At 48.6% G+C, this 125,328-nt stretch overlaps 4 protein-coding genes across 10 annotated transcripts; all 4 read right to left on the bottom strand.

The window, feature by feature from the left end:
* Positions 1-5,962: 5,962 nt before the first annotated feature.
* On the bottom strand, positions 5,963-24,919 carry OAS2 (2'-5'-oligoadenylate synthetase 2). Its single transcript, XM_069496974.1, has 10 exons — positions 24,700-24,919; positions 20,792-21,056; positions 17,578-17,756; positions 16,455-16,690; positions 15,498-15,642; positions 13,120-13,290; positions 10,758-11,040; positions 9,371-9,558; positions 8,090-8,328; positions 5,963-7,243 (listed from the first exon to the last, which is right to left on the bottom strand). The coding sequence occupies exons 1-10, from the start codon at positions 24,874-24,876 to the stop codon at positions 7,075-7,077; spliced, it is 2,052 nt and encodes a 683-aa protein (XP_069353075.1). The 5' UTR covers positions 24,877-24,919; the 3' UTR covers positions 5,963-7,074.
* A 3,087-nt stretch (positions 24,920-28,006) lies between these two features.
* On the bottom strand, positions 28,007-51,528 carry OAS3 (2'-5'-oligoadenylate synthetase 3). Its single transcript, XM_069497076.1, has 16 exons — positions 51,327-51,528; positions 48,217-48,499; positions 46,718-46,911; positions 44,935-45,155; positions 43,442-43,595; positions 42,654-42,998; positions 41,280-41,562; positions 37,849-38,024; positions 36,821-37,071; positions 36,291-36,435; positions 35,342-35,515; positions 33,723-34,008; positions 32,486-32,661; positions 31,903-32,141; positions 30,619-30,766; positions 28,007-30,417 (listed from the first exon to the last, which is right to left on the bottom strand). Exons 1-16 carry the CDS (start codon positions 51,501-51,503, stop codon positions 30,406-30,408), a joined length of 3,264 nt encoding a protein of 1,087 aa, XP_069353177.1. The 5' UTR covers positions 51,504-51,528; the 3' UTR covers positions 28,007-30,405.
* A 1,282-nt stretch (positions 51,529-52,810) lies between these two features.
* OAS1 (2'-5'-oligoadenylate synthetase 1) lies at positions 52,811-62,950 on the bottom strand. 5 transcript variants are annotated; one of them, XM_069496967.1, is made up of 6 exons: positions 62,712-62,950; positions 61,082-61,370; positions 58,842-59,026; positions 55,094-55,326; positions 54,118-54,271; positions 52,811-52,937 (listed from the first exon to the last, which is right to left on the bottom strand). In XM_069496967.1, the coding sequence occupies exons 1-6, from the start codon at positions 62,886-62,888 to the stop codon at positions 52,872-52,874; spliced, it is 1,104 nt and encodes a 367-aa protein (XP_069353068.1). In that variant the 5' UTR covers positions 62,889-62,950; the 3' UTR covers positions 52,811-52,871. The 5 variants fall into 5 exon arrangements, with proteins under 5 accessions (XP_069353068.1, XP_069353070.1, XP_069353072.1 ...); XM_069496969.1 differs by having other exon boundaries at positions 52,874-53,035; XM_069496970.1 differs by lacking the exon at positions 52,811-52,937 and adding an exon at positions 53,072-53,772 and having other exon boundaries at positions 55,094-55,317; positions 58,810-58,979.
* A 6,175-nt stretch (positions 62,951-69,125) lies between these two features.
* Positions 69,126-124,249, bottom strand: RPH3A (rabphilin 3A). 3 transcript variants are annotated; one of them, XM_069497248.1, is made up of 20 exons: positions 124,179-124,249; positions 118,680-118,691; positions 110,066-110,212; positions 94,831-94,960; positions 93,474-93,560; positions 91,799-91,964; positions 90,661-90,699; positions 90,409-90,561; positions 87,860-87,946; positions 87,278-87,340; positions 86,143-86,382; positions 84,224-84,303; positions 81,716-81,790; positions 80,746-80,855; positions 76,929-77,055; positions 76,131-76,187; positions 75,328-75,482; positions 72,084-72,165; positions 70,383-70,479; positions 69,126-69,256 (listed from the first exon to the last, which is right to left on the bottom strand). In XM_069497248.1, exons 1-20 carry the CDS (start codon positions 124,247-124,249, stop codon positions 69,126-69,128), a joined length of 2,109 nt encoding a protein of 702 aa, XP_069353349.1. The 3 variants fall into 3 exon arrangements, with proteins under 3 accessions (XP_069353349.1, XP_069353351.1, XP_069353350.1); XM_069497250.1 differs by lacking the exon at positions 110,066-110,212; XM_069497249.1 differs by lacking the exon at positions 118,680-118,691.
* Between the last annotated feature and the right edge of the window lie 1,079 nt (positions 124,250-125,328).

Below are 125,328 nucleotides of genomic sequence, written 5' to 3'. Positions count from 1 at the left end.
AATGGCTGGACCTATGTATGTTCTCACCACCCACATATGAGTGTTTGCTTTCGAGCAACCTTGCCAGCACTGAGTATTATTGTTCAATTTAATTTTTCCTATTCCAATGGGAGATAAATATTACTTCTACATGAATTTTTTTCATTAAGAAAAAACTAACATTATTGAGGTATAATTTATGTACAATAAGATACTCAAATCTTACAAGTATTTTGATGAGTTTAGATAAATGAACACGTCCATGCAACCAGCACCCCGGCCAAGATAAAGAGCATTCTAGTCACCCCAGAAAGTTCCCCTGTACCCTCTTCTAGTCGACCACTCCCCCACCACCCAGCAACCACTGTCCAGTCATCACTATCTGATTTCTAGCACCAGAAATTAGTTTTGCTTGTTCTTGAACTTCATGTAAATGGAATCCTGCCGTATGCACTCTTTTGTGTCTGTCTTCTTTCACTCAGTGTTGTACCTACAAAACTCATTCGTACTGTTGTATGTCATCAAAATTTGTCCCTCCTCTTTGGCCGAGTGGTGTTCCATTGCATGTATACACCACGATGTGTTTCTCTCTTCCACTGTCGTGGAAACATTTGGGTTGTTTCTAGTTTGGGGCCATTAGGAATAGAGTTTCTATGAATATGTGAGTGTAAGGGTTTTTTTGTGGGTATATATTTTGACTGGGTACACACCTTAGGAGTGGGTCCTTATAAGAGACAGGTGGGGGGCAAAGCCAGAGACACAGAGAGGAGGGGGTGGTGAGACGGTGGGAGCAGAGTCTGGAGCGATGCAGCCACGGCCCCAGGAACACAGGCGAGTCTAGAAGCTGGAAGCAGCAAGGAACGGATCCCCGCCTGCGGCCCCCAGAAGCAACCAGCTCTACTGACACCCTGGTGTAGCCCGGGGAGACCCATTTGGGACTTCTGGCCTCCAGAACTGCAATAGAACACACTGTTGTTGTTTGAAGCCACTAAGTTTGTGGTAATTTGTCACAGCAGCCACAGGAAACGAATCCAGTTCCAGCCGGGATCGGATTCCAGGCCCCCCGCCAGCCCGCAGCCTGGTTCAGCTCTGTGACGCCAGCTCCCTTTCCTCCTCTGCAAAAAGCCAGTCTACCAGGAGACTGTCAGGAGCATCAGATGTCAGTGTTTAGAAGCTGGCATTTAGTCAGGAGGTGTTGAATAATGTCGTTCTGACTCTTTTTTTCTGACACCAGTGTTGTGTTCCGTGGGGGAAGGTGGAGCAGAAGGAACAAGAATGGAAAGAATTTTTTCTTACTCATGTCCTGGAGGAATTTTGACAAAGCAGAGTTGAAGGGGAGTCCTCATTCCCAATTCACCTGGAAGCTGCGAGCCCAGCACCTGGGAGCGACTATTCCTGTTGGTGGCTGGGGGTGTGGGTGGCATCTGTGTCCCCAGAGCATCAGGTGTGCTGTGGCTCAGGCCTCAGGTTGTGGAATGGGCTGCCCTTTCCCCCGTCTCCAGGACACAGAGCCCACGTGGATGGGGCGGGGCAGAGAGGAGAGACAGGAGGGGTCTGGAGCTTGGAGGTCTTTGGAGAGATTGAGGAGGGGAGTTGGGCCCACTCTGTTCCCTGCTCACGTGGTTTAGACATCAACTGTCTGCAGACACCCACTGCGGTACGCTAACTACCCCCCACCCCCGAAGTCGCCACCTCCTAATCCCCACGACATGTGAACATGCTACCTTACCTGGCAAAAGAGACTTTGTAGATGTGAGTAATTAAGGATTTTATAATAAGATGGAGAGATGGATTATCCTGGTGGGTTCAATGTAATCCCAAGGGTCCTTACATGAGGGAGACAGATCAGTGTCACTAGTGGGAAATGTGACGATGGCATCAAGGGGTTGCAGTGATGCGAGGAAGCGGCCACAAGCCAAGGTATGTGGGCGGTTTCTCTGCCTCGAGTCCAACAATGTAGGTGACAGCTGGGCTGTGTTCCTCGCTGGGGGCTCTGGGGAGACTCTGCTTCGGGGTTCCTTGTTGCGGGCAGAACTCTGTTCCATGCGAGTGGAGGACTGAGGTCCCCGTCTCCTTGCTGGCTGTCGGGGGGTGTCGTCTTCAGCTCCTAGGGGGCCACATTCCCTGGCTCAGGTTCCTTTCATCTTCAAGCCAGCAGCAGCGGCTCAGGCCTCTCTCCTGCCTCTTCTCCAGGGACTCACGCTACCTTCGGCTGGAGAGGCTGTCTGGGTTTAAGGACTCACGTGATTAGACTGGGCCCACCTGGGAACCCAGGAGCTTCTCCCCCTCTCGGGATCCGTAACCTTAACCTGCAAGGCCCCCATTTGCCATGTAAGGTAACAAATCCACAGGCTCCAGGGAGAAGGAGACCGCGTCTCTGGGGGGCTATTATCCTGCTTGCCATACCCCTTCTTGCTTGTCCACACTTCCCATGAACTTAGTGGCATTTTCTCTCCCACTGTCACAAGGGACTGGGCCACGAGCTCATGGTGGTCACCTCCCGGCCGCCCTTTTCTCCCAGTTCTCTGGCCCATAATCCTGGCCAAACCCTTCAAAAGTCCTTTTTCTCCTGCTCTTTCAACTTTGGGACTTTCCACCTGCTGGCCAGGGCTCCTGGCATGTCCTGTAGAGGAACTCCCCTCTATCTTGACTTTGTGAGCCTTTTTCTCCTGGCCGAGCCTTGGCAACGCATCTTTTTTCCTAAATTCCCCACTAAAGAGCCTTTTCCCTTCTCCCGGTGGTAACTCCCTGCCCCGCCAGCCGGAGCCCCAGGTCCTCGCTCCCTCAAGAGCGTGAGAAGTTCCCTCTGCAGTTCCCAGCCTGGCCCAGGACCATGGCCCGTCCGAGGTGCACATGCCGCTTACCTTCGCTCAGGTGGAACCCCCTCGGTTGGGTCGAGTGGCTGGGACCCTCACACCCTGCTCTCCATGCCGAATTCTTCCCTCCAGGTCTACGCCCCACTCTGGTGGACCCAGCCCACCCCACGCGGGGCGGTGCCAGGAGAGAGAGCTTCCTTCTGCACCTGTCAGATGCTTAGCCCGAATACGGATGCCAGCAAATAGAACTGATGAGTGGTCACCTGTGCCCTGCTCACATCTGACCCAACTCAGCTGGAGAAGCCTCAACTCAGAGCAGCTGAAGCCTCCGGCACGCAGGCTCCAGATACTCCTTTCTTTCATCCACAAACTCTCCCCATCGGTGGCCTCTTTCGTGGTCTGTCCTCAAACTCTTCCCCAAGTCCCCCTGAGCCATCGGGCCCTCGCCATGGGTGGTCTTGCTTCTAATCACTGCTTCCTTCCTTTGATGTCAGTGGGGACCTGGTTGCTAGGTGACCAGGAGTGGACTAGAGGACCTGGATCTTGACCGTGACTCTACTTCACTGGATTCTTCCTATGTTCTTGGCCTCCTTCCTTTAGGTGGTTATGAGAAAACACACCTTTCCACAGTTCTGTCCCGCTTTTTCCATATTTTATTGTTCTCTTTCTTTGAACTCTGTCTGGTCTATACATTTTTTCCTGGAATTTGCTAACTCAATTCCTTTCGTTTCTCATAGCTGACATCGGTGCCAAATAATAAAAAAAAAAATTTAGTGCCAAGTCTGGCCGTGGCCATCTCCCTCCCACTGATGCCATGATTGACAGCCCCCCGCCCCGTGATACTGTCCCCATGGGCATGTCAGCTAATGGTTTCACCCAGCGATAATATCTGCCCCAACCATTTATTTCATCAGAGGTTTCAAAATGGTGATGTTTCTAATTTGTTGTCTTTTTGACATTTATGAAATAGAATTCTTCTGTCAAAAGAATAAATTTCGCTCTTCCATTGTGGCTGTTTGTTTATCCTGAAATGTATTTTGTGCAAGAAAGGCTGGTTTACGTGTCTCCTGTTCATTGTCATTCATTGCCTATCTTCCGAGACAGGGTTGGTTTCCTGATTATTTCTGGTGGTGACTCATGACTGTATGTTTCTTGATCACTGTGAACTCTTTCTTCTCTTTGCTTTTAATGGATCTAAATGTCTACTGAATGCTGAGAAGATATTGGCCAGAAAGACCAAAACGGTCCCTCCCTGCCTTTGTGTGGCTTTGAGTTACTCACTTTATTCTCACGGGTCTTGCCTGTCGAGTACGTATCACTAAGCACGTGGTTGCAAACCGCCCTTCATTTTTCTTAAGGGACTTAGGGTGATGTGTTTTAGTTCCTCCAGCTACATAGTAAGCCCCCATGAAGCTTATGGACAATCAGAGAGCAAGGTCCTCAACACATCCACCCTTATTCTGGACACCAGCCTCAAGTGGGGTTCCTGGGCTATTCCACACCTCTGTCCCACTTGGCTACAAATTCAGGGTTCCCATGACCCCCCTTTAGGTTCAACAGTTTGCAAGAATGACTCACAGAACTCAGGAAAGTGCTATACTTACAATCACCATTTTATTATAAAGGATAGAAATGTAGAGCCAGATGAAAAGATATACAGGGTGGCCCAGTCTGGAAGGGTCCGGAGCTCAGGAGCCTCTGAGCCTGTGGAATCGGAGGCTCCACCTTCCTGGTATGTTGAATGTTCACCAACCAGGAGGCGCCCAGGCCTCATTGTTCAGAGCTTTTATTGGGGCTCCACGACTTTGGCACGATTGATTAAATCATTGGCCGCGTGCTTGGACTCAATTGCTAGCATTCTCTCCTCCCTGGATGTTGGGGGTTGGGGATGAAATTCCCCAATCACATGCTTGGTCTTGGTGGCTTGGCCAGCGCCTTCCCCGAAACCATCTAAGGGCCCACCACAAGTCACCTTGTTAGCATAAACCCGGGGATGGTTGAAAGGAGCTTATTATGAATACAAAATACACCCCTATCGGGGTTTTTGAAAGTCTGTGCAAAGAACTGGGCACAATGGCCAGCTATAGTCTTCAGTGTATCATAGTCAGTGTCTACAGCAGTAATAAGACTTTAAGTGGGGGTTTATGAGGTTACAACACTTACGCCTTCAAGTATGATTGGAGCTAAAGCCCAAGGAAGAAGCCTTTTGATTTGACAAGAAGTTATACCTGGGTGGGGGGACAAAGGCGGGCTCCGAAGGAAAAGACAACAGGCACCAGTGAGACCGCAAGCCTTAGGGCCTTGCAAGGTCTAATGAAAGGCTTAGGAGACCCCTGGGCCAGCAGGGGCGGGAGAGGTTTTGTGCACGGAGGAAAGAGATGGGAGGTGGATGAGTTGGAAGATTCTGAGACCAAGGTCACGGAGTTACGGGAACCTCGGGACAAGTAAAGGGCTTCACTTTGGAGACACAGAGAGATTCCTTTGTAAGACATGAAGGGCAGGGGAGAAGCTAATTGGAAAAATACAGAAAAAAATACAGGTTGACAGAAATACGGTGCACAGAAAGCTGGATAAGAGCAACTATCTTTAAAGGCAGGTCCCTCACAGAGCCGGAGCTCAGCAAGGCAAGGCTTCGTGAAGGACACCGCCGTCTTGATTCCAAGAGGAGTCCAAGAAGCGAGGGGCGGGGGGAGATGGGAGAGAGCACCAAGGGGAGAATGATCCGGGTGACTCTTTCACACAGTGAACGGACTCTCTAAACACAATTGCCAGATGACCCCTAGAAGTTTCTGCCAGCATTATTGTTCCAGCATTCTAAGACTTGCGACTGAGCGCATCTCACTGACCACAACACGCACCCCAGCTCCACAACTGCCCGTGTCTGCGCTGTCCAGAAAGAAAGACACATCTGTGGGAGGACGATGTTTCCTAAGCAGGTACAAGCATTGGTTAAGGGTCAGGTAAAAAAAAAAAAAGAGGGAACCGTATCTCGGAAGGTAACTATTGCCAGAGACAAGATTTTGGCACTTACTGATGGTACAGAACTGAATAGCTAGAGCTGACCCTGGGGTTGGGGGGCGGGGGGTTTCTCTCCAGCGAGGGCTCTCAGCTGGCAAAGGTTTTACTGCCCAGAGAACATATGTTTCAACATTTTCTTCTTCTTCTTCTTCTTTTTTTTTTTTTAGAGATAGAGTCTCTCTCTATTGCCCAGGCTGGAGTGCTGTGGTGTCACCATAGCTCACTGTAACCTCAAACTCCTGGACTCAAGCGATCCTCCTGCCTCAGCCTCCCTAGTAGCTGGGACTACAGGCACTTGCCACCATGCCCAGCTAATTTTTAAAAATTTTTTTGGAGAGACTGGGTCTTGCTGCTCAGGCTGGTCTCTAACTTCTGACCTCAGGTGATCCTCCTGCCTCGGCCTCCCAAAGTGCTGAGAGTACAGGCACGAACCACTGCTCCCCAGCCTTGAGATATTTTTAATTGTCACAGCTGGGCAGCATCCAGTGGGTGGAAGCCAGGGATGCTGCTCAACATCCCGTGATGCACAGGACTCCCCCTAAACAAAGGATTATCTGGCCCAAAATGTCAATGGTGCCAAGGTTGAGGAATCCTGCTCTAAAGGAAGAAGTGGTGGGGAGAGCCAGGTGTAACTGGCAGGACGCACCAGGTATATCTTGGCAGGAGGGGACCCTGGAGAGGCATGGCAGACTCCTTTGGGTGACTGACTCCCTTGGGGTGTCTTTACCCCCCTTCTTGGTAGCCACCTTCGAGTGACAGGAAGCCACATGACAGTTCTGGGCAACGAAACGTAAGAGGATTTGCTGGATGAAGCTTCTAGTAACATCCCTGTGTTCTTGACCTTTGGGTACCTTTCCCCTTTCTGTGCTCCCTGCCTGGACGGCGAATCTGCCACCTGGAGGTTCACTGGCCGCTTTCGGGGCCATGAAGTGCTAAAAGCAGCAACTAAAGAGGGTGGAGCCAAAAGCCAAAGCCAGAAAGAGCTGTGACATTTGGCTGACATCTTTGGTCGTTACAGTGGTGGGGGGGAGGGGGGGCGGTGCTGACAAGCAGTGGGCGGAGCCCAGGGGTGCTGTTCAGCATCCTACAATGCAGAGTCCCGGGTGTCCTGACTCAGGGCTACTTGTAATTGGGGGTGGGGGAACCAATTATTTAAGCTCCTGTGAGCTGGATTTTCTATTGAATCAATTCCAGGTTGCTACAGCAGGAGAAGTTCTCCTATTCCAGCCGGTTTCAGGGCGATCTCCAGATGACACCTCCTTTAGATGATCTTTAGTGGCACCTTCCATGGCTGGACTGGGTTTCCCGTCCCATCCTTGAAGCAGAGAGAGGACGACCATTCCTTCGCTTCTTTTGCCAGAAGATGCCAACACCAACGGTCCCCTCCTCCCACGTCGCTGGTGGGGTCGGCTGGGTCCAAGATCACAGGCCTAAGTGAGGGGTTAGAGGGCAATAGAGGGTTCCAAAACCAGTGACTTCAGAATTTGGGGCCCATCCTACTTTCAGCAATAAAACAATGTGTTCTTACAGTTTCGATGATGGTAATTCAAATATACCAATACCATTCAATGTCTTTTCCTAGAATTAAATTATATGTGTCAAAAATGTTTCAAAAGCTGTTAATTACCATACACACGGAAGGCATAATGTAACTATCTCCTCAGTGCTAAGTCAACTGAAACATGATGTGTAATTTAATCAGATACAATGTTGCCAAGCAGGCCACAGCCCACCTTAGGCAACCCACGGTGTCTTGTTCTGTCTTCTCTATTCTTTCTCAGCGCTATTTTGTGTTCTCTCTTTCCTATCCCTGGCTTCCATTGCTTTTGTCCCCTGCTGGCGGCCCTGAGTGAGTGCACTGTGATTTTTTAGTATTCTTTACTATTCTTTACTATTCTTCAAGGTCTGAAAGGGTAGATAAACCCTAATCTAATACAATCCCTGCAGGACAAATGGGCCCGTGAATGACAGCACTAATTCTCACGGACAGGCTTCCAACGTGATCACCTCTCAGACCTGCTAACAAATTCACGTGTTTCTTTCCAACACAGAAAGAGGAAAGGCACCCCAGGACCCGGTGCCTCCCCGCCCTTCCTCCCCTGTTCCTTCTGGACAATATTTTCTCCTTCGTCCCTAGGATTTTATCTCTGGGGACCACACTCTCCCCGTTTCATGCGAGGAAACAAATCACCACCCCAGGGGAGGAGAACCCAGGGCACTGAAACGGTGATGACGGGAATTAGGTTAAGACGAGGACGGGGCTGGGGTTCGGGCACCTGGTTTTCTGGATCTGGGTCAGGAGGAACTTCCTCACTGTCTCATCTTCAAAGTTGTAATTGACGATCCAGAAGATGCAGAGCTGCTGATACTGTGTGACCAGCTCCAGGACTGTCCGGAAACCTTCTGCGGTGTCAAAGTCCAGCATCTTGCTCCCGCGCTCCCAGGCGTGCACGGCGAGCAGCTCCAGGGCGTACTTTGGGGGCAAAGTCCCCTTAGGCTTCAGTTTCCTTTCGCACTGGGGGAAGAGTGGGAACATGAGATGACACTAGGAAGGCAGAGGAATGCAAGGGGCTCGGTGAGAGTCGCTCGGGGGCCACAGCAGGACAACTGAGTCACCGTGCCATGCTGGCGGGCTGGCGCTCTGCAGGTCTAAACGGTGCAGGTTCACAGGAGCTCACCTGGCAGCCGGGGAGCAGCATGCACAGGTTGCTTTGTCGTGCCTTTGGCCATACATTCCATTCCGGGACGATACTACAGCTATGCTTTCCTAGAAACCCACTGCGGGACAACTACGGGTCTGAGCATTTCCCCTGCGTCCTTTCTAATCCTCCCAACAGCCCTGCCGAGCAGGCATCATGAGCTCCGCTTTAGACGAAGACATGAGGCTTGGGGACGTGAAGTGACTCGCTCAAGGTCACGCCATAGCCCTGAGCCCTCTGGGCAGACGCACCACACCAACTCCCTGATTTCCCAGATGAAAACCACGGAGCTCAGTCTCAGGCTCCAGGGAGCTGGACCGAGAAAGGGGATTCCTCAGGAAGAACTGACATTGTGTTTGATGTTGGCCACCAGGAAGATGATCAGAAACGATCATGTGCGAGGCAGTTGACCGCAATGCAGGGAGGCTCGCCAGTGAGGAACTGTGGCCGCAGTCCTGCTTGTAGCTTCAGCCTGGCTTCCGAGTGACAGCACAGGTTCCGAGCAGAAGCCAAACTGGCCACTTGTGGGCGTGTAAATCCCAACTTTCATCCACCCTCTGTAGGCGGGATAGCGTGGATGCCTGCAGGATTCTCTGGCCAGCATGAAGGCAAAATAAACCACGGGTAGCAGCTTTAATGGTAGGGGGTGCTCTACGCCTCACCCAAATTAGTGGGGTTAGTGATGGGAACCCCACAAAGGTATGTAGGGTTTAAGGAGTGGGCAGATTCCCTAATAGAGTGGCTCAGCCCTCAGCATGGGACAGTGTGGGCAACAGGACACTTGCTAAGGGCTGGCAAAATGGTCCCAGCTTACCGGTAAAAATAATAACCCGATGGTCAGAACGAGGGCTGCCGTACCTGTGTGTACCAGTGCTTCACCAGGCGAATTAAATTCTTCAGCTTGCTGGGCTGGGAGCCAATGAAGTTCTGCTGCAGCACCGTGAAACTGGTAGAAAACTCTCCCCCGGGGATGTCCGGGGATTTATACATATCAATGAGCTCAGCATAAACGTTGGGGCTGGGTGCGGAGCCGGAACTCGACTGACCTAGCATGGGCGAGATATTGACGTTACGACTTATCATGTATAGTAAGTAACAGATCTCAAAACACTTTTGACAAACATAATTTAATTCTGGGAAATTATTTTGAAAGGTATCAGTGTATTTACATCTCTGATGTCCAAGGTAGAGGGGGCATCTCCAGAGTAACGAGATTTTTAAAAAATTGTATGATCTCCATGAATACAGGGAGTGCTATTAAAGTATTATCTAGACCTGAACTGCCCAACATAGGAGGCACCAGCCAATGTGGCCATTTGCATTCAAATTAATTAAAAGGAAATAAAATAAAAATTTAGTTCCTCAGTTGCACTGGCGACATGGCAAGCTCTCGGTAGATATAGAACACAGAACACTTTCATTATCACGGAAAGACCTTGTGGAGAGCACTGCTCTGGAGTTTGCAAACTATGGCCCCTGGGCTGAATCTGGCCCATTGCTTGATTTTGTAAATAAAGTTTTATTGGAACACAGGCATGTCCATTTGTTAATATATCATGTATGGCTGCTTTCATGCAACCATGGCAGGGCTGAGTAGTTGCAACAGATACTGTATGGTCTTCAAAGGTGAAAATTTTTGCTATCTTTTCTTTCACCAAAAAAAAGTTTGCCCACCCCCCATTCTATACTGTTGTTCCATTTTTGAGAGACATTAAGTGCTATTCAGAAGGAAGGTATTAGAGTGTTCATGTGGCTTGGGAAATGCCTGAAATAGCCTTGATTTCTTTTAATATCCCATTATGTCACCCATGGACTGAATTTCTAAAGGAGATTTTTGCCTAAGATTGAAACCAAACACCCAGATTTCCTGTGTTTTTGCCTTAGAATTCCTCCCACATTTTGCTTTTTGATTTCCTTCACTGTATTTCAGGCATTTTATCTACAAATGTATCTGGAACTTCTGTGTACCCCATTATTTGACAGATATGTGGATGATGCCCCGGAGTATAAGATATGGTTCCTGGTAGTCCTCGGGATATGCAAAGGAGAAATAGGAATGAAATCACATACAGGTGTAAGGTCTTAGTGTCGTTATTAATGCCACCTACTGGGAGTCCTGGACCATGAGTGGCATATGTTTTCACACCCAGCTACTAAGTCACATGGCTTTCTCTCCACCCCACCCTCATCACTTCCAGATTCCAGAATCTTCCTCCTGTAGGGGCCAAGGGCTGGGGCGTCTTACCCAGTGCATTAAAGGCAGGAAGCACATCAAAGTTGATGCTTTCGTTGAGTACTGTGGAGTTTAGAGAGAAGCTCAGTGCCCTGGGAGCCTTCCATGCTGAAATCCTAAATGTGACTTCAAACTCCTTCTCCTGCTCACAGGCTTCCAGCTGTTTCTGAATTTCCTTGAGGATTCTGCTGCGTTTACATTTTTGGGAGGCATAACTTTTAATCGAGTCATGGAACACGACGAGTGTGGCGTCAGAGCCAGTCCTCAGAGCTGTGCCTTTGGCGGTTGATCCTCCCTAGGGAAGAAAGGAAGGTTGAGCTATAGCATTTCCCAGACCGAGAGGTCCTTGCGCCCACGGGCTGGCACCAGTTAAGCTAATCAATGAGGTCGCCAAGGCCAGGGTTAGGGTCCAGCGAGGGCTGAGTCTAAGGCAGAGTGCTTCATTTTACAAACTAATAGATACTATGGTTCCAAAGGCAACTATTCTCCTGCCCTTCACATATAAAAAACCGATGGGCTATAAGTTATAAGTTACCTGCTTCTCAGGTCAATTTCCTAAAGATTTTTCCTATAGAAATATTTAGTTTTATTTGGATTCCTGTGACCTGAAAGAAATCAAGCTGTATGCAATTATTATGGTGAAAGTTCTCGTCTGTTCCTTGACCGATCAGTGATCTACAGTCTGGGGACCACTGGATGAATATTCGTAAGTACAGCGGTTGGCAAACTTTCTGTAAAGGGCCAACAGTAACTATATTAAGCTTTGCAGCCTACTTATGTCTCTGCTATGTAGGCTTCTCCCCTTCCTCCCCGCTTTTCCTCTTCCTCCTCCTCCATTTAGTGTCTGTAGGGAAATGTTTATTTTATCCATGGTTAGTAAGTGCTTGGCACACGGGATTGGGAGGTGAGGAAGGGCTGTATTCTATTATTCCCTGTATGTAGATCCTCAAGTCACCCCTGTTGCAGCCCACTTCATTCACGTACCCTGTCTTTGAAAGCTGGGCTTCAATGTCCCCTCCCCGGCTGCGGCCCCTTCTCCACAATCCCTAGGTGGCACCTCCCTCTCCACCTTAGTGGAGAAACCTTTATCCAACTCCAGGAAGACAGAAAGCAATTTCTTATCTGCTGATGGCTCTCTTCCTGTTTTCTCCTTTGATGTGTCATATACCTTTTCTTCTTTATTAATTAATCTTACAGACAGGGTCTCGCTCTGTTGCCCAGGCATGATCCTAGCTCATTGCATCCTTGAACTCCTGGGCTCAAGTGATCCTCCTGCCTCAGCATCCCAAGCAGCTGGGACTACAGGCATGCACCATGACACCCAGCTAATTAAAAAAGTTTTTTTGTAGATGAGGGTCTTGCTGTGTTGCCCAGGCTGGTCTTGAACTCCTGGCCTTAAGTGATCCTCCTGCCTGGGCCTTGCAAGGTGCTGGGATTATAGGCGTGAGCCACCGCACCCGGCCCTTTTCTTCTTTATTAACTATCATGTTAATGGGGTCTCAGGAAGGAGAAGAGAAAAAGCATGCTTCAGTGGTTCTGACATTGATCGCAAACTCAGTCTTGTTTTCACGCCGATGAACCTCAGTGAGACAGTTCTCTCATCGCTCGGCGGGTATCGGTGTGGTTTCCCAGACACTCTCAGCGAGGCATGCACGCAGGTGTTTTTGCGTCACTGCAGATGTTTATGCACATATATTAACATTTTCCTCTCTCCCTTCTTGTGACCGTGGGCACACTTATCTGGTCATATGACCACCAGAGGGAAGTGTGTCAGCACATGGCCTTTGAGTCTGGGGCAGGAACAACGCAATGCTCTGAATCTCTAGCTCAGCTGATGAGGCAAATGGGTCCCCGGTCATCAACACAAGAAGCTCCCTCTCTGGTTTACTGCAGACCGAGCTTACCATACAGTGGGTTGAATGGTGCCCCCCCCCCCAGAAGGTATGTCCTCTGGGATCTTGTGGATGTGGCTTTATTTGCAAAAAGGGTCTTTGCAGATGTAAATAAGTTAAGGATCTGGAGATGAGATCATTCTGGAATAGGGGAGGCTCTGAATCCAAAGACAAGTGTCTTTAGGAGAGAAGAGAGGACACACAGAGGAGAAGGTGACGTGAAGACAGAGGCAGAGATCGGAGCGAGAGGTCGCCAAGCCCGAGAGCACGAAGGGTTGCCGGCAGCCCCCTAGGAAACAAACGCAGAACCAAAGTGTGTTGCTGACGGCACAGGCAGAGCCCCACTGAAAATCAGTGCCCCGGTGCCCTGACCTCCCCAGCTTCCCTTCCTGCAGTTTCTGAAGGTAGACGGGCCCTGGACAGCTACGATGCCCGCTTCACTCCCCTCCAGGTCTTCCCGGGAGAGAAGGGCCAGTGCTCACCTTGACGATCTGGATCTTGCCAGGTGACTGTCGAAAGCAACGTTCTGTAAGGAACGTGCAGATGATGTCAACGGCTTTCTCGATCTGATCGAGGAAACATTTGTCGGGCTGGAGAAAGTCCCTGATGAAGTTATCTAGGAGATGGCCCGGGATCGTGAAGAGCGGTGCTGGCTGGGGAAAGGCAGAAGACCCCAGGCGTGAGCGGCCCCTGCAAGCGGACCTTGAGGCTCTCTTTCCTGCCCGTTCTGGGCCCCCTGCCCAGCCCCTCCCTCCTGCTCTGCAATCTCCGGGCACCTTCCCCGTCTTTGCTCCTCGCACTGACAGATCCCAAGAACAAACCTGAGAGTCTAGGGTGGTGCCCAAGATCCCCCAGAAACAAAACTCTCCTGGTTGTCCCTCCTGCCTTCCTAGGGGAGATCTGGATCCTTCTGACAGGTCTGTTGTGTCCCGAACTCCAAGCTGCTCTCTGGTTTCCACTTCTAGCCGTGGCATCACCTACTAACGACCGACACCTTTTTGCTTTATTTTCCCCTTTCAGGAGGTAGGTTTCTGATGATCACATGCACTCAGTTTGTAAAGGTTGCATGAGCCTTTGTTAAACTCACCGCCCAGGTGTATTACTTTCCAAACGCTGCATGACAAGTTATCACACCTGCGGGGCTTAACGCACCAGAAATTGATCCTCTCACCGTTCTGGAGCCTAAAAGTTCAAAATCAAATAATACACAAATCTTCAATCTCCTGAATTTGACCACAGCATGGTGGTTGTTGAGGAGAATGTCCTTATTCTCAGAGATCCGTATGAAAGCATTTAGGGGGAAAGGGGTGTGTGGCGGCCTGCTCTCAAATGACAGTATAAACAGCAGCTACAGTGACAGCAATAATGATGACAGTAAACGTCACACACACACACACACACACACACACGGTGTGTAACACTCACTGCAAAGGTGGTAAAATGTTGCATATCTGTGCATCTGCCTGAAGGGCGCCTGGGAGTTTATTGAATCATTTTTGTAACTTTTTAAATATGTTTGAAAGCTTTTCAGAATAAAATGCGGGAAATAGTAATAATTTTTGGAAAAAAGCTGTCTGAGAAAGTCGGGAAAACCAGGGTGAGCGAGCAGGGGCAGGACTGTGATGAAAGTAGGGGTCGGGGGGCCGGGGGGTGGCTGCCCAGAGCATCACGATCCTTCTAGACCCAGTTAGGAAATTTCTCCGTTCACAGACTGCTTCACCTCCGGGGCCCCAAGACTTTGGTAAATTCATTTACACCCCAGATTTTTGCTGTTAGCGCTCAGATTTCTGTGCAAATGGCAAATGGAGATCCTGCCTCGCATAATTAAGATACAAACGAGTCCCCTGTCTGTGAAATGTGGAGGTTGGTTGGCCCAGCTGGCCTCAAATGACACAGCTGTGCCCACTGGGGTTCCCAGGAGAGCTGGCCGGGGGAGTTCTCGGGTCACCCTTCCGTAACGCCCTGAGTGTGCGGGAAACTCCGAGTTGGCAGGTTTACTTCCCCTTTTGGGGACAGGATGGGGAAATCCTGCACCCTGCACCCGTCTCACAGGTGGCCTTTTAATGGATCCTCCCGTTTCTGCCCCGCTCTCCTCCTGCCCCCTGCACCTGCCTGAACGGCCTCGGAGGCTGTGCCAGCGTCTCGGGTCTGGCTGCCGCCAGCCAGTGCCCTCGGGCTCCGCTCCATGGCATCTCTCACCACCTGCTCACCTGCTTCCTGTTCTGCAAAATTCACTGGAATCGCTCATCTGTGGGTCTCCTCTCTCTCTTTGTTCCCTTTTGCACTTCACAGTCATTGCCCCTAACGACGTGCTACGGGTTCAATTGTGTCCCCCATAAAAGATGTCTTCAGTACCTGTGAATGGGACCGTATTTGGAAATAGGGTCTTTACAGATACAATCAGGTTAAAATGAGGTCATTGGGGTGGGCCTTCATCTAACACGACTGTTGTTCCTATAAGGAGTGGAGGGAGACACTGAGTCACACACACACAGAGGGATGATGACATGCAGACACGCAGGGAGGAGGCCGTGTGACAAGGGAAGCAGAGATTGGAGTGACGCGGCCACAAGCCAAGGACTGCCGGCAGCCACAGAAGCTGGAAGAGGCATGGCAGGGTTCTTCCCTAGAGCCTTCAGAGAGAGAGACCACAGCCCGGACGACACCTTGATTTTGAACTTCTAACACCCAGAACGGCGAGAGAATAGATTTCTGCTGTTTAAAGCCACCCCGTCTGTGGTACCTAGTTGCAGCAGTCACGAGACACTAATACGTGGTGCTCTGGGACAAGACCCGGTCTGGGCGTCAGGAGGACCCTCCTTGCGGCGTGAGATGAGCCGTGGCTGGAAAACCCTCTCACCAGAACATCCCAGTCAGGGGCAGGCAGCTGGCTGTCCAGGCTGGGAGACGTGAGCCAGGTCTGAGCTTCTCGTTTCAGCACCTCCCAGCAGCTCTTCCCGTCACTCACGTTGTGAGTGGGGTCGGTTGGATCCACGATCACTGGCCTGTGTGTTCCATTAGATGAACAAAAAATCAGTTGAGCTGCTTGTAGGAGAAGAAGTCAGTTTTGGGGAAAAAGGGCTTGAGTGGGGAATCTGGTCACCTGAGTTCTGATTCCTGGGGTTCCTCCAAGGTGCAAGGGGGCTTTGTCTACGACATCTAGCCCTGTGGGCCCTGTGTTTTCTGCTTTACAGGTATTCCATTAATAAAATAATAAAGTGGTCTCCTCTTCTGACAACTCCCTTTTCTCTCTGAGCTCCTTCCTCCTAGAAGGGGAAGCACCCCTCCAGTGTTTGTTTTTGGGACAAAATGTGACCATGGTTTGAAATATACAAAGCACAGACCGGGACAGAATCCTCTGCCTGCCCACCCATGGCAGTGGCTGCCATTCTGTTTTTATTTTTATTTTTATTTTTTTTTAGAGACAAGGCCTCATTCTGTCACCCAGGTTGGAGTGTAGTGGCACCATCATAGCTCACTGCAGCCTCAAACACCTGAGCTCAGGTGACCTTCTCACCCCAGCCTTCCGAGTAGCTGGGACTACAGGTGCATGCCACTGTACCCAGCTAATTTTTGGATTTTTTTTTGTAGAGATGGGGTCTCACTATATTGCCCAGGCTAGTCTCAAACTCCTGGCCTCAAGTCATCCTCCTGCCTCGGACTCCCAAAGTGCTGGGATTATAAGTGTGAGACATCATGCCCGGCCAGTGGCTGCCATTCTTTTGGCACATCTCTGGCTGGGCAGGACAGGGCCGAGGCCTCGTTTTAAAGGGGTACAGTCCCACATGCAGACGCAGAGGTACAGGGAGCTGAGCACCTCTCTGATCGGAGCTGGTTCAGCAGGACGTTCCTGACGGTCTCGTCGTCAAAGTTGTAGTTGACCGTCCAATAGATGCACAGCTGCGCCTGGCACTTGATCAGCTTCAGAACAGTTCTGATGCCTTCAGCTATATCAAAATTTTCTTTTCCACAGCCGTGTTCCCAGGCATACACCGTAAGCAGCTCCAGGGCGTACGGACTCAGCACGGGTGAATGTTTCATTTTTTGCTGGCACTGTGGGGAAAGAAAGAGCAGCAGCTCACCTGGGGACGCAGTGCCTCCCATGCCAGGGCTCTGAAATCAAGAAACCAGAAATCTCTAAGAGGTCACTGTCCCCCATTTTAGACCCAGAAGGTCTAAAATTCAATGGAATGACAATACCAAGTGTTGGCTAGGATGTGGAGCAACTGGAACTCATACTTTGCTGATGGGAGTGTAATTTGGTGCAACCATTTTGGAAAACTATTTGGCAATATTTACTACAGTTAATCAAACAAATAAATGACCCACATATATAGTCTATATATTTACGCATACCTACACACATAACATTCATGTACATGTACTGTATAACTTAGCAATTCTATTACTGCATATTTACCTAAGAGAAATGAGTGCTTAAATTCACAAAAGGACATGTAGGAGAATATCCATAGTAACCTAATTCATAATAGCCCCAATGTGGAATTGACTCAAACATCCATCAGCTGCAGAATGGATAAACGTGTGGTGTATTAACACAATGCACTGCTACAAGACAATGAAAAGCTACTACATGCAACAGCATGAACGAATCTCTCAGACATGATGTTGAGCAAAAAAAAGGCAGACACAAAGTAGGGGCAGTATGGTTCCATTTACACCATTTAAAAACAAGCAAAACTAAGTTGTGGTGGCAGGTATTGGAATAGGGGTTTGTCTGGGGGTATTACTGGGGCACAGTGGGCTTGAGGCACACTCTGGGGTGCAGGAAATGGTCCCTATTTGACTTGGGTGTTGCTGAGAAGGATGTAAAAAACATGCATTGAGTGTATACTTAAGATTGCTGCGCTTTACTGATGTAAATTATCTCAATAAAAAGGAAGTGAATGATAACGATATATATACAGTTGGAAAATTACCTGTTGGTGCCAGTACTTTACCAAGAGGATCAAATTCTTCAGCTTTCTGGGACGGTTGTTAAAAAACTTCTCCTGGAGTTCTGTGAAGCAGACCGCGAACTCACCGGGACGGGCTTGTGACTTGTCCAAGGATCTTTTGAGATCTCGATAGATCCAGGGGTTGGGATCCTCCAGGAAGCCTGATGGGAGAGAAAAACAAGAATTTTGGTATTTGCATCACCTCATGTCCGAGTCAGGGCTGCTCAGCGATGAAGGACCTTTGTAATTTCATAGCACACGTCCGCTGCTTCATCCGTAAGCGGACTTGGTGTATTTACATGAAAGGTAGTGGGGAAGGGTGGCTCGGCCCACTGGAAAATCAAATGTAGCTGAAAATGACTATAATGAAAACCGTATGCGGTTGACCCAAGACAAGATCAGCAGAACCAAATAAAGGGATGAGAAACACAACTATAACCAAGAAAGGGGATATTCCAAATCGGTAGGGAAAGGCTGGGTTGTTTGAAACATTGTTGGTGTTCGCAAAATTGGCAAACATCTGGCAGATAAAAAAAAAACAACAACAAAGTTTATGTATCACATGCAATATATTCTGCTATTGAGTTTATCCAGTGAATATTCTACTTAGAGGGTGAGGGTACCCGGACTTTGAGGAGGCAGGCAGGGTGACAGCCAGGCCCCAGAGGCCTGGGGAGGGAGGCCAGTTTAATCAATGGGTCTCCATCCTTGCCAGCTGAACGCCACTGTTTATAAACGCATTGAAAAACAGCCAGGAGAAGGCGTCCAGCTTGTTCCGTACTGACTCCCTAGACCCGGTTCCGGCACTTGGCACGAGGGGAGGTAGAACATTCCATCCTCCTACCTATTGACATAATATGGCTAACGTTTGTTGAGTGCTTACTCTCAGTAAGCACTTGAATTAAGCCTTTTCTGTGCAGTGAAACATACAAGCCTCACAGAACTCTAATGTGGCGAGCGCAACGGCCACTTGTCATTTACAGCTGAGGAAACACCAGCAAGCGGAGTAAACAGGTACCTTCCTGCTTTGCGTCAAAGCAGGTGGCACACAGCAGTGGAAAGAGACGCAGGGTTGAAGGGAGCCTGCCTGGACCTGGTGTAAAAAATAGGCCAGATTAATTAGGCTAATGTTTATTTTTAAAAAAAGCAATTTGCAAATTGCCCTGTAGGTCACGCTTCTCAGAAAGCAACCCTTACCTTTCCTTGTAGAAAAGGGATCTCAGTGCGCAAGGTGCAGCTCTACCACCATCTAGTGGCGGCTTCTGGGTACCGCATGTGAGGAAGAGCTCAGGTCTCCTCCTCACGCCATCCTTGCATGCTGGGTGAACCCAGTAGAGGGCGCGCTGGCCTCCTTGAACAAGAGGCGAGTGCACGGGATTTCCTGTAAGAATTCTGAGCCACGCGTGTCTCCTTACCTTGACTACGATCGTTGTTTGAGGCCCAAACCTGAGCGTCCCAGTGGCCATGACAGCTGGCCGTTTCTAGTCTGACTGCACAGTTGGCAGGCACACGTGTGCAGTGGGACCTGGATGAGAACTCGGGGTTGTCAGCCTCCCACGCTGTTGCCTTTTCCTCCGAACCAGGACACCTTTCTGTGCAAGTGAGTCATCAGGAAGTGCATATGTCTCCACCTTATCAGATGATGGTCGTGCTCATTGCTCTTCAAGGGCCCTTGTAACCCAGACATTCCTTAAAACTCTATGGCGGAAGGCACCCTGGGCTGGGACTTAGAAGACTTGGGCTTTTGTTCTAGTTTTGAGAGCAATTGGCTGTGTCGCCCTGGGAACATCCTTTTCTTTCTGTTTCCCCACTCATTTAATGAGGGGTTGAATTTCGGCTCTGGAATTCTTTAAGCTTGTGATGATATGTGTACCTGTGCTTGAAACTATGCTGAGTCTTATCCATCCATCCATCCATCCATCCACCCAACCATCCAATGAGCCATCCATCTATTCCATCTATCCATTCATTGATCCACATCCATCCATCCACCCATCCATCCAATGAACCATCCATTTATCCATCCATTCATCCACATCCATCTGTCCATGCAATTTCCTTTCATCTGTTTTTCCATCATGATCATCCATCCATCCATCTATCCAACAACTATTATTGGTAGTGAATATTGTGCTAGAGACTGGAGAGGAACAAGACACTCATGGTACCTGTCTTCACAGAGCTTACAGTCTAGGAGAGAATAAAACTAAACAAATTTTCTCCATATAAGTAATAATTCTCATGAGCCAGAGAACACAAATTAGAGCATGTAGGAGAAACCTTAAGAGGGTCCAGTACAGAATGTGTGACACAATCACACTTGGAAAGAGCATCCAGATGCAGTTGGAGGGAGAGTGAAGGCAGGGAGAAAATTAGGAGGCCGTTGCCATATCTGGGCCAGCCCTGATGGTGGCCTTGGCGAGGGAAGCAGCAGTGCGGAAGGGAGAGAAAAGAAGCAGATTTAGGAGCAAATTGGGCAGAACTGGCAGGATTTAGTGATGGGCTGTGGGTGAGAAGATGGGGGAGGCAGAGATGGAATCCTGGCTTAGGGGACAGGCAAAGCTCTGCAGGAACATTTGCTGAGACAGGAGGTTCCTGGGCAGGTCTTGGGGAGATAACAGTGGGGTCTGATGCACCCCTGAAACTCTGGTAGATAGTTGTCCATGGAAGGTTGTTTCTTTGATGTTGAGCTGGCAGGAAGGCAGACTTCAAACACTCGCCCCAGCTGGTGTTTTCCTAGATGTTTGCCTCATCCTCTTTCTAGAAAGCAATACTGGCTCTAGTCTAAAGCCTCAAGTGTGGTCTGTGGACCGGCATCCTCATCGTGGAGCTGGTTAGAAAGTGGAATCCCAGGCCCCGACTCAGACCTCCTGATTCAGAACCTGCGTTTCAACAGGGTTTCGGGTGATTCATTCATTCAGTTTGAAAAGCTCTGTTTTAGATTCCCGAATCCAGAACATTTTCTCCAAAGTCAATTCGGAGGAGAGGGGAGAAGTTCCAGACAAGAGTATAAGCCCAGAGCAGGAGGGATTTTTCTCTTCGGAGGGTCTGTGGTCTCCCATTCAGAAAGCACCGGTGGCACCTGTACCACTCACAGCCTAGAAGACCTACATGGCTGTCTGGCACCTCCTTCTTTGGCTTTTCTTCCCCCAGGACGCCCCCTACCGCCACCCCACACGCACCCAGGAGCACTCACCCAGAGCGTTGAAGGCAGGCAGCACGTGAAAGGAGATTCTCTGGTTTGCTGTGGACACCTGGATTGTGACCCCGCCATGTTGGATCTCGACAGAGCCTTCCAGCCCTCTTTCGCGCACATGGTGCTCCAGTTGATCCCCGATTCTTTTGAGGATTTCTCGTTGGTTTTGCCTCTGGTCCTGGAATTGTTTGAAGTGACTGAGGAAGAGGACGAGGGTACCATCGGAGTTGCCTCTCAAGACTGTTTTCCGGCCGTAGGATCCACCCTGCCAACAAGAGAGAAGCAGATGTGAGGCTCTGGCCTCTCTGGGGTCACGGGGAACTCCAGCAGTCGTATTTTTCAACTCAAGGGAAAGCCAAAAATGTCACCCTGGTCTTAAAAAGTTGAGTGGCAGGCATGCATTTGTCCTCCCAAAGACCTCATTGGCATGTGCACAGCAGCACTTTTCGTACTGGCCCCACACTGAAGGCAACTCAAATGGCCATGGACAATAGAATGTGACAGACCCACCCCATCCTCTACCGCCGGTGCTGAGCACACCATCCTGGGGCCTGAGGATAGGACCACACCACCTGCCACTGCTGTTGGTGCCCTGTGCATGTCATCTGGGAGCCTGGGGAATGCCCTGCCCTGCCCGCTGCCCTGCCTGCCCCCACCTGCCCGCACCTGCCCCTACTATCAGGGGGCCTGAGGATGGGCTCACTCCACCTGCTGCCAGCACCCACGCACGTTGTCTGGGGCCTGGAGATGGATGCGCCCTGCCTGCCACCACCAGAGCATGCACGAGCCATCCAGGGGCCTCAGGACAGGTGTACCCCACCTGCCACTGGTGCCTGCACGTGCCTCTTGAGTATCTGGGGACCAGCCTGCCCAGCCTGTCACTGCTGATGCCCACTTGCACTCCTAGAGGGCTGAGTAGTTGGCCTGCTGATGCTACTGGCACCACTGACGCCATGCACACCACCTAGAGGCCCAAGGGCCTGCCTGCCCAGCCCTCTGCTGCCACTTCTGGCACCCAAGCACACCACCTTGAGGCCCTAGGCTTGGCCCATGTGGACCCAACACCACCAGTGCCCAAGTATGCCGCCTGGGGGCCTAAGGACTGGCATGCCTGGCTTACTGCTACCAACACTGGTGCCTGAGGACTGGCCCACTTCACGTTTGCATCCCCAGCAAAGCCTCATCACAACCTGCACTAACAATGGCAGCCTAAGCCACTGAGGAACGCAAGACACCGTGGAAGCTGATTACAGCTTGGGAAACCGTACAGACGTTACACTACTGTGTCCCCTCGGAATCAAAGCCAAAGCACCCCACTCAACCGATGCTACAGATACAGCTACAGGAAAACGTCTTCCCCTACAAAAGCCAATCCCTAAATTGGAAGAACTGACTGTTACACAACATGTGCAGACATCCATGTAAGGACACAAGAAACACGAGAAAGCAAGGAAACCTCCAAAAGAACATAGTGATTCTCCCGTAACAGATCTCCCCCAAAAAGAAAGCTATGAAATGCCTGAAAATTTCAAAATAAACTCAGTGGGATACAGGAGAACACAGATAAACAATACAAAGAAATCAGGAAAACAAGCCATGATGTGAATGAGAAATTCAACAGACATAGATACCAAAAGAAACAACCAAACAGAAATCCTGGAATGGAAGAATTCAATGAATAAAATAAAAAACACAACCAAGAGCTTCAATGATAGACTAGATCAAGCAGAAGAAAGAATTTCTGAACTTGAAGACAGATCTTTTGAAATAACCCAGTCAGACCCCCCCAAAAAAGAAAGAAAAAATCTATGTGACATTTGGGATGTCATAACACTACCAAATATTTGAACTTTGGGAGTTCCAGAAGGAGAAGAGATGGGCGAAGGTGTAGAAGCCTATTATTTCTTTCTGTTCCCTGATTGCTCTAGCTAGGACTTTGAGTACTATGTCAAGTAAGAGTGGTAAAAATCCTTGTCTTGTTTTGGTTCTTAGAGGCAAAGCTTTCAGCTTTTCCCCATTTGGTATGATGTTAGCTGTGCCCATCAACAGATGAATGGGTAAAGAGAGTGTGGTATATACACACGATGGAATATTATTCAGCTGTAAAATGAATGAAATCCTGTCCTTTGCAGCAACATAGAGAACTAGAGGTCATTATGTTAAGTGAAATTAGCCAGGCACAGGAAGACAAATATCTCATGTTCTCACTTATATGTGGGAACTAAAAAAGTTGATCTCATGGAGGTGGAGAGCAGAATGGTAGTTACCAGAGGCTGGGAAGGGTGGTGGGGGGGATGAAGGGAGGTTGGTTAATGGGTACACGCATAGAGTTAGACAGAAGGAGTAAGTTATAGTGTTTGATGGCACGAGAGGGTGACTATAGTTAATGATAATTTAGCGTATATTTCAAAATAGCTAGAAGAGAAGACCGGAAATGTTCCTACCACAAACAGACGATAAATGTTTGAGGCGATGGATATCCTAATTGCACTGATTTGATCATCACACTTTGTATCCATGTTTCAAAATATCACAGGTACCTCATAAATACCTACAATTATTGGGTATCAATAAAAAAACCAATGGAATGGACATATGTGGTATATTCACACAATGGAATACTACGCAACAATGAAAATGATAAACAACTGCATGTACAACATTCATTCCATAAACCTGATGGGTCAAAGAAAGCACACACGGAAGCACACGCAGCACATGACACCATTTACACAGGGCGACCGACACATCCTGCTTTGCGTCCCCGGTTTTAGCGCTGAGAGTCCCCCCTCCCAGGAAACACCTCAATCCTGGGCAAGCTGGGTTGACTGTTCACCCTACATTTACATAAAGTTAAACAACAAGCAAAACTAATCTATACGATCAGAAATCAGGGGAGTGGCTACCTGGGGTTGGGGACCTACCAGATAGGGGGCCTAGGGCTCTTGGGGGACTGGGAATGTTTTGTTTCTTTATCTGGGTATGGGTTACACAGGCAGCTCATCAAACTGTACACTTAGATGTGTGCACTTTTCTTTGTATATATTTTACTTCCATGAGGAAAAACTGTTAACAACATTTAGAAGCAGGATGGCTTAGCAGTGAAACCTGCATGCCTCAAGCGGGTTACCCAGGCTCAAATCCCAGCTCTGGCACCAGCTGTTAAATAACTGAACTTGCTTCAGTTTCCTCACCGGGGCCAGGGCAGGGGATGCCACGTGTCTAGACTTCTTGACTGCAGGGCTAGAGCGTGTGCTAAAGACAGAGGCCAGAAAGCCTTGCGACTGCAGAGAAGGGGATGTGGCCAGCGCTGGAGGGTACGCAGGTGGTGCTGGGACATCAGGACCCTTGCCCCCTGCCCCCCCATCCTAGGGTCCTGGCACATTCCTAGCTCCCCTTCCTCGCCAAACGTCCAGAATCTTCAACCTCAGTTCTGGGATTTGTGACCGTAAGCACCGAACATTTCTAACAGATGAGAGCCACCCCTCCTCGCTGCTGAGAAACCACAGAGCAATGCTGGATAGTTTGACCGAGGTCCTTCAGCCTCAGTTTACTCCTCTGTACCATGGGGAAGATAGAAATAGTAATGGCGATTAATAGCAGCTCATGCCTTGAGCACTGTGTGTCAGGCCCGGTGCTAAGAACATCTGATGCTGAAGCCTTTCGATTCTTTGAAGTGGGAACTCGGTCTCCCCAGATCCAGAGACGGAGGCACAGAGAGTTTAAGCAGCCTGCCCAGCGCCACACAGCCAGTCAGGGGCAGAGACTGCCCCGAAGCCTGTGCCCTGCCACATACCCCAGCCCAGGTGCGGGCCTCCCCAGCCCAGGTGCGGGCCTGGCGCATCCAAGGGGCTCAGCCCCGCGGCATGTCCTGGCTCTCAGAACCCTGAGCCCGGCCCCGGACTCACTTTGGCCACTCCCTGCACCATCGGGAAGTGCTCCGTGTTCTGCAGGCTGTCACAGATGAGGTCCACGATCCCGTCAATCCGTCTCTGACACTCTTCATCGGGCGTCACATGGTCCTGGATAAAATTACCCAGCTTCTGAGCAGGCACTGAAGATAGCTGGGACTCGCGGTTTCCCATGGCTGCCTCCCGGCTGCCGGGCCAACAGCGAATGGCAGGGCGGGCGACCGAAGGTCTCCCCCTGTCGCCCGAGCCCGGAAAGTGAAATTGAAATCGAGAGGCCTTCGCCCCGCCCCCGCAGCGCGGTTGCTGATTCCCGCACCCAGAGCCGGGAAACCAAAACTTAGGCCGGAAAGTCTCTGTCCTCGCCCCTCTAGGGGTGGTTGCCAAGTCCTGCTCCCAGAGCCGGGAAACCAAAACTCAGGGTCGGAAGCCTCCGCCCTGCCTGCCCCCGCGGCTGGGATCTCCAGCCTGTCAGCGGCTCCCGAGGACTGATCGGGGTTAAACGCGACATCTACAGCCCCACGGCGAGGGCTTCACCTATGCTGGACCTCTGTCCTTGATCACATCACCTGCCCTCTTTGTGCCTCAATTTCCCCATCTGTAGACTGGGGAAAAAATGGTACCTCTGTCATAGGGTTCACGTGAGGCTCCACTAATACCTGCAAAGTGCTTAGCACGGGGTGACAAACACAGGCAGAGGGGCAGGGGTCATCTTTTAAGGCCCTGTCTCTTTCTCCCTGTTCTCAGTGGCCAGGGAGCTCAGACTCAGGGACAGCAGCAGAGAGGAGAAAGAGACCCAGAGAAGGCATTGACTTGCCCACAGACACACAGCAAGGCAGGGACTGAGCTGGACTCAGGTTTCGGTTCTGCCTCTGGGTTAACACAGGCTCCCGGAGTGGTCAGTGGGCAGGAAGCTCTGTGTGGGGGGTTCCTCAGCACACACAGGGGGACAGCTGCAGGGCCCCATGAGAGTGCACAGGCCGGAAAAGGACCAGACATGCCACCCTTGGGCCCAGAGCTGCAAACGTGAGGCTCACAGAGGGCTCCCAGTCAGCTGCTGTGGCCCAGCAATAAAAGTCCCTAAGCCATGAGGGGGAATCGGGTCTTTCCCTGCCGGGATGGTTAATTTTAGGTGTCAACTTGGTTGAGCCAAGGTATTCAGATATTTGGTCAAACATTATTCTAGATCTTTTAGTGAAGGTATTTTTTTTTTTTTTTTAGAGATTAACATTTAAATCAGCAGACTTTGAGTAAAGCAAATTACCTTCTATAATGTGGGTGGGCCTCATCTAATCAGTTGAAGGTTTTGATAGGAAAAAGACTGACCTTCATCACAAAAGAGGGGATTCTGTCTGCAGACTGTCTCCAGCCTCAAGGTGTAGCGGTGCCTCTTCCCTGGGTCTCCACCCGGCAGATTTTGGACTTGCCAGATTCCACAATCACATAAGCCAATTCCCTTATGTCCCCACTCTATGTGTCAGGGTCCTATTCTCCCCTGGGGGGGCCCTGACCTCAGCCAGCAGACCTGATTATTCTGAAAGTCTGTCACTTTCTTTTATGCCCATTGGCATGGCTATGACCAAAAGGATGGACCATAACGCATGTCGGCAAGGATGTGGAGACACCGGCACCCTCGTTCATTGCTGTGTGTGTGTGTGTCTGTGTGTGTGAGGATGTTTCTGGAAGAGACTAGCATTGGAATCCAGAGACTGAGGGAAGAAGCTCCCCCTTGCTAAGTCCAATCCATTGAGGCTTGACTAGGACAAAAAGGCGGAGAAACAGCAAATTTCCTCTTTGCTTAAGCTGCGACATCCATCTTCTCCTGCCCTCCTGGTTCTTGGGCCTTCAGACTTGGACTGGGATGTACATCATCGATCTCTTTGTTCTTAGGCCTTGGAACTCAGACTGGGACTTACACCATTGGCACCCTGGTTCCCAGGCCTTCTGGCTTGGACAGAAACCACGTCACTGACACTCTGGGTCTCCAGCTCACAGATGGCAGATCATACTCACGTGAGCCAATCCCTCATAATCAATTTCTTTCTATAGGCCTCTATTTTTTTTTTAAGACAGGGTCTCACTCTGTCCCCTGGGCTAGAATGCACTAGTGTCATCATAGCTCACTGCAACCTCAAACTCCTGGGCTCAAGCAATCCTCCTGCCTCAGCCTCCCGAGTAGCTGGGACTACAGGTGCGCACCACCACGCTTGGCTAATTTTTCTATTTTTTGTGGAGACAGGGTCTCACTCTTGCTCAGGCTGGTCTCAAACGCCTGAGCTCAAGTGATCCTCTTGCCTTGGCCTCCCAGGGTGCAAGGATTATAGGTGTGAGCCACTGTGCCCAGCCTATATCTCTATTTTAATGGTTCTGTTTCCCTGAAGAACCCTGACCAATACAGCACATAGATGTTCCTTGACTTACGATGGGGCGATGTCCCAATAAACCCATTGTAACGTTAAAAAATCATAAATCGAATCATTATAAACCCAGATGCGCCTCGACTTATGATGGGGTAATGTCTGGATAAACCCATCATAAAGTTGAAAAATTTTAAGTCAAGCCATTGTAAGTTGGGGATTGTCTGGATATTCCTAAAATAAATGAAAATATGTGTCCACACAAAATCTCCTACAGGGATGCTCATAGCAGCAGTATTCATGATAGCCACAAAATGGAAACAAACCAAAAGCTCACCCCTGGATGGATAAACAGAATATGGTTCACCCATACCATGGCACATTATTTCATAATAAAAAGGAATGAAGGACCTATACAAGCTAGAACACGAATGAACCTTGAAAATGTGTTATGTAAATGAAGCCAGACATAAAAAGTTGCATATCGTACGATGCCATTTATTAATATATGAAATGTTTGCTATAGATGCTACACAAAGCAGATGAGTGGTACCCACAGACTAGGGAAACAATGGGTTGGAGCAATGGGGAGTGACTACTAATGGGTTTTGGATTAACTCTTGGGGTGATGAGAATGTTCTGGAATTAGGGTGATGAATGAATCACTCACCTTGTGAATGCACTGAATATAAGTCTTATGAATATTTCAAATACAAACCTCGTGAACATACTCTCACCACTGAATTGTACACTTTGAAAGGGTGAGATTGATGGTATGTGAATTATATAGCTCAATACAAAAATTTTTAAAATTAAAAATGAAATTAAAAATTAAAAAAAAACACCCAACACTTTCTTTGGAATCTTGCACTTCTTAAGTCCAATTCTGGACTTGGTCTTCAAGCCACAGAAGATGTGAGCCTCTTTACAGGCTAACGAGGCTCTCTGACTCTCCTGCTCAGCTTTCAACTGCTGATCGATCACATTTAGTTTTTTGTTATTTTTTTCCAGAGTCCTGGCAAGAGCCACCCAATTCCATCGGTCTGTTGCTGTTTCAGTACTGGGGGCTTCATAGTACACTTTGGTATCAGCTAGCGCTGGTTCTTCCTCAGAACTCTCCTTTTTTTCTATTTTCCCAGCTTTTCTTATGGGTGTATTTTTCCATAAGAACTTTACTATCAACTTGTCTGTTTCTACACCAAAAGTGCATGTGGGTGTTTTGAGGATGATCATTAAGTATACAAATCAACTTAGGGAGAACTGACTGGTATCTTTATGAGGTCAAGTCCTTCTGTCCAAGGGTGTGGCCATACTGGGAACTCCCCCAAAGTTACTGCGGGGTCAATATGCCAACGCCAAAGTGGCCATCGTCCAAGACGGAGGGACTAGAATGAAATACGCCCCCGCTGGGATCAGTGAGACCTCCTCTCTGCTCCGTCCCAATGACAACCTGGTTCCCACCATCTCACAATTACCCTAATTTTGGAACCATTTCAAAGGGGAGACCCGGAGTCTGTGCGGTGGGGATGGGAGGTGCTGAATTGGAACCCACCACCCGGTCCACCCAGGAGGAGCACGGATGGCTTGTGGTGCCCAGGCCAGGGCCGCCCTGCTGCTGAATGACTTGGCAGGGCAGGTCTCTGCCGCCCATAAGCGCTTGCCCTGAGCTCTTGGAAATGTGTGTGGCAGCAGCCAGGGCCAATTCAAGGGGTGAAATTTTGGGTCTTCAGAGTTCTAGACTCAGATTCCCAGCCAGTCCGCAAGGTGAGTCCAATTCCAAGAAGACTTTATTAACACCCTCAGTTTCCTCAACATTGGTTCAGCACCAAGAGCAGGGACAGGGATGGAGGCTGTCAAAATGGCACAGGTAGTAGGAAGTCTTGGCCTCTCATTCCTCACCCACTCTGTCTCTGTAGGCTGAACTGGAGAGGGCAGAGAACAGGCTCTAGGTGGAGCAGAGGAGCTGCTCTTCAGCTCTCTCCTCTCCAAGAGTGATGACAATGAGGGAAGGCTCACTGGCATCAGCTGACAAGCCCTGATAGATGTTTGTGGCTGCAGGAGTCCACGGCCCTGTTGGACCCCAGCTTTGTCCGTGTGAGGCAGTGACGGTGGTACCAGCAGCAGCAGCAGCAGCAACTCCATGACCTTGATGTGGCTACCGTGGTCTAATCTTGAAACCAGTAGTCCAGTGGTGGCCCCTGCCTTCTGTTTGTCCAGCCTGTCCAGTGATTTCGATGAGATCCCACTGTGCTTAAGATTTCTGGAGTGCGTCCTGTTTTCTGGGCTGAGCCTTGACTGGTGTGGACACTGTCATTGGACTTGAGGTCAAGAGTGCCTCCTGCATGGGCCTGGTGGATTTGCTCTGGGGGGCAGAGGGAAACGGGCTGAGCACTATTGTTGGACATTGGCTCAGCTTTAGGCTCCAGGAACATAGAATCCTACTGGTGGGATTCCAGCAGGTTTTGGAGAGGAAATAGGAACCAGTAAAAATTCAGGAAGGCAAATTGAGCCATGGCATTGAGATGTGTAAACGGGGACAAGTGCAGCAGGCAAGGCGAAGAAAAGGAGGTCTCTGATGCAAAGACAGCTAGTTAGGGGTACCCTGAGAGGGTCCCCATAGCATGCATTTTCCCCACCCCCTCTCTCTGTGTCTGTAGAAGACAAAACAAGCAGATATGGGCATGCTCTCCTGCTAGCAACTGAGCTCAGAGAGCTTCTCAATAGCCCAGACACACACTGTAGGCCTTGTGAGCACCTTCTCCTTTTGGCATCCAGGCCAGACATTGCTAATCAATTATGGCACCTGTACCACCATGTTCTTATACTGCCTCCATGGCAGACATCACTAATTGATTAGGCCACTCTTCTTAGCTAAGTGTCTATTCTTTAAAATTCTTCAGAACATAGGGCTCCAGGCAGCCAGCACCAAATGATTATGGCTGATAAATGAGATGGAAACTCCATGTCATCCCTGTAAAAATCGTTTGAGTTTGGGAAGAAGGTGAGGCCATTGGGAAGTAGGGATGGGTTGCAGCAGGAGGAAGAATGTGAGCTTGTTTGGATGGGCAGATGGAAGTCAGGGAGGAGGGGGGCTTTTTCAGCAGGGGTGGGATGCAGCCCTGGTGGGTATGAGGACAAAGTCATGGGGTGATGGAGAAGCTGCAAATGCAGGCTGGTCCCAAACCATGGAGTCTAACCCCTGTGCACAGGCCACAGGGGACAGCAGAGTGTGTGAGCAGGGAAAGTGGATTCACTGAGACACACACACACTCATCTGGCAGGGGACCCTGAGTCTCCTCATGCTGAGGGCTGGTGTCTATCTTCTGTCCATCCAGTGATTTCCTGGACTTCACACAGCAGCCTGGGGAGGGTATTACAGAAGACGTTGTTACCCCCATCCTTCCTGCAGAAGCTGACGTCACACAGCCAGATGGGAAATGCAGGCACAGGGGCACACCCGGGGCTATGACTTTAGGAGGAGCCATGCCACACACACCCCGCCCCCCACCGACCACACTACCCCCGGCAAAGGACGCTCCCTTCCGAGTCACAGATCTCTCACCTTCACTGGCCATGGCTGGATGGGGGTGCCATCCCTGCCTGTGCAGCACAGGGCAGATGTGCAGGCTGCAGCTTCCTTGGCCAGCAGGTCCCAGCGGGCATTGTGGCCCAGGTTGCCTGTCGGGTCAGCCGGATCCAGGATGATGGGCCTGCAATTCCCACCCAGGGTCAGTCTTATTCCTGGCAACATCTAGATGTCCACTTGTGGGCATTGGTTGGACTATTCTCTTCTGACACCTTACACTATACAAGGGCCAGAGACAAGGCTCAGAGACTCCTTAGAGCTCCAGAAACACACTCTAGGGCAGGGATAGAAAATAAGCTACACGTGGACCACTTCTCCATGATGCACCCAGGCAGACATTACCAATCCATCTCAGTGCTATTGCTCACCCCTTCTGCACATGAAGCAGGCATTGTTAATCAATCACAGCACTGGTTCCGCCACTCTCCCTGCATCCATGGTACAGGTCAAGTATCTTTTATTCAGAGTGCTTGGGACCAGAAGTGTTTCAGATTGCAGATTTTTTTTGGATTTTGGCATGTTTGTATTACTTACCAGTTGAGCATCCCTAATCCCAAAATCTGAAATCCGAAATGCTCCAGTGAGCATTTCCGTTAAGCATGACCTTTGAGCACCTTGTTGGCACTCAAGACGTTTTGGATTTTGGACTTTCGGATTAGGGACACCCAACCTGTACACACCACTAACTTCTCAGGCTACTCTCTTCAGCTGAGCCAAATCACAGCCTCAGAATCTTTTCAACACATCATTCTAAGTAGCCAGCACGCACTGACTGGAGACGCATCGTGAGTTTGCAAAAGCATCTCTGTCATCTTCTGTACCCATTTCAGAGGCAGGCAACATCCCAAAGAAGGAGACATGCTTATGTCACTTGATGGGTTCACAGGTAGGATTGCCAGATTCAACAAAGTCAAATACAGGATGCCCAGTTAAATTTGAGTTTCAGATACACAATGAATAACTTTTCAAGCATAATTATGCCCCAAATGTTGCATGAAGCATGCTTATACTAAAAAGTTGTTTACTGTTTATCTGCAACTCAAATTTAACTTGGAGTCTTGTATTTTTTTCTGACAACCCCTCTTTACAGGTGACCGGGAAACTGACTGCCTGTCCCTCGGATACGAAGAATATCACTTCTAGAAAGGGACTGAGTTCTAGAAAAAGGGTCTTCCTGTCTCTGCTCTGTGATCTAGGAGGAGGTGAGAGAGTGGGTGACCACAGATCTGAGACTCAGGGACATTACGGGTGGACCGGAACCTGGGTTTTTGAAGCTGCAGTTTCAGGAAATCTCCGACAATCTCATCCTGCGCCTTGTAGTTGATGCTCCAGTAGACACAGAGCTGGCGGTACTGGGTGATCAGCTCCAGGACTGTGCGGAAGCCCTCAGCCATGTTGAACTGGGAGTCCCGTCCACCCTGCTCCCAGGCGTACACCGTCAGGAGTTCCAGCCCGTGCTGGGGGGGCAGGGAGCCTCTCCCCTTGGGCATCTTGTTGCACTGCGGAACAAGGAGAAAGAAGATGTGTTGGTCCCTACTGGCCATGATGAGGTGCAGGAGAGACCCCTCTGGAGTTGGTCAACTGACCCCCAGGCTTCTATTGAGCACCTACATGTGCCAGATGCCTTGCCATGCGTGCATTTGTCCCATCAAATCCTGGGACATAGTTACATCACCCCCATTTTACAGACAAGAAAACTAAGGTCCCACAGCGAGGATATAACTCTCTTTCTGCTCCACCAACCCAGGGTCCTGGCCGGGGCTGGGCCCTGCCTCCTCCCAGGAAAGTGCTCCAGGGGCAGAGCCCACGGCTGCGGGGGCAGGTGGCCACGCCTGTGCCGAACCTGCCGGTACCAGAGCTTCACCAGCCGGATCAGACTCTTGAGCTTGGTGGGGCGAGAGACGATGAAGTCCCGCTGCAGCTCGGTGAAGCAGGTAGAGTACTCGCCCGTGTTGCTGTAGCTGCGGATGAGGTTGGCATAGACCTGGGGGCCGGGCTGAGAGCCGGAGACCAGCTGACCTGGAGCGGGCAGACGGTTACCGTCACTCCATCTCCATGTCCCACAGAGTCCTGGCGGGCCCACTCGGGAGGAACTTCTGAGATCACCTCCTTGCACATTTCCCTAAGGGTGGTCTGGGACCCACCTGGGAGGCCACAGGGTGTTTTTAGGTGGAACATAGTTGTGGCATGACCCCATGAAATCCCCAGTGAGAATCGTATTCCCTTTTCCGCTCCCTTTCAAGCTGCCACGCAGAAAGTCTCAGCTGGGAGCTAATGTGTCTTTAACACGGCTGTGCCACTTGCTCAGCTCTCTCCCCGTCAGAGACAGAGCAGGCCTCTGTCGTCAAGCCTCCTGCAGTAACAGAATCGTGCGTGGCAGGGAGTCGACGTCACCGTTCTGGTTTCATTCCTTAATATCCAAACGCCCGTTCCCCAAACTGAGGGACGATAGATTCAGAGAAATTCCCGCATGAACCCCTCCCTTGCCATTTGCCCTCCAAAACTCAGGAACCAAACACAACCAGACACGAGGAATTTTCTCACTCTGCGAACTCTCCTAGCCAATCTCAGAACTGAGGAAATAGGAAGAAAGTTTTGTCTGTTTTGTTCCGGGCTTCATCCTTAGTGCCTGGAGGAGCACTGGACACAGAGTCCACAGAGTGGACTCACTTACTGAATGGACTACATGAATGGATTTGCGGCAGGTGGAGGAGGTTGCACAAAGGCACCCAAAGCTGAGGAAGTGCCGAGCTACTTCAGTGTCCTCACTGTCAGATAAAGGCACTGGGGCTCAGGGTGGGGAAAACCTGTGCTCAAGGCCATCCAGCATGTTGGTGGCTTTACTGGGACTAGGATGCAGCTTGGAGTCACTGTTAGCCTATATAGCATCTTTGTGTGAATTAGAAAAAGGCACCATTTTCTCCAGGCACTTTGCAGAAAAGCTGTGATAAACATACACATCTGCAATGCCTGTGATATGCACAGATGTGGCCTGCTTGTGCACTGCACAACCTCTACAACTGTCCATGGCCACCCTGCTTCTGCTCTCCCCATTCTCAAGCCTATGCCTGGGCTCTTACCTAGGGCGTCAAAGGCTGGCAGCACGTCGAAGTCCACACTCTGGTCCAGCATCGTCTGGGATGTCAGTGAGAAGCTCAGCACTCGGGGATTCTCCCATTTGGAGACCTCGAACTTGACCTCGAACTGTTGCTCCCGCTGGCATGCCTCCAGCTGGGCTCGGATCTCTGAGATGATCTCAGCCCGCATGTTCCCCTGCTCGGTGAACTGGCTGAAGCAGCTGAGGAACACCACTAGGTCGGCGTCTGAGCGGCCTTGCAGAGCTGTGCCTTTGGCTAAAGAGCCACCCTGGGGAGGACATGGCAGGTGGCTTGACCTTTGAAGTGTGGCTTGGCATCTTCCTGCCTGTGGACTCTGGATTCTGAGTTAGGAAACATGCTGTGTGACCTTGGGCAAGTCACCTAACCTCTTTGTCTTACGTCTTCAATATGGCAGGGTTGTAAGAAAAAGAAATGTGCAAGAGGTAAATTTAAACCCTTCAACAAATGCAAAAGTTTTCATTCCGTCATGCTTTGGGGTGGGGGAGGGGTGTGTGGATTTGAGAGTTTTGTTTATTTGTTTTGTTTTGAGGCATGTGGCTCTCAAGCCTGTCTTCATTTGGAGAGCTTGTACAAATGACTGATGGCTGTCTCCTGTCCCCTGAGACTGTGATTTAATTTTGCTTAGGATGGGGCTTGGGCATCACTATATCTTTTAAAGACCTCTGTGATTCCAGGGGGAAGCCTGTGAAGGTAGGTTTGAGAACCAATGAGCCAAGTCACCCTCCACAAGTGTTATGGATGAGGAAGGCGAGGATCAGAGAGGGGAAAGTATTTCCCTGGGGTCACACAGCAATCAGCAGCCCTCAGCCTTTTCCCTGGCTGACTCCGTACTAACACTCTTTCTGGAGCTGACCTGGGTGTCACCTGTGTCTCTCCAGTTGTGGACTGAGGCTGTACCTAGTGCAGTGGATGATGTGACTTCTTGTATACCCCCGGCATCCTTTCCACCTGGGATCAGCATCCTGCTTTTCTTTGGAGGGACCACCCCTCCCCCATACTCCACCTGTGAAGTCTAGGTGGGGCTCACTTTGCCATATCGCCCTGGCTTGGCCACTCAGAACATGATGTCTCCCTAGCCCCAGTGACTGGTTTGCAGGGAGGTATGTTACCCAAGCCAGGCCAATGAGACTCGATTCTAAGACTTTTATTTGAATTTTGAGAAAAGAAAATTCCCCTTTCTGGAAGCTTAGCACTGCCAAGGACCACCTTATGGTAAGAGACTGTCCAAGACATAAAAAGCAGGACCAAGGAAAGGAAAGAAAAGTTGAGTCTTGATGTCACTGGCTCCTAGATCTGGCTATGCCTGAAAACAGATCTAATCCAGGGCTTCCCAGTTATATCAATATATTCCTTTGCTGCCTCTTTGGAGTTGAGTGTCACTAAAACCAAAATAGACTTGTTGGACATACCTGCACCCTCCCTCTGCCACCCACCCAGGACCACTTTCTGGCTTTTTCTCTATGCCTGGCTTTGTGCTGGTTGCTGCAAGGGCCACAAGGATTGGGTCAGGCCTGGCCCTGGCCTGGGAGAGATCACCAGCCTAAAGGACACTGCTTGCCTAAAGCTCTCCAGGGACTCACCTTGACCACCTTAATCACTTTGATGGGAGAATTCCGGAAGCAGTTTTCCCTCAGGAATGAGCAGATGGTCTCCACGGCCTTGTTCACCTGCGCCAGGAACTGGCGGTTGGGCTGGAGAAATTCACTGATGAACTTGTCAAGGTCCCCGGCTGGGGTTTGGTAAAGGAGTGCCGGCTGCAGAGAGAATCCAGGGTGGGGCCAGCTTGAGACAGGACTCCCAAGGAACACCCAAGCCCTGTCCCTCGAAATCTCTGAGGACAAGGCTCCCACTATCTCCCATGTTTCCTTTTCCTTCTCAGCTGGTTGGCAAGTCCTGAGGTAGCATCAGAAAGACCCGAGTTCAAGTTTTGGTTCCACCACCCCCGCATAGCCTCAGTTTCCCCATCTTTAAATAGGTGCAATCATGAGGCCCACATCTCACTGGACCGTCTTGAGTGTTAAGCACTGGTTATGAGACCCTGCTGCAAAATAGCAAACGTGATAAAATCATATCCCTTCGGGATCTGCAAGTGGCTTATGTCTTAGATCGGTTTCCCTAGAAGCAGAGCCTGTGGTGGGATTCTTGTGCACGTGATTACTCGGGGCACTCTCACAGGAGAAGAGGAACGAGGACAGCAGGAGACAGTGGGGCAGGAGCTCAGCAAGGCTGGGGGCTCAGCTGGAGGCAAGCCTTTGCCTGCTCCTACAGAAAGCCCTGATGCATGAGTTGCGTCACAGAGTTGGTCCTGCCTTGAGACAAGGTGGGCCTTTGGTATCCCTGTGTCACTCAGGCACTGGCTGGGATGGAGTAATCTGTGCCTCTCATGGAGGGCAGGTCGCCAGCGAAGGGGGCAGCTGTCGGCCGGCAGAGCCAAGGCTCCTGGCAGCCAGGGGTACATGCATCAGCAGGTTAGGGGGCCTACAAGGGGGGCACTGGTAGTGCCCACCACCCCAGGGCCCTGCCTCTTACCATCACATCCCAGGGTTGCACAGGTGTCCCATCTCTACTCGTACAGCAGGCCTGTGTCCTCAGCGCTGCTGCTTCCTGGGCCAGCAGCTCCCAGCTACCCTGGCCCACATTCCAGGTGGGGTCGGCAGGGTCCAGGATCAGGGGCCTGGAGGCAGAGCAGGTGGGCACGTAGGTGGGGAAGGTGGGGGTCAGTGAAGGAGCAGGTGGTGGGAGGGCTGGGGGAAGAGTGTCAGGACCTCAGGATTGACCCAGTCTTGCCCAAGTACAGAAAGGGTCCCAATTGGCTGCATCAGTCAGAAAGCTATTAGGTGGCTCTTACATTGAGAATTAGTATTTTATCATGCTAATAAAACTGGCCCTGGTTTCCTTTGGGGCTCCTTGTGTTCACACTTCCTCAACAAGGAGTCCAGGGGAAACAGAGTGAAGGGCAGGGTTGCCGACCCAAACCCCGCCTTGGACCCCTCCTGGGTGACTGACTCCAGGGTGAGGAGGTGGGTAACGAAGACAGGTGAGGGGAAGTAGGTCTGTACCTGGGTTTCCGAAGTTGGCCAAGAAGGTGCGTTCTCAGAGCTGGGTCCTCAATGCTATAGTTGACTGTCCAGTAGACACAGAGTTGCTGATACTGTTGGACAAGCCCGAGGACAGTCCGGAGGCCTTCGGCCATGTCGAAACGGTCCTTCCCACAGCCCTGCTCCCAGGCAAAGATGGTCAGGAGCTCCAGGGCATAGACTGGGGGCAGAGAAGCACGGGCTGGCCGTTTTCCTTTGTTCTGAGCCGCAACCTATGTCACCCAAGACCAACAAAAGATCAGGGGGTGTGAGCACCTGCTGTGCACGAGGCATGGCCCGGAGCACTTGGGGAAGGAGGGGACTACGTAAAACAGAAAGAACAGAAACTTAGAGACGGCCTAGCTCATGCTTCTTATTTTATACATAGGTGAGTAAACTGAGGTCTAGAGGAAGGCAGTGACTTGTTCAAGGTCATACAGGGAGACTGAGAGCTCAGACGTGGCCTTTGCCTGCTGTCTCCTCTCAAGGAGTGGATGTACAGGAAGGGGGCCGGAATGTATCCACCCTGGCATCCCAACACCCACCACGACAGTTAGCAACAGTGGGTGCTCAATAGATGTTTGCTGAATAAGTGAGTGCTTGGATGCAAGTTGGCATTCAGGGAAGTGCTTAGTAAGGGAGCTCCCAAGGACGCTTAGCACGACTTGCAAAGATGTGGTGGTGGGAACAGTATAAGCAAATGCTTGGAGGTGGAAAAAAATAGAGAACACAAGAGCCGTGTGGAAAGAGAGAAACAGGGGGGCTAGAGAGGGACAGTGAACTCCAGCCACAAGAAATGAGGACTTAGGACTTGGTGGAGAAGAGATTCTGTCTTCCATCGGCTTCCAGATCTGCGGACAGGAAATGGATTATGGAGGAGGGGGTACTTCCGCTTTGGATAGCCAATAAGAAGCAAGGGAGGGGAGATGTCGGTGTAGAGGAGAAGCTGATTGGCTGAGGCAGTTGCCATGGTAGTACCTGCTTCCCTGGAGGAGCCGCGGGGTACTTACCTGGTGGTACCAATGCTTCACGAGCAGAATCAGGTTCTTCAGCTTGACTGGGCGGGTGTTCACGAAGTTCCTCCGCAACTCCGCGAAGCAGGCCGCACACTCACCTTCCTGGCAGCCACTGTTGAGGAGTGTCGAGTAGACCTGGGGGTCAGGTTTGGCGCCAGAGCTGAGCTGCCCTGTGGAAGTTTGAAACAGTCTTGAGTGTGTGACTCTAGTTGAAGGCAGCATTTACCAACCCATCCATTCACCAGTCTTTTAACATGAATCACATTACGTTGCAATCAGTGATACACTATAACATTTAATAACAATCAGAACTATCATTTTTAAGCATTAATTATGTACTGTGTGCTTTTCAATCATTTTTGTTAATCCACCCAATAACTTTGCAAGGTAAATAATCTTGATCCCAGAAAAGCTAGGTAGCACAGTGGTTAAGAATGAGAATTGGGAGACAGAGAGAACTGGGTTCATAGCCAAGTAGTGTGATATTGCCTCTTGGGATCTAGTTTCTTCATCTGTAAAGAAGGGCATCATAAATAGCACCCACCCTGATAAGGCTATTGTAAGAATGAAATCTTACACGTAAAGTGCTTAGAACAGTGCTTATTCACATCACGTGAATACATCACGTGCTCAATAAGCATTAACTATTGCTATTATTAACGTTGTCATCTCACAGAAGAAAAAAACCAAGGCGTAGAGAGAATGCTGGAATTGAGTCCCACCCCCCACTTTCACAAGGCTGGCCTATGGAATAAATGCTTTCTCCTAGAAATGTGGCTAAAAAGGTCACCCACCGGCAGAGAGAGGCTTCAAGGAAGCTTGCCGCTAGAGGTATGGGTGGGGAGGAAAAGAATATCTCCCATGAGAAACTGAGACCCCAACCCTATGCTAGAAGTGAGTGTGAAGCTCAATCTTATAGCATCTGCATGGTGAAGAAATCCCAGGCTGTTAAATTAATGTATAAGCTGGCCTGGGAATTAGTGAAACTCCTGGAGCTCAGCTAGAAGCAAAATGAAAGCTTGGTCCCCTGAGGGAGATTTCTCCAACCCAGAGCACAAGGAACTTCTACAGGAAAAGGAAAGACAATAAAGCTCCACATACCCCAAAGATGAGCTCATGCTAAAAAAATTACAAACCACATGAGGAAATGATCCACCATGAGGGAGAGTCAGGTGACACAACAAATAGGAAAATTAACATTTCAAGAATTTGAGATTATAGGGCAATCTGAGAGATTAAAATAAGCATGTTTAAAATTAATAAAGACATAAAAGAAATGGAGACCACAAAGAATTGAAGCCAATAAGCAAATAACAGGTTGATTTGAGACAGAGCCAAATAGAACTTGTAGAAGCAAAAAATAAAGTCATCGAAAATAAAAAAAAATTAAACAGCAGATTAAACACATTTAAAGAGAGTAAACTGGAAGATAGATCTGAGCGACTGAGAAACAGGAAGCCCTGAGACATAAAGAGATGGGAAAAATGAAAGAGAGGAAAATATGGAGGATGGAGTGAGAAGCCATCTAACAGGAGTTCCAGAAATGGAGAACAAAGAAAATAGGGGAGAGGCAATATTCAAAAAGATATTGGAAGACATTTTCCCAAAACTAAAGGAAGAATTGAGTTCTCAGATTCAGGAAGCACAACACATTCCAAACAGGATAAAGAAAAAGAAATCCATACACAGATAATATGTCAAAGAGAAACTGAAGAATACTATGAGCCAAGAGGAAGTCTTAAGAGCTACCAAAAGGGAAATTAAAACAAATGAACATTCAAAAAAGCCACATACACAAACAAAAAAACAGATCATTTACAAAAAAAATAACAGAGAGCAGACTTCTCCTCAGCAACAACAGAGGCCAGAAGACAGAAGAGGGAAAACAAGTGTCGAACACTCATTCAAGCATGACAGTGAAACAGAAAGGACTTTAGACAAAGTCTGAGAAAATTTATCACTCATAAACCCTTTCTGAAAAAGTGCTAAAAGATATATTTCTGTAGGAAAGAAGATAAATCCAGAAGGAAAAATTGGAAATCAAGAAGTGCTGGTGAAAAACATTATAAATTATGGTCCTAATTTTAATTTGCATAGGCCAAAAAAAAAAAACCAAACCAAAAGAAATAATCTTCTCTATTATTAGTGTCTGGCATTTGGGGTCCAATACATTATTAAACTCTTGAAAATCGTTATATTGTTGTTTGTTTCCTTTTTGTCTTTTAGCTTTATGCTACTTATAAAATGTACGATTACATATAATAACCCTTCCTTGAAAATAAAGGATGGAAAAAGTATACCAGGAAAACACTAACAAAAGACTATTACAGCTTTATTAAATCAGACGAAGGACTACAAGACAAATAGAATTTTTTTTTAAAAATAATGAGCATTATTGCTTAATGATAAAAGGAACAATCCAATAAAATATAATAATTATGCACTTACATATTCCCAATAATATAGCCTTAAAATATTAACAGCAAAACTTTCCAGAATAACAAGGAGAAATGGAAAAATCTCCATTCATAGGAGATTTTAAGATATCCCATTCAGAAATTATTAGGCCAAATGAAAAATTAATAATTTAGATCTGAGCAAAAATCAGAAGCTAGATCTAAAGGAGCTATATAGAAGCCTGCATTCAACAATGGAAAGCATGTGTTCTTTTCAACCATGGGCAACCTAGGAAGTGCCAAAAAATTCCAAAGAATTCATATCACATAAAGTATATTTTCTGACAACAATAATAAAAAAAGTAAATGCTGAAAGCAAACAAGTGAACAAAACCTCAAAACATTCATTTGGAAACCCACTTCCAAATATTCATGGATAAAAGAACAAATTATAATGTCATAGTTAAAACTGTAAAATATGTAGACCTGAATGATAGTAAAAATTATACATAACTAAACATTTGCCACATATGATGTGGTAGTGCAAGGGAGATTTATAGTCTTAATTGCATTTACTAATTGGCAATTACTAAGCTAAGTATCACCTTCAAAAATTAAAAAATGAATCGCAAAGTAAACTCCTTAAAATAAGGAAGAAAATTATAACATGAAATTTCTAAAAAAAGAACAAAAACAACAAACCCCCAAACTAAGCAGATATGTTAAACTGTTAACATTTGTTAAATCTTAATTAGGGTACATGGGTGTGTAACATCTGTAGTTTTCTGTATGTTTGAAACATTTCATAATTAAAGTCTTTGTAAAGTTAAAAGTACTAAATAGTTATAGGATTTGATAGTGATGATTGCTTTAGATGTTTCAAAGTAGTTTTCAGTGCTTGGTCACATAGGGACTTAGGATCACAAAGAGGATGGCAGAGGATGGCAGGAGCCCTCCCACCCCTCTAGATGCTTCCTGGTCCCCTGGGGTCCTTATCACTCCCCAAGGAACAGGCCGGGCACCCCTTACCCACGGCATCAAAGGCGGGCAGCAAGCTAACTTCCATCTGGCTTTCCAGGGCCGTAGACACTAGCTGGAACCGCAAGGCCTCAGGTGCACTCTGCTCAGGAAATCTCAGGCTCAGGGCTGGGAGCTGGAGCCGGCAACAGGATTCCAGCTGTGCCCGAATCTCACCAAGGATCTCTGCACTGAGGGTCCCCTGGCCCTCGTAGTCGGTGAAGCAGGTGAGGAAGATGATGAGTTCGACATCACAGCTGCCCTTTAGGTCCGTGCCCCGGCCGAATGAGCCCCCCTGTGGAGGGAAGAGCAGCTCAGACAGTGACCCTGTAGGAGCCCAGGAGTCAGACTATGAGCCCATCGACAGCACCCCACCTGCAGCCTGGAAACTGCTCTCTCGCTGATTTCAGATCCAGGGCACCACGACAAAAGAGGCAGACTGCACGAGCCCTGTGACCTCTGAATCTCAGAAGCCTGGCAAGGGGTCAAGCCGTGTCCACCTGCACCTGCCTTCTGCCCCATGGAGCCTGAGCAAAGTCAGACCGATACGCAGCAACAGGTAAGCAGGGTCGGGCGGAGCAGGCGCAGTGACCAGACATTTTAGCCAAACATCTGCTGCACCGCCGGACTGCACATCTGGACCAGCGGCTGCAAATTGGGATCCCAGGTCCCAATGGGGCCTGCAGATGTGCTCTGTAGGCCTACTTCAATCAGTTCCTCCCCCCACTACCCCCTCCTTCCCTCCCTCCTTTCCTTCCTTCCTTCTTTCCTGCCTGCCTGCGACAAATATTTAGTGAGCACTTACATGTACTAGAATATGTGTGAGTGGAAAAAGGAATTCTGCTCCCCTGGAACTCACATTCTAGCTAGGGAGGGAGAGGGAGGGGGTTGGTAAACAATAGCGCCGGAGAAAGTGCTAAGTGCTGTGTGTAGGCAAACAGGGGGACTGGGAGTGTGAGATCACACATTTTTTAAATTGTGTGGTCAGGCTTCAGTGGAAGGGAACACTGGATTGAGGGCCCAAAAAGGGCAGAGAGAGAGCCGAGTGGATGGAGAAGAGCAGTCCAGGAAGAGCTGGTGAGCTCAGTGCAGCAGGAGGCCAGGGTGGCCGGATCCTACAGGCACTGAGGCCTCTGCACTCAGTGAAACCATGGAGGATTTTGAGCAGAGGAGGGAAGTGATCTGATTATTGTAATAGTGGTTTAAAAACCACATCATTAAAAAAATTTAATGGCACTTAAATATATTTTATTTAAGATGGTGAATCACCTTTCCATGGCTGTCCAGGTCCCCTGCCCAGATTCAGCTATGGTGCTGTGACTCCTTCCCCCTCCCCACTGTGGTCCCTTACAGGGTCCCATCCATGTCTCCACGGGCCCGACTCACCTTGCTGACTCTTGAGACCTTGCGGACACCGTTCTCATGGAGGCAGCGCAAGATGACATTGATGGCCCTTTTCACCTGCTCCTGGAACTGGGGGCTTGGCTTCAGGTGGTCCTGGATGAAGCGGTCCAGCTCTTTGGTGGGGATCTGAGACAGATCTGAGGTTGTCCCCAACATAGACGGGGTGACGCTGGCTCTCTGCGAGGGGCCAGGAGCTGGGCATGAGGGTGGTTTGCTCCCTTCCCTTAGGTGCATAGTATTGAGGCTCTTGCTGTCTTCAGGGGTCCCCTGGTTAGGGTCTCGCTGGATGGGGTGGCCCAAACCTGAGCACCCAGCACGTGGAAGGCCCTGGAAGGTCATTGAAGGAGCTGCATCACCTCAGTGCACAGGTTTCTACATCCTCCCAACTCCTTCTCTCCCCACCTCCCCCCGCCCTTTTGTACAAACAGGGCGACTGAGGCTCAGACAGGAGGATGGGAGGGCCGTGGCTAGCCCTCATGACATCTTTGTGCAGATTTGAAAAGGTGCCTTTCTGGGGGATAAACTGCAGAAAGGGGCCCCTTGCAGTGGGGGGAAACTTGGCAAGCAGGCTAGAGCTGCAGAAACACAAAGGTGCTCCTTCACCCAGGCAGTTGCAGCCTGGTCGTTAGACTGTTCTCCATGTTGGCTGTCCCCGCTTTTTCAACTCTGTTCCATACCGCATGGCCCTGGGCACATAGTAGATGCTCCGGAAACACTGAACACATAAATTAAGCACAAAACCCAGGGGTTCTGGGGAACCCCTCACTCACCGGCCCCTCCCAGGGCTGCACAGGGACCCCAGCTGCCTGCAGAAAGCACGGCTGGTCGTAGCAGGACCCTGCCTCCTGGGCTAGCCTATCCCAGTGCCAGGCTGCCCCATTCCCCACGTCCCATGTGGGGTCAGACGGGTCCAGGATCACAGGCCTGCAATTCCAGAGAGACAAGAAGCTTCTGGTTAGCAAGAAGGTCAAGATCAGGTGGTTTGGAGTCGAGCAGACCCGGCTCCAATCCCAACTCTGCTACTTTCCAGCTGTCTGGCCTGAGCAGATGCTCTACTTTCTCTGAGCCTCGGTTTCCTCATTTGCAAAACGAGGAAAACAGCAATGCCTGCTTTGATGGGCTGTTGCAGAGATTAACTTGGTGCAACGGTCCTCAACCCTGTCTGCACATTGTAATCACAAGACACCAGGATCCACCCCAGGGACTCTGAGCTATACCCTGCGACTTAGCAATTTCACTCCTAGGTATATACCCAACAGATATGCAAATGCACTGAAAAACATGTGCAAGACTGTTTATAACAGCCCGATTGGCAATAGCTCTAAACTGAAAATAACTCAAATGTCCATCATCAGTAGAATGGAAAACATACTGTGATAAATTTACACAATGGAATACTACACAGCAAAGAAACAGAATGAACCACAACTATATGGGTGGACTTCAAAGATTTAATGTTGAGAAGGAGACACCAGACACAAAAGTATATGCTGTTCAATTCCACTTAAATAAGATTTAAGAGCAGGAAAAACTGGATAAAAAGCAAACGTGGGGTTATTTTGGGGGTGTCACTGGGAAGGGCTCACTGGGTGCTGGAAATATTCTATCTTGATCTGGGTGGTGGTTTCACAGGTATGTGCCCTTTGTAGACAGTTATCAAAATATGCACTGTAGAAGTGCATGTTGTACGTCAGTAAAATGTTCATGCACAAAATATGTGGGGCCAAGCACCAGTATATTTTTTGGTTTTTGTTTTTGTGACATAGGGTCTCACTCTGTTGCCCCAGCTAGAGTGCAGTGGCATCATCATAGCTCACAGCAACCTCAAACTCCTGGGCTCAAGCGATCCTCCTGCTTCGGCCTCCAGAGTAGCTGGGATTATAGCACGTACCACCATGCCCAGCTAATTTTTCTATTTTTTTTTAATAGAGATGGGCGGGGTGGGGGGGGGGAGCATCTCTCTCTTGCTCAGGCTGGTCTCGAACTCCTTACCTCAAGTGATCCTCCCACCTTGGCCTCCCAGAATGCTGGGATTACAGGCGTGAGCCACCGTGCCCCATCTGGCACCAGTATGTGTTTAAAAACTCTCACAGGTGATTCTAATGTTTATCTGGGGCTGGAGCCACCGAATTGGAAAGCGCACTTGTGGCATTTTGCTTTGGTCCACACCCAAGCCCTGGGTAGATGTGACCTGTTTTATCACTGTTAATTATCTCCCCATGGCCTGGGGCAGGAGAGCCGGTAGTGGGGTGTTAGGAGGTACCTGGGTCTCTCAAGCTGCCGCCGCAAGAACCGCCCAACAGCAGGGTCCTCGAAGCCATAGTTGGTGGTCCAGAAGACACACAGGTGCTGGTACTGTTGGATCAGGCCCAGGACAGTCCGGAGGCCTTGGGCCAGGCTGAAGGCGTCCTTCCCGCAGCCCTGCTCCCAGGCGAAGATGGTCAGCAGCTCCAGGGCATAGGCCGGGGGCAGTGTCTCCTTCCTCTCTGCTGGGCACACCTGTGAGAGGGCGGGGCAGAGCGCTCAGGACAAAGGGGAGGGAGGAGCGCTAGCTCTCCGTGGAACCAGGCTGCGGACCCTGCGCGCTGAGCCTGGACAAGACGCTGGGTTCCAAGCCCATCTGCCCTCACTGCTAGTGACCTCAGCAAAGTGGCTGGCTCCTATGATGGCGGGAGGGAGAGGGAAGGGTTCCAAGTCCCCGGGAAGCAGGGGGCAGTCAGAGAGAAGCCAGCAGGTAGTCTCAAACTGCTACCTATCCCCTAGAAAAAGGCGGAGCAGATCAGGGGTCCCAGCTGGGTGGCTGACTGGAGAAGATGGGTAGCTTGGTACCCAAGGGGAAGGCACCAGGTCATCGTCCTGCCACCGCTGGAGTGGGGCGGGGCAGCAGATCAGGGCTTTGCCTGTCCCTCCTGTCTCCTGTCCCCCTATCCCCACACACGTGATTTCTGTCTCTGCACCATGTACCTGAGGTCTCCACACGCCAGGCAGGGATGACTCCACGTCATGGCAACAATCCCAGGCTCCTGGGCAACTCAGGAGGGGACATTTCAGGTTGCCAGAAGGTGACCCCCTGGCCAAAGGCACCCAGCAGCCCCACACTCCCTCTGAAACAAGCCTGGGTGCACATGTGCACCTCCCCACCCAGATCAAGATAGAATATTTCTAACACCCAGGCGGGCTGGCTCCAGAGTTTGCCCTTTTAATAAGTACCAGGCTATTAGTATTCTCTGCCCCTGGAGATCCTGTTTATTTGGGAAGAACCAGAGAAAGACTTACAGACTCATACCCCTTTATGTGCAAGTGGAGGAAACAAAGGCCCAGAGAAGGCTAGGAACTTGCCCAGAGTCACAGAGCAAGAAGGTGGCTGCACCAGAATTGGAATCCAGAACCTCCTCATACCCAGACCTGCTTATGGTGAGTGGTCCAATGGAAGGACCAAACCATGTGTCCCCAAATCTTGGGGAGGCCTGTTTTTTCATCTCTGGGCACAGGCTGGACACACCTCCCCCAGTATAGGAGCCTGTCAACAAGCATGAACAGTGCAGGGGGGCATTCCCGGGGCTGGGGCCGGAGGGATGCAAACTGCACATTACCTCCACCATATGTAAGATATTTCAGGTAGGTCAAAGCCCCAAATATGAAAGTCAATATGATGGAAAAAAATATGGGAGGATAATTTTAGAAAAATAGGGAAAGACTTCTTAAGACACACAAAGAACAAATCATCCAAAAAACGATTAAAGTCTGTAATTACATTAAAATTCAAATATTTTCAGGGGCAAATGACCTTTAAAGAAAGCAAAAGCACAAGCCACAGAGTGGAAGAATACATTTGCATTGTACTAACTAATTAAGAATTAGCATCCACAATATATAAAGAACGTCAACAACTCAACAAGAAGACAGCTAACCTCAAAGAAAATAATGGGCCAAGGATATGAACAAGTAATACCCAGAAAGAGAACATGCATGGCCACTAAACATAAGAAAATGCTTTCATTATTATTATGAAAATCACAAGTCAGTGTCTTGCCTGGAGTAAGGACCCTCCCAAGAGGCTTCACCTGGCGGTACCAGTGCTTCACGAGCAGGATCAGGTTCTTCAGCTTGGCTGGGCGGGTGTTCACGAAGTTCCTCCGCAGCTCCGCAAAGCAGGCCGCGTGCTCACCCGCCTGGCAGCCGCTGTTGAGGAGAGTAGAGTAGACCTGGGGCTTGGGTTTGACGCTGGAGGTGAGCTGCCCTGTTGGTGTGAAGAAATGTGAGTTAGGAAGGCTGCTGGGGACACAGGACGGAGGGCGGTGCTGGTGCTGAGCTTAGCTTGGGGCACTGGGAGAGGGTGGGAAGAATTTGGAGCAGGGGGGAACAACTGGCAACATGCGATTTGGGGGACTGGGACAATCCCTTCATTGTGTCCCCAAAAAACCCTGTAAGGCAAGTACAATTCTTCATCCCATTTTACAGCTGAGGAAGCTGAGGCACAGAGAAATTCCACGTTTTGCCCAAGGTTACAGAGCTGGCAAGTGAGGCAGCCAGGATTCGAACTCAGAGCCTGCTGACTTCACAGTGTGTGCCTTTTCCTCCACCACTCCGATGGGCGTGGCTTGGGAAAAACAAACACTCTCCATGATTCCGGAGGTTGTTGTCACCACTTACTTGCTGTGTGGCTTTGGGTGAGTTACTGTATGTCTCTGTGCCTCAGTTTCCTCATTGGTAAAACTAAACCAATTTTAAACTAAACAGTACAGACCTCATAGGTTTGTTATAAAGAACCAATGAGATAAAACATGTCAAGTTCTTGGAATATTTAAGCATTTAATAAGTAGTAACTATTATGATTAATAAATGTGTACCCAGTGAGTGAGTATACTAGGCATGGGGGAATGTGGCTCTTTGCCCAGAGGATAAAGTTATCCCCCAGAGTATCAAGGTAAACAATAATAATAGAAAAACAATAATAGAAATATTAATAGCAAACACTCATGCAACCCTTATCACATGCTAGGCATGCATTTAAGTTCATTACATGTTGCACATTTAATTCTTCCAACAATGCTATAAGATAGATTACTATCATCCCCAACACTATTATTATCGCCATTTTCTAGATGAAGACACAGAGGTGTATTTTTTATATTAAATCAAGCATAGGTCAATCAGGAAGGAAAATGCAAAAATCACATTAATGTTTTCAAAATAAAATACAAGATTTTGCAGCATTCTGGTCTGGTCCCCAGACCCCTGCTGCTGGCCTCATGTCCACTTGCTTTTGCCTTTGGGGTATTTGAGTAGGTACCACTCTAGGAGTGGCTGAAGGAAACCCCGAGATGCTTGGGTCAGGGCCAAGTACTTCGACACCAGGATCACAGATCCGGGAGGAACTAGGCCGTCTTGGTCTTTGGGCCAAGCCCAATGTTTAGCCAAGAAACTGAGGCCCAGAGAGGGACAGAAGTCACACAGCAAGTTGGTGGCAGCGCTAGAACTGGAAGCCCCATCTTGTTCCCAGTGACCCGGCCCACAACCCTGGAATGGGGTAGGACCCGCTCACCCAGGACGTCGAAAGCAGGCACCAGGCTAACATCCATCCGGTTTTCCAGGTCTGAAGATGTCAGTCGGAACCGCAGGGCCCCGGACACGCCCTGCTCAGGAAACTCAAGGCTCAGACCAGGGCCTGGGTCCCGCCACCAGGATTCTAGCAGCACCCGCATGTCCTTGAGGATCTCTGCACGGTGGGTCCCCAGGTCCTCATAGCTCTTGAAGCAGTCGAGGAAGATGACAAGTTCACAGTCACAGCCACCCCTGAGGGCTGTGCCCCGGCCAGAGGAGCCTCCCTACGAAGAAAAAAACAAAAAATCCCCCAAAAGCTCAGAATTCCATACTCTCCAATTCTAGTGCCCACAGGGGCTGGCAGGCAATCGAGTGAGGCAAGTGGGCTGGGGACAGACTGTGGCCACACAGCTCTAGGCACCGAAGCCAGGCAGGAATGTGGGCCCTGGGCAGCCACATCGGAGTTTTCAAGAGAAGCAATTTTAATATGTAAATCTATGATTTTTAAATGTTGGCAACTAACTTTAAAAAAAAAAAATCAAAACTGAAGGTAAAAACGAATCCTGGTTTGCAGAACGCACGTTTGCGATCTTTGCTCAGGATGAGCACAAAACTGGTAAGAGTCACAGAATTTCTGAGACCTTTCTCACCAGCGTTTCTTTTTGCAAAGCTTCCAGCCTGAGGATTTGGGAAGGAAACACCCAAACGTTGTTGGAGCTTCTGCTCTGTGCTTGGTATCTGTGATCTCACATCCAACACACAGCCACCCTGATGTGGTTACATATGGTGTAATTACAGATCTGGGGGAGTGAGGCTCAGAGCGGTGAAGTGAGTTACACAGCCTGGAAACCGCAAGAACCAGGATCGAGCCTTCCGGGAGCAAGTCTTGCCTGAAACTGGGACCCCTAATTATCGTAATGATTATGCCAGTCCCTGTACTTCCAGCCCCCGGCCGAGCAGGAACAGGCACGGAGGAACATGACAAACTAGGCCTCTCCTACATGTTTTGTGCACAATCATCTATCTCATTTAACCTTCCTAACACCCCGGAAGGAAGATAACTATTATTGCACTCGCTTTGCAGAGGAAACGAAAACGCAGGGAGCTTGTCACTCGCTCATGAGCCCCGCCCCCACCAGGCGAGGCTGGGCCATGACTTCAGCCCCGGGGTCAGGCTCCAAACACCCTTTTTTCCTCCCAACCACTCATTAATTTACTTAAAAATTATCTGTATGGGCCGGGCGCGGTGGCTCACGCCTGTAATCCTAGCACTCTGGGAGGCCGAGGTGGGTGGATCGTTTGAGCTCAGGAGTTCGAGACCAGCCTGAGCAAGAGCGAGACCCCATCTCTACTAAAAATAGAAAGAAATTATATGGACAGCTAAAAATATATATAGAAAAAATTAGCCGGGCATGGTGGCACATGCCTGTAGTCCCAGCTACTCGGGAGGCTGAGACAGGAGGATCGCTTGAGCTCAGGAGTTTGAGGTTGCTGTGAGCTAGGCTGACGCCACGGCATTCACTCTAGCCTGGGCAACAGAGAGAGACTCTGTCTCAAAAAAAAAATAATTATCTGTATGATAAAGGTTTTCAAACCTATGCAAAAGTGGAGAAGATTTTAAAGAAGGCTTTTGCCTCATTTGCCCATCTGTTCTACCTCCTTTTTCTTTTTTGTGTGATTTTAAAGGAAATCCCAGCCGATGTGTCATTTCACCCACATACACTTCCACGGGCACGTCTAAAATAGCGATTCTCAACTGTAGGCAACTGTGTCCCCATGGGACATTTGGCAATGTCTGGGGACATTTTTGGTGGTGATGACGGGGAAGGGGAGTCCTTATTGGCTCTGGCGGGGTTATTGTGACAGGTGCCAGAGGTTTGTGGCCCTATTCTTTGCTTTCTGGTTTGTCCCACCAGAAGGCCCAGGTTCATCTCGTTCATCCCACTGTAGCCCTGGAAGCTGCCATTCCTCCGAGGGGCCTGTTCAGTGGGCAATGGCTGCTCTAGACTGTAGTGTGGGCTCAGGAAATAAAGCCCACGGTTCTCCCCACTTGCCACTTTCTCTTTCAGCGTCTCAAGCAATCAGGAGGCCATAAGCCAAATCCAACCACGAGATGTGTTCCAGGTTTCCTAGGGGAGCTAAGGATGCCAGGGCTTTAGAGATCCTTAAACTCTTGCTCCGTAGAAATCCCTCCTGTCCATCTCAGAGGCAGAAACAGGATATCATATCTCCTAGGCTACAGGTCTCTCCTCCTCTTCCCCACCTCCCAGGGTAAGATTCAGCCCTAGGGCCACTAGAGGCCACTAGGTTCACTGAGGCCATCTCTCCCTCTGTGTCTTCACCCCTTCCAAATCTGCTCTATGGCACCCGGATTCTCTCGATGACCCTGGCACCCCTGAGTTTACCCTGAGGGCATGAGAGCTCCCGCCTGTCCCTCCCAGAGTCCGTGAGCATCCTGAGGTCACAGTGGCAGTGTGGCACAGTGCTTAGGTGTGCAGTGGCTTAACCATGCTGGCCTCAGTTTCCCCATCTATAAAACAGGGACAATAATCCCTACCTCACTGAGGATTAAATGAGCTCGTACTTATTTAATGAGCTCATGTTCACTGTTCCTTGGTAAATTCTCAGTAAATTGTGCTATTCTGGCTATCACAGAGCGGCATTATTTCTGTATCCGTAGGGTCTGGTGCACTGTGAGGCCCACGGCCCGTTTGAATGACTGCGTGAACGAATGAGGGAGTGAATGAATGAATGAGAAGCAGCTTTAAGAGCACAGACGCAGGAATCAGCCTACCTGGATTTGAATCCTGGCTGGGCCTCTTACAGGCTCGGACACTTACTTCTACTCCTCCGTGCCTCAGTTTCCCCATGTGTCAAGTGGGGGTTAGGAGCACCTACCTGGCAGGACTGCTGTGAGCAGCGTGTTTCCAGGGGGCTTAGCGCAGCGCTGGCACGTAGTGTTTGTTGAAGAAATGAATGAGCAGGACACAAGCTGATAAAGCCACCCTCATCGCCCGGCTCTGCGAGGCGCAAGCGCCCTGGGAGGATTGTCCCTCTTGACAGACGAAGACCCCGAGGTCCGCCCCATCCCGCCCTCCCCAGGGCCCTCACCTTGGCGGTTTTCAGCACCCGCGGCGGCGCGGCGCCCGGGCGGCCCCTGCGCTCCCTCAGGGCGGTGTCCAGGGCGCCCAGGGCGCGCCGCGCGGCCTCCGCGAAGTCCCCGGGCAGCTGCAGGCTGCGGGCCACCAGCCTGTCCAGCGCGGCGGCGGGGGTGCGGTACACGTCCATGCCTGTCCCGCGCGGGGCGACAGGAGGCCGGGCGCGCTCGGTCCGATGCGCGCCCGGGGTTTCGTTTTCCTGCGGGGCTGTCAGCGACACGCCCCGCTCGCTGGCCCCGGGGGCGAGGGGAGGGGACAGGCGCTGCTGACCCGGCCTCCCTTCCGCCACACCCCCCCTTCCCCGCTTTCGGTTTCATTTCTGTCCGGCAGCTCTGGGTGTTCGCACCCACTTTCTGGTCTCGGGTGGGCACTGGGTGCGGTCCTCCGAGCATTCCAGAAACGTGCAGGTTTTATGTGAAAAAGTGGTCAGAACTCGACGGAGTGGCCCGGAGGGAGCGTGTGCACCGCCGCAGACGTGAGGACGCTTCGCCGCGGCCCCTTCAGGGAAGGCCTTGCGGCCCAGCCGCTGGGGGACCGTGCGGAGCCTCCCGCTGGCAGCCCTTCAGGGACCAGCAGCGGCCCAGGGTGGCCCGCATCGGCCCAGGGTGGCCCGCGTCCAAAGACGGACCTGTTCATTTTGATTTAACTCCATATAGCAAAAAATTGTCATTTCCATACACAATTTAAAAAATCATCAGTTGTCAAGATTTTGACTTTTTTAATTTTTTTTTTTTTTTTTACTAAGTCTTTGAAACCCAGTATGTATTTTACACTCACAGAACATCTAGATTTGTACTAGGTGTTTCAAGCACTCAATAGCCACACGTGGCGAGTGGCTACTGTGTTAGACAGGAAAGTTGTAGAATTTTTTTAGAGATGTGGGTAAAAGATGAACCAAGGATGCTTATCGCAGGATTATTTGTAACAGGACAATTAGAAGGATCCCAAACCATCTAATATTAAAACGTTTTGCACAAATGTCAGTTCCATGAGGACAGGGATTTCTATCCGCTCTTGTCCACTGTGGTGTTCCAGTGCCCAGAACTATGCTTGGCACATAGTAGATGCTCAATAAATATTGCTAGTGGAATCAATGAACACACACACAAATACATACACTCATATACATATGCACCCATACTTCTTGGCTCTGTGCCTCGAAATTAACAAACACCCGATAAATGGCATTTGCTGTTATTTTTATTGTTATAGGTAACACATTGTACATAACCCTCTCACCAGATACATGGAAGAAAGTCAAGACTCCAATTCCACTCTAATGTCTACGTCTCTCAGGGACTATGCGGACAGAGGCGGGCTGTGGGGAAAGTGATCTGTGATGGGAGACGGCGTAGAAGGGTTCTGGTCCCAGATCATACACTGACTCACTGAGGACCTTGGGGCGGTCCCCTGCCTTCTCTGGATCAAGGGTCTCAACCGGAAATGAGGAGGTTTATCTGGATGACTCTGGAGCCCTTGCCCCTGAGATGTGCTGGGGTTAGAAGATGGTGCACGTCCAGTTCTCTTCCTCCTGTGGACTGGATTCTGGGTGTGTGGTGACGCTCTGCAAGAAAAGAGTGATGGTATGTCCTGATGTAAGCATGTTCTTGATAAGCATGTTCTTTGAGTACAGGTCTCAGAGTCCTCGTTGTCTTTTTAAACCTGAAAGAGTAAAACACATGATTGCATCAGGAAGCTGGTCTTCCTGCTGTGCAACTAGATCTCAGTGAGCACTTATGGTGGACACTGTGACATGCCACCTGGACTGCCCTTTGAGGAAGGACTTACACGGCCCAGCTGTGGGGATGGTGGTCAGTAGGCAGACATCAGCTGTCAGCCCATTTAGGGGTTGCCCCAGCTGCAGAGAGCCTTTTGCTCAAAACCACACCCCTTCCTAAGGTGCCTACCTTCAGTGACTGATCCACACGGGGGTTTAAAGGCTTGGCCACCTCTGTCTGCTGCTGCAGGACAGCTGTAAAGGCCATTCCAGCTCCAAAGCTGGCATTTGCTGCATTTCTTTCATTTCTCCCTACACCTTTTCCTGCTTCCCCCTCCCTTCCATGAGGGTTGGTGCCAATGGACTCCCCCAAAACATCCCGCACATTAAACTCCACCTCTGAGTCTGCTTCCTAGGGAGCCCGCCCACGACATCATCAGTGCCCTGGCATTAGAAAGACTCCTAGGCTGGGAGTGGAAAGGTCCAAGTGTGACAGCCCAAGTCACTCAGCTGCTCTGAGTCTCCCATCTGTCAGACGATAAGTGGGGATGACACAAGCCAGGCTGTTTAGCACAGTGACCTGAGCGCTAGCTTTGGAGTCCACTGAGTTTGGATCCCAGCTCCACCACTCCTTAGCTGAGTGTCCTTAAGTGAATGACTTCACCTCTCTCAGCCTCTTTTGCTCACCTGTAAGATGGGGATGAAAGAAGATGTATCTCATAGGGTTGTTGTGAGGATTTAATGAGATAATGTATATTAAAGGGCTTAGGACAGAACCTGAGCCCAAAGCAGATACTCAAGACATGGTGGTTGTTATTTATTATCAGTCTTAGTGAAATGAACTTTGGACAAGGGATGTGAAAATTCCGGGAACCTTCCAAATGGGGCCAAAATGACTGTAAAATACGGAGCACAGCCTGTAACTATAGGAATTTGAGTGACCTTTGGCAAGGGGTAAATCCTTTGGGAAGAATGGTCTCCAGGGGGTGGGGGCGGGGTGGGGGGAAGGCAGGGAGGAAGATCTCACCGGCACAATCCAGGAGCCCACGGAAGACCCATCCCAATTTTTAAAGCACGGAAAACTCAGCCAGGTTTCAGCCTCTCGTGCCAGCCGCCGCCAGCCCTCTGGGTCTCCGCCACCCACGTTTCCTGTAGGGTCAGCCGGGTCCAAAATCACAGGCCTGCAGACCAACATTTACAGAGGGAGCCATGAGGAGCTGAGGCTCTGTCCAGGGAGCCCAGACGGTCCTGGTAGAGCCAACGCCAGCCTGGGGCAGGCTGGGACTCAGGGCATGAGGAGTGGCCCAGCAGGGCACCGCTCCCTGGGGTGTGTCCTCAGTGACTGGCCCCCCAGGGGGCAGTGAACAGGAGGACAAGGAGTCCTGCACTTGGGCCTGACAGATACAAGTTCAAATCCCACCTCTGCCCTTTATTGGTGATATACCCTTGGGCAGATCACTTGACCTCTCTAAGCCTTAGTTTCTTCTTCTGTAAAAGGAGGAGAGATCAACATGCCTGTCTCAAAGGATGCGGTGTGTGGATAGAGAAAGCCTAGGCATGTGAAATGCTCAGCACAGTGACTAGAACATAATGAGGGGACAATACATGTCAGTTAACCCGACAATAATTTTTACTGTTATATTAGGATGGTAGTCTTACAGCAAGCTTTTAATGCCTGGGAGCAATGATTATTATTATTGCTGCTGCTGTTGTTATTTCAGTTCAAATTCCAGCTACTTCACTCATGTGCTGTTAAGGTTTGGACAAGCTCCTTACCTCTCAGAACCTCGGTGTATGCACCTGTAAAATGATTAGCATCGAGCCTGCCTCACAGGGTTGGAGGTTGTTGTTTAGGTCAGAGGTAAGGGGCCCTGCACAATGATAGGCGACAGGAGATTCTCACTAAATGGGGAGCCATCCCACCTCCTCCATTTCTGAGGCACCGCAGCTATATCCAGGGGTTCACTTATGTAGGGGAGCTAAGCCATATGGGGATAGAGTACCTGGGTTTCTTGAGCTGCCTTTTCAGATACTCTCCAATTTCGGGGGTTTTAGAGTCATAATATGATGTCCAGTAGATGCAAAGTTGCCGGTAGTTCATTACTAATTTCAAGACGGTCTGAAACCCCTGGGCTGTCATGAACCCTGGCTCCCTGCTCCCTTGCTCCCAAGCGTAGACTGTCAGGAGCTCCAGGGCGTACTTCTGCGGCAGGGGCTTCCCAAGCTTCTCCTTGCACTGCCAAGAGGGAAAACAATCAGAAGAATAGGGTTGTCCAGCTTTTGGGTAAAGTGCATGTCTCATGGGCCAAACCCAGCCTGCCATCTGCTTTTGTAAATAAAATTTTCTTGGAACAAAGCCAAAATGTATGTATCGGCTGCTTTCATGCTACAAGGGAAGAGTTGGAGTAGTCGTGATAGAGATTACGTGGCCCACGAAGTCTAAAATGTTTACTATCTCATCTTTTACAGAAAAAGTTTGCTGGTCCTTGGGTTAAGAGCTTCAACTCTGGATTCTTACTGATGTGGGTTTGAATACTGACTCCATCATTTTCTGATTCTGGGTAGATGACTTAGACTCTCGGAGCCTCATTTTTTTTTCATCTGCCCAGTGAGTGGTGATAATAGCACCTTCCTTCTAGGGATATTATGAAAGCTAAGTGAGAGGAAGGACTTGGAGTATTCCTAGGAGCCACACAGAAGCAAACAAAATTCCCACTGGAGGAACATACATAATCCAGAGCCTCAGGTTATTTCATGAATAATTTTCACATACAATGACCAGCACATAGATAACCAAGTACACAAGGAAATAAGACACCAAGAGTAATGACCAACAGAAAAAAGAGATGTAATAATAAATCCACAAAACTTTAAATATTGAAGGATTGAACACAGACTTTAAAATAACTAGGAATATTATGTTCAAAGAAATAAAATAAGAGCTTTTTAAATAGTTAGCAGGGGATTCGAAACCATAAAAAGTGACATGGCAGATATGAAAAAGAATGAAAGAGAAATCCTAGGTTAAAATGACAATAACTGTAATTAATAACTCAACAGCAAACTAGACATAGCTAAAGAGAAAATCAGTTAATTGGAAGGAAGATTAGAAGAAACTATTCAGAGTCAAATATGGAATGACAGACAAAGAGATGGAAAATACAGAAGACAGTGTAGAGATATGAGAGACAGAGTAAGAAGGCCTAACATACCCTTAATTGGAGTTCCAGGAGGTGTAGAGAGAAAGAGGGAGAGAAAACATTTTAGAAGAATGGCTGAGAAGTTCCAAAATTGATGAATGAGATCTATGCATAGATCAGGAACACCAAAGGAATCTCAAGCAGGACAAATAATAAGAAATTATCATTAAGACACTTCAGATCAAAGCTAAACAAATCAAAGAGAAAAATCTTAAATGCAGCCAGAGGAATAAGATGGGTTACTTATAAAGGAGGCATTGTGATACTGACAACTGACTTTTTAATAATGACACTGGATGATGGAATGATACATTCAATGTACTGAAGTGACCACTAACCCGGGAAAAGCACCCTTCAACAATAAAGGTAAAAAAAAGCAAGACATTCTCAGACAGACAAAAACTGAGAGAGTTGACTATCAACAGTCACCAAAAGAAATCCCAAAAGATGTACTTTAGAAAAATGACCCCAGATGGCAGGTCAGAGGTATAGGAAAGAATTAATAGTGAAGAAAGTGGTAAATATGTGGGTAGATTAAATAAACATTGGCTGTGTAAAACAAGAGGCACTTGAAAATAGAGAGAGACTTGAAATACACAGCAAAAATAGCATATTCGTGGGAGGTAGCTGTGACGGTGGTTGGTAGAGTATCGTAAGGGTCTTGTATTGCATCAAGAAAGAAAGAAAAAGACAATTCATGGCTATGCAGGACATCTTCGTCATTGTAAAACAACTAGTATACCTGCCTTCTTTTTGCCAAATATAAGTAGCACCCTTGTCCCCTCATCACCATGGTTACCCAAAAATGCCCTCAATAATTTTTTTTCACTATGTTCCTGGGGGCCATGCTGCTTTTGTCAATAACTACTTTTGTAAGTTCTGCAACGCTCAGGTTCCACGATGAAAATTCCTGGAACAGCAACCACTGAGAAGCCTAGCAACTAAATGATTGTCTTGTTTTTCCTAGAGGTGTCACTTTTAAATTAGGAAAGTTACCCCTAATTATTTTCATTTGTTCACTCATTCAAGAAATATACATTGGGCCGGGCGTGGTGGCTCACGCCTGTAATCCTAGCACTCTGGGAGGCCGAGGCGGGTGGATCGTTTGAGCTCAGGAGTTTGAGACCAGCCTGAGCAATGAGCGAGACCCCGTCTCTACTAAAAATAGAAAGAAATGATCTGGCCAACTAAAAATATATATAGAAGAAATTAGCTGGGCATGGTGGCGCATGCCTGTAGTCCCAGCTACTCGGGAGGCTGAAGCAGCAGGATTGCGTAAGCCCAGGAGTTTGAGGTTGCAGTGAGCTAGGCTGACGCCACGGCACTCACTCTAGCCTGGGCAACAGAGCAAGACTCTGTCTCAGAAAAAGAAAAAGAAATGTACATTGAATGCTCATTCTGATCAGGCAAACTCTTGAGTCAGTGGACCCAAAGTCAAATTTTAGTTCTGCTACTTATTAGCAGAATGAGCCATCTGACTCTTAGTTTCTCTTTCTGTAAAATGGGCTTAGTAATTAGACCTACCCTTATCTAGCTCACAGAGTTATTGTGAAGATTGAATAAGATACAGGGCATTTAAAAGTGAACAGAAAAGCGTATCACATCCACAAAAGATGGATTAGCTAAGCTAAGCTAAGCACAGCACACAATACATGTTAGCTTTTATTATGTGTTTTCTTATGGTGGCTAAAAGAAGCCATATTTATTAGGACCAACTATATGCCAGGTACCATGTTACTCTTGCTGTGGCATGTTACGCTTTGCAAACAAGAAAACAGAAAACACAGAGAGGTTAAGTTGCTTGCACAAGGTCAGCCGGCCAGGAAGTGGGAAGAGGGGTATCTGAATACATTTGCTTGAAGCCCTTGTTTTGCCCTGTCCAACTTCTGAAGAGTGTGGTTGACTCCATGTGTGTGTAGTTACAGCATTCATTCATTTATTTATTCAACCATTGTTTGTTGAGCACCTATTTATTATGTGCCGGGCACTATGCTAAGTTCTGGGGATACAGCAGTGAGCAAAACACAAAAGCCCCTTCCTTCACATACTTCCCTTTTCTCCTTTTTTTTGGCGGGGGGCGGGGGAGGGGCGCGGGGACAGGGACAGGGTCTCACTCTGTCACCCAGGATGCAGTGCAGTGGTATGATCGTAGCTCACTGCAGCCTTGAACTCCTGGGCTCCAGCAATCCTCCTGCCTCAGTCTCCTGAGTAGCTGGGACTCCAGGTGCACCACCATGCCTGGCTAATTTTTCTTTCTTTTTTTTTTTCCTTGCAGAGATGGGGTCTCACTATGTTGCCCAGGCTGGTCTTGATCTCCTGGCCTCAGGTGATCCTCCTGTCTTAGCCTCCCAAAGTGCTGGGATTACAGGTGTGAGCCAGCCTCTCTTCCCACTCTTTCCACCTCCCTACCCGCTCTCCACCTCTTCTTTCTCTCTCTCTCCTCTTCTACCCTCTCCTCCTCTTTCCCTCACTCCCTCCTCCCTCTGCTCCCCCCTCCTCCTCCTGCTCCCTGTCCAGACAGGGCCACACGGGCCTGGTGGGAGGGCAGTACCATTTGATACCAGTGCTTCACTAGGCGGATGAGGCTCTTCAGCTTGGCTGGACGGCGCCTCAGGAAGTCTCGCTGTAGCTCTGTGAAGCAGGTGGAGAACTCGCCGTCTCTCGGCGGGAAGGTGCACTCCTGGATGAGCTTGATGTAGATTTGGGGGTCAGGTCTAGAGCCTTCGGTCCACTGGCCTGTTGGGGCAAAATTGATACCGTTAAGGTCTCAGCTCTTCTCCGTGTTTCCTTTAGTCACTCCAGGGGACGAGGTCACTAGCGATGGGGTTCAGCGGACAGGACAGCAGACCCAGTGCCAGGAAGCCTGAGGTCCCTTCCCGCTGCTCCCTTCTTCCCTCCCCACGGCCGTCACCCCGCCCAGGCTGCCATCATCTCTCGCTTGGACTCTGGCAATCACCTCCTCACTGGTCCCCCCAAAGCCTGTTCTCAGCCCAGCACCTAGAGAGATCTTTAAACGTCTGCTCATGCCACTTCTTGCTTCCCACGACATCTGGAATAAAAAAAATCTAAAGTCCCCTTGGTGGCCAGTGAAGCCTGGTGTGATCTGGCCCTGCCACCCCTCTCACCTCACTGCCTGCCCGGCTTCCTTTGCCCACTTCCTCAAATGTGGCAGGCTCATGCCTGCCTCAGGGCCTTTGCACTTGCTGTTCCCTTTTTCCAGAACCCCCAGATCTTCCCAAAGCTGAATACTCCTTCTTATCACTCAGGCTTCACCTCAGCTCAGATGTCACCGCCTCAGGGGGCCCTCTGTCATCACCCTGCTGAACAAACCTCTCCAATCCCCATACGATCTATTGCATCACCCTGTTTAGTTTTTCAACACAGCAAGTTTCATTCCATATATCTTGTTTACAAGTTCATTGTCAGGCTCTAGGAGACTGCTTGTCTGGCTTAATCACAGCCATAGGACAGTGCCTGGCATACAGTCGGTGCTCAATGGATAATCTGTACTTACAGTCGTTTGGATGTCTCCTTCCTCCAGTCTTGCCTCTCTCCTGATCTACTTCCCACACGGCAGCCAATGCCTTCTTTCCAAAACACAAATCAGATCATGTCACTTCTCTGCTGGGAAACTTTCCTCCGCTGCCCGCTGTGCTTGGAAATTAATCACCAAGATTACAGGCTGCCCCAGGATCAGCCCTCGTGGCTGGCTCACTGCTGAGTTACCTCCTCCTGGCGCTCTCCGTTCCACACCCGCTGGGCTCTTGCAGTTTCCCCAGAACACCTGGCTCTTAGCCCCTGGGCCTGTGCGGTTCCATCTGCCTGGAGCGCGCTTCCTCCTCTTCCCTCTCTCCCTCTTATATTTTGTGACCATTGTCTCCCAGCCCCTAACACAGGACATGGCAAAAAAGGAGAGCACCCCAAACTTTCTCATATCCTGGTGTCTTCAGAGTGCCTGTGTTCTTTCCTGGCTTCCGTAGGCGCAAAGAAAACCCTGGCAGTTCCCTTAATTAAGTACTACTAATTACCAATAAATTACTAGTTACTGGTTACCAATTAAGTCCAAATAATAGTAGCCATTGGAGTGGTGCCTGACAGATGTCACTGTATTTCCCTCAAAAACTAAAAATCTAAAATATTCCGTGCCCTGCTGTGAGTTCGCCATGGTGTTCTGAGATGCCTTCGTGTACAGCTGAGAAATTCATATATTTGAACCCCTACCGGGTGACAGTTACAGCAGGTGATCATTTAATACTTAAACTAATGGCATGATATAGGTAGTGTGATTTCGACCAGTTCTCCCGATGTGGAAATTGAGTCTCCCAGAGGTTACACTTCCCGTCCAAATGTTCCTTCAGATGATACAAATCTATCCCCCAACCTGCATCTCCCAACCTGCAGCATGAGTTTGACGAGGTTGCCTTATGTGTTGGAACAAAGATGAAGTTACTATTAACGTTAAGCCAGATCTACGCAGCCCGACTTTAGAACTATAAAACCCACACACTTTGCCATCAACAGAACTAGTAAGTCTTGACAATGCTCTACAAGAAATGTCTTTGTCCCTAGATTGTGCCAATTTACTGTTTAATGTCCCACCTGTGACATATTATGACTGTATTCATTCTTGACCCAGGAAAGAGTCTACAATCTCCCCCAGCCCTGCTTTAGAAGGATGCCCTGTTGAGGAAAAACTCTCAGACTAGATTTCTGCTCAGAAATAAGAAAAGGGAGAAAAAGAAGCCGTGTTATAGGACAAAGGCTGAGACCTCGGTGGCTAAAAACGCTCACCCAGGGCGTCGAAGGCAGGCAGCACGTCAAACTCCACCCCCTCCTGGAGCTGGGGTGAATACAGCACGAAGCTGAGCACGCGGGGATTGCTCCATCTTGGATTCTGGACCTCAAACTTCACGTCAAACGTTGTCTCTCTTTGACAGGCTTCCAGCTGCTTCCTAATTTCCCTAATGAATTCTCCCCGGTTAGTCAACTGATCCTGAAAACTTCTAAGAGGACTGAGGAAGACAACCAGGTCAGCGTCAGATTGGCCTCTGAGAGCGGTGCCTTTGCCTGAGGAGCCACCCTAAAAAAGATGACAAGAATTATAACTGAGACTTAGTGAGATGAGCCTCCCTATATAAAATGATGAGAACAATCACTAACATTATTGAGTGCTAGCCACCGTCCCGAGGGCATTACATGTCTTAAACTCCTATAATGCTCACAATGACTCTATGATTTGGGTACTAGTATTACTAGTTCCTGTTAAGGGCCAAAAGCTTCAAGACCACTGACTGTTATAACTTCTGGCCATATAATGTTAAAGGCTGAGATTTTAACATTGTCAAAGCTATTTCTATAATGTCGCAGTGTGAGTTTCATGGCGGAAAAATCATTAACCTGCTATCTCGCTTCTGTAAAACTGTTTGCTAAAGACAGTGCCCCAGGTGTGGGAACGCAACACCCATGTTCTGCATAACCAAGCCCTAAACTGCCCAGATCCTGTTGCACCAGGGCATGAGAGTGATGTAATGCTACCTTTTGCCCCTGTAATCACGCTTGCTCTGCCCTTTTCCATCCATGATAAAAGCTTTCTGCTTCAAAGGCTCAGGGCTGCTCTGTGCCTGTACTCTCTGCAGCACAGGAGTAGTCGCTGGCCAGCTAATAAAGACTCCTAATTTGGCTCAATTCGGTCTTTAGGTGGTCATTTCTTGCGTCTCAGACCATAACAGTTCCCATTTTACAGATGGGAAAACAGATGCTCAGTGAGATTACGTGTCAGCGCAGTCACCCAGCTAGCAGGTGGCAGAGGTGCACCTTACTCCCGAGGTGCCTTATTCCAGGGTCTGTGTTTTTTTCCCCTTGTCCTCTACTATATTATTAGACACCCCAGACTGGCTTGTGCTGGGTAGTTTTCACACATTACTTTACTTAATCTGCACAACCCTATGAAGCGTCGGGAATTATGCATGAGGAAATTGGGACACAGAGAAGTTAAGTGACTTGCTCAAGGTCTCGCAGCCAGTAGGTGCCATGTGCTTTCAAAATATGTGCTCTTAACCAACTCATGAGACTGCAGAAATGGGAAGTCCACTAATAACCAACTCATTTACCAGAGGTGGGCCTCAGTTCCCCTATCTCTGAAATGGGTGTGGCCTAGGACAGTGGTTCACAAACTTTGTGGGGGCAGGGGTGGGGTGGGACGGGGGACTTGTAGGACCTCACCGCAGGATCTCAGAATCTATTTTAACAAGCTGTATGGTTAAATCAGATACACCAGCCTGGAAGATCTCAACCCCCAATCCCCAACTCATGTTTGCACCTTGAGTTCTGTGTTTTTGCACTTTCTCTTTCTCTCTTCCCCCCACCCCCAACTCTTGCCCATTCAGCCACCCCTCCCCCAGCCAAGCAGTCCTGAGCTCACCTTCACCACCTTTGACACCCGCACGGGGTGGCTGGCACCTCGGAAACACCTTTCCTTTAAGAAGCTGCAGATGATGTGGATGGCCCTTTTGACCTGCTCTCGGAAACTCGTGTCTGGCTGGAGATAGTCTTTGATGAACTTGTCCAGATCCTTGGCTGGGGTATTTCTGAGCTCCATCGTGATACTCGGGCAGGGACAGGAGAGCCAGTGGGGACAAAACTGCCTCCCTGGACCTGCTGACCGAGCCTGGGCTGTATTGGTTTCTGGTTTCAGTTTCGTTTATTTGGAAAGGGTGGAGCCAGCTTTGCAGTTTCCTTTATGAAATCAAACACTCCCCTGCTCCCAGTAGAGAACCGCGTCTGCCAGCCTTGCCTTTCTTTGGACTCCATCATGAAAATGTTGCTTTTTTTTAAAATTACAAAATATTACCAAATATTTTTTGCTTACATGGATCACTTTTATGATGCTTGAGGCACGGTTATAAGTGTGCCTGTCGCCCAGATCGTGTTCATTGTACCCATTAGGTAGGTTTTTGCCTATCTCCTCCTCCCCACTGCCGCCCACCGCTTGATTTCCTTAAGTTTGACTTCCCTCTATGCGCATGTGCGCTCATCAGTTAGTTCCAGTTTAACAGTGAGTACATGTGGTGTTTGTTTTTCCATTCTTCAGATACTTCACTTAGGATAATGGTCTCCAGTTGCTTTTTAGCAAACCCCCCCCTCCACCCTCAGCCAAGAGCAATCACAGTTAAAGACAGATTTGGGGATTTCTTCTTTGTCTTTTGTTGTTGTTGTTTTTGTTGTTGTTGACAATATTGTTTCGTAGTCTCCTACGATTTTTTTTCCCCCAGCAATACATGCATGTTGTAAAAAGAAAAAAAGAAAAATCAGGAAGTGTAAAAGATCATCCATATGCTAAAACTCAAAAACTATCACTGCAAACATTTCAGTATAGATCTTCTTGGATGTTTTTCTGTGTTCACACACACAGAAATACAGTTCTTTTTTCTTTTCTTTTTTAAACAATGACATTATACTATACTTTTTTCCTCTTTTAATTAATAGACTCATTTCTTACAGCAGTTTTAGGTCGGCTTACAGAAAAATTGTCAGAAAGCACAAAGAGTTCCCATAAGCTTTCTCCTTCCACCATAAGTTCCTCTATTATTTTTATTTATTTATTTATTTTTAGACAGAGTCTCACTCTGTCACTTTGGCTGGAGTGCCGTGGCGTCAGCCTAGCTCACAGCAACCTCAAACTCCTGGGCTCAAGCAATCCTCTTGCCTCAGCCTCCCAATTAGCTGGAACTACAGGCACGTGCCAGCATGCCCAGCTAAATTTTTCTGTTTTTAGTAGAGATGCGGTTTCACTCTCACTCAGGCTGGTCTCCAACTCCTGAGCTTGAAGGATCCACCCTCCTTGACCTCCCAGAGTGCTAGGATTGTAGGTGAGAGCCACCGCACTCTGCCTACAACCCCTTTTCTCAACCAAATTAATTAATTAATCAATCAACACCCCCCACTCCTGTTGTACAACTCGATGACTTATGCCTAAGGCAAAAGGTAACCACAAAGCGGGTGGGACTCTGCCTTTGCAATAATTATTTCATTCACCAGTTGAAGTGCATGTTTATTAAAGTTTCTGTTGGTTTCCGAATGTCTTCATGGCAATTGTAGTTGTTAAATACTTTGGACTAACTATATATAAGCAGATCCAACATGAGTGCAAAAAAAAAAAAGAGCTGTCCTTAGAAAACCCATATTGAATTCTTTGGAAAGTTGCAATAAAGTCAAATTGCATAAAATATCATATAGAATCAGCTAAGAGTGAGACAACTGTAAAAGAATGAGGAAGTAACTGGAAAAAAATCCACTTTTGCCTTTATGCCCTTGTAGGTGGCTTTAAATTATTGTCACCTTTAAAGAAACAGAAATAGGAAATTAAAGACTACTCATTTTTGTGCTTTTCGAGAAAAAAAAGATGATGCAGGACTCCAGTTGGGGGCCTCCCCCAAAGAGGACGGGAAGTGAAGGCACATTTGTGGGCTGTGACAATTAAGCTAGAGCATACCATGATATCTGATGTCCTACCCATGTAGTCAAAGAACCAAAAGCAGGAAGTGACACAAGGTCGCACAGCTATTAATAATTTGAACAAGAGCCAAGCAAAGCATACCTCCCATGTGCATACTTTTTTTCATGGCGCTCTTTTTTTAAAAATGTATTTTTAATTATTATGGATACATAATAGTTGCACCTATTCATGGGGTGCGTGTGATGTTTTGCTATAGGCATACAAGGTGCAATGGTAAAATCAGGGTAATTGGGGTGTCCGACCTCTCGTGGGTCACTTAACCTTATCAGGCCAACACCCCCGGCACATCTGATTGAGCTGAGGAGGGGGTGGGGCAGCCTGGCGGGTTTCAGGGCGCTGAACGTTTCAGTCACTTGGCCACATCCCCAGCTGAGGCTGGGACCGCACTGCTTTCGCCAGGGACCACCAGCCCCATGACCTACCCCTTGCGCTGGCCTCACCTTTGCCGGCCCTGGCGGGAGACCAGACCTCAGCAGCGTGGTCTTCCTCTGACTCCTACGCACAATAAACGTCGCTGGCTGCGGGTTGAACTCCTGAGCTCCCAGCTGTGCGGAGACCGTCAAGGTCTGTTTTCTGCCGCACCCGAGCCTCTCCCACTTTCAGCTCCAACACCCTGTGTTCAATCAGCGCCAGCTCAAGGGCATCTTCCCCAATGTGAGCCTGTGTGAGGGGCTGGAGGGTCGGGGCTGGCACGTTGAAATGGCATTTATCAAGTCCCTAGGATGTGCCAGTGGCTCTTCAGCGATTATCCCACTGGAGCCTCTCAGCAACTCTTTGAAGTATTTATTGACGTCTCCATTTTCCAGACGAGGAAACTGAGACTTAGAGAGGCTAAATGACTTGGCCAAAGCCCCACAGCTAGAAAGTGACAGGGTTTGAATGCTGGGCTGAGTTGATTAAAAGACTGGTGTGTTTTCAGGACAGGTGCTTTCCACCACACCATCTTGCCTTTTGCGAAGTATTTTATTTCAATGGGGGGAAAAAAGCATAATTAGCCAGGTCAAGCGTACCAATATTTTTGAAAACTTTTCCTCATGTATATTCATCTCAGCCTGTTTAGGCATGTCCCCATGCTGCGATGAAGATCAACAAGTTTAGGGACAGAAATTAGGTTTCTTTTCAACTGCCACCGGTGACTGACTGATGCTGGCTGCCTGACCACAGTGTTGAGAAGGGCTCGAACGCTGCTTGTAGGCTCTGTGGGGAAAATGCTGTATTGATTAGTGATGTCTGCTGTGAGTGCGGGGAGAGTGGCAATTGTCTCATGATCCTGTGAGTCTTGTATGGACCTAAGTGGCGCCTGTCTCCACCTGGTGGCAGCTGCCAAATTGCAGGAAAAACTGTTCAGCTTTTTGGGCAGTGATTTGCAAAGTCTTGATGAAGATGGGGATCACGAGACACCAACCAGGACATATTTTCAAACATACACCTTGTCGTCAGGGTTTAGCAGAATCTGTGGGGAGGTGGGTCGTTTGAAAATAAATCTCCCAAGTGATTCCAATATGCCAACTTCTGCCCCCAACATTGAGAATCACCCTTTGGAAGTGAGAAAAAGGAAATGGTCTCAAAGTTCACCTGGAAGAGAAGTTTCTGTGGGATAGAACTGACTTCGTCTGGAAGTAAGCAACATTCCCGATAAATTGCTTAAGCGCCTTTGGGGTAGATGATAGTGGAAGTAAGAATCCTTCTGGAAAGTTAGTTACCTACTCAGCTCACTTTCAGGACTATTGAGAATTTCACACGAGGCGCTCTCTCTGTAGGTTGGAAGGTGCTAGAATGCAAGGGAGGTGTTTGATGATCCATGTTATTATTAATCAGTGTATTAAGAACACTGGATTGGGAATCCAACCATCTAGCTCCTTTCCTGGCATTGCCTCTGTGAAACATGTCATTTCCTTCTCTGGGCTTTGGTTTCTTCATCTGTCTGATAAGTGAGTTGATTGAAGTAGGTCCTGACTCAAGTCTATGGTTCTCTTGGCCTTGGCAATATCTGATTCCACAACAGCTTGTACTTTCCCCAGTGCTTGGGGCAGGAGGAGGAAGATGCTGCCTTCCTCTTGGGTGGGCACCGGCAGAAAACATTCTTCTAAGGGGGTGTGTGGCCAGTCCAGTTACCTGGAGTCCACCAGTCCAAGATGAAATCCACCAGAAAGCAAACTCCACATGGGCAGAGACCACATCGGTCTTGTTCACCTGCTGTATCCCCAGCGCCTGGAACCTAGTAGATGCTCATTAAATACTGACTATCCCAATAGCATGTATCCTGGTGGGGAGGAGGACCTTCCAGAAAGCATAAAGAAAAAAATGCAGACCACCAATTTTCCTGGATATTCCTACTTTATTTTTGGCTACATCACCACAGAGAAAGATGGTGGGTGGTTGTGCATGCACTGGAGGGTGTGTGTGTGTTCTAGGCGGGGAGGCGGTTACATTTGTCGGGAAGAGCGTGCGCCCAGACTAACTAGGAGCACTGTGAGCTTGCTGCATGCTGATTCCAGCGCCAGCTTGGGCGACACAGCCAGCATGCTTTCTCCTAAGGGCAGACGGTGGGAGGGAGGTGGGCTAAGAGGAGGTGCCGCAGGGGACTAACGGGGAAAAGACGGTGGCCGGGAAGCTGTCGGCCGCCTTGGGGAGGGCACAGAGGTTGGTGTTTAGAAAATGGTTATTCAAGGCAAGAAATGAGCCCTCCAACGAATTGTGCAGGGAGCTGAGTGTGGAGGGCGTTGAAAGGCAAGGTGAAAAGATGTGATTTGGGGAAAGTGAGAGTTTTAGTATCCAACTGATGCTTCTATAGAGAACAACGGGGGCTTGGGATGATTTTCACGAGGAAGGACTTAATCGAAATTAGGAAAACCAAAATTTCTCACGGGGCACTGAAAATTGCCTGACCCCAACAGCAAATGTATCATATAGTGGTTGTCCACATTGCCTTTTCCTCCTTTTTTTTTTAATTGATTTTTTGGGAAGAAAGTGAATGATGGATGATGAACCAAAAGCCTTTAGCATTCGGTTCCGCCACTCTCTGTTTTAGATTCTCCCAGGAAACTTGGTAAAGAGAGTGCAGGAGACAGAGAGACAGACAATGAGGGAGACGACAGACAGGATGAGAGTCAACGAAACTGAGAGTCAAAGGGTGTCAGGGACGGGGGCAGCTCGTTCACCTAAGAGCAGAGAAAGGAGACAGGCTGGGGCCTTTGGATGGGGCCCCTCGGACCCACAGCCCTGGGTCTCCTAAATGCCTCCGGCGCCACCTGGGAAGGCTGGGGCTGCGAGCGCCCCCTAGGGGCAGCCACTCAGCACGGGGGTGCCGCCATGCACCTGCGGCAGCACCAGCCCCCGCCCCCAGGCCCGAGGGTGCCTGGCGCTGCCAGCGGGAGAAGGGGGTGATTTAAGAAGCGCGGGCCCAGGTGCAGCTTCAGGTCTGGGCCAGTTTCTCAGAGTTTTCCGGTCAGGCTGGTGGCAGGAGGGGAGGGTGTGAGGCTGGGTTAAGACACACTTTTTTTTTTTTTTTTTTTTTTTTGCTATTACACCATCAGAAAGGGGACGGGGCAAGAGGCTGAGAAAGGGGGAATTTGATGTGATGAAAAAGTTAGGGAAAGAAAAGAGGGAGGAGGAGAAGAGAGAAGGCAATAGAGAAAGGGATTTTTTTTTTTTTTTTTTTTTTTTGCTAGGAAGCGAACAGGTGACATTCTGAAAGAGGAAGGCTTCCAAGTCCCTCTGTTTTCGGTGCATCTGGAGCAGGGAGGGGCGGGTTCCTGAACACAGTGGTCTGTTTTCCTGGCAATCAGGGCGCGTGTTTTGGAGGGGCAGTGGGAGCCTGGAGGCTCTATTTCTGCCCCAGTGTTTGTCCTCACAGCATTGACCGGGTCTGCGAACAACTGAGGGCAGACACAGACACGACCCAGGGAGCGAAAGGGGTGTGTGTGTGTGTGTGTGTGTGTATGTGTGTGTACATGTGCTCAAGGCCAGGAGGGTCTAAAAACAGTCCCAAATGAAGAACCTTTGTAAATTTCCCCAAGCTGAGAGGTTATTAAATGCCCAACCTCGTTGTAAACGTCTCCCCAGCCCCATCCCAGGTCTCCATCCCAGGGACCAGAGAGGAGCCTCGTTCAGAGACCACGTCCCGGCGTCGGGAAGGGAGGAGTCTTTGGCAGCAGTGCCCAACGTGAGGGGGGCCTCAAAGGCGGGCTCAGGGAAGGCAGCAGGGGCCGGGGGGAGGTAGGCATGGAGGAGAGAGACCAGAGTGCTGTGGGCAGCTGGGCAGGCTGGCGGTGACCCAGGCAGGGGGTGGGACATGGAGCTGGGGACCTGGACGCTATCCTAATCGCTTGACACGTGGTTCTCATTCTGTAGCTGGTGCCAGCGCTCGATCTTCTTGTCCTTATTTTTCAGACACTCATACCAGTGTTTTAAGCGCTCTCCCTTGGCCGAGATGCCCAGCTGGCAGCCTCCTGGAGGACAAGATGGGAAGATAGGGACAGGTGGTCACAACAGAGGGACACATGGGATTTTCATTCTAGACCCACATGTGTAGTTGGGGAAAATCTACCACAAAGCAGTGACCCCCAGCAGCTCGGGATCCATTTGCTGTAGAGGGTTATTGTTATGATGTTGTTGCTTTTATTATTATTACTACTGACCTTCTGTGCCTCAAGAACCTGCAGTGGCTCCCTACTGTAGCACCAAGTCATCATTTCATTGTCTATTTTTCTAAAAAATTATTTTTATTTTTTAGAGATAGGGGGTCTCATTCTGTCACCCAAGCTGGAATGGAGTGGTGTGATCATAGCTCACTGCAGCCTCGAATTCCTGGGCTCAAGCGATCCTTCTGATTCAGCCTCCTGAGTAGCTGGGACTATAGACATGCACCACTGCGCCTGGCTAATTTTTTTTTAATTTTTGTAGAGATGGGGGTCTTGCTATGTTGCCTAGGCTGGTCTTGAACTCCTGGCCTCAAGCAATCCTCCTGCCTCGGCCTTCCAAAGCGTTGGGATCACAGGCATGAGCTACCATGCCTGGCCATTCATTGTCTATTTCAAAGATGTTCTACAAATCACCACTCCACTCACTGCAACTTATCTCCTACTACTTCTGGGAACTCATCTTCTACTTCCAAAGAGTCAGTTTCATCATCCTGCTCAATCCTGTCTTTACACCTTTGCTCGGGCTGTGAGCCCTGCCTGGGGTTCCCTTCTTGCTCCGTCTTTAATTATTTTTCTGCCTCATCACTTGGAGACGGACTGGGAAAATGAAAATCTTTATCCTGGACTTGCAAATAGGCTAAGGAGAACTCCCTTGCACTCTGTTTTCTGCAGAGACCGCACACCCCACTCTCTTGTGATTTAATTACTGCACTGAAGGTGCTTCATACAGCAAGTAACCAAGCTTTGTGACCCTTTCACATAAAGACATTCCCAAATTGGACCAAAGTCAGGACCACAGGCCTGCCTTAGCATCTGAACAATGTGGTTGCCAGAAGAAAAGGAGTGACGCCTCAGCCCTCTGTAGCCCTGGGTAAGGCCCTCCTGTTCTGGGGAGGACAGAAGAGGGGTTTTCTCTGCAGCTGGGAGCACTCACCGATGTAATCGTTGGATTTGCCGATATCATAGTCCCAGACCGAGATGTCCAGTGACTTCTTTGCCAGGTCACTGTGTTTGATGTCATAGAAAAACTCCTGGATGCAACAGAGGAAGACACAAGAGTCCTCTGAGCCTTCAGCATTGGGGGCTCAGAGGCTGAGTCAGAGGGAACACGGGTGTTTCTCCACATGCTCACCAACACCGAGGACCAACATTTTAAAATATTTTTGTGACAGTTTGTTATAATAGTATCAGGTCTTGATTTGTATTTTCTTTATTGCTGATGAGTTTATTGGCCATTTGGATTTCTTATTTTGCGACTTGCTCTGATTCCAGAAGAAGGTGAGGCAGGATAGCTGCAAATGCTCTGGGTGTGTTTATACAATACACTCCCCAAGTGTGTGCATATGGGTGTATGTTTCTTAGAAAGCCCAACAGTACCAAAGCCACTTACTGTAACTTCCCTTCCCCACTTTGCAGTATATGGTAAATCCCAATTGGCCAGCTCTGACCAGATCTGAGCAGATCTCAGGGGAGGGGCCAAGAAGCGAGAATTCAGTGGGTGCAGCAGCACCCGGGGCTGCTCCCGGCAGGCACAGAGCTTAGGACATGGACTCATGCCCGCCCTGGGCATGGAGTGAGGCTCGGGGATGGAGGTCTGGGCTCAGAACTGGGGTCTCATGGCACCTTGATTGTACATTGCTTCTTTCGCTTTATCTTAGGTTTGAGATGGGGACCATACATGTGGGTTAGATCAGAACTCATCTATCTTCCACGATTTCCTCCAATGAATCCTTTGTTAATTCAACAGGTATTTTTGGACTCCTCGCATCTTACAGGCTTGTCAACAGATAAGCGAGCTTCAGAGGGACAGCCTGGGATGGAGGCACGCACGGGGTCTGGAAACACGGAGGAAGCGTATCTGCGGGAGGCACTCTTACACTGGGCCTTGAGGGAGGAGTAGGACTTTTCCAGAGAGGAAGAGAGGGAGGGGGCAGTCCAGGAAAAGGGAGCAGCAGGTGCAAAGGGACCTGCGTGGGGTTGAGTGTGACCCGAGGAGGGCGTGTGTCAGACAGGGCTTGATTGTCATGCTAAGAAATCAGAGAGCCATGGTTATGGAAACAAGAGGGTGTCAAGTTCAGATTTGTGTTTTACAAAGCTTGTGCTCACGTGGAGAAGGTACCGAGCACAGAGAAGAGAGTCAGGAGTCTACTGCAACAGTCCGGGTGTGAAATGCCAGGGTCTGAGACAAGACGGGGCCGTGAGAATGCACAGGAAGGAGCATGTTCAACGGGCACCTAGACCGTGGCTTGAGCAGGACTTGATGCACTGGAGGGACGTGGGGTGAGGGGGCACCAACCGGCGGGGTGGTAACGTGTATTGCTACTTTTATTTATTATTATTTCCCCAAATTTCAGTATTCTAGACTATTTCAATTGGTAAAGACATTGGAGATGATTTAGTTCAATCTCTGTCCAAACACAGCTTCCTCTCAATGACATTCCTAATCTGTGGGCTTTTGTTTTGGGCTTGATTTCCTCCAGTGACAAGGAACTCATTACCTCTTATTTAGATCATAGATTCAAGCTGATCTATGACAGATAGCTTTTCTCATGTGATTTGCGACATTCTAGTAGGAATTCATGTTTCTCTAACACACAGGAAACATCCCAGAGCACGACAGAGAATGAAGCCTTACCTCATTAAATTCGGGATTCAAGGTTTTCTTTTTAATTTGCGTCTTATGTTTGGCCTTCTTTCCCATGTCTGGTTTCAGCCAGCTGGAAGGAGACATGAGAATCGTTATGGATGAAGTTTAATGACTAAGAAGAGCCCCTCTATGACCCCAAAGGCTCCTTCTAGTGTCAGGAAAATTGATGAGCAAATTATAAAGTGAATCAACTTTGATAATGACCCACGGGCATTAAAGCATCTGCTTGGCACCAGGCACTGCCCTAAGCACCTCAGGCATATTTAATCCTCACACAAACCCTAGGTGGCAGAACTGCGACCACTCATTGTACATACATAGGAATTGAGGGACCAGAGAGGTTGAGACATGTGCCCTAGGTCACACAGGTAATATCTGGAGTCTGTGCTGTCAGCCCACATTCTCCCCCAGTGAATTAAATTGAGGGCTATAGTTGGAGGTGCCTGGCATTTTCTCATCTGTCACCCTTTAGGCTACTTCCAAGTCCCAGAGAGATGCTGGCATAAAGACAGAAAAAAGATGCAAATCTGATTATTGTTACTCCATTGTCAAAACTATTTCCTGGATTCCCTTTGACCTCAGGGCTAAGTTCAAAATCCTTAATGTGGTCTTGAGACCCTGCAGGGTTGGGTCCCTGCCCTTTCTTAGCCTAATCTTACACCATGCTCTTTGCCCCACTTATTACTCTCCTTTCCACCCCAGGGCCTTTGCACACACTGTTTCCTCTGCCCAGAAGGCTCTTCCTCAGTGCAGGCACAATGCCTTGCACATAGTAGGTGATCAGCCCATATTTTCTGAAACACATGGGCTAAAAGCTCCTAAGGGTTGGGACATTTGGATTCTGACTCAGGCTGTTACTAGCTGAGCAACTTTGAACATGAGCATGATCTCCCTGGGCCTCAGTTTCCTGACCTGTAAGAAAGGCAAACATTTCTTTCTCATTTCACAGAACTGTTTTTGAGGATTGTTTTTAAGAAGAGACACAAATGAGGAGTTGAGCATTACCAAATCCTGAACAAAAATGAAGGGTAATTCCGACTTTAAGAATAATCTTTGTTTGGTCAGAAATGATTTAATAACCTCCTGTTTCTTTTCCCACAACTACAGCCACCAGGGCAGCTGTTTCCCCGGTGACCACAGCAACTCTACTCCTGGAAGGACAGGATGGATGGGGGGAGGGGCGGTAGAGAGAATTATTTAAGAAAACCCATTTGCATGTGGCTGAGATTTAACGGAGTACAGGACACCGTCCCACGAGCTCATTTTCTCTCTTGGGCAAAATCAAATTACTCTTCGAAATCGAACTCATCTCTGACACGTTTGTTCTTTGTTAACTAAATCCTCATTCAAAGACGATCTGAAAGAAAGCCCACCCCAGTCTGTTCTTTAGCCACGGGCTTAAGGGGAATATTGTTTTCTTTTATCAGAGGCAGTGGAGATGGGAGGAAACTCCCAGCTGGAGAGAACATTCATCAATACTCTCTGCCATGAGAAAGAATAGCGATGGTAGTTATTTATACCCATAATGGCAGGTGTTTCTGAGCACCTACTATGTACCAGACCCCATGAAAACACACCACTCAGACTGCATTCTCCAACTGCAGGGGGTGAAATTGACTGACAAGTTACTGGGCTCTGAGTTCATCGTGTTCTCGCTGAGGACATGCTTCCCACGGGCTGTTCTTAGCCAATGACTGGACCTGCAGGACACCGGGCAGCCCCATTTCTGGAAGATGCAGAGCTCCTCTGACGTGTGACTGTGCCCATGGATTCCCCATTGCCCTGGTAGAAATTTCCTTGGAAATGCACTGCAGCAGCTTAAGCTTCTTCCTCCCCAAACTTCCTTCATTCTCTCTGTCCTCCACTGGGATAAGACCTGTGGCAAGGTCTGTTGTCTCTGCAGGCCTCCTCTGGATCCCTCCTGGTTTCCTCGGCAGGCATCTGCTCCAACAAACCTCTTGCACATCTCGTCCTCTCCGGGTGTCCCCTTCTTGGAGGAACTGGACTAATGCACAATATTGCTCTTTCCGTTTTGCAGATGAGGACATTGCGGCCCAGAGAGGTTAAGCCATGAGCCCAAGGTCACACAGCTAGAGAATACTGGAGACTACTAGAGCTGGGATTCAAACCTGAGCATCCTGGATCCAGAACCCATGCTCTTAACTGTATGTGTAGAAACACACATTTTGCAGCCACAAGTCAGACAGAATTCTACTCCATCCCAGGGGCAATGCTGGTTGCTTTGTATACGGTATCTCATTTGAGCCTTATGCCCACTCTTGGAGATACAGGGAACTATTGTCTACATTTCGCCAATGAAGAAAGTGGGTGAGGAGTTAAATAACTCGCTTATTTAGCTAGCAGCTGGCTGAGGTGGGAGTTGAGCCTCATGTCTGACACAGTGGTGGCCATGAAAACGTGCCTGGAAGACGTCCCACCACAGGAAGCGTAACTGACCAAGGCCCCAAATGCAGCAGCTGAAGTCTATGCCATATTTGCACCAAGGCTGTGCTCCTAGCTGATGCTGGAGCCCAGCAGGGAAACTGAGGCAGACCTGCTCCTAGGAGACGGAACTCAGCTGATGGCCCTACTGAACTGCGTCTAGACTGCTTCCCTCCATCCTTCCTCCCTCTTCCCCCACTTGGGGCACACCCGCCTTGTGGCCTAACAGAGCCCTCATTCTCCGCGACTCTCTCCTGACTTTCCCTCACACAGGCATTCTCCCTAACGAAATCCTTGTCTGTTTAATCCTATTTTTGGCATCTTGTTCTTACAGGATCTTGATTAACACAGATAGCAACATCTCTTTTATTCCCCGTGGTTGAGATTACTAGAATAGGCCCCAAATTTAAGGTCTTTTCTTTGAGCATTCCCAGGATGAACCTGGGACAAGCCAGACGGCCTCTTTGGTGGCGGCTCTGAGCTTCTGGAGGGCGTGCAGCCGACTCCTGGGGGGTAAAAATGGGGTTACCGCAACCATGCCAACTTCTCTTCCTCCTCGGAAGGGGACAGAGTCACAAAGCTTTGCATGTGGGCAAGTGACACACAGTCTGACTGCCCGACACTCTGATCTCATCCTCTAACCAGTTCTGGGCATGCATTTCACTGTGTGACCTTGGGCAGATTCCTTATCCTCTCTGGGTCTCAGTATGCAATGATCTTGGGGCAGCTCTCTGCGTCCTTCCTTTCCAAGGACCTGGGACGCCCCCTGGGGCCCAATGCATGGACTCACAGCTTGACGAATGGGTCTGAGTAGCCATTGGCGTCCATGGCGGCCAGGTGCACGCAGCGTATGATGCCCACGATGAGGCCTCCCTGCTGTGTGCTGTACATGAGGGACACCAGGATCTTGCCACGCTCTTCTATGTCACCAATTCGCTCCACCTGCTGCATTGGGGGGAAAGGCAGTGTGGGCCCAGGGGGAAGGGGGCCAGGCAGTGTGGTTGGTGAGCATCAGGGAGGAGCTCGGCCCTCGCTAGCGAGGTCAGCACCACGGACAGCGGATGGCCCGGCCTCCGAGGGGGAGCCGATGGTGTGAGCCGGGGGACCATCTGCGGCTTTACTTACTCAGAGGTGCACTGGGCCCTAACTCTGATCTCAGACTCCCCTGACCCAACTGGTCTCACAAGTGCGGTCCCTAGGGCCATATGAGGGACCCAGGCAGGGGGCAGGAGCTTTAGTTCAATCTCCGCCAGACACACAGCTCAGAGAGCCTGCCTGCGTCCCCTCCAAGGGAGTGTGCCATTGCCCTAGCCCAGAAGGGTTGTCAGCAGAGCTTCTGGCCACTGGACTGAGGGACTCGTGGTCATCCCGGGCGTGAGAGGAAGGGGCTGGGGCTTCCGGTGTGAGAGGACCCCCCCCCCCCGCCGGTCTGATGTTCTAACAACATGGACAAAGTGTAGCTCTCACGGTGAATCCACAGGCGCGTGGTTGCGGGAGAAAGAGTGAGGAAGGGGCCAGGAGAGAGCAGAGGACGCTGCCAGCCCAGCCCAGCGCAGACCCCGACTGTGGCTTCTGTTCCCACTTAGTGCTCACCTCCTCCTCGTACAGCGCCATGCCTCGGGCTGACCCGGTGGTCCCGGCGCGCTTCATCTTAAAAGGAAGAAACAGAACAGAAAGATAACATTGTCTATGAGGTGTATCTCCTTACATGAGGACCAGAAACACTCACAGTTCCATGAACATCCAGAGCCACGAGGATGGGTTCTCCGAGCTACCGTGGACCTCCCACACTTTCCCTTCTAGCTAAAATTTGAACTATCGCATTCCATCCTGAAAAGATCCTGTGAGGTTGGGACCACATCATCCCATTTTACAGATGAGAATTCTGAGGCTCAGAGAAAGTAAAAAATTTGCCTTGGGTTATACCTTAAGTGGCAGAGCCAGGATTCAAACCAGGGGCATCTGGCTCCAGAGCCCACACCCCTAAACATCCTGTGATGCTGCCCCCTGTTTATCTGTGTGGTGCTTTCTGATTTCCTGCCTGACAGGTGTGGAAGGCAGTATTATTTCTTGTAATAACAACTGTTAATTTATGAGTGCTTGTTATGCACTGAGTTCTATTCTGATTTTTTTTTTACACAACCCTCCCAAGAGACAGGTGCTATTAAATATTATAACACACATTTTACAGACAAAAAAAAAAAAAGCAGCTCAGAGTAGTTCATTCCCTCGGCCAAGGCCATGAAGCAGCAAGTGGCAGAGATAGGCTTTCAACCCGGGCAGGCCACACTGCTGGACCCTGGATCTATCTCCCCCCGTGTAGACCCAGAGGAGGGCATCCTCCCCGGATCTCCGCTCCTCTCACTGAATCCCTGGGGCAAAGTCACTCACGGGAATCACTCGCTCCAGACAGATGTTGAAATTCTTCCTCTGGTTGGGCTTCAGCTTCTTGAGGGAGAATCTGGTCTCGCCAATGAACTCGTTATGGCCGAATTTGTCCTCATCACAGACAGAGATCCTGCCGTCGACACAAGGAGTGGGGAGAGAAAGAGGGACAAATATTGAGCTCCTACTATGCGCCAAGGGCTGTGGTTGATGCTGGTGAGGAATGTGTGATGTGTACAGGAATAAGGCAATTTCCTATTCATTGATCACTGGGCCAAGTAGTAATACTTTTTATTTCTCCTTCATTGCAGTGTAACTCACACGCAGTAAAGTGCATGAGTGTGAGGTTTACAGCTTGATGACTTTTTGCATAGAAACACACTGATGAAATCACCACCCAGAACAAGATATAGAACATTCCAGAGCCCAGAACGCTCAGGATTCTCTGGACACATAGAGTCACTTGTCCTGATTTTCACCTTCATATAAATGGAATCATACAATAGGACTCTAATTTATTTTTTTATTGTTGTATAGTATTCCATGGTGTAAAATACACCATAATAATTCTGCTGTTGATGGACATTTGGGTTGTTTCTAGTTTTCAGTTATTACAAATAAAGCTGCCATGGAGTATGCATGTTCATGTCTTTTAGTACACACATGTGTGTTTCTTTTCTTTTTTATTTTCCAGAACCGCTCAGATCACGTCCACTCCCTCTTACTCTCCGGAGGAAGAGAACACATGTGCATTCTACTGACCATTTTCCTAGGCGTACGGTTGCTGGGCCACAGACTATGCATAAGTTTAGCTTCGGCAGAAACTACTAAACAGTTTTCCAAGGTGGTTCCACCAACTATACTTCCACCAGTGGTTTACAAAAGTTCTGGTTGCTCTTCATTCTCTCCAACTTTGATTTTATCAGTCTTTAATTTTAGCCTTTCTGGATGGGTGACAGTAAGTCACTGTAGCTTTAATTTACATTTCCCTAATGGTTAATGAAATCGAGCCCCTTTTCCTATCCTTTGTGGCCATTTGAGCATCCTCTTTTGCAAAGTTAGGAACTTAGCTGACTTTTTCTCATTTAATTTTTGTTCCTCCAAAACATCTTGAGTTTTATACTTCAGAGAAGAGACTAGGATCCAGAGAGATTAAGTAATTTTTCCCTAAAAAAAAGGCAGAACCAGGATTTGAATCCAGGTCTCCCTGAATCCTAAAACAACCTGTTGTCTTGTGTTACGCCCTCTGCACAGCACTGAGTGGGACACCACAGCAAGGACAGGAGAAGGGTCCCTTAGGAGCCAAAAGGACCAGTCAAGTCATGCTAATTTGTCCTGACGTGTACTAAGAGGGGGAAGGACTTGTTCTCCCACAGCATGGCAGGAATTCTGGGGGGACAGGCAGGGACTATAACGGTACCGCACTTCTTGGCAACCAACATCAGTTGAACAAATGTTCAAAATCCTGGACAGCCTGAACACCCTCATGGCTGCATCCCACACTGTACCAGACTGGACAAAGAAGTTGCCTCTACTCAGCTGGTTGGGGTGTAACTGACACACTCCTTCTGCAGAGCAATGTGTCTCTAAAGACTTAAGGGTAATCACTGTTTTTGACCCTTTAGTATCCATTCTAGGAATTTACCTCAAAGATATATTAATAATAAGGTAAGTGCAAAAATATTTTGCTACAATGATGTCTATCATGGTATTGATTATAATTGTGAAAAAGCAGAAATAACAAATATTCTACAATGGGAGGACTGCTTAAGAAAATTATGAAATAAACATAAAAATGAAATAGCATGCATTAAAGATAACGTTGTCAATGCAAAACCACAATGCAACACCAGTACATGCCCACCAGAATGGCCAGACATGAAAAAGTGTTGATGAGAATACGAAGCAACTGGAACTCCCATGCATGGCTGATGGGCATGTACATTGGCATAGTCACTATGGAAAACGCAGTTTTTGCTACAGCTGAACATGACTTAGCCATTACACTTTCAGGTATACATGCAACAGAAATGAGTGCACCTATGCACCCGGAAACAGCTACTAGAATGTTCCTAGCAGCACTATTTGTAATAGCCCCAAACTGGAAACCACTCAAATACATCAACAGTGAAATGGATAAATAAAATTGTGGTATATTCACACAGTGGAATACTAAATAGCAACAAGAATGAATGACCTACAACTACACACAACAACTTAGATGAATATCACAAATATAACATTAAGTGAAAGAATATAGATACAAAAGAGTCACACTGTATAATTTGATTTATATAAAGTACAAAAGCAGACAAAATTAATTTGTCCTGTTAGAAGTTAGGACAGTGAATACCCTGGGGTGAGGTCCTCACAGGGAACGGCCACAGGGAGAGGCTTGTTTGGTCTAGGAATGTTCTATTCCTTCCTCCCAGTATGTTCACATTGTAAATATTCATCAGTCTGCACAATTATTATATGTGCATTTTTCAAAATGAATGTTACACTGCAATAAAAATGTTTACTTAACATAATATTGCAGCCAATTTGGAAAGCAGTTTGCATGTGTTGTAAAAATGTTTTTGCAAAAAACCACATATCCTATGATCCAGCAACATTCCTTCTTGATTTCTGTGCTAAGGAAACACTTGGATGTACATAACGGAGAATGAAGCTTGCTCGTCGCAACTTTGCTTGTCACAGAGAAAAGCTGGAAACAACCTAAATGCACACCCATAGGGAATTGGCTAAATAAGCTGGTAAACATTTACATAAACTTTAAAAACATGCCAAATAATACCATGTATTGTTTATAGAGACATAACTGTGAAGTGTAAGACAAGCTTGGGAATGAGACCCAAAGAATTCTGGGGAGGGAAGGAAGAGAAGAGGATGGGGGATGTGGTTTACAAGAGGACCTTCAACTTGCATCTGTAGTGCTTTATTTTTTTTTAAAAAAGGTCTAAAGCAAATAGAAAAATAGTGAGACTTTTCAAAGACTCAGTATTGGGTTCATGGATTTTTGTTTTATTATACTCTACACTTTTCCGCATATTTGTAATATTTAATAATAAAATATTTTTTAAAGAATCTGTGATAAATCTATTTATTCTGTGGAATACTCTGAAGCAGTTAAAAATTAGGTAGATCTAAATGTCCTTTCAGGGCTATAACTCCAAGATATATTGTTAAGAAAAGGCAATTTCCAGATATATAGGGCATGATACTTTTTATGTTATAAACAGTAATATATGTTTATATATATATATTTATATGCTTTATATGAATGTATATACACTCACAGAAAGAGGAAGGGAAGAAGGAGACCAGGGCAGGGAGCGGACCAACATTTTAAAGGAGCTTTGCTCTCTCTATAATTTTTTTACAAAAAGAATATATTCATTTATTACTTATATAATTTAAAATGCACTTTAATTCAATATTGTAGAAAAATATGAAATGGCATCAATATATTGTTAAGTGAGACAGGTGTATTACTTCATAGGATGGGCCATTTTAATAAACATTTTTATAAGCCCTCAATTTTATGAACACACACACACACACACACACACATACACACACACACACACACACACAAACCTGAATGTTCTGATACCAGTATGTTAACAGTGAACAGTTGTAGTTATCTGTATTTTCAAAAATTGCTACCAAAAATATATACCATTTTTATAAAAATAAAAAAGAAAAAAAAAACTACTGAGAGATCTTTTTTAAAGAGGGGAGCCCCGGGAGCCACACCCCAAGTTTCAGTTCTGCTCAGCCTCAGCCCCCCACCCCCCGCCGACCCCCGCCTGGCAGGCACCTGAGCGTCTTCCTTTGCATGTCCTCGTCGGTGATGCCATGATACACGAGGGTCTCGTTCCAGATGGGGTTCCGGGTGTTCCGCAGAGTTTTTGTACGAAGCTTGTTGGACTAGAGCCCCAGGGAGATGGACAGACAGACAGACAGACAGACATCTGCCTCAGTGGGGAGCCCGTCCTGGAGCCCCATCCTTTGGGCTGACTTGGGGTGATTGGGTGGCTTTAGCCATGGAGCATCCGAGGGCTTAGTTATCCCCAAATACACGTTCTCAGGGAGTGGGGGCTGCCTTCTAGGGTGACGGCCACAGACAAATGACTTAATGCATGACATTGGGTCCCTCCTCCCACCATGCCCTGGGCCCCCTCCTTGAACTTTCCCTTAAGAGAAAAAAGCAGAGACATCTTCCTTTGAGAAGAAGAAATACCATTCACAGGCCAGGGAGGCAGAAACAAGAGTCACCCATTCCTTCCAAAGCAGGGGATATTGGGATGGTTCCCTCTGTTTCTTGCAAATCGTACCCTGCATGCCTGCCATTCCTTACAGGGGACAAAGTTTTTAATTTTACTCTAAGAGAGAGTTGTTCATTTCTACTGAGAGATGAGGAGTGCTGGGTTGGGGCATGAACCGGGTGGGGGAGGTAGACTGTGGTTGGCACTGGGGAGCCACTGCAGGTATTTGAGCAGGGGAAAGGCATGAGCAGGATCTACTTCTGTCCTGGCCTTTGGCCGCTCCATGGATCACAGGTTTTTGAGTTGGACAAATGGGCAGAGCCCCTGTCCCTTGAGGGAGAGTGACTCCTGGCCCACTCTTTATCCCTTGCAAGGGCTCTGCCACTCACAGGATGAGGTGAGAGGGGGAGGGGCAGGGAGATTTGGGGCAGATAGGGCTATTTTAGGCTCTGAGCTGAGAATCCTGGGTGTCTGCCAGGGCCCATGCGCCCAGCGTGCAGAGATGCCCGGGCCATATGGTACCTTGCTGGCTCCCGGCAGGAGGTGCAGCTTAACATAGGGATCGGCCAGGCCGTTGGAATCCATGGGCTTCAGTCCCTGCAAGAGAAGGAGGCAACGGCGTGAGGGCCTCGGGAGGGCCTGGTGCTCAGCTGTCACAGGCCATGGGCACAGCCCCTGGCATCTGTCCCGCCTGTTGGTTCACCCTGGGGGCTTCCTCTTCCAAAGAGAGAGAGAGAGAGAAGGGAAATGCGGTATTGTGGAAAGAGCGCTGGAATTAGGAGAGACAGGGTTTAAAGCCTGACCATGTCGCTTCCTGGCTGTGTGACGCCAGGCAAGTTTCTTAACCCCTCTGATCCGCTGTCTCCTCACCCGTCAAGTGAGAACAGCACCTGCCTCGTGGGTCGGGAGACGGAAGTGCAACTGCCCCTGTGAAGTGCCTGGCACACAGCTCTCCGTCAAGGTTAGACTGGTACGGCGGGCTGGGAGGAGATGTCCCAGATGGGGCGGGGGAAGGAGGAGACTCCTGGGTTCTGGCTCTGACCCCTGCACTCACTTCCGAGACCTCAGTGTCTCCATCCATAAGATGGGGGCCCCAGCCTCTGCCCAGCCCCCCTCACAGGCTGGGCTGGGGCTCGGATGAGACACTGTGGGGAAGGAAGTTTGTTTGGGGCAGGAATCAAGTTGATGTGTTAATATGAGCAACCCCCAAATTGCTAGCGCTCGGACACACTCTGCCCAGGCCCCCATGCCCAGACCACGTAGGCACCCACCTCTGGGGTCCCACCTCCCATGTCACAATGTTAATGGCACGTGCAGGTGACCCTTGAACCACACGGGTTTGGCTACGCAGGTCCGTTTTTATGAGAATTTCTTCCGCCTCTGCCACCCTGAGACAGCAAGGCCAACCCCGCCCCTTCCTCCTCCTCCTCAGCCTGCTCAGCGTGACGGTGATGAGGATGAAGGCCTTTATGAAGATCCACTTCCACTTAATGAATAGTAAATATGTTTCATTTCTTATGATTTTATTAATATTTCCTTTTCTCCAGCTTACTTTACTGGAAGAACACAGTATATAATACATATAGCATATAAAAGATGTGTGAATTGATTGTTCGTGTTATCAGTGAGGATTCCGGTTAACAGCAGGCTACTAGTAGTTTGTAAGTTTTTGGGGAGTCAAAAGTTATACATGGATTTTTGACTACATGGGGGGTCAGCGCCCCTAACCCTGCATTGTCCAAAGGTCAACTGTATTGCGTCCAGTGATCTCCTGGGACCTCAGTTTCCCCATTTGTTCACTGGGGTTGACAGAAGCCTCTGCTTCATGTGGCTCTTGGAGGATTGAGAGATCTCACCTGTAAAGCTCAGCTCTATCCTTTTACCAGCTGTGTGGCCTTAACTTTCTAAGCCTCAGTTTCCCCATCTGTACAATGGGGTTAATAAGAATCCCTACCCCAGAAGTTTCTATGAAGATGAAACAAGATAACGTATGTGCCTGTCTCACGGTGCTGGTGGAGGGGGCAGTTAAATGCGTCTAAATGCTATCACAGTGGCTGACACATCATTATAGGTGCTCAATAAATGAAGCAGTGACTTGGGCAGGGGAATGTGTTGATCTAGGAGTTGTGTTGAGCATTTCATACCTTGTTTGTTATCCAAACTGGGACATTTTACAAGTGAAAGAGGGAGATGTCAATTATGACAGTGAGGCAGCAGGCACAGATGGGGACTGTCCCGGCAAATGCGGACACACAGCCACCCCCATCTAACACAGCCATCCTCCTGGGAGAGGCACGACTCTTAGCCCCAGTTTACTAATGGGTGCACTGAGACGCAGAGGGGTTAAGTAACTTCCCCAGAATCACACAGCTGGGAAGTGGCAGGCGGTATCGGAACCCAGCGAGTCTGGCTCCTGCTTGTTTTTCTGCGCGGACCAGCCTTGAGGAGGAGGAAGGGCAATCTCAGTCAATTACTGTCCCGGGTTTGCACGAGCTTCATCCAGCTTTCCTTGGGGTCTGGAATTATGCCACCTCACTCCCCCACCGAGCATGCAGCGTGGCTTTCCCGCCCCCTCGGAAGCCCTTGCTAGTGTCCTGGTATCCGCAGCCACAGCCCCAGCTCGGGCTGCTGCTGAGGCGTGACAGCCACCTCAGCCGAAGGAGCCAGGCAGACGCAGGCCGTGACAGCTGTCAGGCCAGGCTGTCATTACCTCCCGGGCAGCCCCTCCACGGTCCCCTCCAGGCATGCTGTGGACTGGCCTGGGCAGATGCTGGCTCTGCCCTAGAAGCCCGGCTGTCCCCACTCCCAGCGGGTGGCTGCAGATAAGAGAAACCCCTCTGGGACCATCCCCGGAGGAAGTCCTCCCCCAAAGGAATTTCCCCGGCTAAATACTGTGACGCTTCTCATCACTGCCCCTGTCACAGATAGGCAAGGCAATGACAGGAGACAGCTCTGGTAAACATCCTCATCTGACTCTCCTAGAAATGCCACAGCATCCTGCGAGGTCCCCGGCCTGGCCCCGTCACCCACCTTGGCCTTTATGATGGTGCACTGCAGGGAGCTGTTGTCCTGGTCATAGAGAAGGCTGAATTCCAGGGCGCCCAGGGTGGCTGAAAGGGGCAGAGACAGGAACCAAGAGAACATTCATTTAGTCACTCAACAAACATTTCCTGAGCACTTACTATGTGGGCGAGGCATTGAGACTACAGAGAGAGGAAGATGCTGGAAACTTCATCCTGGTGGACCCTCCACTTCTTTAAGCACTCAGAATATCTGCAATCAGTTAATCATTTGTACACTTGCCTAGTTAATGACTTCCTGTCCCAATAGATTGACAGCCCCATGAGGGAAATAGCTGGGACTACCTTGTGACTGCTGTCTCCCCAGTGTGCGCAATGCAGGGCATACAGTAGGTGCTCACTTATTTGCTGAAGGAATAGATGAGACTTAGCATTCACTGTTGCCGCTGCCTGGAATGCTCTCCCTTTAGATTCTTACATGGCTGGCACCTTCTCATTATCCACATGTCAGCTTTGATGTCACCTCCTCCGAGAAGCCCTCTCTGATTACTCCCTAAGGTAGCTACCCTCACAGTCACTCAACATATCTTATTTCCTTCATGGTGCTCTGTTTCTATAATATTTGAAATGATCTCATTGGTATGTTAACTGTCTCTCTTCACTAGAATGTTAGCTCCAGTAGATCAGCCAATTTATTGCTTTTTGCCATGGTATCCCTAGCACCTGGAATAGTTTGAGGCACCTAGTACATGCTCAATAAACACCTGTGAAATATAGAGGAGATAGGCTTGTGATAAACCACCGGGATAGACTAGTAACAGTGTCAAATACGGGGCTGGGAGGAATCATCTGTGCTTGGTGGGTTGGGGGGACATTCAAGGCAGGAGCAGGGGCTGCTGCTCTGGGGCAAGGGCCAGGATGAGGAAAGGCAGAGAGGTGGAGAGACACGGCGCATTTCCAAAGCAGAAACGGTCCGTGGCTGACGAGGTGGGGTGGACTCCCCTCCCTCCTTTGTCCTGGGGCTGCAGACCCCTGACCCCTGGGAGAGCACAGGGAACAGATGGGGACAGCTGACATTTCACCCAGATCTGGCCTCTGATCCGCCACAGCAGTGCAGTGGACCACCAGCCCCTCCCGGAGCCTCATCTCCTAGTCTGTGAAACGGGAGTAGTAAAGGCCACTATTCCCAGGCTCGCTGGGAAGATGCAGTGAGCTAATGCTCGGACACACTTAGGATAGTGTCCGGCACAAAGTGCTCAGCATGTGTTGGCACATACTGGATCCAGACACTTGCCAATCCTGCCTCCCCCCAGCTCACAAAAGGCCACCCCAGACACGCTTGGGAGAAGCAATGTCACCGGCGTGTGAGTACGTGCATGTGTGCGTCCCTGGGACCTGGGGTCTGAGTCGGAAGAGCTACAGAGTAGGTACTTACTGGGTCGCTGAATGGATACATGCGAGAGAAAATGCCCAGTAACTTTTAAATCATGGTTAATAAATTGCTTTTAGAAGACAGAAAGAGTTTTAAAAACTATTAAAATATACATACACCCACCCAGGAGTGAAATCGCTGAGTCATGATAACTCTATGTTTAACTTGCTGAGGAACTACCAGACTGAACTTCCAGAATACAGTCAATGCCACTGAATTGCATAGCTTAAAATGATAAATGTGGTAACTTTGATGTTACATGTATCTTACCACAATTAAGAAAATACATGTAGCATTTATTCTTCAGAAAGCTGATTTCATTTTGTGAATTTAGGAATGCAAATTGGTCTATCTAAAACTTGGTTAATATGTTTATTGGGTTTGGCATTTTAGGGGCCTGGGGATGGATGGGGCTGTCCCCGGAGCCATTCCTGCTTTCCTGGAGTCGGCTCCGGAAGCCACTTTTCCCAGACACTGCTCCCTTAAGTGCCACCTACTTGCGTCATCTGAATCGTAGCTGTTGGCTTCTTCCTCTTCCTCCTCTGGGGGCGGTGGCTGGCGGGCAGGGGCCACGGCAGGCTGTGGGGCAGCTGCGGATGCTTGGGAATAGGGTGCTGGTGGGTGGCCCACTCGGTCCTCCCGGGTTCCAGCCACTGAGTAGCCCCCAGCTCCCGCTGTTCTCTCCTCTCGAGATGGGGCAGTGGTCCCTGTATAGCCGGGGTCACTCGGAGCCACCTCTACAGGGAGATGAGAAGAGGACAGGAAACAACAGCTGAATCCTGTTTCACAACAACAGCAGCACTTAGGGAAGCTTTCAAAAATGCATGTTCCCAGGCCCCACTCAGCATCCGTGGGCCATGCGGGGGTTGGGGTCTGGAATCTGTGTTGCACGATAAGCCCCTCGAGCCGATTCCAGTGTAGGCAAAACAGACCTCAGGGGGACCCTGATCAGCGGTGTGGACTCTGGAGCCAGACAGCCTGGGTTTGAATCTTGGCTGTGTGACCTGGGACAAATTACTTAACATCTCTGAATCTCAGTTTCTTTACCTGTAAAACGGGAATTATAATATCTGAAGGTGCTCAGATAGTATTTTTTTTTTTTAATGAGCAAATGTGCAGCACTAAGCACAGTGCCTGGTGCATTATAAAGCAGGAAATATCTTGCAGCAATGACTGACGATGGTGATGAATGTCGATCATAAGTAGTGATCACTATCGCTTAGTGTGGGCTTCATACATTCCAGGCAATGTGCCGAGGTTTCTGTGTTTTAGTTTATTAAATCCTCCCAACAGCCCTCTGAGGTTGGTCCCAGTATTTTTCCCATGTTATAGGTAAGGAAACCGAGGCTCAGAAAAGGTAAGCAACTTGCCCAGGTTCACACAGCTAGGAAGTGAAGGAGCAGGGATTTTAACCCAGGCAGTCTGAACTCTTAACTACATGCCTCGGCATTTTGTATCTGATCTTAGTATGAACTATTGGGTTTTGGAATTGGGGGGCTGCCTAGATCTTATCAGATAGGTCTCTGGGGCAGACTAACACCTGAGTCAAGATCTGGCAGCTCCCTGCTGTCTCCCAGGGACGTAGGAGAGAGGCGGCCACTTGGGCGGGTCAGGGAGGACGTGGATACTTGCCTGTCTTCTGTTCTGGAAAGCGGCCCGCTGGCCCAGGACCGGGTCTGCTGCCTGCTGGGGGTCCTAAGCGAGGGGAAGAGAGAAAGGGATGCAGCAGAGAGGTGGCATCATTTGGGTGTTCACCTCTCCCCCCTCATTTCACAGGTGTGACACAGGCCCGGGGTGGCAGGTGACATGCAGAGGTAACCGAGGCTGCAGGAACAGCCCCACAGGAGAAGGGGTCTTTTGGGGTCAGAAGGGCCTGGGTCCGAGACTCCATGCTGTGGGAACTCCCTGGGCCTCAGCTGGCTCCTCTGTGAAACGTGGCGGTGACACGGAAGTGGGAGACGCTAATGACCGGAGCACCGTCACTTTTCGCGCTGGGAGGACAAGACGCTCCCTTCCTCCTCCTCCCGCTCCCTGCCTGGCTTCTCGGCCCAGAGGATTACTAATTCTACGGGTCGGGTCGTATAACAGCTCAGGATTTAGTTGTGGCTATAGCTTTGCAGAAAGCCCGGCCAGCTCTGCAAGCAGAGGCGGGAGGTACTGGGGTCACAGCTGAGTGACAGCCTGGGCAGGGGCCAGTGAGCGAGTGGCAGGTACCTGGCTGCCCCGGCTGAGGTGGCACTGGGCTCTGTGCCGAGCCTGGCGCGGGTCTGGCGGCCTGGACTGAGTTGGCCCGTCTCAAACCTGCAGGAGAAAGAAGGGGAAACAGCCGCCATGTGTCACACACACGGCGGGAGGCAAGGCCCCCGGGTTTCTATGGGCTCAGCCCTTTCCGACTCCTTCTCCTGCCTTCCACGTGTTCTCTCTGCTCAATACTCACACTCGGGGCACCACAGCAGCGGCGTGGTTGTTAAAAAGCACAGGTTGTGGGATCCTTGCGCAAGTGACCGCTCCTTTCTGGGCCTCAGTTTCCTCAAGTGTTAAGCGGAGGTAAAGTACCTCGCTCGCGGGGTTGTGGTGAGGATACAGTGATACGAACAGGGCTTGGCAGGTAGTAAACGCTCAGCACGTCAGGTGTTGGTATTATTGTATTATCATTGAGAGACTCTGTCTCTATCCTCAGATGGACCTGGCTTTGCATCCCAGCTTTTTCCCGCGTGAGCTACATGCCCCCAGGCTGGGCACGCGCTCCCTCTGAACCTCGGATGCCTTTGGAGGCAACAGCTCTACGGCTTTCATAATAATGATGAACTAACATTGATTCAGTGCTTACCTTGTGCCAGGGACTTCACCTGTAAGAACTTACTTAATCTCTACACTCACAACCCCATAGGGTGGGTGCCTCATGAGCTCCATGTTACAGATGGGGAAACAGGCACAGAGAAGTTATGGCACTCACCCAGTGTCTCTTGGCTGGCTAGTAGCAGAGCCAGGGTTTGAACTCAGGCAGTTGGTCTCTGGAGTCTGTGCCTGAGACCCTTACATACTATCGCTTTCCACGGAGCTGCTGGGGTTGAATGAGATGATGTGTGCAGCAGTTTTGGGCACCCAGCGGGCGTGCGACTCTGGGAGCAAAGCCTTGCCCTCTCTTACCTCACTGGGCTGGATCCCACCTTTCCTGAATTCAGCTCTTTTTGCTGGACAGATGCTTGAACGCTCATGACAAAGGATGCTTTGCCACCTCTGCCTGGGGCTTACAAATCATCAAGTCTGGTCCCACGGTCCTACATTAGCACTGCCAATTGTTTGTTCATCCGGGTCCTTGTTCGTTAGTTCATTCACTCACTCATTCAATCAACAAGCTTTCATTAAATGTTTACCAAGAGCCAAGCCCTGTGCAAAGATGGACAAAGCCCCATTTGTTTCTTCTGGGAGCCCACGGCCCGGTCACAGGAAGGAGACAAACACTGAAATAATGAGTTTATAAAACAACGATAACCAACATTCATTGAGTTCTTCAAATGCACCACGTCTCGAACATCATGGAACCCTCAAAACTCAATGCCGTGGACGGGGTTTCCACCCTGCCCTTGTTTCCATGTGACCTCGGGCAGGTTGTGGTTTTCTTGTTGTTGTTCCATCCTCTCTTTGCCTTATCTATCAAGTGAGGATGATTATAATAGCACCCGCCTAAAAAGATTTGTTGGTTGAATTAAATGCTATAACCCATGCAAAGGGTTTAATGACAGAGTAGGTGCTCGATAAACTTCAGTTGCTATTATGATTAACTATTAACTCAATTCCGCAAACATTTGAGAGCCTGTCATCAACTAGGAATCTTAGTAAAGGCTGGAAAATGAGGAGGAAGAGCTAAAATTGTGGTGGGTGCTCCATAAATATTGGGAACATAATGAATTAATGGAGAGAGACATGTCCCAGCTTCATTTTAGAATGACTAAAAAGTTGCGGAGATGGATAATGGTCTGGTTCTGTAACAATATGGATGTGCTTTATGCCACTGAACTGTATGAGTAAAAATGGTTAAATGGTAAATTTTCTGTTGTATATATTTTATAGTAATAAAAAAGATTTTAAAAAGCATTGCCAATAAAAACCTCACCTCTGGAAGAGAAAAACAGAAAGTACAGGATTTGATGTTGGACAGATAGGGGTTTAATGCTCATTTTAACCAATTATCAGCTATGTAACCTGGGGCAAGTGGCTTTGCCTCTCAGAGCCTCAGTTTTCCCATCTGTAAAATGGGACTAATAAGTCTTATACCTAAACTTTGGGGTTGAGGCAAGGATTAAATGAGATACCATATGGGAAGAGCTTGGGAGAACATCTGGCACACAGTAAGCACTCAACAAATATCTCAAGATGTTGCAGATCTGAGAAATTCATCTTTCTCTGTCCATCCAGATCATATGTTCATTAGCAGGTCTGGGCAGCAGATGAACCACAAGGTGTGTGCCCAGCTCTGTTGCCAGTAAGAAGAGGAACTGAGGTGCTAAGTTTCTTACATATGGTGTCAGAGCAAGAAAAGGACGTAACCAAAATTATGGATGTCTAGAACCAGCATTGTTTCTGAATCCTGTCTTTCCTCTACTATAGACTAGAACTAGCATCTATTATAGGATAGAACATAGCACACAGTAGGTGCTCCATGAATGCTGAACAAATACAGAACTGAAGACACCGTCCTCCTCATTCTTTCTGATTCTCTTCATCCAGGAGGCTTGTTTGGATTTGCCCATCTCTCTCACCTGCCGGGCTCCGGCTGGAGTCTGCAGCACCCCCGCTGGGGCCGTGGTCCCAGCTCTCTGAATCCCGGCCAGATGAGCTCATCCGTGCCTCGGAGGCCCTGCGCACGGGAGGCCCATAGCTTCCTCTCCCGGGAGCAGAGGCCAGGTCAGGGCCTGGAAGGAAAAGCATGAATTGAATGGAGAAAGCACAATGAGGGAATGGGGCGAAATGACTCCTGTCCCAAAGAACAAAACAGAGTCAGCAGAACTCACCTGTCTTCTGACCTGGGGCCCTCCTATCTTCCGTGTCAGCTGGAGAGAGAGAAATGATGAGGAGTACAGGTTTTCTGATGTCGAGAGATCCACTGCTTAAGAAGCCCAGGAAGAGGCTGATCCACCACTCCCAAGAATACTTTTATTAAATAAAAAACTAAAATCTTCCTCCCAAGCTTCCCTCTGATCTGTTTACAATTCCACATTATTTCCTTTGCATGCACAAACACATATCAGCACATACAGGCTTAGAAAAGAACAGTTAAGCTAAACAATCTTCTCAGCCTAGAGGGGGTGAGGCTTAACCAGGGAGAAGGGTCTTTTGGGGGTGGAGACTGGGGATTCCTCGGGGATGCAGTGTATCTTGCCAACGTGGCGATTCTTTGCAAGGACTAGAAATTGCTCATGCCTTTGTCAGGAAGAAAGCATTTGTTGAGTGCCTTTTGGGTGCCAGGCACTGTGCTAAATGCCTTGAGATGATATCTTATATCCAACATAGTTGGACACTTTAATTTTGGAGACCTCTAACTATAACCTTCCTTTCAGAAGCACCGTTTGCACTTGACTCCAGAACTGTCATTTAGACCAAATTTTATCACTTAGGGTCAACTGAAATTATTGCAAGAACTTTATCTGGCTAGTCCTAGTGGTATAATCAAATCAGAATGTATTTTCATTGTGGTTGCTTTTTTTTTTTTTTCCTTTTTACTGTTTCACTGCTCCCTTTTTATCATTTTAATAATTAATAACACTTGGATAATAGTGATAACATCAATAGTAGTGGTAATTTTCTTTCACCAATGTCCTTTCCATTCATCTTTCACTCTTATTATTTTGGTGGCGGGAGTCTCTCAGTCCCTAATTTTAATTTCCGCCTCTATTTACTACTAAATATTCCACCAGGGATGACAACAAAGCCTCTTGGCAGCTTGGCATTGCTGGAAAGTTCCCTGTGCTACCCTTCTGATAAGGGTGTATGATGGGTTGTGAAGGGGACATGAGAGTCCTAGACCCAAGTCCAGAGGCTGACTGTCCACCAACTGGGCAGAAACGCAGACATGGCATCAGGACATCCTTCAGGTAGACCAGTTCGCCAAGATCTGTCCTTGGTGCTGAAAGAAGAACTGTTTTGTCCTACCTCGAGCTGGAGCCCGGACAGCGGGCTTGGGCTCAGGGGCAGGCTGCTCGGGGACAGCAGGCTCGCTGACAGGCTGTTGGGGCTTGGTCTTCTTTATGGGCATAGGCTGTGGGAGGACCTGTTTGGGGAAGCCTTTGAAGAACCACGCTCCAGAGCGCTTCCACACCTGGAAGGACAGGAAAGGGTTGAAGATGTGGCAGCCGAGCACATTGCACCTGCCTTCACGTGTGTCGACTTTCATATTTGCTCCCTGCCTACAGCACACTGACACAGCACACAGCCTTGCACAGTTCATATTTGTTCCACACACTGGCCCTGAAAACTCAATAGAAAGGGTTTGAGTGTGCCCATTTTACTGATGGAGAAAGCTGAATATCAGAAATGTTAAGGACTCATCCAACAGTACACAGCTGGAGCATGGAAGGACGAGAACTCAACACCAAGTCTCCCATCGCTTAAACGTGGTGTGCTCTCCACGGCACAGGCTGTTGGAAAGAGGGTGAGCTACCCACACCTTCCCGAAGACCTGTGGCCTTCCTCCTGGCCCTGTGGGTTAGAACAGGGCAGCACATTTAGGGTAATGTGCTGAACATTTTCCACTGCCCCTCAATCCATTCTCCATCCTGCTCAGTGCCCCGGGAGGCTTCCCAGTATGGACCGCAGTAACTGGACTTCCTTGACCTCTGCAGTTTGTATGGTCAGAAGCACCCGCAGGAGTTTGCAGCAAGGAAGAGGGTGCGATTGTGGCATTTAATTCCCTGGCTTCCTCCCCACTAGTCAGACAGTGACCGCACGCCTGTTGGGCTACACCTTCCTTCCAGTCTGGTAGCTGCTCCCACCTCCAACCCTTCAGACTTAGGAGTGGTGATGAGGTGACACCAACCCTTGCTGACTTCCCTTAGCTCTACCCAGAACTTTGTAAGTAACACTTTCTATCAAACTCTTGGTTACCCCATTGAAGGGTGCCACCTGCTTGCTGCTGGGCCCCTGACTGATGCTGAGGAGAACCTGGCCACCCAGACACAGTCTCAAAGGCAGGCATCTGTGACAGTGGGTGAGCAGGAATTAGGAGAAGGAGAAAGGACTTCGTTGGCGTAAAATGAGTAGCAAGCAGGGCATGGAAGAGAAGGCTGCCATGGGAGAAAGAAAGAGAGACAAAGTAAAGTGAAAGTATAGAGAAGAAGGTGTGCAGAGCATGAGGCAACAAGAGAATGAGGAGCAGGAAGGAAAAGGCAATAAAGACGAGGGGAAGAAAAGAGCTTCAATGAGAGGAAGAGTGTGAGGAAGGAAGAATGAGTGGAGATAAGACATGGAACAGAGGGAAAGAGGAAGGAAAGATGGTGGGAGAGGGAGAGCCAGAAGGTGAGAAATGGGGACGAGGGAAGAACAGAGGCCACAGGGCAGTGAACAGAGAGGGAGGAAGGAAGGGAGAGAAGGAAGATAAAAGACACAGAAGCAGAGGAGGAGAACAGAAACTCACCCAAACACTCAGAGGTCATCCTGCCACTGTGCACAGCTGAGCTGGTTCCTTTCCCACCAACCCCTTAAGACACAAGACCTGCGACAGGACCCCCAGCCTCCACGTGCCACCCTGTTGCCCTGATTCCAGGGAGGGAAAGAAAGCTGGCCCAGAAGGGAGGGCGCTCCAGGGGCAGGATGGGACCACGCCACTCACCTCTCTCTGCTCGATGCAGATTTTGCAGAGCCACACAGAATGCAGGCGGTTTTTGGAGGTCTCCACCCCACACTTGGTGCAGACATTCTGGGGACAAAACAGCCCAACATATACTCAGGTGACCTATCCTCTGAGATGCCAGGGGCTGGAGAAAGGGGCAGGAGGGGTGACAATAGATTGCCCCCCTTCTCTCGGTGGATGTAAGATCCGGAATTCCTCTCCTTTCCTCACACTGCCTTCCATGAGCAAGGCCGGTGAGAACAAAGTTCCAATTTGAGTCTTATTTTCAATAACAAGAACTTGAGTCATTTCCAGGCACCGGGTGAAGGAATTCCCCAAGAATCCTGTGGGATCTGAGTTTTCAGCATCCACACGGAAGAGATCATTGACAAATTTTTTTAAGAGGAAAGGCCATATATCCATTTTTATTTATTAATTTATTTCTTCTTTATTTGAAAAATGGATCTGAGACAACCTAGACTATGACTAGAAGTTCAACTCCCCAAGGAGAAGGAAGTTATCTGGGTAAATGCCATGATTGTGTAATGGAGCATTATATTTTGGGGTGAGTTTCCTGGAGATTAAAACAAATAGGAAAACGTAATAGGTGGCAAAATTCTCACTCTCTGGTTGACTGCAGCATGCACGGTTTTTGTTTGTTTGTTTGTTTGCTTGCTTGCGTTTGGGTAGACAGGCTTTTCCCAATATTTCATTCTAAATGTCAAATGGGACACCAAGCAGGAGACGCCAAGTGACATTATAGATGTCTCCTGCTGGGTTATTCACCTGAATTCCTTGGAGTCACGCAGACCCCAAAATAGTTGCATCTTTGCCCTGGAATTGTCGGGTGCAGATAATTTGAGGAGGAGATAGAGGGTGAAGAGAGCGCAGGGAGACTCCCCTTCAAGAACAGCTGCTCTCAAAGCTAAGTGATGCTAACTTGGCTGGGGTGGAGGCTTTCTAAGTCTCTTGTACCAGGGCACCAGAATGCTGAAAGCATTTCCACACACACACATGTATAAACGTGTACCTAGCATGCTCTTTAAACTGACCAGAACTTGCTAAGCCACAAAGGGATACCTGCAGGCTCAACCATAGCTCCTGTCCTACCTCATCCTGGGGGGAGCTCAGCTCTAAGGGGACGGAAGGGTCAGAGTGTCTTCCAAGGAGGAACCAGGATCAGGACTACCTTGGAAGACAGCTGGGCATGGGGGCATTCCAGAAACAAATCGTATCCTGGCAACTAATCTTCAGGAGCCAAGCTGCATCCCCAAGACCCAGGGCCACCCAAAGCTGGAGCCTGGGACCAGCCCCTCTGCAGGTGCTGTGCAAGGAAGGAGGGAGAAGGTGACGGTACCTTCTTACAGTCCTCACACACGACACAGGCCGAGCCCAGCATCCCCAGCTGTTCTCCACACAGTATGCAGCGGTTCACCCCGTCCCCAGCCACGTTCTTCCTCATGGTCTCCAGGCGGTCCACCAGGCGCCTGGAAGCAGAGACAGGGGAACAAGGACCTCGTGGGACTGGGGACCACCAGCATGACCTACAGTGTCGGGCTGATGGGCTTCACCTCTTCCGAGCCAAACTCTTGAGCATGTGATGGTAATTGTGGACTCTTCCCCAGAAAGAGGCACATGTACATAAAATCCTCATGCATTTCAGAACATCAAAGACCTGCCCCCGTAGCCCTCAAAGCCCATCTATCCTACTGAGTTCAGATCAAGAACCTGATCCAGTCCTTTCTAGCTCATGACACTTCTTCCCGGGAAACTGCCTTCTGAGCTCTAGATCTGTTTATCTGTCTACATGATGCCTTCACTTGGATATCTTACAGACATCTCAAACTTACGCTTTCAAGCCGAACTCTCCATCTCGCCTGCTCCTCTGCCCCCACCCCAAGTAAACCTGCCTCCCAGTCTCAGGAAATGTCTCCACCATCCACTCACCTGCTCAAACCAGAAACCTGGGGGCCTTCCCTGGCCCCTTCCTCCCCTGACATTCAATGACCCAACCCAATCACCAAATCCTGCCGCATCTACCTCCCTGCCGTTTCTGGAATCCACCTGCTTCTTCCATTTTCGCCCCAGCCAAACCATCTCTGTTCTGGGTGCCTGCAGTGATCTCTCCGCAGGGCCTCTGCCTTCATTCATGTCTGTCCATAATTTGTTCTCCCTGCCCCAGTCATAGTGACATTTCTAAAACATAAATTGGATCCTGTCACCTCCCACCCCACGTTAAAACCTTTTGTTGATTGCTGTTATGATACACGCGGCTTCCACGACCCTGTGTGGTCTGGCCCCAGGTGAAACCCTGAATGTTTTCTCCCTTTGGTCTCACATTCAGTGGCTTCAATAGTTCAGTGGTCCTCTGAGTGTGGTCATCAGACGAGCAGGACCAGCATCACCTAGGAACTTGTGAATCAGAAATCCTGGGGGCGGGGCCCGGCAATCTGTGCTTGAACCAGCCCTCCAGGTGACTCTGACGCACGGGCCAGTTTGAGAACCACGGCGCTAGTCACACTGGCCTTTCAGTTCCAGCTCTCCCATCTGCCTCAGTGCCACTGCATATTCTGTTCCTTGTGCCTGGAATACACCCCCGCACACGTATTTGTGATCTCTGTTGCACACATGCATGAACACACACACACACACACACACATGCTTTTATACTTTCCCTGTCTAGAGTCCCCTCATCCTTCAGAATAGCACTTTCTCTGACCACCCGTTTTATTTACTCTGATAGCAACCCTATACTTCGTCCTAGCACTTGCCACATTTGTCAGTGACTGAGAGATTACCTGCATTATGCAATTGGCTGATTGTGGAACAATCTCTGGCTCCCTCTGGACTATGAATTCCCCCAGGCCACGGACCTGCCCTGTCCTGTTCCCTGCTGTGTGGCCGGGGCCAGATCAGCCCCTGGTCTGTAGTGGGCATTCGTGCAGGATGGTTGAATGAATGAATGAATGAATGGGGGCAGCTCCCTCCCCATACTCGTATCCAGCAAAGGCAAGCTGCATTGAGTGTCACGTGATGTATGAAACTTACACTTATATAAATGCCTATTAGATGCCACCCACTCCCAGGAGGTAGGAGCTATCATGCCATTTCACAGGTGAGGAAAGTGAGGCACAGGGATTTAAATGACTTGCCCAAAGTCACACAGCTAGGAAGTGACAGAGCCAAAACTAGAACCCAAGTTTCACATGCATATCCCTAGCACTTCTCAAGTTCAACGTGCATGCAGATGAGACGGGGGTCTTATCAAAATGCAGATTCTTAAACACCAGGTGTGAGGCGGGGCCTGAAGTGCTGCATGTCTAGAAAGCTCCCAGGTGCTGCTACCGGCCACACTCTGAATAACAAGGCTTATGACAATGACACCTGTGGGGCATCCTGCTTCCATCTCAGTTTTTTTTTTTTTTTTTTTTTTTTTGTCACTTCCCACCAGCTTGCAGTCATCTCCTTGCCCTTTCCTCAAATGAGGACCCATTCTAGACACAGCCAGTGATCCCAGATGTGGCTGGACTCTGACCACCCCTCCATGGGCTGGTCCCAGCTGTGGAACTGATGGGAGGGGACTCGAGCATCACAGCTTCCAGAGGGGCCTTGGCAGCCCTGCCCAGCAGCCACCTGTTGCAGACCCTCCGCACGGCCCTCCTGCCATCTGACAGCGCTCTGACTTGCAGTGTTAGAAACAGCAGCTCTCCCTTTGCGTCCCATTTCAGGGAGGAGCCACTCGGCCAGAGGAAGAGCCAAAGGCAGCCTGTAGGCTCCAGAGCCCCCGCCGTGACCCGGATTGGACAGGACACCGGGGGAGGTGGGATGTGCAGAGCTGGGGGCAGCGTGCTCTTCATGACCCTTCCTCATCTCCCCCTGCCCTACAACATCCCTACTTTCCCCTAGAAGTTCCTCCATAGGATCACGGGAGAGGCAGTAACCCGGAGCAAGCCCCAGTGCGTGGTCTCAGAACTTACTGTGTGCCAGGCACAGACAAGCACTCCACGGGGATTTTCTTAATGATGTCTTCCAGCCCCACTGGAAGCTAAGTGGTATTCTTGTGTCCGTTTACTAAATGAGACAACTGAGGCACAGAGAGGTTAAGTGACTATCCCAAGTCACACAGCTAAGAAGTGGTGAAAGCTAGAATACAGACCCAGGCATTCTGGGTCCCACGTCCCTGTCCTTAGCTGCTACACCACACTGCCACACACATAGCCACATGCTGAGCAGAGCCACAGGGACCGTCTTTGAGCAGCCCGATCTCCACCCTGCTCAATACCTCTACCCTTTCCACACCAAGGGCCTCTCCATCATCGCAAGAACCAAGCTGCACACACACGGTCACCCCGGCTGGTGCTGGCCCATCTGCCTCTCACTTCCCTGAGGTTAGGACAAGACACCCAACAGCTGACCCATGACTGTGTTCCCTAAAAAACCCCTCAACACAGGGTTGAGAAATCTGGACGTTAGCCCTGGTGTTTGCCCCTCCCTGGGCTTCCGCTTCCTCATTGGGAAAACAGGAGGCATTGGGTTACGTTGGTGGTTGTCAAACTGTGCTATGTGGCACCCTGGGGGTTACACAGAGCCAGTTCAGGGCCGCCCCCTGCGGCGGTGTGGCAGGGGTGGGGGGAGCTGCCACACCCCATTCCAGAGCATGCCCCATTTATCCCTTTGCTTGGGCTGTGGAGTTAGATTCCCTTTAGACAGCTGGTTCCAGGGTTTTACTGGTTGAAGTTGACTGGAGCAGATGAACGTCAGGACGCCTCCTGATGCCCTTGAATCATCAAATATTAGGAGACAATGAGGTGGGCTATCGGGGGCAGGGGGTGGCGATGGCATGGTCCGTCCACTGCCTTAGTCAGAAAATAGTTCCATTTTGTTCTTCTCACTCTACCATCGGGGGTCCCAAAGCACCGAGAGGGAGGGAGGCTTGCGCGGCTCGCTCAGCCGGGGCTGGAATCTCGTTCTCTGCTGCAGTAAATCATCTTTGCTTTCTGTGAATTCCCAGGGCCCCCTGCCTCACGTCAAGCTTTGCCGGCGCACTTAGGAAGAGAGCACTAGGCAGATGATCTAATTCTGAACTGCAGTGTGCTTTGTTATGGAAACTTAGAAGGGATTTTCTGCCTCTTCTTAGTTTTAAAGGCTGCGGATTTGCCCACCACCTGCAAACCCACACTGTAACCTCCCTCCCAGATGGCCCATCCCTCCTACCATTGAACCCTAAATTCCGGAAGGCCCCATTGAACGCACATTGTACTGGGAGTGTCTCATTAGCTTCTTTCAGCGGCAGCAAATGGCACAGAAATGCAGCAGAGTTAAGATCATTCTTCGGATGTCTCAGCCCAGGGAGCCTTGTTATTTGCAAATTCAGCATGGACCAATAAAGAGGATGGATGTGCGGACCTTCTCCTCTGCGGAAGAGCGGGAAGAGCAGGGTGTTCCCTGCAGATGGCCACCAGGGCCCCCTCCCTGTTGCGCCAGATGCAAGAAGAGGCCCCCAACAGCCAAAGATTCGAAACTAGGAAATCAAACTTTGCAGGAAGCTAAGTCAAAATCAGGTCATATAAGACCACGAGTCACAAATGAGTCTTTATCCTGGTGATAAAGCATTTCAGCATCGTCACCCCAGAAGAAATATTTGTTTTTACCAGTCTTGGCAGGAGAGCCCTCTATGCGTAGGGAAGATGGTTCCGACTCTCACTGCACGTCAATCAGCCGGCATCAAGAAAAACACCAGCGCGTGGGGCCCTGACCTCTAACCTCAGCTGTGGAGCTAAGTAAGCCCGGATACCAGTATTGAAGCAGGCAGGCCCTGTTGAGAGCCACTGCACGGGGGAATGTTCTTAAAATTTACGGTACATCTAGATCACTGGAGAGAGCATCCCCCGTTCAGAGAATGATTCCACGGGGTTGGGCAGAGGCCTGGGAACATGCCTGTGCCAGTGTCCGGGCTGCTGGTGAATTTCGGGCCACACTTCGAGAAATGCTACAGTAGGAAGGGGAGCCACAAGGCACATCCCATGGGGAAATGCTCGTCTTACTATGTTAAGTGGAAAAACACCCAAAAAACTCCAGGCTGCAGGATTGTGAGCAGGGCGTGAGTTTGGGTTTGAGACGTACGCACCTGGATATCTTCTTTGTGTGCTCTCACAATAAAAGAGAAAATCAGGAAGGAAACACATCAAAATAATCAGTGATTGTCACTGGGTGGCGGGGTGATGGGTAACTTTTATTTCCTTCTTCAATGCCTCCTCTCCTTCTTCCTCATTAAGCATCCAATTAGCTGGACTCCTCTGCACTTTCCTAATTTTCTTACAATGAACACGTATTACGTTTGTATTAGAGAAGAAAGAGCATTTTTGAAGATGGAGATCGTGTGGGCGAAGAGTTAAAAGATGCGGCGGGATTGAATCCTACCTCGTATCCAGACAATGACCGTGAAACACCTGTTCACTGGGTCCCTCCTTCCCAGACTATGATAGGAGGGGTCAGATGAGAATGGACAGCATTCAGGGGTCCTCAGAGCCTGAGGCTGAAACATCAAGATTCCTCCCTCTGTTTTGAAATGGGAGGACCCTCAGTGACTAGGAGTGGATGCGTCCGCACTGGCTGCCTGGCTTTGTTTGCCTGTCTAATGTCTCCACCCTCCTCCCCCCACATTAAATGCCCAATTAGCTGGACCCTGTAAGTGGCTGTCACTCTCTACTTGTGTCTTTACATGCCTGATTAGCTTTATGATAACTGCTCGTGCCTGGCATCCAGGGAACATCCATCACCCGGCTGAGTGCTTACGGGGAACTGCGGGTCACTCGGTGAAATGGGGTGGGCGCCTCCCACTCCCCGGGAGGCTCCCAGAAGCCCCAGAGAGGGCACGTCCCGTCCTCTGGGCACCAACGATGACCTCCGGAGGTGGTGGGAAGTGGATCCCCAACCTGCCATCCAAGTGGAGGCTGATGGGCTATTCATTCACTCGACACGTCTTCACAGAGCACCTACTGTGTGCCAAGCAGACAGCGAGGATCCAGTGTGAGCAAAACAGACGAGGCCCCTGCCCTCACGGAGCTGGCGTTCTAGCGAGGGGCTCGGACATTATTTAAATAACCGCACAGATGGCCATAATAGTCGTGAGTACACTGAAGGACAAGTATGGACAGCTGCGAGAACTCGTGCTGGAGGGACAGGGACAGTCAGGATGGGGCCTCGCGGGAAGCGAGGGAACGGCACATACAAAAGGACACGGCAGATGCCCGGCACAGCAGGGGGAGAGAGGGAGGGGGCCACTCCAAGCGGGGTCTTGAGTCTAAGCGTGACGGGACAGGATTCAAGGGCTGTAAGTGAGGAGATTCAACTTCCCTCAGTGCAGTGAGAGTTTCAGATGCTGTAATGTCCCAGGTAGAATGAGGCAGGTGCGTCTCTGGCCTTTCTCTACACATGCGGCTGAACAGGTCTGTTGACTACAAGACCGGCCCAAATGGGTCTGACTCAGTGGCGGTAAAAGAGCACATCAGCGGGAGGGCCAGGACGCGCCACTGCACGCCAGCAGGCTTCAAGCAGTGGCTCCTGTATAAGTTTCCTGTGGCTGCTGTAACAAACCACCACCAATGTAGTGACTTGAGACAATATATGTTTATTACCTTAACAGTTCTGGGGGCAGATGTGTAACATAGGTTTTGCTGGGTTAATGTCAAGGTGTGGACAGGGCTTTGCTCTTTCTGGAGGCTCTATGGGAGGGGCTGTGCCCAGACTTTTCCAGTCTGGAAGCTGCCTGCATTCTTTGGTTCATGGCCCCTTTCTCCACTGTCAAAGCCAGCAATCTCTCTTTGACTCTGACCCTCCTGTCCCCTCCTAAGACCTCTCCAATGTCATCACCAGGGTCTACTTGGATAATCCAGGATCATCTCCCCATCTCAAGATTCTTAACATAATCACATCTGCAAAGACCCTTTTGCTGTTGGAAGTAACATATTCGTAGGGTCCAGGGATTGGGATGTGGGTATTTTGGGGGGCCATTGTTCTGCCTGCCGCACCCACATTCCTGCCCCATCAGCCACCCAGAACCTGATTTGGGTCTGAATGCATCTTTAGCCTCCTCTGCAGAGCGAGATTTGGGCAATTCCTTCCTGTCTGGCTGTGGATGTCAGACAAGCCAAGCTTTGGCCTCTGCAAGGTTCCAATCCCCTTCTCCAGGTGTAGACTCCCTACACAGGCACACCAGTGTGCACGCGCACACACACACACATGCACACGCCTGCACACACCCACATTTGCCTGGCTGTATATCTGGACTCTGCCACTTCCTGGCTCTGTGACCCCAGAGAAGTTACTTAACCTTTCTGAGCCTCAGTTTCCTCATCTGTAAATTAGAGAAAACAAAGTCCTTACCTTTTAGCATTGTTGCCAAGGCAAAATGAGATAGGGTTTGTAAAATGGTAACTACTCAGCACTGGCCGCTGCTAATTATTTTTTCTGGAAGTTTGTGGCTTTTACAACTCCCTGTACTCACATTTTTTTCCCTATGTAACCAGGATGCTATAATCTGCCTGTGAAGTCTCTTTCTGAAGCTTTTAAAGGGGCTTCAGTGACTAGAAATATATAGGACTCATGTACCCATCTCTAAACACAAACACATAAACACACACACACAGATGGCGCATGTACCCACATATGAATGCATATGCCCACGGGCACACCTGTAGAGGCATGTGTCCACATGTACTGGTGCGTACACACACACACACGTGATCAGAACCTACATGCAAGAACATGCCTCCACATACATGTCTGCGCACTCTGGTCTCGCAGAGCGCTCATCTCCCATCGACTGCCTTCAGCAGGCAGGGACACAAGCCCAGCGTAGGACTGACAGATGCTTGTTTGTGGAGCTCAGCCTCTCTCAAAAAGCCCACACTGACCTCAGAAACATCCAGGTAACCGCTTTTGAACTTTCCAGTATTGCCGCAGCATGGTGATGAAAGTCAAAGAGAAGGCCAGTGGATGGACAATCGCACCAGGACGCAGGCTCAATGTGGCATGCCACAGAGCCTCGGGAAGGCGCCCGCCTGCCCCGGGGTGATGGGTTTGTGTGCCAATCCCCGAATCAGCAGGGAAGATGACTAAAAGCTGGGGCTCCACCAATTGATGGGATGGGGCCAGAGCAGTTGCCTTTAGAAGCAGCGGTTGACCACGATTTCACAACAATTCATGAAACACAGCAAAGTGGATGCAATGCCACGTGGTCTCTCTCTCACACACACGCCATCAATCCCAGAATCATGCCACTCACGCTGTACCTCACCCTAATTGCCAAGTGGGGGGATATTACTGTTGAGTTTATTAAACTTGGCACTCTCTGAAGTCAAGATTAGACCATCTGCTGTGAACGGGGAAATGGCTGCCCTGCCGGGGGCTGGCCCGAGGCTCCGATGCCAGGGTCTCTCAGGAACCTGTCCTTAAATGACTGAGCTGCCCCATAATGAAGCCGCGCGGCTGGCACCCAGGGCATGTGTGTTTCAGACTCATTAATTTTCTCTGTTGTTCATCACTGTCACCACCCGGGGAGCTCTAGCTCCTGGGTCTCTCTCCTGGAGGGATTGGTGAATGAGATTACTGCCTGGGCCCTGGCGCTTTGGGGAAGGGGTCACCCAGGTTCAGAGTTGGAGACTCTGGGAGCCCAGAGAGAAAGACAGCTTGGCTAGTGCAGCCCACGCTTGGCAAGGTGCTGTGTCATTACACACCCAGGAACAGCAGTAGTCATGGTTATGGTTTCTGAGTGCTTCCTGTGCTAGGTGCTGTGCTAAGTACTCCAACGTGCATTGTTTGCCTTAAGCCATCAACAACCTGAGAGATTCAGCGCTATTCTTTACTCCCATTTTACAGATAGGGAAACCAAGGCACATGGAGGGGAAGTCACTTGCCCAAGTGCACACAGCCCAAGAATGGCGGAGATGGATTTGGAGGTTAGGTCCAGCTGCCCAGGTGCTAGAAAAATGAAGTTCATTTCTGTGCTTATGGTTGGGGCTATTTCTGACCCCTCTCCCTGCCTTTCTCCGTCATGGAAAATAGCGTTGAGAGGATGTGGTGCTGAGGCCTGCAGGGGTGTAGAGGAATGAACTGCGTCACTGAAGGAAGAAACATGTGAGACTGCACCAATGAACCGGGGTGGATATCTGAGATACCCTGGAAATCACTGGCTTCTCTAAATCCCTGAAATCATCTGTCAATTGCCGTTCCCACCTGTACTCCCCAAAAGCAATAGGATAAAGTGGAAAGACATATTCAAGTTCAAAGGCTGTGTGTCTCTGGGCAAGTGGCTCAACCTCACTGAACTTCAGTTTTCTCAGCTGTAAAGCAGAGACAACAGTCTGTCTCTCAGCAAGGACATCATGAGGATTAAAGGAAATATAACATATTTGAGAGTCCCTAGCACAGTGCTTGGAGATAAACGTTTGTTTCTCCAGCTAATCCTGGAGGCAGCCAGCCTGGGTTCATAATCCCAGTCCCATTGCTTATGAAATGTGTGATTCTGGGCAAGTTGCTTAACCTCTCTGGGCCTCAGTTTCTTCATTTGTAAAATGGGAATGAAATAATATAGTCCACTGCACAGGACTGTTGTGAGGATTACATAAATGAAACTACATCTAGCTCTGAGCACAGAGTCAGCACATGATGCTGATAAGAGGGGGTGACTTTGCCCCTCCGGGGACATTGGGTGATGTCTGGAGACATTTTTGGTTGTCACAATTGGATGGAGAGTTACTACAAGCATCTTAGTGGGTAGAGGCCAGAGATGCTGCTAAACAGTCTATGATGCACAGGACAGCCCCCACCACAAAGATTACCTGTCCTAAAATGTAAATAGTGCTGAAGCTGGAAAGCCCTAGCTAGAGAGACTTGGAGACTGCCCAATCCAACTTTCCATTTTACAGATGAGGTCAGGCAGGCCATGAGGGTACACTGATTCAATGAGAGGCTTAGTCAGTTGGGTTTATGGTTCGTTCCGCACGTATTATTCACTCAACATGTATTAATATTTATTTGTGCTCTCTTTTATGGCAGGCACTTGGCTAATTAACGAATCCAAAAAATTTCCATTTTCATCTTGTACAAACAGATTCCATAAAGTATTAGGGTTAGATGGACATTGAGAAGCATTGGTCCAATCCCTGGGAAAACTGAGGTACTATTCAGTAGTTCTTAACATTGGGAGGGGCTTAGAGTCCCCCCAAACTGGATGACCTGATGAAATCTATGAATATTTCTTCTAAAAATGCACAGACACATGCATAAATATGTCTGTAATATCAGGATGCCCTCAAACCCCTGAATCCCATTTATAGAATGTCTAGGACTTCAAGTTAAATAAAAAAAGGGGGGGGGGGGAAGAGTCCTCCTTTAGAAAGAGGAGAGTATGACCTGGCTTATGGGTCGGCTTGTCAAACTGGAGAGATGCCTACCTAATTAGATGAACCAAGTTCCAAGCATTATTACCCACTTCTTCCTCTGTCCATATCTTGGAAAAATTCTGTGCCAAAAACATGGGGGATGGTGGAACCAAGATGAGGAGGTGATAGGAATGCAACAGATTCTGTCAACAACAAGTCTCTCGGACTTCCTCCTCCATCACGGCGTCTGGATGCCAAGGTTAATGACAAATCCTGATTACTTTTTTGGGCCCATTTGTTTAGGGAAGCTGACCTCACATGGAAGCCACCCAGCTGTCAGTCCCTTTGCAGGCAGGATATGTGAGCAAATGTCTTTGAGAGACTCTGGACAGAAAGAAATAGTTTAAGGATGCAGAGGGAACTACCAATGTGGAGGAGGGAGGCAGAAATGCAAACAAATTTTCTAGGCAAATGTCTAATTCCAAATGTAATGCGTTCTAAGGATACCATAGGTGTATCTTTGCCCAACTCACAAAGGCCCCTTTTACACTCAGCAGCCATGTTTGTTTAGCCTGGCACCTCTGTCCACAGCCGATTGGATGAGAGGCGGGCACCTAGGGCGAGCTGGGCCAATCACAGTTCCTTCCCTGGGAATTTAGAATTAGGACTAAGAAGAGGTATAAAAATTGGGAAGATCTAGCATGGCTATTTTTTCTAACATGTGGGATGAGATACAGACCTTTCATGAGACTAAGCTGTGTTCCTGCCCTCAGACGCCTTGAGATAGCTTCAAAGCCCCATATTATATTTCCCTATTTGCATGATGTAGTAAAATCTCCCAGAATAGCCCCCTCTCCTGCATGTACATGTCATTTATCCCATAAGGAAATGGGAGCCATTTCCCCTCCCCAATAGGAGGTAGTGGAAGTGATGCCCTGCCAGTTCCAGACCTAGCTATTAAGAGCCCTGGCAACTCCCACCTTTGTTCCCTTGGGCTCCAGCTGCCAAGTAAAGGAGCCCAGTCCAGACTAATGAATAATGAAGGATCACATGGAGAGAACCTAGGTACAAGCATGAGAGTAAAGCTTTTTACCTTCCAGCCCAGCCCGGCCCAGCCACTGGCTGAATGCAGCTGGGTGAGCAAGCCCAGCCAACAGCCCCTGCAGCAGAAAACCAGCCCAGCAGAGCCTGTATGAATTCTTAACCCACAGAATTATGAAAAATAATATACTGTTTTTGCTTTAAGTCACTATGTTTTGGGTGGTTTGTTATATAGCAATAGAGAACTGAAATAACCTAGCCGGAATTAGCTTCATTTCTTGCAAGCAAAGTGTTCTAACTAATATAGAAAGTCTGTAGCAGTCAGGCGTGCAAAATAAACTCTGAAATCCCACTTAGCACTTATATAAGGAATGTGGGGGCAAAATGAGGTTGGTTAATGAGTTTCTTTTCTGGCCATCCTCTCTGTCTCCTGGGATGCAGACGAGAACAGAGCTGGGTTGTGAGCTGAGTGTGTTGAGTGAAGATTTAGACTACTCCTGGGCAGAAGCAAAGGGGCTCCCGGGAAGGAAACAGCTGTGGTCTGCTGCATGCCTAGGGCAGCTCCCTGGGGCAGCTAACTCTAGCAAAACTGCCTCAGGGAAGTAGTGCCTCCTGGGAGGCCTGAGGGCGTCTCTCTCCTGGAACTCTCAGACGTGTGGCAGCATGGAGACCAGCTCTGGGAGGTATAGACAGCTCAGTAAGAGCTGGAGAGACTCACTGGGCCAGCACAGAAAGGGTTCCAACTCCCAGCTCTCAAAATGTCCCCTCTAAACCTGAGTGACTAAAATTTCCAGGCTCTGCATCATCTAGGAATTTGGGGACAGGCCTTCAGGAAAGACATCTCAAGGAGTTAAAAGCATCGTTCTGAGAGTGAGCCAGATAGGAATGTGTACCTTGCCTCTCTACACAATCTTGGGCAAATGACCTAAGCTCTTGAAGCCTCAGTTTCCTCACCTGCAAAATGGGGATAATAATAGCACCTACTTGATAGGGATGAGAGGAGCAGTTAATGAATTAATTCACATGAAATTTTTAGACACAGGGCTTAGCACATAGTAAGTGCTCACTAATGATACCCGTCATGGTGATCATTTATCACGTTTGTTAACAATGATTTTACACCTCTCCCGGATGGCTTTCACTTGGGTCATAGAAAAGAACATTCAGCATCACAGAGCTGGTGTCTGGACCCAGAAGGGGACACAGAAACACCTGCAATTTTAACATAGTTAGAAGGAGCTCGTTGACTCTGAGAGGTACAGGCAACAGTAAGGTGTGGGGTCCTCTGCCAGACACCCCGAGATACTGTAGAGTCTGAGTAGAAAGGACCCTGCCATTTGATGGATGGGGTAACTGAAGCCCCACAGTCTCATTATCTGAGATCCTCAGGTACTTCAGTGGGGGCCCCAGCTGGAACCCCCATTTTCCGTCTTGCTGTATGTTTGATATTTCACTTGGCTTTCATCTGACTCTACTCTGATCCACTCCCAGAGAAGCGTGGGCGGAACAGGAATCAGGGCAGGTTTGAGCTTATAAGACACAAATAGCACTGGGTTCGCCTCTGGCGAGCCACCAGCCAGGGCTGGCTGCAGGAAGAGCGCTGTGAAACAACAACAGCCAGAAACTTCCGGGACTGTCCTCCCCACTCTGGGATGCCAGGCAGAAAACACCGTCTCAGCAAAGGGACATTCTGTCACCAAAGACTTGGCCCAAGCTCCCCTGGAAGCCTCTCAAATCTCCTTCAGGGGAAGCCAGGGGCTGCTAGAATTCCAGGGCTTGACAAACAGGAGTCTCAGGGCATAAATCTAGAACAGAGGCTTCAGCTAGTGCCAAAAATGAGCTTCCTTTAAAAAAAACAAACAAAAAAAAACTTACCATAAAATAATTGCCACCATTTCTTGAGCTTGCACTCTGTGCAAGGCACCACAGCAATCCTTTGTGTGCTAATTAGATACTCACTGAGAAGTCTGTGCTAATGCTATCCCGTTTTGCAGATGAGGAAACTGAGGCACAGGGAGGTTCAAGTGGCTTACCTGAGAACGCATAGGGAGTAAGGGGCAGGGCTGGAATTTGAACCCAGGTCTCTCTGACTTTCGGACCCCAGTTCTTAACCACTATGCTCTGCTGCCATGTTACCAGGTAGGGGGAAGATGGCAGGACATCAAGGACAAGGCAGGGGCCCCATTTATGCTGTTCTAGAACATTCAAGCAGGGATCTGCTCAGTCCACAGGGACAGCCCAGCAGCCGTGCTGTATCAACATGGCCAGGCACCCCTGGCTGCAGCTGATTGGACAAGGGATAGCACCTGACTAAACCAGCCAATCAGCGTACTTTCCCTGGGAATTTGGACCCTAAACAAGATGCTAAACTCTCCAGCCTCTTGGCCACAGGTGATGTAGGAAAAAATTGGGGGACCGCGTCAATTGCCATGTTCACTCAACAAATATTTTGCTGTGTATCTATTATATACCAGATTCTGAGAATACAACAGGTAATAAAACAGGCAAAAATCTCGACCCTTAGAAATTTATAATTGAATGGGAGAGACATATACTAATTAAACTAAATATGTAAAATATAAAATATGATAGCTGGTAGTAAGTATTATGCAGGAAAAAGGTTGAGAGGAGTCCTTGCTGCCACCGTTTACCCTTAACATCTGTAGACTTTATTCCCTCATGGCGGAAGCCCACTGTTGTGTGAACACACACACACACACACACACACACACACAGACCACTAACCTACAGAACTTCCCACTCCTGAAATCTTTTTAAAAGTAAAATAAAAACCCAACCCTATAAGCAAGCCCCCCAAACCCATCCCTTTGGCAATTGCCCAAGGAAGCTAAGGGCAGGTGTCTGTCACTTGTCAACAGCATCTCTGATCTCCCCAGCCTGCCCTGAGTGGAATTATCTGCAGAGGCTTAAATCAAAGGCACCCACGGCCTGCGTCTCCAGAACATCATTTTCCATCTGGGAACCTCGTTAACCCCCAGCTGAGTGTGTGGGTGGGGGGATCAGCAGGCACCTCAGCGGCCCAAATCAGTTGTAAGCAGTTGGCAATAGCTGCCCCCGCAGAGGGGCCCGGGGAGGGGTGGAGGTGGCGTCCCAGCACCCCCTGCCCCCATTTCCCGTTTGGGATCCAGGCCTGGGAAGACCACTCTGCTGGGCTCTCTGCGTCCTGGCAGCCCAGGTTCCCACCGATGCCAAGAGTGCCCCAAGCACACACACTCACTCCCTTCCCTCAGCGACTCCTCGCACCCCGACGACTGCGGCGTTTCCTACGCCCCACTTGGCCCACCCGTGTGCCACCCCCTCGCTCTCCGGCACCGTCCTTGCTCATCGATTCATTCTCTCTCTCTCTCTCCCTCATCACACATCTTTCTTGTAGGCCTGGCTTCTCTCCCAAACGCGGACCCCACTCCCCCTCCTTCCTACCGTTTGTTAAACCCATAGCATCACTCAAGCCTGGGACTGTGCACGTGTCATCTCAGTCCCCACAAGCCCCCTGTGGGATCGTGATGGTTATTTCCCCCATTCTGCCAGTGGGAAAACTGGGGCTCACAGAGGTCAGAGAATGCGCCCAAGACCCACAGCAGGCACGTGGGGGCTGGCCTGGGACCCCGGGTTCTCTGAGTCCAGACCTACCGGGCTAATATCTGCAACCCACACGCAGGCTGGCTGTCTCTTATGGGAGCCACTCCTCCAATTCTCCTCTGTGATTCTTTTCAAACGTGCTCTCTCTTTTACACACTGTCTCTTTTTCTCCCACTCTCTGTCCTCCTAACCTCCCCTCAGCTGTATGTTCTGGCACCTACACGGCCAAGGTCTCTAGAACATGTCTCTGTGCAGCTGTGATTGGCTAAGACACGCTATGCCTGTACCCACCACACCCCATGCAGCCTCCAACGACAGTCTCCAGTTTCCCCATCATGAGACCACTCCCCTTCCCCTTCTTCAATGCACCCCCAGCCCAGAAGCCCCCAGCCCACTCACTCCTCTGTTCCCTCTTCTCTCCTCCCAGCTCTCCCACCTCAGGCAACAGGGACATTGGTATGCCTGGGCAGGTGGGTCGCAAGTGACAAAGCCCAGAGGCAACCCTGCCCCAGGCCGGCACCCTTCCTGCCTCTCTGCTCACAGGTGGAGGGAAGTGTTGGGCCTCACCCGATTCGCTCCTGCTCCATCTCTTCCATTTTCTCAGCACGCGCGATCACCTTGTTGATGATTTCCTTCTCCTCATCGGTCAGCTCTTCCTGCTTCCTCTGCCTGTCGGGCTGACCGCTGGGATGGACGGACCAGCCTCCCTGGAGCCTGAAAGGCAATTTGGGAAGGTGTGAGGGTGGACAGAAGACAGCCTGGGTAGGCAGCGTGGAAAAGCGCTTAGGCCCATCCCAGGAGTCTGGCAAACCTCAGTCCCAATTCCTGCTGGGAAGCTCACTGCCTGCACAAAAGAATCATAACTCTCAGAGCCTCACTCTGCTCATCTGTACAATGGGACACACGTGTTTCCCTCTTAGAGTTCTGATGAGTTTATTTTTCTTAAGTGCTTAGCACATGGTATACACTCCGTAAGTGACATGTGCAGGAAGCTCATGGAAACCTGGAAGGTAATGGTGTTCTCAGGAAAAGGTTCCAGAACAGTAGACTTCTACAGCTGGCGTGGATACAGGTCTGGGCAGGTGGTTTGAAGCCCTGGGCCCCAGGTTGGCTCCAGCACCTGCCTGGCACAGAGATGTTTTGGTTGGGCCACAGATTTTTTTTAAAAAAATAAATTTAAACCACTTGCCAACTAGGTTTATACGAATGTCTTGAATTCACACCTAATATCTAGACCTGGGCAGCCTGCACGTGTAGCCTCCGCCGTACAGAGAGAGGGGAACCTGTGGCCCCAGTGATGGTCCAGAGGCTGCTGGGATCAGAGTTAACGCCATGGTCTATGACAAATTGGTGTCCTCTCCACTAATACCATGGTCCACACCCCAGGGCTCGGCGGTGCGCTACCTGAGTGGGATGCAGGGTTGAACACCACTGGAAATTTTTGTCCCTATTAGGGAAAAACCAGGAACTCTGAATCCTCAGGAGCTACCACCCCACTAGCTGCCAGCCTGGGTCTCTTCTGCTGTTCTAATGACATCAGCAGGCATGAAGTTGGAAATTAAGCAACCGTCTTCCTCCCTCTTCCCCCTCCTCTGCCATCCTCCCGCCTTAGCTAGTTGGTTCTGAAGAGCGGAGAAGGAAGGAGAAGTAGATGCCCTGGGGAAAGTGTTGTTGGGAGAAAGGGAAGGAGGGTGTGCCTGGTGGAAACACACCTTGCCTTCCCCCCGGTGTGGCCTTGGAGCAGGTACCCTGGGAGGAACACATGCTGACACCACTCAAACCTCCTGCTCAAAACTCCCCAGTGGTGTCTCATTGAATCAGAATAAAACCTAGAACTAAGTAGAAGTGACGGTTGTACACAATTGTGAATATACTAAGTGGCACTGAACTGTACGCTTTAAAATGGTTACTTTTATGGTATGTGAATTTTACCTTAATAAAAATAGAACCCAGAGTTCTTGCGTGTTCTACAAAGTCCTGCCTGGTCTGTCCTTCACCTGTGTCTTTGTCTTCATTGCCCCTTGTTCCCTCTGATCCCTATACTCAGCCACATTGGCCTTGCTGCTCAATCTTTAACACCCAAACCTTGTTTCTGCCTCAGGACCTTTGCACTTGCTGTTCCCCCTGCCAGGAACACTTCTGTCTATGGATCTTCCCATGGCTGACTCCTTCTCATCACCATGGTCTCAGAGAGGCCTTCCTTGGTCTCTCGTTATCATGGTCCACTTTTTCCAGTGCACCTGTCTCTGGCCGAAGTCCTCTTTTAAAAATTTCCTTGTTACCTGTTTATTGCCCCTTCCCCCCACCAGAATGTAGATTACAGGACAGCAGGGACCTTGTCTGGCTCTGGTTCACTATTGTGTCCATGACATTTAGATCACTCTCTGAGAATAAGAACATAAAAAGAGGTTTTTTTTTTTTTAAAAAACACCCGGTCCCTGGTAGCCAAAAGAGACGTTAAATGTCTAATTATATGGGTGACATGCAGGGAGCCTGAAGCGGTGGGGTTACTCAGTCTAGGGACTGGGCAGAGCTCCCTGAGGAAGTGGTGAGAATTCTCTCTGATCCTGGCAGAGCGAAAGCTTTAGGGCCCTTTGTTTGCACAGGCACTTCCTAAAACCCTGGGACAGGCCCCAGGATGCGATTAGGAAAATTTGCAAAAGCAAGATATTTTTGTCCTCTTGATCTTGAAGAGGGCCCCCTAAATTACATAAGCTCTGATCCCCACAAAGGTATAGCTGGCCCCTGCTGAGACCTCAAAGAGAAGCTGGAGGGGTGAGGGAAGGTAGGGGAGAGGTCGGGTCTGGCAGAGGGAATGGTCTTTGCAGAGGGCTGGAGTAGAGAGCATGCCGAAAGAAAGGAGGAAGACCAGTATGCGAGCAAGCTCCAGGATGGTCCCCAGGGTCCCTGCCTCCTGGCACTACACCCTCCCATGTGTAGTCCCCTCCCACACCAAATCAGAGCTGGTCCTATGTGACCAATTAAATACAGTGAAGTGACATTGTATAGATTAGTTCCAATTTAATGGTGAGTACATGTGGTGTTTGTTTTTCCATTCTTGTGATACTTCATTTAGAAGAAGGGTCTCCAGTTCCATCCAGGTTAATGCAAAAGATATTAGTTCACCATTTTTTATGGCTGAGTAATACTCCAAGGTGTACATATACCACATTTATTAATCCACACATGTATTGATGGGCACTTGAGTTGTTTCCACATCTTTATAATTGTGAATTGTGCTGCTATGAACATTCGAGTTCAGGTGTCTTTTTTATAGAATGTCTTTTTTTCCTTTGGGTAAATACCCAGTAGTGGGATTGCTGGATCAAATGGTAGTTCTACTTTTAGTTCTTTGAGGTGTCTCCATACTTCTTTCCATGGAGGTTGTACTAGTTTGCAGTCCCACCAACAGTGTATGAGTGTTCCTATCTCTCTGCATCCATGCCAGCATTTGCTGTTTTGGGACTTTTTGATAAAAGCCATTCTCACTGGAGTTAGATGATATCTCATTGTGGTTTTGATTTGCATTTCCCTGATGATTAGAAACATTGAACATTTTTTTCATATGTTTATTGGCTGTTAGTCTATCTTCTTTTGAAAAGCTTCTGTTCATGTCTTTTGCTCACTTTTTAATGTGGTTATTTGACTTTTTCTTGCTGATTTGCTTTAGTTCTTTGCAGATTCTGGTTGTTAGCCCTTTATCAGATGTATGGCATGCAAATATTTTCTCCCATCCTGTAGGCTGTCTATTCACTCTATTGAGAGTCAGGTGACATCTCACTGTGGTTTTGATTTGCAGGAAATGGATATTTCAGCTGCCCCATTCGTCCTGCCTCTGCCTTCATTTCTCTTCCTAGATTTCTCTGCTGATCCCCCTCCATTTATTTCCTGCCTTTACAAGGTGGCTCAGTGACCACAGCTGAACACAGGTGTGATTCTGACCCTGGTACCTAGAGTAGACCCTCCAAGGACACGTTCCTGCAGCTCACAATCTGGTCAGGGGTGTGGTCAGCCATGGGGAGGACCTGAAAGTCAATGCCTCACACCCCACCCCGCACCACTCCTGGGGTCACTGTGCACAGGAGAGCACGTGGCTCCAGGGACGTGAGCAGGGCTGGGGGTCCCCGAGAGGCCCCGCCTAGGATAACTGGCTCCATCTGCAGACGAGCGCTCCTGCTGGAGGCTGCCGGCACCTCTCCAAATCCTTCCCCCCATCTTCTGCTCCAGAACACGCAGTTGACAAACAGCTCATCCAGTGTTTGAAAATGTGGCCCGATTGGTCTCAGTGGGAACCCGCGAGCCTCCTGTGGACTTTCAGGTTTTAATTCGACAAGCAAACAGATGGAAACGAGATCAGTTTTTCAAGCCAAAGCCTTTGCTCTCAGGGGACAGAATGAGCCTGTGTAGGCCTCCCCGGGCTGGGGAGCGACGTGAGCGTGGCAGCCTCGAGGATGGGTCCTCGCGATGAGATCCTTGCCAAGGGCCTCCGGCACAGAGTGCCAGCTCTGCGTCCTCAAGAACACAGTCCGGTGTTGGGCTCTTGTTAAAGAGCAAAGCTGGAGACGGAAGTATTGCTTCCCTTGGACAAATTACTCCGAGGATTGTATTCAATCCAGAAAATGCCCAGAGGCCCTACTGTGTGCCAACTTGAGCCCTCCTTGACTTGGCTGAGTTAATGATTGGAACCCTGGGTCCGCCACTTACTGGTAGCGTGTGCCGAATGCTCTGAATGTCAGTTTCCTGGTCTGTGAAGTGGGCAGCATCGCGGGGTTCCTAGCAGGGTTAAGCGTGAAAATGCAAACTAAGCGCTTAGCACATGCAAACACCCAGTAAACAGCAGCTCCAGCCGTTGTGACCATCCTCTTAATTGACAGAGATGCCCTAACTTTTAGTGGGGGACGAAGGACTCCAATCAATGAACTATCCTGGGAACTTTGGCCGCACACTGAGATGTCAGACTGGGCTCCAGAATTTCATGGGGCTGCCTCTCCAGGTGGGTGCTGGAGTTTTCCACGTTAACTCTTACCAACTAGCTGCTGGCAGGGTGGCCCTTCAACCTAAGCAGCCCTGGGGGCTGCCTATAATTACAGCTCCGGCTGCCGTGAAGATGCAGTGGCCTAAGAGAGGGGGGTACAGGGCATAGGCTTTGGGGTCACACAGCCTAGATTCCTTTCCTGGCTCTGCTCCTGCCTGGCTGTGTGACCTTACGTACAAGTTATTAATACTTAGCACCTCTGAGCCTCCGTTTGCTTATCTGTGAAAGGGGATACTTCCTAGTGACCCCATTGAGCTCCTACGAAGATTAACTAGATCATGTATATAAAGTCCTCAGTGTACATCCTAGAACTTGGTAAATGCTCAGAAAGATCTTCTCCTCCTCCTCCTTCTTCTTCTTCTTCCTCCTCCTCCTCCTCCTCCTCCTCCTCCCCTTCTTCTTCTTCTTCATCTCATTATTAAATACTTTGGTATGAAACTGGGTCTCAAATCCTTGCCATAGTGACAATTCAGTGAAAAATGACCTAACAGAGCCGCATGTTTAGTGGCCACTGAATTTGAGAGAATGAATGAATGGATACAATGTTTTGATAGGAGGGGAGTAGGGAAGAGGATGAGTCACTGACCCTGGGTGGGAGGGACCCAGAGAACAAAACAAAATGTGCAGCCTGGATCATCGACTGGTATATTTCAAAACAGCTAGAAGAGAAGAATCGTGATGTTCTCAACACAAATGATAAATGTTTGAGGTCACGGATATCCCAATTACCCTGACTTGATCATTACATATTAGACACAGGTATCAAAATATCACACGCACCCTCAAAATATGTACAACTATTTTACAGCCATAAAAATAAATAATTAACAAACAAAATGGAGATGAACATTGGAAAGACTTTCATATTTGATATTTCAATTAAAGCATGAAATATGGTTTATTGCAAGGATGGCCCCCATGTGAATTTGAGATTAACCTCACCAAGGAGTCAGAGTCTATATTCCTACTCCTTGCATCTAACCTGGACTTACGACCTGCACTTTATGGCCAATAAAATGCAGGGCAGTGATGCTGCGCCGGTCCAGAGGCAAAAGGCCCCCAAAGACCTTGTGTGTTTCTGCTTTCTCTTACACCTCACTGTCACCATAGGAACGCCCGGGATAGCCTGTTGGAAGGTGAGAGGCACGTGGAACAGAACCACGTCATTCCAGCCGCGGCCCTTCTAGACCACCCAAACATTTGATGCACCAGTGAGCCCAGCCAAGGTCGACAGAGCCACCAGCTGAGCCCAGATCCCTGAGAACAAATGATTGTTGTCTAAGCTGCTGCGTGTTAAGATGGTTTGTTACACAGCAGACGCTAACGGATACAGTATCCACCATGGTGCCCCCCAAAAGTTGACGCCTGGTGGACTTCCTATGCTTATTTTACAGTTGAGTATTATCTTCAATGACTGTCCTGTAAAGTTCACCACGATGTTTTTAACGCCTTTGGCCACTACAGGTCTTGATCCAGCTTCACTCTTATCTGTCTTAAATACTGAGCATCTGAATAAAATGTTATTCAGAGAAAGAGTTTTGCCGCTAACCAAACGTTCAAAGTTCACTGCAGTTGACCTGTCCCTTTTCCAGATGGCTGACGCTCACAGGCGACAAAGGAATTGCCAAGAAACACGAGTGGAGTCAGACACTCGAGAAGCGGGCCTCGCAGACGTGCTTCCTCTGCTACCTGGAGGTACCTGCACAGGTGCGTCCTGAGAGGGTCAGAAGGAGCCCCCCCTCGCCAAGGCCGGCATCAGTGGCCCCCAACCAAAAGGAACATAGTCCTGACTGCACACGGAAGCCCCTCATAGATGTGTCTCCCTGAAATACCGCAAAGGGCAGCCTCCCACCCCCTTCCTGCCTCCCACCTCGATTCCTCATTTCATGCACACAATAGTCACGTAAAAAGAAAAAAAATACCCGCCAGATGTCTCCATTAATAAATCATAACTCCCCAGAGGAGTGGGATGACGGAAGTGCTGCCGGGCCATGGGGGCTCGGAAGCGTTCAGCAGCAGCGGTGTGCAAAAAAAAAAAAAAAATTCCTCCTTTTTCTTTCCTTTCTTCTCCTCGCCCTCCCTGACCCCCAGGGTGCCGACATGGGCAGGTGTCAGCAGGAAGTCTCTTTACAGCACAGGGAATGGGACTTTAATGGACCCCGAAGGAAAGGATGGGAAGAGGGGGCAACCGCACCACAAAATGCTCTCCACGTGCCCAGCTTGCATGAAGGCCCTTTGGGGGGGGGGCGGGGAATTTACCCCAAGCAGACCAAACGGGGTGCCGAAGGGATGCTGTGCCTCCCCCATGTCCTCAGAATGCCAGGGGCACCTTGGGCTCCTGGTAACCTTTTCACTCAGACTGAATTCCATTCAGTTCTTCCAAAATTCCATGCTGTCTCTCATGTTTGCACTTTGCAGATGCTGTGCCGCCCCCTCCCCCCAGAACTCCTCTGTCTCTCCCGCATGGTATTCCTCCTTCCTCTGGCCTCACCTTACCCTCTTCCTGTAGAGCTCTCCTGTCACGACCTCATGTCTGTGCAAGGCAGCCCTCCTGTAGTCCCACAGTCTACTGTGATTCTGCTATTATAGCTCCTTACACACTGGAGTGTATTTGTTGATAACTGCTGTTTATTTGTTTGTAGACTCCACTAGACACATACTTATGCTTTGGCTATTTCTATATTCCTGGTGCTTAGCATGGTGCTTGGTATACAGTAGGTACCTGGTAAGTATTTGTTAATAAAGGAAGGAAGCAAGGCAGGAAGGAAAAAAGGAAGGAAGGAAGGAAGAAAAGGAGAAGAGGAGGGAGGGGAGGAGAATGGACATACATTCCACCTTTCAACTTGTAGCATTCAGGAAGCCTCTAGGAGCCTTGAGACCCTCTGGAGTCATGAACTTCTCTCTTACGATGTCATATTTAAAAATCTGACAATGATTCAGCATCTCTCCCTGGCACACCTGGATAATATATTCATGATTTCATAGAAAGCAGATCTTGCCTGGCCAGGGTCCTACCAGCCAACCACAGAGACTGTGGAGCATTCAAGAGTCTTCAACAATCAGCTTGTTCTAAGCTCCCATTTGACGGACGGAGAAATTGAAGCACAGAGAAGGGAGAAGAATTTTCTCAGGTCACCTGGTTAAGTATCATCCATGTCAACTAAACCTTTAAAGAGTTCTTGGCCTCATGATGTGATTATTTGTGTCCCAAAAAGCTGAGCAAATTGTACAAGTGCTCTTTCCATAAACACAAAGGTGAGGCAAGATTGTGATTCACACCTTCATCTGACTCTGCTTGGTGCTTTACAGTTTATAAAACTTCCCTGTGCATCTTATTTGATATGACCACCCCCTAGTGAGGGAGAAAGGGCAGGATTATCACACCCATTTTACAAGATAGCCAAGGCCCAAGCAGGTGAAGGGCTTTGCCCAAGGCCACAAGGACAGTGAGTCCCAAGTCCCACTGTTGGGAGGGTGAAATGACTTTCCACAGTTCCTGAATGTGTGCACACAACTGAAGCGGGGGCTGCTTTGCAGTCCAGCTGCTCATTTGTTGAGCCCTGCATCCAATCTGTCATGCACATTTAGGAAATGAATCCAATCAAAAACTCCAAAGTTGTGAGAAAAGATAATGTCTCCAAGTCCAAGACGTTTCACCGGGAAATCAGGATGACCTCCAACGAGGTGACAGCGACCAAAAGTCCGGCACAACAACCCACACGCTCTGTTTTGTTCATCATCATCTTTTATTGATGACAGAAGTTACTGGGGTTAACATTTTCCTTATCCAAGAACAGTGTTACCCAGCAAAATGCTGCAGAAACAAGAGCATAGAGTGGCCCCTAAACTTGCTGAAATCCCCCAAATGACCAACAAGAATGAATTGAGGGCTCTCCTTAGGAATATCTTCCACTATCTTTTCACCAAATTTGATGTGGCGTGTTTTGGTTTTTTTAAATTCACACATTTTTTTTTTTTTTTGAGATACGTGTGTGTTCTTTAGTAACTTAGCTGTTTTTTTTTTTTTTTTAGATATATAAAATTCACTAGTTCCCTTTTTCAACCATCTCTCTTTAGGGGCAAGCCACCTTGATCAGAAAAAGATAAAATACAGTTTGTGTAAAAAAAGAGTCATAAAATACTCACTGTTCTTTATCACTGGAGGAAGGCAAAGAAAGGAGAGAAAGAAAGAAATGAATCAAGTTAGGTAAGAAATCTTATAACAATGTCAACATTGTTTGGATGCAACCGCCACATAGTTTGAGTGATGGTGATCGACTCCCATTTTTTTCAGTCATTATTACCTTACTGCAGCACATCTAAAGCAAGGCTGCTCCGATGTAGGCTTATAAAATCCACATCTTTGATTAAATTGATCAATCCATTCAGCTTATAAATTAACTAATGGATCACTTATGTATTTGAATAATGGTTTTGAGGGTACCAAAGAGAAATCGCTTAATGATAACATGACCACCATCATTTTTGGTTTCTGTTATTTCAGATACTGGGCGTTAAGAACCACAGTAGGTAGAACAATGAGCCCTGAACAGTAGAATTTATAGTGCTCCAGTTTGGGGATGCAGGTTCTTCCATTCTAGAAAGGAGACCAGCATCTCCATTTACCAGGTGTGCAAGCAAAGGTAGGTAGGTCATAGCCTCTCCTTGTGCCTCAGTTTCCACCTCCTGTTTCTGGCCCTCTCTGGCTTGCAGACTTGAAAGGTAGAGAGAAATATCAGCCATCAGAGACCAGCACTTCTCCCCAAATAATCCCAACATGGAGAGTGGAACCCACTGCCCCAACCAAGCAAAGAGCAGGTGCATACATTCCTTCAAATCCCCCTGTTGTCGGTTTCAAACATGATCATTACATTCAAGGAGGATAAGAGGGCAAGACATTTGAAAAATCACAAAAGCACTAAGTGTATCTGGCCATCCAGCAGTTAATTAAGACTAGATTTCTTAATTTACTGGAGAAAGACATTAGAAGTGTCTGCATTAGCTCATCACCACTGCAGCAGGCTAGACAGCATGTGTGATGACTGTAATTCACCCATTAGCATTTATTGGAAAATAATTTTAATATCTGAAGAAAAGGCAGTAGCAATCAAGCCAGCCAGATGCGTGCAGAATGCCAAGACGTTTCACGGGAGCCCAGGAGCGCTTTAATGAAATGGGGTCCAGACTGTTTGAATAATTCTAATTTAATTGTAAGGCAAATTGTTTGGCTTCATATCGACTAAAGTAAACTCTGATGGATGGGATTTTAATTAGCTGACATTTCTTAAATAAAATAAATATTTTATCCCATCTACCCTTCAGGCAACTGTTTATCTTACAGAGACACATTTTTTGGCTGATGAAATATTCTCTGCAAAATAAGTTTGGCTCCAAGAAGACTTCTTGAGAAGGGCTTTGGAAACAAGGAATTTCCTATCAAAAAGGAAACCAAATGGAGTCCGTTCAGTGAGCATTCAAAGTGAATGATTCTGTCAAGGACCTCAGGCATTGGTGGTAAATATTTAACAACTGACTTTCTGGGGGAGAAGCCCTAGTGTGGCTGGTTTCAACTGCCAACATGACGTCACTGAATGAAGAGCTGGAAGGAAATATGCAGTAGCCACCTTTATATAGTATCTCCACCTTACAAGGAGAGTAGACATAAATAACAGAGAATATCAAAATGTAGCCAAATAATTTAAAAGTGATGAATTTTGAGTAGTTATCGCCTTCGTGTATAATTTACTTCAACTGTCAATTTATATAACTTCGTTTTTAATAATGGCCATGTTTAGTAACCAGCTCACAAAATTCTTGAAAATTCAACATCCATTCTAACGAGCCTTTGTGGGACACAGCCAGCACACCACGGATTCGGGTACAATAACGATTGGATACAGAATGTGAAATAACTATACGTGAAATGTTTAAAGAAACAAAATATGGATTAAAAACTGAGCGAGGAGGAAGAAACTCAAAAAAAAGGGTTAGGAAGATGGTAAAAAGACAGACAAATAATTTTTAGAAATAAAATATGTAACTATTTAAAATTCCCCAAACACAAGGGGATGGTTTAATGGGCGATTAATATGCTCTCAGATAGAGTATGGCTGGGATGAGAGATGGGAAGAAATTGCCCAAAATGCAGCAGGAAGGTAAAGAGATATGAAATATAAGAGAAAGGATGAGCCACATGGAAGGTCTAGTGCATATCCAACCAGATTCCAGATGGAGAAAATAGGGAGAATTGAAGAAAGGAGAATATTTGAAGAGATAATGCTGAGAATTTTCTAGAACTGTTGAAAAACATGAATCCACTGTTTCCGGAAGCACAACATGCACCAAACAGGAAAAACAATAAGAAATACACACTTAAGCTCATGGCACTGCAGACAAGCCACTACAAAGGAAGGGCAATTTGGTGGCTTAACACTCTTAGCTCGACCGCATGACCACACCTTCAAAGTCCCCTAGAATACTGCAAGAACAAGGGATAAATTGGCGTTTTAAAACACACAAAATCTGAAATAATTCACCAACAGTAGAATGGAAGGATGGACTTCAGGAAAAAGTAAAGTGATCCTAAAAAGAACCAAGATTCAGGAAGGTTTGAACATTGAACCAAGAAACTAGAAAACAGGTAGGTACATCTAAATGAACGTTGCCTGTATAAACATAATAATGTCTAATATGTGGGGTTAAATAGAGTGTTAAACTAAGAGACTAGAGAACAACAGCTTCTAGGTGGGGAGGGTCAAAACTGAAATGTTTAATTAGAGTGTTTTAAGCACCTTGTGTTGACCGGAGGGAGATGTTGAGATAGTGATTAACTTAGACACGGTTAGTTATGACTGGCCACACTTTAAGGATAGCCATGAACATAATAGGAATAGACTATATATGATTCCCAAACCAATAAAGAGAAAAACAGAATTGAAAAAGCCCCAAACCCAATTAATAAAAATAAAAGGCAAGGAAAGAGACAAAAGAACTATAGAAAAAGAAAAAAACATAAGAGAATAGAAAAGTTAAACTATATAATGGATCAACAAACTATAGCCTGCAGGCCAAATACAGACAGCCACCTGTTTTTATAAGGTTTTTAAATGAACACAGCCATGCCCATTCAGGTACATAGTCTATGTCTGATTTTGCGCTATAATGGTAAAAGTTGAGTAGTTGCGACAGAGACCTTATGGCTTGCAAAACCTGAAATACTTACTATGTGGTCCTTTATAGAAAGAGTTTACTGATAATTACAATATATGTACATGGATCAAAATCATCAGTTTAAAAACAAAGATTATCATGTTGAATTAAACAACAAAATCTAGCTAAATATTCTTTGTAAGAGGGACTAAAAAATTGAAGATAAAAGGATTGAAAAATACTAACATACTGGGAGGCCGAGGCGGGTGGATAGCTCGAGGTCAGGAGTTCGAGACCAGCCTGAGCAAGAGCGAGACCCCGTCTCTACTAAAAATAGAAAGAAATTATCTGGCCAACTAAAATATATATATAGAAAAAAATTAGCCGGGCGTGGTGGTGCATGCCTGTAGTCCCAGCTACTCGGGAGGCTGAGGCAGGAGGATCACTTAAGCCCAGGAGTTTGAGGTTGCTGTGAGCTAGGCTGACGCCACGGCACTCACTCTAGCCTGGGCAACAGAGCGAGACTCTGTCTCAAAAAAAAAAAAAGAAAAAGAAAAAGAAAAATACTAACATAGTTAAAAAAAAAAGCTGATATTGCTTTTTAATATCAAAAATATCAAATACAGTTTAGGACAAAAAATCATTCGAGATAAAGATGAAGAGGGACATTACGTAATGATGAAATTCAATTCTTCAGTGATATGTACCAACTCTAAACCTGTAGCCACCTACTGGAACCACAGGGAGAAACTGAAAAATCCACCATGACTGAAAGAGACTCCAACATAACATTCACAAGCAGACACAAATATAGTTAAGGTAAAAACATTTATGAACACAATTAATAAGCTGATTTTAATATGTGTGAGTGACCTTACAAACAATAATTAAAGAATGCACGTTTTCCCTTTGTACCCAGAGAGCATATCAAAGAATCGGTATCATACGGGTCACGTTCTTCAACCCAAATGAAATTAATTAGAGATTAATAGCAAAAATAATACAGTGAGAATCCCCAAACATTTAGAAATTTTTAAATGTACCTCTAGGTGACTCGAGGGTTCATGTAGAAATCATTAGAGAAATTTAAAAATACATAGAAATGAGAAATTACGAAAATACTCTATGTTGAAGCTCGTGGGATAATTTGAATGTGGTACTTTGTTTATCACAGGTATAATTACTAATGTTAGAAAAGAGGGAAGGCTTATATATGAATACGAACCAGAGATGAAACCCAAGTAGTTAGAGAGTAACAGAAAGTCCAAGAAAATAGGAAAGGATTATCTAATAAAAATAAGAACAGAAATTAATGATAGCAAATGACAGGGCACTATGTAATAACACTTTTTATTTTAACTATTTATTTGTATTATTACCTTTGTTCATGGAAAGCATGAACTAATTATCCACTTAGATCCACTTGGGACCTAAAATTTTCTTAAATAAAAGTGTTTATGTTTTGTAAGTTGGCAATTTAGAGAAGACAATAGTGATATTTCACAGATAAGGTAAAATTGTAAGGTAAATGCTCAAATGACCAAATTTAGGGAAATGCTGCTCTCCCTCCAATAAGGAAAGATCTTTGTTAAAAAGCCTTTTCACATCCCTTGGGCAAGCCACAATTATTAGCACACCCTGACATTTATTCCTTCCACAAAAATAACCATCTTTTAAATTGTCCTACCTAGAATTTAAACTCTTAAACTGGCTCTAAAATACTACCCACCATAAAATCCACAGAAGTTCACAGTTAAAGACACTTAGAGGTCATCCATTTCAGGGATACCAACAGAGATGGCTGGATAATATAAATGTCAAAGGTAGGCTAGGTATTGGAGACAATAGGGAATGGTGGGGATTGTGGAAAATTGGAAAACTCTTGCCAGTCTAAAGATAACAGCTGCTACTCAGCTCTTGCTGAATTATTGGCAGGCTACAATTCTGGTCCAGTGTTGTCAGGTCTTCTGATCTTTTGAAAACATGTCAGAAATCTGGATTTTATGTGAAATCTCCCAACTTTTACATGATCAGGCCCAAAATAAAAAACACACTTCTACAAATCAGAGTCAGACTGTAGCCTGCCAGTTTGTAATCTCTGACCTAGTGCAACGTCCTTATCTGACTGATGAGGAAACTGAAGCCCAGAGAGGGAAAGAAATTTGCCAATAATCACACAGTAAATTAGCTCATATCCAGAACTAGAATCCAAGTCTCGTTCTGACCACCAAGTCAGTTCTCTTTCCATTCCACCAGGCCACCTCTAATATGCAGCACGGAACTAAGAATTTAATCTTGTTCTTCCAACCTTGCAAAGCAGTCAAACCAGGGGGAAAGTTTCCATGACAAAACTCCCATTAGTTTCCTTTTCCCATCCTTCCCCAAGGAAGGAAATTCTATTTCTTTTCTCACTGTCCTTTCCTTCTTTCAAGTGTAGAACTGTCATAACCTCGTTGACTGAAAACAGGCCACTCCCAAGAAGACCCAGCAACTTACTTGGATTGAAGGGGCCGGTCACTGGAGTACATCCAACGGTTAGAGCTGTTGCTGAACACGGTGTCAGTCATGGCGGAAGTCTCGCGCTCCTGGAAAACATCAACCCAGAGAGAACGTCACCCCGTCACTCGGCCACTCCTTATTTCTTGAGTTCCTATTCTGTGCTATGCACGCCAGGGGACACAGAGAAGAAAAGGAACCTCATCTATCTTCTCTGTTTCCCAGGTGGGTAACCTTGGATCCCAAGAGGGAAAGTGTCTTGCTGGAAGTCACAGCTACCTCATGGCAAGAAATAGACCAGAGCGGAGAGCTCCCTCCTTCAAACCCAACTCTTCCCATTCCCTGTTTCCACAAGGCCACACAGCCGGCAGGGTGCCGGGCAGAGTTCTTCACTCGAATCCAGGGTCCTTCCTCCAAGCATGTCATCTGACTTATTTACCTGGAGTCACTCCTGGACTTTTTATTAATAAAAAAGAACTCTACATCCAAACCATCAGAAAATCCTAGCGGCTCGATCTTTAAAATAGATTTAGAATCTGCGCACTGCGTTCAGCCTGCATTGCCACCGTGCCGATCCAACCTGCCCCTGTCCCTGCTCGACTCCTTCCTGGTTTCCCTTCGACTACCCTTGACCCATTTCGTTCATTATTTATAAAAGCTACAAAGTAGAAACAACCCAATATGTGCTGACTGATGAATCGATAAACAAAATGTGTTATAGTCTTGCAATGCCATAAAAAAAAAACAAATGAAATTCTGATCCACGCTGCGACGTGGGTGAGCCTTGGAAACACGATGGTAAGTCAAAGAAGCCAGACACAAAAGGCCACACGGTGTGTGACTCCACCTATGTGAAGCGTCCGGAGTAGGAAATCTATAGGACACAAAAAGTAGATCAGTGATTGCCTAGGACTGGGGAGGCCGTGTGACATGACAGGTTTCTTTGTGGGGGTGATAAAAATGTTCTAAAGTTGATTATGCCGATTAGATGCACGAGGCTGTGAATATTCTAAAGGCCACGGAATTGTCCACTTTATACAGGTGAATTGCATTATATGTGAGCTTTATCTCAATATAGCTGAAAAAAATGGAAACCCCACTTTGGAAAACTGTGTGGCAGCGTCTATTAAAGCGAACCATTCACCTACCC

This window comes from Eulemur rufifrons, chromosome 21 (assembly GCF_041146395.1).
Source record: "Eulemur rufifrons isolate Redbay chromosome 21, OSU_ERuf_1, whole genome shotgun sequence".
Classification (NCBI taxonomy): Eukaryota; Metazoa; Chordata; class Mammalia; order Primates; family Lemuridae; genus Eulemur; species Eulemur rufifrons.
This window is presented reverse-complemented; position numbering and strand designations above follow the sequence as displayed.

Excerpts from the sequence above, each read along its gene's own strand:
- OAS2 (XM_069496974.1), bottom strand. The coding sequence starts at position 24,876 with ATGGGAAACCGCGAGTCCCAGCTATCTTCAGTGCCTGCTCAGAAGCTG. Across the intron at positions 17,757-20,791 it reads GCCTGCCTTCAACGCTCTGG|GCTTCCTGGAGGATCCCAAC; the intron begins GTGAGTGCTCCT and ends CTCTCCCATCAG. Across the intron at positions 8,329-9,370 it reads TGAAGCACTGGTACACACAG|TGCGAAAGGAAACTGAAGCC; the intron begins GTACGGCAGCCC and ends CTCTTCCCCCAG.
- OAS3 (XM_069497076.1), bottom strand. The coding sequence starts at position 51,503 with ATGGACGTGTACCGCACCCCCGCCGCCGCGCTGGACAGGCTGGTGGCC. Across the intron at positions 43,596-44,934 it reads CGGCAGCTTGAGAGACCCAG|GCCTGTGATCCTGGACCCGT; the intron begins GTACCTCCTAAC and ends CTGGAATTGCAG. Across the intron at positions 41,563-42,653 it reads AGGTCTCAAGAGTCAGCAAG|GGGGGCTCATTCGGCCGGGG; the intron begins GTGAGTCGGGCC and ends TTCCCTCCACAG.
- OAS1 (XM_069496967.1), bottom strand. The coding sequence starts at position 62,888 with ATGGAGCTCAGAAATACCCCAGCCAAGGATCTGGACAAGTTCATCAAA. Across the intron at positions 55,327-58,841 it reads TGAAGCACTGGTATCAAATG|TGCAAGGAGAAGCTTGGGAA; the intron begins GTACTGCCCTCC and ends CCCTCTTGGCAG. Across the intron at positions 54,272-55,093 it reads AGGCAGCTCAAGAAACCCAG|GCCTGTGATTTTGGACCCGG; the intron begins GTACTCTATCCC and ends GTTGGTCTGCAG.
- RPH3A (XM_069497248.1), bottom strand. The coding sequence starts at position 124,249 with ATGACTGACACCGTGTTCAGCAACAGCTCTAACCGTTGGATGTACTCC. Across the intron at positions 81,791-84,223 it reads GCACCATCATAAAGGCCAAG|GGACTGAAGCCCATGGATTC; the intron begins GTGGGTGACGGG and ends CTTCTCTTGCAG. Across the intron at positions 69,257-70,382 it reads CAAATCCAACGATTACATCG|GAGGCTGCCAGCTGGGCATC; the intron begins GTGAGTGCTCCC and ends CTTGTCCTCCAG.